The 142319-nt window shown below is 42.0% G+C and overlaps 2 protein-coding genes across 3 annotated transcripts; one reads left to right on the top strand and one right to left on the bottom strand.

Annotated features, from left to right (window-relative positions):
• Positions 1–39637: 39637 nt before the first annotated feature.
• LOC147880779 (GDT1-like protein 5) lies at positions 39638–101700 on the top strand. 2 transcript variants are annotated; one of them, XM_087371211.1, is made up of 12 exons: positions 39638–39727; positions 39764–39889; positions 49515–49583; positions 49862–49921; positions 50668–50715; positions 97071–97162; positions 97279–97315; positions 97431–97538; positions 98133–98177; positions 98287–98348; positions 100828–100900; positions 101016–101700. In XM_087371211.1, the coding sequence occupies exons 2-12, from the start codon at positions 39869–39871 to the stop codon at positions 101082–101084; spliced, it is 684 nt and encodes a 227-aa protein (XP_087227337.1). In that variant the 5' UTR covers positions 39638–39727; positions 39764–39868; the 3' UTR covers positions 101085–101700. The 2 variants fall into 2 exon arrangements, with proteins under 2 accessions (XP_087227337.1, XP_087227336.1); XM_087371210.1 differs by lacking the exon at positions 39638–39727 and having other exon boundaries at positions 39758–39889.
• A 24602-nt stretch (positions 101701–126302) lies between these two features.
• On the bottom strand, positions 126303–129106 carry LOC147880778 (vacuolar-processing enzyme-like). Its single transcript, XM_087370535.1, has 9 exons — positions 128988–129106; positions 128729–128893; positions 128429–128585; positions 127957–128042; positions 127671–127870; positions 127478–127526; positions 127183–127392; positions 126660–126866; positions 126303–126553 (listed from the first exon to the last, which is right to left on the bottom strand). The coding sequence occupies exons 1-9, from the start codon at positions 129081–129083 to the stop codon at positions 126359–126361; spliced, it is 1365 nt and encodes a 454-aa protein (XP_087226661.1). The 5' UTR covers positions 129084–129106; the 3' UTR covers positions 126303–126358.
• Positions 129107–142319: the final 13213 nt, after the last annotated feature.

The raw sequence follows: 142319 nt of genomic DNA, 5'->3' as shown, positions 1-142319 counted from the left end.
TCCCTTTTGGGTTAAGCAAAAGAACTGAAGTGTACTTCGTAGACTGGAAGTGGGCCTTCCAAACTCAAGTCACAAGGCTCTTTGAAAGTTCATGGTCAAGACCTGGCTCTGTTGAGAGAACAAACTCATTGATAGGTTAATTCTTTGTGATAGATGCCATTGCGTCTTCCACACTAAGTTAATGAAATGTTATGCCATTGGCATTTTTGGGTTTGATTGCTAATTTGTTTATGCAGCTTTGATAGAATAATCTATCATCGGTAACTTTGTCAACTTTAATTACTACTTGGAATGGGTTGGCTACCTTGATCACTTGATACAAAGGATATTTACAAAACATTTGGTTACAAAGACCTTTGGATTGTGTTTATGTATAGAAAATTAGCACCTATAGATGAAAAATAGTGCTTGTCAGGTGTCCAGTCAAACTACAGCAAATCATGATGGTAATCTTCATGGAAGTGGAGTAGTGGAAGATAATTGCTGGTTTCCTCAGTCCGGCAGAAGAATCTGGGGCTTGTTGGCAAGTCAAGTGATGACAAGCCAAAGGTATGTTTTTAGATTAATATTAAGGGCGAGAGTTGTTAGCATGGTGTGAGCAGTGTATGAGTTGTTTCTTGCTTCAAGTATGTCACTAGTTTGGCAAGTCTAGCATAGCACAATATTTGAACACAAGCCCAAGATATGTTATGTTGAACTTTACAGATTTGAGATTCGGAGGGTGAGCTATGTCGCCAGGTGGAAGGGCCCTTGACGGTTATAGCATGTGAGCAATGGCTTGGTCTCTTCTTCAGCTCCCTTGTTATTTTTTGTGTTGTTCTTCTAAACCTTTACACAAATTAGTGATATTTGTATTCTTCTAAATATTTGCACAAGTAATATTGATAATGAAGGTTTCATTTTGATTATTACCAGTGGTGGGGCATCCACTTGAGTGCTAAAATATAATGAGCAAATGCATTAAGTGAATGGGCACTTCGTTCCTCAATTTGGTACCTTAATTAAGATGTATTGTCCTACACTTCATCTTACTCTTTCTTTTCAAATGCAGATTTGGCCGAGTGATAGCTAGCTAGCATTGCCTTGATTGGCCTTCTATGCTTTTGTAGAGTCTCTCCCTCCATTTGGTGTGCATTCCCCATGCTCTCTTCGGCTACCCCTCCCTCTATTGCTGACACTTCTCAACCTCCCTCTCTCTCTCTCTCTCTCTCTCTCTCTCAAACGCATGCGGTTTCCTAGGTCTCTTGCTACTCTCTTTCTTCTCAACATTCATTTGAGCTCATTGTATTGAAGCGTAATCATCTACTCATTTGAGTTGGGTAAGGTTGCTTTGTCTTTTTAAGATAGCTCTTGGGCATTGTTGTATGCTTTGAGTGCTTGGTTGCCTTGTTCTCATTGTTTTGCTGCTGTTTAGTGCTTACTGGTTGTTGCCACTGTTGGTGTGCTGCTCTCAGTGCCTACTAGTTGTTGCCACTTTTGGTGTGCTTCTTTCTTTTGCCTTTCGGTGTGCTTGTTGGCTTACTACCAATGGCTTACGGTTGCTAGTTGTGTATGCTTGTTTGTTGATGATGTTATGCTCTTCTACATTGCTGCTTGTATCTCACCCTTTAATTGCTTGTTGAAAATGGCTTTATGTTGTAGGGTTGCAGTCGATAACGTCTTGCGCCCTTCTCTTGAAGCTATTGCTTGCTTTCATATGGTGTTGCATTACTTTTACTCTTGGTTACCTTTGAACCTTGTGGTTATTGTGTTTGGAATGCTTTAGACTGGCTTTGCAACTTTTTTAAATCTGCAGCCTTTGTATTTGACTTGCTCACAATTTGAAGCCTTGAATATGGCATTGGGGGCTCAACTCAAGTTATGGTCCTCCCACACTAAAAGCAAACTTCTTTTAACATTGCTTGCTGAACATAGGTTGCTATAAGGTTATTCCAAGAATAGACATTTTGGAAGGGGTTCCATTAAAAGCTTTACATGTATCTTACATAGATTTAAAGGCTCAATGGGATTTAAGGATATTTTGTGCTCACTTAAATAGTTCCTTTGGAGTTGATAAATATCTCAAGAAACATTTTGAAGACTTGCATAGGAAAGCAAAGCTGGTTGTTTTCTAACTCAATAGGTCTCACACTCTCTAGCGCAAATTTGCTCAGCACATTATGCTTTCACTCAATCACGCTCATCCTTTGAATGGCCATTCTTCGGAGAGCAAGCCTTAGCACTATTAGTATGCAAGTTGAGTCTATGATAACATGTATAGAGGCATGGAGTCTATAGAGTGTCCTAGCAAGAAGCATTGAATCTTGCAGTTCTTGTCAATTCCAACTCCTATTGCTTGTGTTTTGGCCTTTGTTGCTCTCCAAGGTATGTCCTTGTGTAGATCCTAAACCATTTGGAGATCCGCAAGAATTACTAAGCCTTGCAATTCTCATCAGTTCAGCCCCTATGACTTGCGTTTACAATCTTTGTATGCTTGTTAGGTATGTCCTTTCTATATAGATGTTTGATGATTTGGCTACGACATTTCATGCCATCCGCTACATTAGAAGTCAAAATATAAGGAACACCCTTCTCTTTTCCACTATATGTTGTATTCTTTCCTCTACATTGATGATGTTCCAACTTGTTGGCCTTTCGTCAAAAATCTACTTGCGCAATATGGCATTGATGTTTTGGCGCACAACAAGGGGTATGGAGTGGCATTTATCTTGAGAATTGTGATGTAGTCTAAAACTTCTTATACCTTTTTGTTTGAAGCTATTGCTTGCTTTCATATAGTGTTGTGTTACTTTTACTCTTGGTTACCTTTGAACCTTGTGGCTATTCTGCTTGTGTTGCTTTGGAATAGCATTGTTGCTTATTTGTTTGCCACCAAATGTGGTGCATGTTGTTTGTATTTGAGTCACTCATAGTTTGAGACTTCAATATGGCATTTGTGGATCAACACAAGTTATGGTAAGATAGTTCCTCCCACACTAAAAGAACGGCTTCTTTTAACATTTCTTGTTGGAAATATGTTGCTATAGGCTTATTCCAAAAATTGACATTTTGGAAGGGGTTCCATAAAAAAACATCAATGCCATGTGAAATAAGTAAAATCTAGAAAATCAAAGTCAAATGTTCATTTCAATTAAAAGACTACAATTTTGAATTAAAAAATGCAATTATTTCAAGTGTAAGCTAAGATCATTTTGGATAGGGTTCGCCCATTATTAGAAACCATCCTCAAAATTCAATCAAGCCTCTTAGAGCATCATTCTAGATGTACAAAATTGAGATTCACCAAATAGAAGATGCCATATGCTCTTAAACTTATATTGGTATTATATAGAAGTGAACATATTGTCTCAAATGAAAGACTTTGAAGATTGGATATCGTGGCAAGTGAATATGCTAGAGAGAATTTCAAATGAAGACATGCGGTTTTCTATACTCTTCAGAAAAGGCCATTTACTTGAACATGCTAGACATAATTTCAAATGAAGGCTATAATTAATCGTCTACTGTTGAAGAAAAGCAATCCTCAGGAAAGGCTAGTTCAATTGAATAAAAGTCATTGACTAACTCAACATCAATTGAAACACCATTCCATTACTTGAACAACGAGAACTATGCAAAGACCAATAATGTTTTTTAAAACTTGAATTCTAGACTTTTTTTAAACAATTAATAATTTTGATTTGAAGCCTATTTTCAAAGGACATGTTAGAAAGGGATGCTTCATAGTTCTTTTTGCTTGTGTTGCTTTGAATGGTGTAAGAAGTGCATGTCGAAGTTTTGCGTCTAAGAGTAGCATAAAATAAGCTTAATGATGCACATTGTTCTATTCATCCTTCATTTCATGAGTTTCACGGTGTTAGAGAGTGTTCTAATATGTGAATTGGAAGACAACTTGTCCATGAATGACTACTTAACTAGACTTTAGATAATGACTATTCAACTAGAGTTTAGATAGTTTATGGATTAGCATCTTGAAATAACTATGAATGTGCAATAATTTCCAATAGTATACTAAATTGACTGTATGTAGTTGAAACGATCTTAGGCAAAAGGTCATTCAACAATGCCATGATGACACGATACACAAAAGAGTTGAAAAGACTAATGACATATTCTCAAGACTCAAATTGTAGGAAAGTGACATTTCCATGGAAGGAGTGCTATCAAGCACACCATGTATTCGCTTGTTTTCTATAAATTCTTCACCATTTCAAATATCATATTTATTTTTTATAACTTATGCACCATATTTTTCATTATGGAAATCATGCTTTTGGAACCACTCAATAACATCCCAGGAATGAGAGTTTGCAATTTCATGGTATTGCCTAAGAAAACATTTATGCACATCCATTAAATCACCCTTCTCTTTTTCTTATGCATTTCACCAACCTTTGTCCTATTAAAAAAATTTGGTTCACTTTTTTTGAAGGGTTTCAAATTTTTGTATGATAGTTGAATAGATATCTATATTCAGTCAAAGGAATGGATTATAGCAACAATCTATACATAAGTGTTATCTAATGAAATATTAATGTGCAATACATTTTGCAAGTTGCAAATATGTTCTTTCATGATCACAAGGCCCTTTCAAGTATCAATCAATGAGAGATGGAATGCTATGTCCGTAAAATAAGGGTATGCTTTGTCCACCATTTTCTTAGCTTTAAAATCACAACTCTTTGTTCTTGAGAGAACAAATGTATGAGCTTGACATATTACAATAGATGCTATAGTGGAATTCATAAGAAACTAATCATCAATACCTATTAGGCAATCAAGATTGCATCTCCCATTTGGTGCACTTGTTCAAAATTTCACTAATCCATGCCTAAAATGGCTTCGCTATTTTAATACAAGTACCAACTTTTGTTGGGTATGATGTATGGATGCTTGTGCATGTACAATTGTTTGTTACCATGCACAAATCAAGGTTTTAATTCAGTATCTATATTTTAAAATTTACTTTTGTTGGTAGAACTAAGTTACATGGTCCATTCTAACAATTTGTGATGTTCTTTGTGTAAAGAGGTTTCCCTAGTGCATGCAAACTATGTTTTGTGTTAATGTATTGGTCAAGAAGGTCTCATTCATGTACATGTATGGTGATACATATGCTATAAAGGCTAGAAGTTAGACTTTTATACACCCTAAGTGTGGGACCTAAGATATATGGTCTCATGAAAACCTTTTCTAGGGTTTAGTATAAATTGTATCCTTTTTGTGTATCCTATTTGTGTTTAACTATGAGAGATGGTGCTTACTGATAAGCATGATATTAAATCTTGCATGATCGCATCATTTGCACATTCTTCATTCAACGCACACTCCTCTTCATTGTGTCCATGTAAGCGGGATCATCTCCTTATGGTGGCACCATCCTTTCTTAGAACACACCTATGATTCAATACTAGTATCTAGGATTCATGGGGGAAATATTTAATAGAAATTATATTCATAAGACACATACACATATGGTAGAAGCACACTAATGCATTATTTTTAGCTCTTGTGTATGATACATGGTTAAAAACAAGGAAATACTCATGTCTTTTATATTTGACCCACATCAAACTTTTCAAGCACATGGATACTAGTCACATTAATACCTCTACAAAGTATCATACCCATTGGACACATACACATTACAGAGTATCATACCCATTGAACACACACACATATGCTAGAAGCCCACCAATGCATAATTTTTTACACTTACGGATGATGCGTCAAAAAAAGCACTGAAATACTCATGCCTAACCATGCAAATGATATTTGAACCACATAAAAACCCATGAGCAAATAGATATTACTCACAGTAAGGCCTTTGCAAAGTATTATACCCATCATACACACATAACATATGGTAGAAGTCCAAAGATTCATATTTTGTGCCTAGGCAAGGTATGGATTAAAGAGTGACAAAATCTATTAAAATTATGAGGATTTGTAGGACTAAATGGGACCAAACTTAGTAGATGCTTGGTTGTACTATTTTATAGATCCTTAGTAAGTTTTTCTCCACTTGAATCAATTTAGCCCAACTTGCCCTTGATGTCGCACAATTTAGTGCCTAGGCAAGATATGGAATAAAAGATTAGGAGATCTATTAAAATATGAGGTTTGTAGGTTTAAATGGGAACAAACTTGGAAGGCTTCTTGGTTTCACTATCTTCTATATCCTATGAGTTCTATTTCATTTGGGTCAATATAGCCCAACTTGCCCTTGATGGACCCCAATATCTATACTGAAATGTGAAGATTTCTAGGTCTAAGTGGGACCAAATTGGTAGGATGGTTAATTGTAATATGTTATAAATGCTTATCAAGTTTTATTTTTTTGGATCAATGTAGCCCCTGATGCACCCCGGTTTAGTTCTTAGGCGAGGTATGGATTAAAAACTGGTAACATCTATTAAAATATGATGATTTGTAGGTCTAAATGGGATGAAAGTTGGTACGATGATTATTTGGATTATTTAATATTCGAGTTTTATTCCATTTAGTTCAATGTAGTCCAACTTGCCCTTGATGCATCCCAATTTGGTGCATAGGCAAGGTATGGATTAAAAAGAGACACGTACTAAAATGTGAGATGGGACTAAACTTAGTAGGATGGTTTTTGAACCCTCTTCTAGATCACTTCAAGGTTCTATTTCATTTGAACAAAACGTAGCCCAGCTTGCCCTTGATGCACCCCAAATCTAATTCTTAAGTAGGATATGGAATAAAAGGTGATGACATTTATTAAAATGTGAGGCCTTTTAGGTCTCAAAGGGACCAAAATTGTAGTATGATTTTTTGAATTATTTTATAGATGCTTACCAAGTTTTTTTGGATTTTGAGCAATGTAGGCCAACTTACTATTGATCCTCCTCAGTTTACTGCCTAGGCAAGGTTTGGATTAAAAGGCATTAACATCTATTGAAAATGTAAGGCTTTGTATGTGGAACGGTAAATAAATTGTTACGATTATTGATTGAATTGTATCCTAAATTTAAGCCAAGTTTTGTTCCTTTTGGGTCAGTATAGCTCAATATCTAATGGTGCACCCCAATTTAATTCCTTTAAAAAAAAAAGCGGGTTTATATTAATATGGAGTCAAATATATTTATAATAGTAAAAAAAGACCAACAGTCTTGCGACAAGAAGTTTTGATCTCATAAAAAGTGTCACCAATAACAGATACCATCTGTTCAACTAAAAACCCAATGGTAGTAAAAGAAACACAGAGGAACAGTGAACTAGGCCGTCTCCTGTGGCTCTTCCTTGGACGCCAAGTGTGCAACCACCCGTAGAACAATCGTGCCCTGGATGTGAGGATGGGGGCATGGCTTTCAGGCTCTGGTTCAATGTTTGGGCTCCGGAGGCTTGAAGTCCGGAGGAGGAGTGACTTCATTACAAATCTTGAAAGTAACTCCAGCAGGGTCGTTTTGTGCCACCGGTCTCTTGTATACAACCAAGGGAGGGGGTGCCGGTGGGGAGGGTGTAGCACAGGTCGGTGAGACATATAGGGTGCTGTGGTGGGAGAGGATGTGTCCAAAGGGAGGCAGGGAACAGTTGACCCGAAGGCACGTGGTAAAAAAACAATAGGAGCTTGATCGTCGGTGATGCCTGGCTGTGAGGAGGTACCATCTGTGGGGTGACGGTTGTGGGGAACTCTTCTTTTCTGGCATGTTTCTGTAGTTGGGCTAATAGAGCTATCTCTTTCTTCACGAAATGTTCGTCCTTTTTGCAACACTCCTAAATTTGCTGCTGTAGTTGTGATATCTTTTCAAGATTTGCACCTCTTTCCTGTGTTCACACATACGTTCATTACAATTTTATTAGTATAAATAGAGACATTACCAAAAACCTTAGTGCACCTCTGAGCCCGTAGAGACCAAAGAATGGAGCTGCGCATAGTGTTCCGATTTTTCGAGGACCTTGTTGGTCTGTCACCCAGTAGAAATTGATCGAGAAAAAGCCAAACTGTTTGTGCACAGTGTCCCAAACTTCTCTAGAAGATTTGTAGTTTAGAAACAGGTGGGGGATATCTTCCTGTGCTCTGCTACATCTTTGGTAGTACCCATGTCCTTGTCCTATTATCAATGCTCGTTTGGTTGTCGAGATACCTTTGTGCATAATGAGCCATAAGAGGCAGGCCTCTTTTTCTGGAAGTTCCATGTCCCACATTCTTTCAAATCTTTTGAACCACACTCTTTTTGAGTCTGATCTCAACCACTTCCGATTCAATTGAGCAACAAGCTCTTCCTGCCCTTCAACAAAGATGGGGATAGGGAAGAGCTCAGTTTGGCCTGCCCACCTAAATTCTTTAGTAGACGGCAAAGCCCTTCCACTCATCCAAGCAATAGATTCTCTGTCCCATAGAGTCTATCTCATGGCTAGCATCTCTAAGTCGAATCTATTCAAATTAAATCTAGCTTTTAACCTATCATTTTCTATCCGCTTCCTTTGCTCTCTATCCCACATCTCTCCCCAGACTCGTATCCCTTTCTTATTGAGCTGCAAGGCGCTTTTGATTTCCTCATCCTTGAGTGGGTTGGCTACCCAAATGGCTGACAACTAGATTCAATTATTGAATGTGCTCGTTTTCCTCGAGAACCCTTTCCAGATCACATACAGTCTCAGTGACTCCCAGGCTAACCACATACTTTTCCAAAGGTCTGAGCCCTTTGCTGTGCAGGCTTCCTTTCCATAGAGGGCAAACCAAACTGAAAGATGCTTCCAGTGTTTACACCGGATTCTTTACCTTACTTATATTTCTCAAGATTAAGGAAGCCCAAATTTTATCAGTTTATGATCCATTGCGCCATGAATCTTACTGCTGATTTTTCAACGTCTACTATTCCTGGGCTATTTTTCAAGCTGGGTGGCTATTTTTCCCTTCACTATGGTGAATGGCTGGTCATCCTGGGAGATGGTCTTGAACTCTGCTTGCTCTAATTGAGCTTCAAAGTTTTGAGTGTTGGGAACAAACTCCTCTTCCTTTGAACTATCTTCCATGATTTCCTCGCTGGCTCTTTCTTCGATTATCTGTTTATCTAACTTTTCTAGATCAGCCCGACCCTCTTCGGTCTATTTTGGTTTCTCTTCTTGTGGTGACGGGGTAGGTTCCTCGACCCTTCGCTTGACGACTGTCTCTGTCTCCTTGATCTTCTCTGTTTGCTTCTCTTTACCATGGTTCTTGCAGGAAAGACAGTCTTTAATGAAGTGTCTGGGATCTATGGATAGGTCCATCAGCACACAGGCTAGCGGGTTTCCTCTAGGACTTATGAATCGCTCGGTTTCTATACCTAGAAACTAGCCAAGGGGTACGCAAAGCGCCTCTAGCTATGAAAGAGTAAGAGGGGCAGGTTTGGGAACTCAACCCAGATGGGCGCTTTAGTGGGCAGGGGTGAGTCAGGATTGAAGGAAGGCTCCCACATCTGGACTGAGAGGGGTTGGTTTCTAATCATCCATGCACCTTTCTGCACTACCTTTGTCGCCGTTTTTGACTTTTCAAAGATGAAGACAATATAGCCATTTCCAAGGAAATGAATACTCGTGACGTTTAATCCTTTGCGCGACTAGAAGTTCCTATCCACCCTTCAAGAAACATCATAGGAGTGCGCGGACCGTGGATGTAGCCAACTACCACACAAGAACAAAGCCATTTTGTCATTTCATTTAGCATTCCATTGTGAACCCTTACTATTAGAAGCTTACCTTTGAAAGAGCTTCCATCTGCACTAGCAAGCTTTTCCAATCCTATGCTTGTGGGGAGAGCTATTCCCACGCTATTTGCTTTTGGGCTTGTGGCACTTTGAAAAGGCTTCGACCTTCACCTTGAACAGCTCTAGCATAGGAGCTTCTCTGCACATCTTGCATGGGTGCCCTTGCTTGCATCTGTTGCACTGGATTTTGTCTTGCTCCATTGGTCTGTCTAGCTTGTTTTGGCACTGAATAAGCAACACCTTTGGACTTTTCTAATTTTTCTTTCCTAAAGATGACGGGCGGTTGTCGGAGGCAGGTTTGAGAGAGCTCAGTATTTCTCTGAAAACTGCACCGTCGACGTTTTGTATGTCGCAGTCCTCCACATGGAATGTGAAGCCCGATTTCGTGCAATCTTTAGCATTCTCTTTGGTTTGCTTGAGATCTTGCATGATGAGATCTATTTTGCTGTTATCCTCATGATTCAGCGTCGGCAACTCTAGCCCAATCTTTGGCAGGGTGAGCTCCCACCCTATCTTTGCCGCTGTCACTAGAGGTCTTGTCACCACCATCGTTAGGAGATTCCCTATCCCTACCATCGCTAGAGGATGCCATTGGGAACCCAACAATGTGACTCCCAATTTAATTCCTAGTAGAGACTCGATTAGAAAATGATGACATCTATTAAAATGTGAGACTTTGTAGGTCTAAATGGGACCAAACTTGGTAGGATTCTTAGTTTTAATACATTATGAATCCTTACCCATTTGGGTCAATGTAGCCCAACATGCGAATGATGCATCCAATTTAATGTCTAGGAAGGGTTAGGATTAAAAAAACAAGAAATGTATTAAAATGTTAGTCTCTATGACCAAAACAAAACCAAAATGAGAAGGATGAAAGAGGTAGAATGGCCTTGAGTCCCACAATTTTGGACTTCTAAACTAGGATGCAAGTGTATATAAAATTGATTTTATTCAAAAGCTTTGATATAAGGGTTGGTAAAAGTGGCAAACATTGACTAGTAATAGCAATGTTAAACACCAAAAGTGCATATACATAATCAAAACAGGTGTAAAAAATTAGCTCCAAAATGTTTTTGATGTCCTTTTGATTCTTTTTTCAACTCTTTTCTGAAGTGCATTTGGACACTTATATCGGCTCTATAGTGAGAAAAGACCTAGATCCATCATTTCGTTTATCATTTTCAAGCTATTCCTTCTACTATTTGCACACCTCCTTCCTCCCCTGTCACCCCAAGGTATTCAAAAATTTCTCCCACACCCCATGCTAGTATTCCGATGTACAAGGCTGAAGCAAGAAACAAAGGGAGAAACAAAAAAGGTAGATTTGTTCTCCTTTTCATAGTTTTCATGTTTTTTACTTTTTCTAATATTTTGGTTGCAACCACGTTCACAAACCTCTTTTTGTTTAGAAGATGAGTATTTGTAGTATTTTAGATAAATATTGAGATACATTTGTGGTCAGATGGTGCATCCTCTCAATTTGAATTAGCCCATGGATTCTACTTTATTGCAAACTTTAGATCGCTCAATGATTTAATATGTTGTGGAATTTCTTCGGATCTAGTTCTAGCAAGGGGGAACATGATGAATATGGCACTATTATTAAGTGAGCTCTTTATCGACATCATTTAGCATGCCCTCAAGATAAGTTGCAGGATACCCACGATGCAACAACATGGCTTGCATCTAACCTACCCATAGGGGCAGAGTCGACATACCATAAATAGAGCATCGACAATAGTTTAGTGTGTAGACTATTCCACGGGGTGAAGGTGGATGAAGTAGAGAGGAGAAATAGATATGACTGTAATACCACTAAAGAGACATGAAATTTGCATAGCATATGGGGCTTTTCAGACAACCATCTTTGTCTCAAAACACAATAGATTTCTTGCTTTTTACTGCATGCATCATGGGAGTTTATGACAAGTGTGGGGCCATTGCAACTGTGAAACAATGGAAGCTATGACATTTTTTTACATATGACTATGTCAAAGAGACATACATTGGACCGCAGTTTGGGGAGGAATTCAATGACCTCACTAATGCACTAGAAGAGGGGAATAACTTTGCAATTAAACCTACATCTTAGGAGAATGAGAAAGATGACTCTGACTTTTGTGTTGTTAAAAAAGTTAGTGGCGCTAGCTAGTCTACACATAGGGAAGCATGTGCTACTTTTGTGGTCTATGTGTTGGTCAAAAAATGGTCTAATTAAGGAATGGTCTCAATTCATAGAAGAAGTGGAAGCTACACTTTCCCACTCAAGCACAAGGAATGGTTTCAATTCATTCTTTCACTCTCATAGGCCCTTTGGTTTTTCAAAATTTTAAAATAAACTCTCTCTCTCTCTCTCTCTCTCTCTCTCTCTCTCTCTCTCTCTCTCTCTCTCTCTCTCTCTCTCTCTCTCTCTCTCTCTCACTCACACACACACAAAAACACACATGCATGCACGCACGCACTCACGCATGCATGCACGCATGCATGCACGCATGCATGGAACTCCTACGTAGACACGTCATATCACATTCCTTACTAGCCATAACCTAACCTTTCACACCTACCCCATCCTACTTCTTGCACACTATTCATAACCCATAGTGTAAAAAATGCATCTTTGAAGCTTCATAACAGCCAAATGAGGCACTACATATTGATCTAAATATTCTAGCATTCTCACCTTCAAAAGTGTTGGATGCAAAGGAACTAAGGTGTACACGCTTCCAAATGGATAATGAGAAAGTACACATGATGTCCCATGTAAGTCCCAAACTCAACTTAGGACTAAATAAACTGAAGTGAACTAGGAAAAGTGTTTGCCGACATGGGCTATACATCCTAAATAGGACTAACTAGCCTACAAGGCCATACCAAGGCTAAGTGGCAACAACCCCCCTCCATGATATGGTTGAAGTACCACCATGAAGACATCTCACATATATAAGAAACTAAATTAGGATTGCGCATGTTCATTCGTGGTGGATATAGCAACATATGCTAATTCAGGGTAAGTAGAATCATGTGACAAATGGTACCAAGGTTAAAGCTTGCCAAAAAGTCTCAAACTTTGGTTGGGATACATCATGTAAATATATGCGAAGTTATCTTGTGTCAACATAGGAAAACTATATTTCTCTAGTTGATAGTTGATAGTCACTATCCATGGAAGCATGCATAAGTTGTGAAGACATCTCATCATATAGTAGTCCAAATGATACGTGCCTTGCAAGTATTGGAAGACATGTTTCACAATGTTGTGTATTGGGCTTGTGCATGAACCTACTTAACCAAGTCATTGTAGGCATGTAGATCAAGCCTAGTGTGATGTAAATAGATAAGACAACCTGCATCAAATGGGTCACTCCCATCCTCACAGGAGAAACAAAAGCCAAGCTCAAACTAGAAGCACTATAAGAGCTGCCCAATGTACTCGGATTGGCCATCATTATACCGCCCTCAAAACTAGCAAACTAGATGCCAAGATATATATATGGGTTTAGGGTATTTGTGTTATACATAAATGCCTTTGTAAAATGAAGGGCTAGCAATAGTTATTTGAATTCTATGAAGAGAAAGACCTTTACTTGGATTCGCATGAAGTAGATGTATAAAGTCAAAATAGAGTATTTGAAAGATTATGCTTAAGAAGTATAATTTTTAAATATCCCCTCCTCCAATAAGGTGTCCAGTGCCAAGGTACTCGCAAAGGATATAAATGCCTTTTAGGTTATGGCATGTTCCCTACTAATGCTAGCATTCTATTGAGAGGTTCCATGAAGTGGGAATAAGAAGAATTGCTAACTCAAATTACATTTTCAACTAAATGTGCCCATGAAGGAAGATTGCTATGAGATAAAGAGCATTATAGTTCCTATGATGTAGAATATTGGTCCTCTCACGTTAATGTCATTGTCTTGTGATGAAGAATATTGGTCATCACAAGCTAACGTCATTGCATTGAGTTGAAAAATTTGATGCTCCCAAGTCAATGTCATTATTCTCTACTATCATCTACTTATCAACAAATTTGATTGCCCGCAATCCCCACTTGTCTCCATCAAGAAGGGCGAACAAAATCTAGTGAAAACAAGGAACTCAACTTGGATGCTCATGAAGGGATGTACAGTCACAAGATAGAATATTCTCAAACCTAAGAAAACTAGTTTTAAAATGCTATCAAAGTACTTTCTTTTCCTAATTTTAAAGAGTACTCTGAGAACAATTTACTAACACCATGTTCTTAGGCATTAGCTCTCAACAATTACTCTATCTTGTGACTGCATATCTACGTTATGATAATCCTATATCTCCTTCTCTAAGGTTCCCACACGGCAAGTAGACAATAAGAAAAAACATCTAAAATCATTGAAATAAAACTAGCCTATTTTGCGAGATGAAAAGTTTTAAAAAAGTAATGGTCTATGTTGAGTTGGTTGGTGATGTCCTCACATAGGACTTCTCTATAGTTGTTTCCATACTGGTTCAAGACAAATTAATAAGCCTTCACAAGGGATATCAATGGCTATTGCTAACATTCAACACAAGAGGTCCCTATACTTACATATATCCTTTGTGAAGGCTTGTTAAATTGTTTGTAGCTCTATGGAAACAACAATGGAGCTTGTTAAGTTGTCTTGAATCTCTATGGAAATAACTAGAGAAAAGCTCATTAACCTATCTTTGGAACTTCCCATTAGCATCAAGATGATAGTGGTAGATTGTATTCCTAAGATTACCCCTTCGAGCAAGTGAATGAGCCCAAACTAGTTTGAAGAAAGCAATATGCCACTACCATCTTGAGGTAGACAAAAGAACCTCATTTACAAACATCACCAAGTGCCTCAATACATATAATTAATTTTTGAGTTGTTTTGATGGGCTAGTTAAGATTTAGCAATAGATTTAATGGACCATTACCGAGTCCTTCAAGGAGACCACCAAGAGCCATCAAGGGGAATAAGAGAGAGGAAAGAGAAGTCAATTGATATGTTTTGATGGGCTAGTTAAGATTAGAAATAGATTTAATGGACCATTATCGAGGCCTTCAAGGAGACCGCCAAGAGCAATCAAGAGGAATAAGAGAGAGGAAAGAGAAGTCAATTGATATGTTTTGATGGGCTAGTTAAGATTAGATATAGATTTAATGGACCATTATTGACGCCTTCAAGGAGACTGCCAAGAGACATCAAGGGGAATAAGAGAGAGGAAAGAGAAGTCAATTGATATGTTGTTGCAATTACACATTGGTTCCTTACTTGTATAACCATAAGGAATGTTTTACTTGGAGAAAAACCCGAGGCATGAGCCAAAAGATAGCCACCAAGTTCAACCCCTAGAACACTTCTTTCAATAGAGTAAAAATCTTAAAAAATTCAAGGATTTTATTTTCTTGAAAGAAACATTCTACCAGGTAAAATTGGTTTAGGTAAGACATACTTATATTTTCCCAGTGGGATAAATTCAGAGGTTTAATGGGAATTTAGGAGAAAGCGAGGGGAGAGAAGGGTAGAGAGAGAGTGGGAAAAATTATGGAGAGAGAAAGAGAGAGAAAGCGGGAAAGGTAGGTTTAAAAGAGTTTTCAAAGGATTATAAAGACAAGAAAAGTAATTCAAAAGGAAAGAGGGATAGTGTGTGTGTGTGTGTGTCTCCCTCCCTCCTCCCATATGTGTGTGTGTGTGTGTGTGTGTGTGTGTGTGTGTGTCCCTCCCTCCTTCCATATGTGTGTGTGTGTGTGTGTGTCCCTCCCTTGTCCCATATGTATTTTTGCAAGTAGGGGAGTATGTTTTCTAGAAAGGTCTCCCAGAAAGTTGCCAATTTGCCAACCTTGAGACAGATGTCCAAAAGTTTCTCCTTCTAAGTTGAAAACTAACTGAATGTGTAGATTCCATAAAATAATGTGTTCTATGTATGTAGCATTGATCCATTGGCTCAATATCATAAAGACAATAATAGACTCTAGATAACCATTTTATATGTAGGATTCAATCCTTGATTTCACTAATTCATCACACTTTCACATATAGAACTAAAATTGTGACTAAGATCCATTATCTACACACATGATTAATTTTATTTTCATTGCTTGATTTTACATCCAATGAAGCCATGATGCTCTAAAGCCTTATGAGCATCTTGGAGTTTAAATGATAAAAAAATCACAAACGTTTCAATCTTTTGGACATCATCCATTGATTGCTTGCATGCCTTGTTCCATGTAGTATGAGTATGTGTGGCTTCTTTTTAAAGAATGGGTTTGTTAATCATGTATTTTTTAGTTCTCTATACTCTACAAATAAGCTACACACACTCTCTCTCTCTCTCTCTCTCTCTCTCTCTCTCTCTCTCTCTCCCTCCCTCCCTCCCTCCCTCCCTCCCTCCCTCTCTCTCTCTCTCTCTCTCTCTCTCTGTCTCTGTCTCTGTCTCTCTCTCTCTCAGGCTGAAGTTCGTCGTCTACCACCCAAGCAGAAGATCATTGAGTCAGAGGAGCTTTCTCTCAGTCATGCAGCAACACTTCCCTTGGATGATGTCACATGTCTCTTCTTGCCATGTGGACTATACTCTTGTCGGCCACCACAGTTTCCACGTGCCCAATGCCCTCGAGAACTCCCTAGTGGTAGAGGTTAAAGGTAGAGATAAACATAAGTATTTGTCTCAAGCACTCTGTGAATGCCTGTCTCATTGCATTTGTGGTTTCTTTGTCCATTTTAGTCATGTAAGATGTGCAGTAAGATGCTACTCCATGTGGAATTAAGATGAATTGAATGTCAGTGTTTGCTTCCCATAGCTTAGATATTGTTGGATTGAAGTTGTTCGTGAAAATGTCCTTTGGCTCACGTTTCAAGAACATTGTAGGCTGGCTGATAATGGAGCACAAGACTGCTATGTATTGCTCTTCAATACGCTTGATTTGTAGTAGGAACTCTTGGAAGGTTAGATGAAGTGTTGCTTGGTCTTTCGATAGTGTGGTTAAATTTTGTACTTGTTTTCGGTGAAACTCTTCTAAATCTTGTATGCTCAAAGGTGTTAGCAATGTGGTTTTGCACATGGGCAGACACAAGAAGCTAAAATGACTTTTTTTGTTTCTCCTTTTGCAAGTCTTCTTATGCTTATGGCATTGCATGTCAGGATTAGGTAGGAGAAGTTTCATTTTGTCGCAACAAATATATTTTTCTACGAAATTCTTTATTTCTTCGTTAGTTGCAATACTGTACACAAGTGCATCTTTTATCTAAAGCAAACCATGGTCGTGTTGGCTTCCATGATTTTGGAATTTGGTAACAAAAAAGAAGTCCATGACCTTGCCCACGATGGAAGAATCTTATTTGAGTAGGCATTTCATGGCTTGAAATTTATGAACATAGTATTGTGCTGATGTTATTGGATCATTGCGAATCATGTTATGTATTTCTCTTGGGGGAGTGTTGGAACTTTCATTCGTTGTAGGATCACATAGTGCTTTCAAGCATTTGATTAAAGGCTCCCAAAGTCTTTCTATTCTGCTGAAAAAGTAATAAAAAAGGTTGGTGGCCCTAGTTGGCATATCATTGTGAACAAGTTCTTTTGCAATCTCAATTTTTAATTGAATGATGTATGCATAGAAGCAAAATCTCCATATCCAATATTTGAATGTTATATATGCTTTATATTCGTATTCTCTATTGCATGTTTTGCCCTTAAGTCGTGACCTCGTAATTGTGCCTTTTGCATACGTATCCATGTTGAGGAAAGTACTTGATGGACCAATATTTTGAAGAAGAGGTTCTCTATGGACAATGCAAATCTACAATATATGCTGGTTATGATAGTTTTGAAGAAGAGGTTCTCTATGGACAATGCAAATCTACGATATATGTTGGTTAGCTCCCAGTGTGCAATATCTTGGTATGAAGTACGCTTAGGAATATTATACGTACGTGGGTGTCCATAGAAAAGCTTTGGAAATGCAAGCTCTTCAAAATGTTTATCCTTGAAGATGCTTAAAGGTGAGAATCCTTCCGAAGGGGCAATAACAATAGTTTTGTCTTTGAAGTTCACAACTTATTGGCTTGTGTAGATTCCATGTATCCATGTATCGGTTTGAAAGTCTTCATTTTGATCATTGTCATTATTTGACATCGAAGAGTGTTCTTCTACTTCTTATGCTTGCAATGAGAGAATATGTTGAGACCATACATCATTTAATTTCACCTTCTCTTTCTTGTACAATGGTGTAAGCAAAAGCTCATATCTTATCAGCAGCATACAGAGGTGCATACCTTCTTCAGGAGGAGACTAGATGAGCAATGTTAGGTGGATCTGAAGTCACCACAGCACACCTCAGATCACCTTCGTCCCCTCTCATGGTTGCCATTCTGAAAGCTTGGGCCAGTTTCAAAAGCACTCTTTGAAGGATTCCTCCTCCCTCTCGAGAAGAGATTGATAGGCAACCCATCATGTGGAATGACAATATTTTAGATGATCATGGCAGACCACTCGGTGCCTCACTCTACATGCAGTGGTCTACGTGGGAGAGGGGACCTACATCATCTATGGGGTCTTGGAAAGCTTTCCACAGGCTTCCAGAGGAGACCAAATCAAGGTTGACAGGACATCTCAGAGGGAGTGCAGGGAGGATCTTGCAGATTGAGGCAGCCCTTCCAGAGGTTTGGGTAGACACAGATGATATGCCACTCACTTCCTCCACTTGGGCAGGTACTTTTATGAGAGGCGGTGTTCTGCTTCAAGTTTTGGCCTTTCAAGATGCATAGGAGGATGCTTTGGTCTTTAGTGTCCAGGATGGTAGCAGATTGCTCAGGTCCACAGAGGACATCTTGTTTGAGTTTGCTTTTCAGCCTATCAAGGTTGTAGGTCTTTTGGTGCAGGGATCAGATTCAGAGTGGTTCCTAGACCCAGACCCCCGGCTACTCTCCACGTGGTCTTGGAGGCTCTGGCTCTATGGGGGAGTTCCCATCAGGTATTTGTAGTGGGACCCCAGAGAGTGGGAGTGGATTCATGCAGGGCATCGAGAGAAGAGCATCCCCTTCTTTCGTTACATGATCAGTAATGCCAGGAGATATCAGCTCAATAGTAGAGGTTGGAGACCTTCCAGAGTTCCTCATTGGGAGACATTTGATATCACTGCAGATTTGTAGAGGTGCTTCTGGAGGAGACTCTGGAAATCCCACAGGAATAGAAAGATCACTATTTTCTTTTGGCTTTCTATCCATGGTGGGATTGCAGTGAACCTTTGGAGGTCCAGGTTCGGAGCCGACCCTACTTACCCTCGATGCCTCTCTGCTTCGGAGACTATTCAGCATTGCTTATGGGATTGCAAACAAGCGAGGATGATTTGGATGGGGGTAGCCAGGATTTTTAGTCACTTTGCCCACTCCCCATTTTTTATGACATGGGGCTCAGTGGCTTGGCTTTCTCTTACAGGACCTCAGGTTTTCTATGAGAGATTTGACTCCTCTCGGGTCATTTCGGTTCGACGTCATCGGACTGAGTCCTGTTCGTTGGATGTGGTACCACACCTTCCTTTTATAGCTGTACATGCCTCTGTGGATACTTCTTGGGAGATTCTAGCAAGCATAGCATCCTGGCATATCTGGAGAGCCATATGCACAGAGGCTTTGGAGGGTACTCAGGTTCATCCCTCGCACACATTGGCTAGTATCTGGACAGCAGACACCGTACATACTTTGATGGCGTATGGATGGGTATGTAGGGAGACTCCCGTGCAGCCTCAGCTAAGAGGGCTTCTTTCTTCAAGGAATGGAAGGATTCTCCTTTCTTCTCTGAGACTACTACAGGGTTCAGGTGGCACTTTCAACCTCAGCCTTGGTTGTTTTCCACCTCACTCTGAGGGGGTTTTTTATTTATCCTCATGATTTCATGATGTATTCTACTTTGAGCTTGCTCTCATGGGTTTTTTCTCTTACTTAATAGAAGTCTCTTTCTTTGGAAAAAAAAAAAAAGCTCATATATTGCACGCATTGTCAAAGTAGGCCTTACCAACACACTTATATAGTAATGTGAGTATTCTAGCTTTCTTATTATAGCAACCATGGCAATTGCTCCATCTGTAAGAAAGCGAGGAAGAACACGCTGAGCTCTATCTACATCAATGAAAACATTGATAATGCTCCCTTTGAGTCCAAATTGCTCATCGAAAGATGGTTCTCTTATTTGTGTGAAAGGAATTCGAATCGATATCAAACGAGCTTCAATATCATTCAATTGTTGTGCATGATTTGTAGGCATTGCAAGAGTCATGTACTTATGGCAAAACTTGGGCACAGTGTTGTCTTTTATGTGTCAAAAGCAAATTGAACACAAGCATTTTTGCTTTCTAGTGACATCACTTTCAATGATGCTATTTGGAAACAAGAAAGTTCTCATGAATGGTTTTACTTTTTCAAGCTTTGAAAGAAACGTTAAACTGAAGCAACATTTGCAAGCATGTTTTGGAGAGTCTAGTATAGGCTTTTGATTTTTTGTTTGAGGATTGTTTGTATTTCTTTTATGTTTTCTTCCATGAGTATCCCCATTTGTTTGTATTGTTTGTATCAAAATACAATTGCTTTCTAATCCATTCGTTTGTGCATAGCTTGAGCTTTTATTTTTGTATATCTTACGTACAATTGCTTGTACAATATAGCGTGTAATCTCATATACATTTATGAATTTCAAAGCAATTTCTTTTGCGCTGGCATTGGGGTTACTTTCAAGTTATTCGAAAAGGAGGTTTTCATGGTGTTTATCCCAATTTAAGTACGAATGTTTATGACAAGCCTCCAGCAAAGGCAATATTTGCATAGGAATAGTTGTTTCATCAAGAAGAATAGCGAGAAAGCTGATGCTTTGAGCATTTTGAACATGGAAAGATTTTGTAGAGATATATGTTGGAGTTTGGCAAATTAGTTTAAATGAGTAGCCCAGGTTTTGTGAAAGGGAAGTTAAGCAGCTATAAATTAGTGATCTTGAAGAAGAGATGTTCTTAACCATTTTTTCAATTTCTTCCACAGAAGAAAGATTACTTTGCCAATCAAATGGTTGACCACTAAGAATATTTCGTGGACATTTTCTTGAGTTTGAATTTTGTTAGACGCAATCAACAATAATTTGCAGCAATGAAGAATATGTTTGCATGGGAATAAGCTTTACTAAACATGTAATAATGTTTGTGTTATGCGGGTGTTTTAGGAGAAAACTCAAATACTTAGAAACATCAAATGTATCCAAATTTTCAAGGCTTTCTTTTTCGAAGGCGATTTCCTTTTTTTTTTAAAGAGGAAAAATTCAAGTGAAGTACACGTGAAGACAATGACGTCTGAAAGGAAAAAGTTTAAAGAACATTCAAATTTCCATTTGTAATAAGGCCATACAATGTTCAATGCATCAAGCATTTCCCTCTAAGCCAATGACATGGCCGGAACTATTTACAGTGAAAGTGCCATTACATTTTATGCAATGTAGCATTGAATGGACACAGAGAACACTTTCACTTTGTAACTAGAAATGGTGCTTCTATAACGAGAGAATGCTATCAACATGAGAGCCATGAAGCTGAATAGCAACTTCTTCCCTGCCCCTTTGGATTATTTTTCCAATCAAGTTAGGAGTTTGGATAATGTTCTAAGGGCGATTGCAGCTATAGCAAAAATGATGTTGAAGGTTACGGCTAACTCATGTGCTAGCACAAAGCTTGCAAGAAAACTCCACGAGTTGAGAGTTAAGATTTGTGAATTGAAGAACGCCACTCACCTGCAAAACATGTTGAAAACAATATAAAATAGATAATGTTTGCAAACCTTTAAAATGAAATAGGAATGAACTTTACCATACGACCATAGCCAAGGTTGGTGACTTGGGTGATGAAAACTTGCATGAGCTCTTCTTTCTTTGCCCCATCTGGAATGTTTTCCAAGATTGTAAAATCAAGCATACATAAGGTGTTTCTCACAGACATGTATGACACATTCTTCAATGTGTACATGACAATGCCTTCCTCATTGTACTCCTCCACAAGCCGTGCGAAGAGTGCTTTGCACTCATTCACAAAAGTGAGCTGCGTTAGATAATCATTTGATTATAGAAAAGACTAAGGGAGAAGCTATTTGCAAATGATCTCACCACTGTGCGATCTTTGTTTCACGATCCATCGGCAACAATGAGCTGGTCACCTGCACTTTCGTCCTTTCGTCCTTGTTAACCTTTATCACCACAAATGATATTGTATGCATTGCCATGTTGATTTGTTTGAGGGACCTACACGTTTTTGTGATGAAAGGCACGTATTTTGCAAGTTTGTGGTCGTTTAACAAAGTGATAGTCCCTTCAAATGGCTCCCCTTCGAGTACACTTGTTGTGACATCAAGGTGGATTGAAAATTGACAAGTCCCCCCTTCACCAATGCCCCTTTTTACCATAGTAGGACCTTCAATCCTATAAAAGGAGCACAGTAGGACCTTCAATCCTATAAAAGGAGTCTACTTCTAGTTTGTCTTTGAATTGCTCAACATATGAGCGGGGGACCACAAGTGTGATTATATCACAATTGTGCTGATATGTGAAGTCAGCGCGTAGCATGAAACGATATTCACTCAAGATCTTTGGCTTTGTATGTTCCGTACTTGGCTAAATGTTTTCCCTCAAATGCAAACCTATGGCTAATGCAGTCAGTCAATTGCCAAATGTAGAGGATAGGAAGCAAGTTGAGATTTTGCAAAGTGTTGTAGTGTGCAGGGACTATTGCCTTTGAGTTTGCATGATCACTAGCTATTGGTGATTTTTTTACGACATCATCATTTGGCAAGGGAACATCGTGTTGTGAATTTTTAGTGCAAGATGCTTTGGTCGCTGCAAGCAAATACAAACGTAAGTCAATTATTTTGCTTTATTGTAGTTACATTTCTTGTTTATTTCCATTGCTTTGCAATACAAAAAAATGCAAATAGAAAAGGTGGAAACAATGTGTTGCTTTAATCTCTCATTAATAAATGTAAATGTGTTAGGTCAAGAGAATTGCCAACACAAATATTGATGTATTACTCAAAAAATACAGCAACAATAACCTCTAAAATTAATCTAATGCATTTTATATAATGCGTGCGCAAGACACGTGATGCAACAAAAAAAATCTTCAAAACAATCTACAATCAATTACATTTATTACATTTAACTACGCCCCCCCTTAAACAGCTCGAGCACAATAGAAAATGGAGAGATGACAATGTAACGAAGAGCATGAGCCACAATAGAAGAGTTCACTACCGGACTAAGCGGATGGAGTCTCCCAGAGAGGAGCAGGAAATTAAAGCTGGGGCCACAAACAGAAGACACGCAGCCAAGAGGAAAGATTGAGTTGGAGACGAAGGTGACACAGCACCACATCTATATGCGAACCCTTCAATTGACATGCAACATTAAATTTGCGCAGAGTGGAGCAAATCGTGAGGCGTCCACGTTTTGAAAACAATAAAAATGTAGAATAGATCTACTGTGTTTCGCTGAATCGGATACTAGATGTGCAGTAAGGGAACATAGTGGCGCTCCAGTCAAAGGCAACGAAATAGTTTTTGAGCCGGTTTTGAGCTTTGCAAGAATCTAGCAAATGTAAACTTTTCTATGAAACTCTAGAATTATAAGCAAAACATAAAACACGCTTACCTTCAGCATACGCAGCCTTTGCAGCTGCTTGAAACGTTTTGGACAACGATCTTTTTGTGGGTTTACTTATCGCTACTTCACAAAGTGGTTGCCAACAGGGGACTACAAGGAGAAACAACGAGCGAAGGAGTAGAGGGAGACGTGTTGCAAAAGAGATGAGGAGCAGGGGAAGAGGCGTAAGCAGAGGCAGCATGAAAGTTCACAGGCTTCCCCGAACTACCACAATCTGCAAAAAACAGCGAACGAATTAACACCCACAGATTTGCATGGCTTTCTTCACAGCATGCGTGCATGCAAGACCTGATAAATATTCCGCTTGCTCTTCTATTTCTGCAGGAACTTTTCTGTAACGTTTTGGAGTTATGCAATAGAACAGCAACAGATGAAACGAAAAGCAGGAAAAGTAGAGTTAAAGAAGAAGTAGAAGTTAGAAGGGCAGCATACCTTTCCCAAAGGTCGTGTTGTCAGTGTCCATCGCTTGAGGAACGTCGTCCTTGGCAGCCATAGCAGTAATTCGTAACAGATCGCGATTGAATAAGACGAGTACTTCCCACAAACGAATATTTATAGGGCAGAGTTTCTGCGGCACAGCTGGGATTAGCCGCCAGAAGAATCGTAGGAATGAATGCACAAATTCTATCGAAGGAGTAGAGTCCAAATTGCCATGAATTCCATCGTGAAATTCTACAATGAGCGGCGCACTCAGAACGCAACGTCGTTGCAGAGTATGCATTTTAAAGCAACCTTAATACAAAACAATGCACCTAATCAAGTGCCCAACCCAAAAAAGACACGTGGCAATTGCAAAGAAAAATAAAGAAAAACAATACTTTACCTTTCGTCCAACTCAGGCGTCGGATTTGCGTGCAATTTTTTAAATAGAGTTTGTAATTTTGCCCAACTTGTATTAGATCAACAGAGATTAAGAAATTTGCAAAAATCATACATAAAATCATCAAGCTGTATTCAACCTCGCACTCTGGGTGCCACTCCTCTCCACTCTCCCCTACGCCACCTCGTTCCCTCTGAATCCGCCAATCTTCCCACTTTGTGCTTCTTCTTTTGATTGGGTGCAGCCGTCTTGGAACAATTCGAGCTCGCAACAGTCTACATCTTTGCAAAATGGACCGTCCTTCGGAGCAGCAGTCAATACATTCGGGAACACTGGTTTGCTATTTGCTTCTGGTTGGTTTGGGGATTGTGTTAAATTTTAAGTTGTACAGATTACTCCCGATTCAGTTACACACACATTTTCTAGCCTATGATTGACCAGAGATATGAACTTAGATATGTATTCCAGGACATTGGCGCCGATCCTACCAAACTAGAGAGTAGATTCTATGCCCCAAACTAGCGGCAACGTTTCCACGCTAATGATTGCGATATCGTGGGTCTGGTGTGCTTGCAAGTTTCCAAAGAGGGAGATGAAACTGCAGTAGCATCAAGTGCCACCATTCACATTCAGCTACGCAAGGAGAAGCAGTTTTAACTAAATTAGAAAAGAATCGAGGGAGGATCAAGATGATCAACAGAGATCGAGCCCGCAGCAAGACGATCGACAGAGAACAGGCCAACAGGGGTGGTTAGGACGAGGCCGGATGAAAAATAAAAGGCCAAGGCGAAGCGCTCTATAGAAACTGGGACACGCGACAATTTATCCTCTCGCCCATCTCTAATGGTCTTATACCATTTTTCACCAACTACCAAAATCTGTAGCTCACAAACCACTCCCGCTTTTGAGCTCGAATGTATAATGTTGCAAATAAAATTCCTAAAGCTCTGCCTCAATGTTTGAGCTCGTCTCAAGGATAACATCAAAGCAAAAGGTTTTGAAAGTGCTCCCTCAAATCGTAGGCTTGCTCTCTAATTAATCTAAGTCTATCTCTCAATTAACGCCTCTCATCTCCCTCCCTTCTGCATTTGGCCGGCCTCACTGCTCTGTATCTCTCACCTCTGCCCTCCACCTCGCTCCTCCCCCTTCTTCTCCTTCCTTCCTTGGTTCCCCTCTTCCTAAGGCACCTCTTCATCGCCTCCCCTCTTCCTTGTCTCTCCCTGCCCTCACCTCTTCCTCAGCCCCCCCCTTTCCTCCCCTCTCCCTCCCCTCTCCTCAACCCCCCCTTTCCTCGCCTCTCCCTCCCCTCTGCTTGCTTCCCCTCTCCCTCCTTCCCTTGCCCCGTAACCTTGCTTGCTCTCTCTCATGCTTTATACTGTGTGCGAGGTGATGGAGAAAATTCTAGAACAGAGGGCACAAATTTTTATATCTCGCCAGATTTTCGTTTCACAACACGTGCTGCTCCGTTTAATCAACCACAATGCTTACCTTAATTTGAATTCGGCTATTAATCAAAGATAAACATTATGTTATTTGATCCAGTGCCCGATCGTACTAATTACAAATGAGCAATAAACAACATTGTGGGGGCCTACGCTCCTACTAATTTTAATCGGTTTTGGTGAATTGAGGCTTAATTAACCTATGTTTATCTATGGCCTAATTTATTTATGCTTTAATTAAGCTGCGTTTCTCCATGTCTTAAAAATTTTTAATGCATAGACTATGTCCCGGGGGGGGGGGGGTATTTTATGCATAAACTATGTCGGGGGGGGGGGGGGGGGGGGGGCTTCCCCAAAACCTTCTTTTTCAAGCGAGAACTACCACCAAGCTATAAAATAATATTGTATGATCCTTTCCTTATAATAGTATTATAAATCCTTCCTCCCCCTACGTCTTGAGAGTGCTCTCAACGGAAGCAAGAACGGAAGAAGGAGAGAGAGAGACAGAGAGCCACACAAGTTTGGTGGGTGCAAAACCACCCTAATCTTCTTTTTCATTCATTTATATATGTGTTTGAGTATTGTACATAACCGGGGTTAAGGCACAGTGACCTTTAACCCCCACAACCTCCCACTTAAAGGACAATGTGCCTTTAAGAGAGAACAACTAGTGAGCATACTATCCAATGCCCATCAATACACGACAATACTCAAACCGCTGACTAGGTAGACTCTTCGTCAGCATATCTGTAGGGTTATCATCTGTATGAACCTTGACAAGCTCTATGCGCTTGTCCTCAAGTACCTCCCTGATGAAATGGTACCTGACCTCAATGTGTTTGGTCTTTGCATGAAAGACCGGATTCCGTGCTAGCTGAATAGCACTCATGGAATCACTATGCAATGTCGGTACACCTGTATGAATCCTCAAATCTCCCACTAGCCGATCAAGCCATATAGCCTCCTTGCAACCCTCTGTGGCTGCAACATACTCAGCCTCTGTGGTAGACAAAGCAACTCACTTTTGTGCACGAGACATCCACGACACTGCACCACCTACAAAGGTGAACACATAACCAGAAGTGGATCTCCTACTATCCACATGCCCTGCATAGTTTGAATCTGTGTACCCAAGTACACGCATGTCTCCTTTACCAAAGCAGATGCACATCTCCTTGGTACCCTTCATGTACCTCATGATGCACTTAACTACCTCCCAATGCCTCTTTCGTGGATTAGCCATATACCGGCTAACAACTCCCACTGCAAATGCAATGTCTGGTCTAGTAGCTATCATAGCATACATAAGACTCCCAACTGCTGATGCATAAGGAACCTTAGCCATCATGGCCCTTTCCTCATCTGATTTGGGACTATCTGTATGACTCAGTTTCACATATGGAGGCAATGGAGTACTCACTGCCTTCCCCCCTTCCATATTGAAACGCTGCAATACTTTTGTAACATACTCTTTTTGTGAAAGCCAAAGGAGTTTCCTACTTCGATCACGCGTGATGCGCATACCAAGAATATGACCTGCAACTCCCAAATCCTTCATATCAAAGGCCTCATGCAACTTGGCCTTTAATGCATCTAGCTCATAAGTATTCTTGCTAGCCAATAGCATATCATCCACATATAGTGCCAGGATTATGAGGCTATTATCCTTAGCCCTTTTAGTGTAGAGGCAGTGATCAATTTCACTCCTTCTAAAACCCTGGGACCGAATGAAAGCATCAAACTTCTGATACCATTCTCTAGGTGCTTGCTTAAGACCATAGAGACTCTTCTTCAGCTTGCAAACTAAATGCTCTTTGCCCTTTTCTTCAAAGCCTTCCGGCTGCACCATGTAAATTTCCTCATGCAAATCCCCATGCAAGAAAGCTGTCTTGACATCCATCTGCATAAGCTCCATATCCTCTGCTGCCACTAGTCCAAGCATGTATCTAAGTGTGGTCATCTTCACAACTGGAGAGAATATCTCATCAAAGTCCACACCCTTCTCTTGCTTGAACCCTTTAGCAACCAAACGGGCCTTGTACCTAGGCACATCATCACCTGTGACCTTCATTTTGTAGACCCATTTACATGGCAATGCTTTCTTTCCATGTGGCAAAGAAACCAAGTCCCAAGTCTTATTCTTCATAAGTGAACTCATCTCTGATTGCATAGCATACTCCCACTTGTGTTGATCCTCACGCATCATAGCCTCTCTGTAGCAAGAAGGCTCCCCGCAATCAGTAAGCATCACATAGTCTACCCCTGGAACAAACCTATCAGGCAGTCTAGACACTCTAGATGATCTTCTCAATGGCATTTCAGCTTGCTGTCCCACTTGCATATCAGCCACATTTGGCTCATCATTTCCACCAATAGATGATCCATCATCTACCCTTAATTGTATACCTGTGGGAGTACTTGGTTATACCATTTCTTGCACATTTGGTGCATGGATAGCTTGCTGTCTATCAACATATGCAGGTGGATTCACATCCTGGAAAGTGATTCTCCTCATTTCCACATCCCTCATGGGTGCCTTATGCATCTTCTTCTCATTGAAGACCACATCATGGCTGCGTATGATCTTCTTTGCTTCTGGATCCCAGAGACGATAGCCCATCTCTCCACTTTCACCATAACCCAGAAAGATGCATTTCCTAGACTTAGGATCTAGCTTCTTTCGAAGCTCTTTTGGCACATGTGCATATGCCTCACACCCAAATATACGCAAATGAGAGTAAGAGGGCTTCTTGCCACTCTATGCCTCTTCAGGAATACCACCATCCAAACTCTTACTAGGTGATCTATTGATCACATGCACTGCAGTCTTCATTGCCTCAACCCAAAAAACCACAAGAAAGACTTGCATTGGAAAGCATGCATTGCAACCTTTCTTGAATGGTACGGTTCATCTTTTCTGCAAGTGGATTTTGCTCTGGAGTACAAGGGGATGTGAGCTCCCTCTTAATCCCACGTGTATCACAGAAATGCTGAAAGTCATGAGAGAGATACTCTCCACCATTGTCAGTCTGTAGGCATTTAAGCATTCTACCTGACTAATTCTCAACCAAGGCCAGCCATTTCTGAAATACCTGGAACACATCACTCTTCCGAGCTATAGCATAAGCCCACACTTTCCTAGTTGCATCATCAATGAATGTCACATAGTATTCAGCCCCGCCTAATGACCGTGTAGGCATGGGACCACATACGTCTGAATGCACCAAATCAAGCATTTCAAACTCTTTCTTTCCCCTTCTTTTATGGGCTGATTTAGTCTGCTTCCCATAGAGACAGTGCTCACAAAATTCAAAATCAGAGAAACTCAAATGCGGTACATAACCCAAACGGCATAAGAGTTTCATTCCATTCTGGCTCATGTGCCCCAACCTGCAATGCCACAAAGAAGTGCTTGGCTGCTCGGTTATTGCAACAACATGATCAAATACCCCTGATACATGTAAGGGATACAAAGTCCCACACTTGGCACCCCTAGCCAAAAGCATAGAGCCCTTTTGAATTTTCCAACTTTGAAAGCCAAAAGTGGTGTGAAAACCAGCATCATCTAGCTGACCCACTGAAATAAGACTCTTGGTCAGCTTAGGCACATGTCTCACATGTTTCAAAACAAATGCATACCCATTTGCAAAAGAAAACTTTATGTCACCTGCTCCCACTATGTCACATGCATAGTCATTTCCAAGATGCACACAACCTATCTTTCCACTATCATAAGTGGAAAACCATTCCCTATGGGGAGTAACATGGAATGAAGCACCAGAATCCAAAATCCAATCTTGGGAATATGCATCATCGGAAGTGGTAAGCAACTCTGCAGATAAACTAGACATGAAGAGAACATCATTGTCACTATCATGTGTGACTGCATTGATCTCCTCGATCTTCACTTTTCCTTTGTCCTCCCTTGGACTCTCTTCCTTTTGATTTGCACCCCAATTTGCATTCTTTTTCTTATCCTTTTGCTCTCTTTTCAGCTTGTAGCAATCCTTTTTCATATGGCCCTTCTTGCCACAATGGTAACACTCAATGTTCCGTGCCCTGGATTTGCTACGAGACTTCCCTCTTTCTTGGGACTTCCCCCTGAACTGTGATCTGCCCCTTTGCACATTTAAGGCTGCATCCTGCTTGTTGCCATGCATAGACTTCCGTCTAATCTCCTCGGCCAACAAGCTACCCACAACATCATCAAATTTCAGTACTCCACTAGGTGCAGAGTTACTGACAGCTGTACGGAAGGTATCCCATGAGGATGGCAATGAACATAAGAGAAATATTGCCTTAGTCTCCGCATCAAAATTCATTTTCTGAGCCTGAAGCTGGCTGAAAATAATATTGAATTCATTCAAGTGAGAAGCAATGGAGACCCCTTCCTTCATCTGCAGCTCAAACAACCTCTTCATGAGGTAAACTTTATTAGAGGCAGTTTCCTTCTCATAAGTGGCACACAGTTTCTTCCACAAATCTTCCGTAGTCTGCTCATTTACTACTGTGAAATAAACTGACTCTGCAAGATGAAGTCTAATAGTAGACTTTGCTAATGCATCCAACTCATTCCAATCATCCTCAGACATATTTGCAGGCTTAGCTTCAATCCCTGCCAAGGGTTTAATCTGCAGCAGGCTTCTTTTGAATAAGCACATCCCTTATTTGTTCTTTCCACAAAGAAAAGTTTGTCCCATCAAACTTTTTAATGTTGAAAAACTCCTTTTCAGACATGGAAGAGGATGCCATGATGCAAATAAAGCAAAATCCCAAATGCTAGTGCCTCAAGAGAGAATCACACCAAATACCAGGTGCACCCAAATGTGTATGCCACAATAGAGTGAAATATCACCAAAACTCAAAGCTCAAAGCATCTGACTCATGTGCATATACTATGCATCCATATGAGCAAATCTGACCCAAAAGAAAATGCCAATAAGTGCCAAATGACTCAAGCATAAACACTGTCCACTGGCATATGCATCAATAATATCTCATCCAAGAGAGCATAGCACTATCAGTGCATCACCTACAATGTGTCAAAGCTATCCCTCAGCATAAAATAGCATCCATGTGCAAAGCGTCCATAAAAAAATAGCAACCCACAAGGCAATTTGGGCCTATCAGCGCATCCAACAAGGACCGCAATGCATCCAAATGGCCTATAAATCATCCACTGCAACCCAATGCATACCACGAATGAGCGCACACTGCTCAAACTGCAACCAGAGTGATCTGCATAAGGTATGCTCAAGAAATCATAGTCCCACGGCAATGAGTGCTACTGAAAATAGAACCTGAGATGCCTCAAAACATGGGCGCCATTGCATAATCGGACTCAGCAAGAAAATCTGCAAATATCTCTCTTCTGCTAGAACTCCAAAATCCCAACCGATGAGTGAGAAATGGGAGTCAACACTTATCCACTGCCATGTGGCATAAATCTAAGGTTTCAAAACCTTAGTATGAAAAATGCATAACAGAGAGACGAAATCGAATACACAGAGATTTATAACTCTGAAAATCCTTCACCGAATCGTGCAAGAACTGACAAGTAGGGGTTTTTGGGCGTCCGGAACGCAATGGGACAGACGGTTTTGGAAACCGTGGTCTCAATCACTGGGTCCAACACACGGATTGAAAAACGTTTTTGGAAACAGAGCTATCTGTAAACTCCACCGGAGTGCGAATGATGAGCAACATAGAAGTTTTAGGACCTCCTGAGTCCACCGGAACTGACAGATCTGCAAATGGTTGCTCCAAACTTGAGTTCCAACACCCAGGCAAAAAACGCAGAAACTGACACAATGAGTCAGAAATCCAATGAAATGATCCCAGATTCAAGAATGAAGGTGTTTCCAAGCTCCTGAAGTAATGTGGACACCAAAAGCAAGCAATAGTTGCCTCTACAAGTCAATACGGAGTCTCTGTCATCGAACGGAACAAGGAAAAGCTCAAAAAACGACTTTTTCTTTGAAAGCTCTTAAGAGGCTCTCAAAACCACTTCGCAAAGCCAAAGTGACTTTTCCAAAGGTTCCTCCAAGGTCTCTGCACACTTGGATGCAAGTAAAGTCACCCACAAAGCTTCCCACAAAGCTTCTCCTTCCTCCCACAGAGCTACTGAGCTTCAAGCATTCACGTACGCTTAGCTAGATCACCCGGGCTCTGATACCAGTTGAGAGTGCTCTCAACGGAAGCAAGAACGGAAGAAGGAGAGAGAGAGACAGAGAGCCACACAAGTTTGGTGGGTGCAGAACCACCCTAATCTTCTTTTTCATTCATTTATATATGTGTTTGAGTATTGTACATAACCGGGGTTAAGGCACAGTGACCTTTAACCCCCACACGTCTCACAAGTTCCTCCATCTTTAATGCCCCTCCCTTATTTAAACCTCTCCCCTCCCCCCCTCATACTAATTATTGCCCCTTCCCCCTTTATTTAATTCAAGCCCTCTCCCCTTTATCCCACTCCCCTCCACACAAACACAAACTAGTTAATTAATTGCCCCCAAATTCAATCTGGGGATACCTATTCACAAACCCCTATCTAACTTGATGAGTGCTACTTATAAGGGACTTCTGATCATGGAGATCCCACATGAGCATTTGGGATACTTTTTGTAAAACTTCTGATCATGAGTGTGCTACTTATAAGGGACTTTTGATCATGGCAACCCCACATGAGTAGTTTGGATACTTTTCACAAAAGCACACTCATAAGCTTGCATTTCCTTGGCCTATATTGTGTTTGCATATGTTGCAAGGACAGTATCCTATGACCAAAAAAGTTGGTTGCCTTCTCTTTTGATTTTGCTAGGCATTAATTTGGCAATATAAAAATGCTTCTTCATGACAACTCTAGTGCACCTTAGCTCTAGGTTAGCATGCCTTACCTATGCCTCTGCTCTCAATCTCACTTATAGTTCGTATCATATGCAAAGGCAAGAACAACTCCCTCTATTTTTTAAAAAGGAATACAATTATAATGTCAAGCTATGTGCTTCCCTAGGTTGGTATAACCTTTCCTTGAGGGATGATTTATCTCCTAGGAACCCTTGCATTGCTACTTATGGGCTTGATATGATATATTCCAAGAGAACAACAGCTTCAAGGCTATACATAAATTGAAAAGTTATGGATATGACATGTGGTTTGCTATGTAGTGTTGATCTCCCTTCCACACCACTGTTTTGAAGTTTGAATACTCATAGCAATAGAAACCATATAGACACCGATTGGGAACAACATCTATTTGAAACAATGTAGAAGCCATCTGCACAACAATTGGGAACATCATGTATTTGGAACAATGCAACATCCAAATAGTCGTATTATAATTTGGCTCACTCTCTACCGAGTGTGGCATGTGGTTTGCTATGCAATGTTGATCTCCCTTCCACAACACTATTTTGAAGTTGAATTCTTGTACTAGTAGAAGCCATTTCGTTATCGGACCTATGGTAAGTGGTCAATTATTCAAATACAATAAGGGGTCACCTACGAGGTAACATGTGGTAGACTAGGCATGCCATCAATAGCATGTGGCAATGCCATATCATCACATAGGTAATCCAGATCAATAGCCACCTCATCTCACTACCACCTTCGATGGTCCAATCCACCTACATTAGCAACCATGTGGCATGCTACCACCTACACCATGTGGCATGCTATCACCTCATTATTTTGACACACAAGCACACTTGTACTATAAAGATGTACACACACTGCCACATCTTCATTTTTAAGGAGTCTTTTTTGCCATAGTTTGGTGAATTTTCAAATTGCCATAACTTTTGATTCAAAAAGAATGGGAAGGTGTTGTAAAAAGGAAAAGTGCATGGTATCTCATGTTCTATGCATGGATTACCTCACACATGAGTTTTAATCTTCATGTATGTAGTTTGTTTAGCTACATCTATGTAAGGATTACATATTCACATAATCATGTGTCTTTTTTGTGTGATTTATGTACATGAACACTCTTTTCATGAAACGATGCACACAATCACAATGAAAACCTTATAGTTTATAATTGGCCTTGAAATCGATGGACTTTTCCTTTCTACAGCTCCTTGAACTTAGGTAAGGTGCAAAAATTTATGACCCCTTCTTTCTTGGCCCTCTAAGAGTATTGTGTTGGGTAGAATATGGTTGGGACAAGCTCTCCAACCATATTCAATTGAACCTCACCCATCACTCCATCTTCACAAGCTCTCTTACTTGCATGCTCTTGATTTTTTTTTTGTGAAGTAGGTCAAGGTCTAACTAATGTAAAAGACTAAAATAATCATATGGAGAAACATAACCATTTTTCTTAAGAGATTGGAATGCTTTACAAGTATTATGTTGATCAATTATGGTAGTAGGCATTGTTGAAGGCGGTGGCCTTCACCCCTCGATTAAGCTAAGGGGAGCATGGTTTATTGGTGGGTGTCATGTTGTAGGACTCGTGGCATTGGTGGGATTTAGTCCCATATGCATTAATGTGGCCTTGATGGCCTTCGATATATGGGCTTGATTAACCCTCTCCTCTCTCTCATCCCTCCTGGGGCCTTTTGGGGGGAGACAGAGGTATGTGTCACTAGGAGGTAGGGCATTGGGACCCTTGTAGTTGACGATGTCCTTGGGACATGTGGCAGCCATGCATGCTACCAACATGGTATCAAATTAGGTGTTCCCTTCCACCACAGCACTATGGTGGATTTTTGTGTAGCCATTGCACAAGCGACACATGTCAATTGCATGACTATGGTGGATGGGCTATTGTGTTTTGGGCTGTGACTTTGAAGTGCGACTTGATTTGTGTTTGTCAACAATGGCGACAACTCTTGATGACTCCTGACACATTTGTTCCTGTGTGTGGCCTTTGGCAAACATGCTACCCATGTGGCGTTTGGTGGTGGCTTGCATTTGATTGGCCCAGCATTGTGTGGTTTGGTCTTTGTTATGTTTGACCAATTGGTCATATTTGTTTGCACTAAGCTTTGTCCACAAGGGTGTGTTAGACGTGGTGGCCTCCCCTCGATTTAGCTGAGGAGAGCATGGTGTATTGGTGGGTTGTCGCACTATAGGACGTGGCATTGGTAGGATTTAATCCCATAAGAAATAATGTGGCCCTAGTGGCCTTGGATATATTGTGTTGATTTCCCCTCTCTCTCTCATCCCTCTCGGGACCTTTTGGGGGAAGAGAGGTATGCATGGCTAGGAGGTGAGAGAATTGGGATCTTTCGCACTTGACGGTGTCCTTCGGACACATGATGGCAGGCATGCAAGCTGCCAACAAGCATGACTATACATTTGATCCTACCAGTTGAAAACAATCCAAGTAAGTTTTCCTTCTTAAAAAATTTCACTAAAGACATATACACAACCCAAAAAAACACACCCAAAAAAAGTTAATTTATACTATTAAAAAAGACTACAATGTGGCATTTCAATCGTTAAAATGCCATGTGGCAAGTTATTTTTTAGGTGCCAATTTATTTCCAACTGTTGAAATGCCGAGAGAGAGAGAGAGAGAGAGAGAGAGAGAGAGAGAGAGAGAGAGAGAGAGAGAGAGAGAGGGGGGGGGGGGGGGCAGAGAGGGTAAGCTCGCCATTTTTGAACATGCTCGGCAAAAAAATGCACCCTACTAGGTGCAAAACTATGGACTACAATCTTTGCCAAAAGAGACCAAAAGAACAATGAGCAATCACTCTTTTAGAATCTTCCTCTCTTAGATTTTTGTGACTCAATTGTAGTCCATCTTACCCCACCACACTAGGTGCAAGAGCTATGGACTATAATCTTGCCAAAAGAAACCAAAAGAATAATGAACACTCACGCTTTCTCTCTTAGATTCTCATGACTCAATTGTGTGGTCTACCATATCCTTCCACACTTTATGCAAGAGCTATGGGCTACAATCTTACCACAACTGAAAAGAGCTTCGTCTCTCACAAGCATTTTATATGTAAAAAAAGGTTAGAAACACAAAATATTACCACGAGGAGTGGCCATATTACTGGGGTAGCAGTCCTATTACCATCATAAAAGGCCTTTTATAAATAGTAGTAGGTTTACTACCACCAGTAATAGGTCCACTACCAGTGCTAATATTATCTACTTTATTGATTGCCTTTTCTGATTACCAATGTGATGTTGTTAATCTCATGCTATATGGGATTTAATATGGCATTTTTTTTTTTTTTTGGCAAAAGAAAAGTTTGTTATATTATGATTAAAAAACATGTACAATCATGTTCTTGTCATTCAAAAACCTCTCCAAAGGGGTATATTGGATCATTCTAGGTAGTATCTACAACACTAAGGAAATTTGTCCACACATGAGAATTGGTGAGGTCGTAGGTCCTGGGGGTGACATTGCATCTTGAGAAGATTTTGTGATGCTATTCAATATCCAAATGCAGCTGTGAGAGCTCTTCATTGTAATTATGTATATCCTAGTGAAGCTAGAATTCAGCCTAAAGCAAATAGTAGAAGCATAATGTTGTTGAGGCATTGAGCATTTCTAAAAAACTAGCGAGCAAAGAGATGTTCAACAACAATAGACTCGTCATTAAGTTGCAAGGCATTCCTAGCTATCATAGTGAATCATAGTGCATGTGCTCTGGTTGCATAAGAGAACTTGAGTGTATCTCCCAGCTGTAAAGACTTCCTTGAGTGGTTCCCCTATGTGTAATTGCACAAATTTCCCAACATTCTAGCACCAGGGCATCTTCCTTTGCCATCAAGGCATCTCTTACAAGATGGAAAAAATCTTCTTTTGCCTTCAATGCATCTCTTACAAGATGGAAAACATCTTCCTTTCCACCAGGGCATCTCTTACAAGTCCCATATCCTTTACCTATCCTTAGGATCCTGCAATTAGTCTATATAGCTTTATGCATTATGAGCTAGAGTAATGTGGACATTTTCTCTTGATTTTTTTTCCCCCATATCAAGACAAATCTATTTCTCCATTTGTAGGCATTGTCGACTAGATTCCATCTACTATTCAAGGTAGTAACAAGCTCTTCAATGCCATTCGATGGAGTATGTATGGGTAGAAAGTGGGGATTCCAAGCCAACTGAATTCCCTGTCATAAATTAACACTCTTCCCCCTTTCCAGGAGAGGTCATTGCCCCATAAGACCTAATCTGCTCATAACTAGTGCATGATCTTGATTGGATAATCTTAATTCTCTTCTAACCTCATGCCATTTTTTCCATCTAAAATTTTATATATTCCACAACCGCGGTCCTAGGTCTGAAGTCCTTCTTTGAATAATTGCCATGCCCTTATGAAGTCAACATCATTTTTTTAATAATACTGGCACACTATTCCTGTAAAAGATCTTTTACTAGTAAAAATAATATTTCCTTTAAATGCATACCATAGGGTTTTCCATAACTGGCTCCCCTTGGTTGTACAAGGTTGTGGATTGCAAATGGTAGAGAGCATGGGGAAGCCTCTCCATTTGGGTGTTCTTACCTGCTTGACAAACTTGAAATTTCATAGCAGTAAATTGGCCCAATCCATCTTAGGATGAGTTATAGCTTTTATAATCCACGTGGCTTCTAATTTGAAATTAGCTTGCTGGATGTTAACAACACCTAGGTCTCCTTCATCTTTGGGCCTAGTACAACTTAACTTTAGATATTCTTATTCTAGTATCATTGCCCCCCCACAAGAATGATCTGCATATTTTGATAAAATTTTCTAGCCCAGTTTGTGAAGGGCACCAATAGGACAAATAAAAGATAGAGATGGGATAGATGTAATGGCACAAGACTACTCCCATGGGTATTCCCAAAAGTATGAAGATTTGACCCTATGGAACTTTTTTGCAACCCTTTAGCTTTAACTGCTCCTGGTCTTTTCTTGAAAGTACAACACACCTTGTTTTAAAATGATTAGCGTTTGTTCCAAAGGCAAGACAAAAAGTGTCCACACATCTCAAGATATTTTCTATGTTCTACAAGTAGTGTTCCTAATAGTAAGATTGGTGTCATCTGCAAACTATTGGTTCACTTAGTGTTTCCCTGAGGGTAGTTCAATTCCTTCGAGGGCATCCTTGTCAACTTGCTTTTGAATCAACCACCCCAAGGCATCTGCTACAATTGTAAATAAAAGAGGAGCAAGAGTGCATCCTTCCATGATGGATCAACTTAGCATAAAAGCTTGTGACATTTCTCCATTAATAAAAGTCTGGCTAAGGCATTTGTGAGAAGCAATGCTACAAAGGAGGTTAAACATGGTCCAATACCCAAGTCTTGAATAGATTGTAACAGGAACTCCCAATTTAATCTGTCATAAGACTTATCAAAATCAATTTTGCTGAAAAAATGTCTTGATTTGTCTCCTATGCATGAGCACATCCCTCCCACAAATTTATTATGGCCTCCAAGAGATGTATACCCTTTATGAATCCTTTTTGCTCTTGACGAATCCATTTGTCCATTTTGTTCTTTAATTTTAGTGCTAGAGTCTAAATACACTCCCATTTTGGTTGACTAAGGTATTAGGAAGCTCCTCTCCAACATCTAATTTAACACAAACTTATGGATGAACCCTTGGGTTGAGGAATTGCTCCTTTTCAACACCAATAACCTGAGACGGTCTTCTACAAAGATCATGCGCTTGATTTACTGAAGACAAAGGGAGGTCATGGAGTTGTACCCAAACTGGGATAAATGTGGATCTTGGTCTGTCAAAGTTAGAGTGGTTGGTTTCTAATAGTCAATAGGCTATGGTGAAGGGCATTGAATACCATTTCCTCCTTCTTAAAGATGAAAAAGTAAAAGCCCTTCCTAAGAAATCTAACACTGGTCACAACAAGCCTTTTTTGATCCGATTGCAATTCTCTAAGAAAGATGCTGTGGGTGTAGGACCTATGAGAAAAGCGAACTCAATCTAAGGATAAATGTAATTAAGAAGGCATATATTTTTTAATAGAGAAATTCAATTAATATCAAGTTGCATGAAATGTGGAGTACCCCAATTAAGTTAGTTTTAAAGGGGTAGCATCTTCATGCAAAGGGGTTACTTGAATTGAACGCTCATGGTCATACCACTAGGCGAAATGAAGATGATGTGAAAGAAGTACTCCATAGGTATGATAAGGGGGGAGGGCCCCCCTTCCCTCACTTTATCCTCATTTTTCCACTACTTGGGGTGACCTATAAAGTAGGGATAAGATAGAAATACATCTGAATATGGATGGGATCGCTTTTTCTCATTCCCATCCTATTTCCTTAAATGTGCTACCCTAACTATATAGAAGTTTGGTTTTCACCTCTTGCTCTTTGCCCCTCTCTTCATACTTGCTACTTAATCGATAGGGAATTGTGGTCTTTTCAAGTGTAGACACCACTAAGAAAAGCAAATTTTAGATGTTGAGGGGAATAAGGCATGAAATATTGCGCATTGATATTTTGTCTTTGCTTTTTGTGAATGGGCATAGTTTATAAGATCTTTTTGGCCTTCCTATGTGTACATGCTCTACTTGGTTGCTTTTTGTGCAACAACATCATCACATCTCCCCACCTTTTGAGTGCCTTGGTGCTTTGTGCAAGAACATCTCTCACCCCCCCTCTATATTTCTTGATGCTTTTCTTAGGGGCTTAGCACATGGGAAGAAATAGGATGGGAATGGGAAAAGGTGGTCCCAAGTGGTCCCATGCATATTTCTATCCTATTCCCATCCCACCATGTGCTAACAAAAAAAGAACTAGGTATGGGTTTAAGAGGAAGAGGACACATGGCATTATTTCATGTGTTTAAGAGGTGGGGACCTTGTGGGGACAAGGACACATGTCATCCTTCCAGGTTTCTGAATCCCTAAAAAGGGGAAACTCATTTGGCAGGATGGGAGAAAAAGTGGCTACTCCCATTTTAAATCCATCCTAGACCACTTGGTGTAGGATGGGAGTAATGATGACAAAAATATTCCCATCCTAAACCCATGCTAGCCCCATCCATGTACTAAGGCCCTTAGGCTATCCATGTACTAAGGCCCTTAGGCCACCTCCTCTTTGTGTGATTGCACCGTTCCTTCTAGTCTTCTCCTTGTCCTTGTCTCCTTTCCGGAATCTCAGTTACGTAATTAAGTAAGAGCGATCCTTGGGGTTAGTTAAGGCGCGTTTTACAATTGAGTCTATAAGCGAAGGGTCAAATGCCGGGCAAACTGACCTGCAATTGCTAATTGCCAGCAGCCTGCACCTTGAGCTTGGGCGATATGGGCTTGTCTGTAATCGAGGTTCGATCCCGTTTTCCAGCTTTACTTCCTTAGCCTGCTTTTCTGTTTTTGTCCTGCTTCTTTGCCTCATTAAGCGAAATTGAGCAATTCTCTTCCAAATAGAACCAATTCTCACTTTGGTGTAGAATATGATGCCTGCCTCGAAGGCGCAAGAGCAGACTCAAATTGCACCCAACTGCGATCTCAAATTCTTTGTCAAAGAACAACTACTCCGGATGTGATGGGTGTGGTTGAGAACTTCCCTCTCAGCGTTTGCGAAATTGTAGCAATACGGGCGGGGGTTAGCGTGAACGTAAATACAATTTTAGCACCCCGATTTACAGATGTATCACAGTCTTTGCTTGCAACTCAGTTCAGGTGCTCTGCCAATGCCTCTTTTTATGGAATGACTGGAGCAGCTTGTTCACATACGGTGAAAGCTTAAGAATTACGGTGCGACTTCGTGTGATCCTTAAGGAGGAGCTCCCAAGCCTTTTGACATGTATTTCTTAGTCAAGCGACTTTCCAACGTAAGGAAGGATTTTCGGGATGGAGGGATTACAAGGAGGGTAAGGATGAAAGAGAGCTCGAGATAACTTTGTGTTTCTAGCCCGATCGACCAATTGAGAAAACCTATAAGCTGAGGCATATTAATTTAAGGAGCTTTCTGTTGAGATATAGAATGTAGCAAAATGCACATATAGAAACAGCCTCCCAAATAGTGATGAATTAATTTCTTTTTGGGCTTCTTGAAGACCTATTGGCTTACGATCCTTTTGGATTAAGACAAACTTTTATTATGCTTTTAGCCATTACGTAGAGCTGCCTCTACCGGTCATGTGCGTGATTTAAAAAAAGGACGAAACTCTACGATTAAGCAAAGAGTATGTAATTCTTTATTCATCCTGTAATGTGATGGTTTTTTATATCAAGGAAGTACTGAATAGACAGTGCTACCCATCCTTCTAGTGGCAAACAACTTGTAGCTCTAAGGATTAGTTTGAAAAGCATATGTTAAGGCAGGGCTACCCGTCCTATGTGTGCCAAACAAGGCTTGCTTTGTGGGATTTTAGCAGTAAGCCCTCCTCACAACTCAGGTGTAGATGATCCAGTTCCATCCCGCTGGTATCAGAGTGATCCATTTTCTCTTTCAACTCCTTTACTCAACAGTTTGTTTCAATACTGAACAACAAAGGTGGAAGGAACTGCTGCACCAAGACTCTGCTCCGCGTGGTATTGGAATAGGTTAAGGTAGGCAGGAATAGGTTCGCAGGAAAGGGGAATAGCCAGGTCGGCCAGTCTGGTGAGCCCTGGTCTATTCTAGTCAGCTAGCCAACCAGGCGGGTCGACTGACTGACCAGTCTTCCTCTTATTCAGTTTCACCGAGCAGTTCCCTAACTGGCCTGTAGAAGGCCCCCTACTGGGCCTTTGCTGCCCACATCACGAACTGCTTCTGGCAGCCCACAGCAGCGCCAATGCTGCCATAGTCTGCATCAGTTTGCTGCAGACAGCAGGTTCTGTCAGGCCCTGCTACAAACAAGAAAGGATCTCTCTTCACTCCCTGGTGCCTGCCCCTAATCTGGAGCACAATAACACCTGAACGAAAAATCCCTGGCTGCCCCTAAAAGCGCTCACAGGCAGGCACTGCCCTTTTTCAACAGGGGGAACAAGTGGGTTGCCGTGGCATGCCTTTAGTCAATGTCTGGTTGTTGAGGTGTTGGGAACGGTCAGTTCAGCTAGCTAATGCAACATAACCGGATAACAAGTAATTAGGAAGGAAACTCGCTCCATCAAATCTGCATGGCAAATGTAATATCGGTGTCTTTTCTCTCCACAGAACGGTCAGTCCTCACAACGTAGCTGTTATCTGGCTAAGTTTAAAGCTATAAAATGTAGTTTCTTTCATTTTCTAGCATAGTTTTATGTCATATGATGACGTGTCGTGTATGACGTGGCATTCCGGTTCCGGTTCCCCGTTCCCCCTTCCCAGAACGTTCCCGTTCTGACACCCAATTTTCCGGAATGTTCCTGTTCCCTGGTAATATTCATAAGACTTTTCTACATGGTATCAGAGCCCAAGGTGTTCACGTAGCACGCAGATCAGCCAGCTTCTCTCTCTCCTTCTCCCCCCCCCCCGATTTTTTTTTTTTTGGAGCTCCTTGAGGAGTTTAGTTGAAGGCATTACTTGTTTGGAAGGTATGGCAGTGTTACTTGCAGGTGTGAAGTTTACTAAAACAAGCAAGCTTGATGTGATAGTAGCTAGTCCCTGTTATGCGTGATGGAGTTTATGGTTTTCAATCGTATGAGTGACTCTCGTGAGATTGAAACTGCACTATGTTGTGTTTTTAGAGGATGAGTTTGGGAATGTTCCTAGATTCATCTAGGTATAAGCTTGATGTGATGAACTATCTGATGTGGAAGGTCAAGGTGAAGACCCAGTTCGTGGCAAACAATCTGTGGAGTCTTGTGATTGGTTTGGGCCTCCCATCTCAAGAAGAAGATTTTTAAAGATGATGAGGTGCTGAGGACCAACAGATGTCCAAAGAAGAAGAAGAAGATTTTTAAGATGATGATGTGCTGAGGACCTGCGGATATCCGAATGGGAAGAGAAGGATGCACAAGCGCTGGTTATCATGGTCCAGGGAAGGGTTAGAGAACAACACTAAGAGCAGTAAGCACGGGAGAATCCATTTCAAAGAATGGGGAAAAGGACAAAAAACAAGTGAATTGCTTCTACTGTCAGAAGCTTGAGCACTATGTGGGAAAAAGTAGGTAGACATTGCAAAGAAGTCTCAGTCTACTTTGGCAAACCAAAGGAAGAGTCAACAAATGTAAAAAAGGACGAGTTAGTCTTTGCAGAGGTTTGTGAGGTGGTGCTTGTTCCTATATTGCAGGTGGAACCAGCCTCAACAATGTAAAGGGTGGTAGGATCCACTTAAATACAGCATACATAGTAAATAGACAAGTAAAAATGCACCACAGAACAAATCACAGGGGAGCTAGAGCGCTCCTACTCAGAAACAAGACCCCGGTTGGCCCCAAATGTTGGCGTCCCTTGCGTATTTATTTAACATTCATTTGAAGCCAAGCGGCTGATTACAAAGGTCTCTGGGAAGCTGCACCACAGGCAAACCAACGCCTGCAGACTCCCCATCTAGCGCACCCTGTAATTCCGTGCTCAACTTCAAACGGTGAACGGCATCCAATCACTAGACAAAATCATGTATCCTCAGCCAACCAAAGCATGCAACAGAGACCCCAATAGCATCCACTATCTAAACCACTCCTGCAATCGCACAACCAAGTGCCCAACTAGCCAAACACGGTTGAATAACTGCAAGACAAAGCCCTCAACAGCTGAACTCTGGTGCAATCAAACAACCCAACACTTCCCAGCAGGTTGCCTCAATCTTTAGCCTCCCTGGCCACTGCCCAACAGCATAAATTTACCCTTCTTTGCGAAGAAAGAAACCCAAACGCAATAACTAGCCAGCAACCAATCAGGGAACGGCAAAAGCAGACAAAGACAAGCCTTCTTCTACCCGTAATCCACAGTAGAAAGGTCACCCTGGCTCTTGCGGAGATAAGCTGATTCTGCTCTGGCACAGCCCCAAAAGCAGCTTAGAAGCGAACACCCACGCCTGGAAAGTTACCGAAACCAGCCACAACACCCAGAAAGCTCTAGGAAATCAGGTCGAAATTTCCTGCACAGCTTTAAAGCCTGAAAAAGCAAGTCGTAGTTCACCCGGAGCAGCTTGGTCAAGTCCAGAATTCCTGGAACAGCCCTAGAACCAATCGCAGGCACGTGGAATAGCCTGGAAGAGCCCAAAAGCAAATCACAAACTGGAACAGGCACCCTGGCAAAAATCGCCACTTGCAACAGGCTCCGGGATCAATTGTGATTTGCTCTGGTAGGCCCTGGATCACCTGAACTGGCCCCTGGGTAAAAACGAATTTCCCTGGCAGGCCCTGGATCACCTGAAATTGGCCCTTGGGTAAAAACGAATTTCCCTGGCAGGCTTTGGATCACCTGAAATTGGCCCTTGGGTAAAACGAATTTCCCTGGCAGGCTCTGGATCACTTGAAACTGGACCCTGGGTAAAAACAAATTCCCTGGCAGGCTTTGGAACCTTGGTAAAAAGTGATTTGACTCTAGCAGCACACCTGGCAGGCTCTGGCAGCTCCAAACTGATGATCTGGCTCCACTGGAATTGATTTGGCCAACTGCCTCCAAAAGAAGGGCTCCCTCCCCCCTTTTAAAGCCCTAGGCTCCCAAAAGCAGTGTTTTTTTAAAATTGCACCACTCTTTTGGCCCCCCTGTTGCACACTTTGGCCCTAGGAATTAATTGCCTAGTAACTGGGCGCACATTCACTATTTCCAAGGGCCCACTAGGGAATTTTAATTCCCCAAGTCCCACCCCATGGCCGGACCCTCGCGCCCAAGAGGCTCAAGGCAGTCGCGCGCAAATTACGGGAGCTGCAAATCAAAAGTCCCATAATTTCACGTCCTCGTGACAGCAGGACACATGGTAGATTGACATTGGAGCTACTCGCCATATGATCTGGCACAAGGAGTGGATCTCACAGACTGAACCTGTATCTCGAGAGTTGGGGTTCATCATCGGTGATAATTCAAAGTGTCTCTGCCATGACCAGAAATAACATAACGGTGGAGTTTGAGGTGACAAGTAGGTTTTGGTGAGAAATCACTAGAACAATGAGATTGTGGCTCGAGGGATTGAGGACGGCGGTCTTTACCCAATAATTGCATTCCTTGCTTGTGATCAAGATTTGGCGAGCATGTTGTTGCATGGGCGTCTTAGGCATGTACCACTGACCACGTTGCTGAGATGGATGACAAGAATATCGCTTCACCCGCATTCTTCTATCTAGATTCTACACAGCTTGCCTTGAGGGTAAGCAACATCGGCAATTCTTTCCACATAGCCATATGGAATTGGTACACTCTGACTTGTGTGCTCACATGTCCACAAGATCCTTTGTTGGCTGTCAGTATTTTCTACACATTTATGGGATATTATAGCCGGAAGGTGTGCGTTGCGTGTACCTTTTAAAAGAGAGTTGAAAAACAAAAGCAAGACTGTCCAAGCTCTGCTCTCTCCAAATAAAAGGGGACTCACGGGATGATATCCTCTAGTTCTTTCTACTGGGCCTCCCACCAAGACTGTGCCCAAGTGGTATATCCAAACAGTGCAGGAATCCAAAGTGACACATTCCTGAGTCCAACAATTAAGGAACGAGGCAATCTCAATTGAGCCCAGGCACATGTTGGATACACAGCCTTCGTATGACATGATTGGAGCCTCGCATCTTGGAGGAGGCAGCCGAGCATCTGGCATGGATGGCAGCCATGGAATTGGAGATTGTTTCCATCATAGTAATCAGACTTGGGACCTTGTTCCTCGACCATCGAAGCGGAAGGTCATAAATACCAAGTGGATCTTCAAGGTCAAGTACAAATCCGATAGCAGTTTGGACAAGCATGAGGGGTATGCCTAGGCTGAGGGGCTGGGCTATCACGAGGCTTGTGCTCCTACAGCCCGCATGGCAAACATTCAGATGTTGTCGTCTTTAGCAGCCCATCATGGTTGGCCACTATTGCAGATGGACGTGAAGTCTGCATTCCTCAATGGGGAGATTCAAGAGGACATATATGTTGAGCAGCCTCTAGGCTTTGAGCTAAAGGAGAGAATGCAAGTTGAAAAAGGTGTACGGACTGAATTAGGTCCCGTGATCTGTTCACCACTATCGGACTCAGTTAGAGCTCATCGGACGCCAACCTGTACACATTTGGGCAAGGTGATCTTGTCTTGCTTGTTATGTTATATGTTGATGACCTTACCATCTCTGGAAACCATCATAGCATGATAGGAGATACATAGGTTATGCTTCGAAATGAATTTGAGTTGACAGATCTTGGGGAGATTCATTACTTCCTTGGCATGGAGATTCAAAGGACGGCTGATGGAATATTTCTTAGCCAGCATAGGTATTGCTTGGAGCTTTGGAGAGATTTCAGATGGCAGATTGCAAGCCAGCAGGTACTCCCATGGATCCTTTTGTTTGTAGCAGGGCCTGACAGACCCTGCTGTCTGCAGCAAACTACTGCAGCATTGGAGCAGCTGTGGGCTGCCAGAAAAGGCTCAGTAGAAGGCCTACAAAAGGCCAGGTTGGAACAGCTAGGTCAGCCAGTCTGGTCGGCCCTGGTTTGTTCCAGCCGGCCAGCCAACCAGGCTTGTTGGCTGACCCAGGCAGTTGGCTAGTCAAGGTGCTGGAACAGTCTCTCTACATAAACCACTCCCTGGTGCATCAGTAGTTCCTTCATCTTTGTGAGAAAATATACCGCTGGTACAAGCCCAGATACTGCTGAGACACTAGGTTATACCTCCGTTATATGGGCATATACCAGGCGGTATATGAGCATGTAGTGGCAGTATAATTCTTGTTTACCAGGTCATTGCCAAACATGGCGTTATTTCTCACTGCTAATGTGATTGTGTAATCATGTTAGTTAATAAGTAAATTTATGTATTCACATGATTTGGAAATTACTGGTAAGAGGTTCTGTGATCACGCAAGGAGTGTCAAGATAGTTTCGGTGGTCAAATAATGGCACCTACCCTTCTGACTGGTAGATGTAAATGGTTGTGAATGTGGCTGGGAAATACCAACCACGTCAAAAGTCTTGTATATAACAGAAGCTAGGGAGCCTTTTGCCCAGAGAGGCTAAGTTATGCAAGAGTACTTTTTTTCCAATTTATTCTGCATTCTCTTTTCCTTCCTTTCCATTCATTTTTAAATGACGCACTCCCCCTTGCTTAGATTTTAATCTTCACTGCATACACCTAGCATTCGTTTGTAGCGATCACTTGGCCATCTGAAAATGGCTATCTTCCCCGCATGCCTTGAGCGAAGCACCTGCATGAAACCATGATTTGGGCATAACAGTTTGGCGATCCTCTCAGGGAAGGCAGTGATGGGATCAGTGTGGAGGAGACACCACACAAAGAGATAAGACAAAATATCACATGACCATTGGCTATCAGTCTTGTCAAGATAAGGCTCCTATATGCTCCACACAATAGATCAAGGTTCAACCTATAAAATAGGCAACCAATCTCCTCAATCCTATCCAAATCCAATCCAAGATATCAACCTCCGATCACCTTGATGATAAAATCTCAACAAGGTGTCCTAGGAACATACCAGGGAGCAAAGAGGTTTCTATGACCAGTGCAAGATCCATAGTACGTTGGTAGTGGTGCATCTGTTAGAGTTGACGGCATCTCAGGTGTAGTTTCGTGAGTGAGTTCTTTTATTGTGGATGTGCCCGCCTCCTCAGGATAGGATAGGTTGTCCATATTAGCCCCCAGTGTGGGCTTTTATAGGCCAGGGGAGGCCTTAGTGTTCTGGTAAGGTCAGCATATTTGCAGGCTGGTGCCCCCTAGGCAGCCCTGATATAGGGCCTGGCCTGGCAGTAGGACAGCCGACTGCTGGTCAGTCTGCTTGGCTCCCCTGCCACTGCCCTCTATATAGGACTTCCCCCTCCTTCCTCTGGCATCTCATCTGGCACAGTGTTCCCTCTTCTTTTGCGTGTTCCCCCTTGCTATATACACAGTTATAATTGCCTCTATCAGTGTCTATTCTCTCTCTCTCTCTCTCTCTCTCTCTCTCTCTCTCTCTCTTCGCCCGTCACCCATCCCTTCGTTGCCTCAGCCCGTTGTCGCTCAGCCTCAGCTTGTTGTCGCCGCCCAGCCTCAGTCCATCGCCCGTAACCTACTGACCTAGCTAAGCACCTGGCTAACCAGCTAGCAGGGCAGCCGCCAGACCCCAACAGCCGCTAGACGCCAGCCCCCCCAATCCTGTCATCAACAACTAACCCCCCCTAATTTTCTTCAAACAACAAACTAACCCTAACCCTAACCCTGAGTTGGTCAACTCCTTCAGCCTCCATCAGGACTTGGTACTCTACAATTGCAGCCATGACACCCTCTCCGTATGCACACAATTATCAACAAGAAGGCTCAAAACGACCCATCCTTAGGCAACAAGATCAGAATTTTTATCTACAGCAAGCAATGAGAGAGCTACGATTGGAATTGGTAGAAGTAAAGGCTCGACTTCACATTCTGGAACGGCTTGGTAAGCAGGCAATACTTGATGAGGCTGTAAAATCTTGTAAGGATTCCCCCCCTACCCCGCAATTAGTCTCTACAGTCAAAGATCTTGTTCACATTGAAGTATAAACTGCTAAGAAGGAAGTGATTGTGGAAGTGGACACCAAAGCAAGTAAATCCGATGAGGCTGTAAAATCTTGTAAGGATTCCCCCCCTACCCCGGAGCTAGTCTCTATAGTCAAAGATCTTGTTCACATTGAAGTACAAAGTGCTAAGAAGGAAGTGATTGTGGAAGTGGACACCAAAGCAAGTAAGTTTGATATTCAAGCAGAGATTAAAGAACACGAAGCTAGATGTGATAATTCGCCGAAGATTAGAATAGGGGGACTTCCAAAAGATTGGTACAAAGAGGAGGACACTCATAGTAAAATATTGACAAAGATCAAAGCAGGCTTGCCCAACATTGAATGGACGGATGATGGTGAGCAGGATGATGACGACTCTATGCCCGCTTCTATTATGCACTACAAAGGTCATGAGGAAGTCAAAAGATATGCAAATCAAGCTTCTTCGACAATCTTACAAGTTGAAGGGTACCAAAGTATGGATAGCTGAGGAGCTTACAGAAGCTTAACTCAAGAATAAGGCAACTGAATTAGCTAAAGTCAGGGCTGCTAGAAAGGATGGAAAATGGGCAGTTTACCGTGAAGGCATAGCCCTAATCAGAGAGTTTAAATCAAAACCAAAAGACACTCAGTCTTAAACTGATGTATGGCTGATTACTCTTTCAGACTACTATGTAGGTGCTCTAAATAATTGGGGTTGCTTTTGCACTCCTTGGGAGCTGCCATGTGCCCTCCCTAAAGCAGATGTCCTAGAGGGTTTCTTGCTGTCCCATAGACCTTTTGGTCTCCAGTGGACGTTAATAGAATTTGTGTGTGTGTGTGTGCTGCTTGCTTCCACGCATTTTATCACTCTCACAGCATCATCTCATATGATCATTCATCGGTCTATGTTCACATGTTCACCATTTTTTATTGCTGCAATATATATACAGTGCAGTACACTGTGTTTTCTCTGAGTAGAATCTGTGTAAGTGCCTGAACTGTATTTCTGGGTAAGTGTTTATACTTTTCTACACCTCCCTTGACTGATATCATGCTTCCCACCCTTGGCCTGATATCCAATGCTTGTTATTTTTTGGTGCTAATGGGGCATTGCAATACTTTCTGACTAAGGGTCCTACACCTTGCATTTGGATTGCCATTAAGGACATTTATGTTTTGTATGCTTGGGCCCTGATGACGACATAAGTGTTGCTTTGCTTGCTAAGTTTGTCTACCTTTTGTTTTTCTTTTCTTTTTTGGTTACCTCATTTTTCTTCTCGTTCATTTTCTCTTTTATTTTCATTGTAGAATTTTGGACTTTAGATCAACAAAAATCTAGATTTGTATGATTGGATATATCCTAGTCTTACAAAAGGTATATATGTAAAAATGCTGTGGCAGGGTCTTATCAAGTCAACAACAATGACCATCGTTTCTGAGATTGGAGACAAAACCTTCTTTGTTGCAGCGGTAATTCTATCTCCTGGGGTCCTTATTCAAACAGCATCCTGTAGTTGTAATACCTGTTCTTTTCTATATGCTCAGAATTTGCATTAATGAACAAAAGGATAGTTTACACATTTCATAGAAGCCATTATTTGGGAAACAAAGCTCACAAGGTTGTGAAGGTGGAATAATGTAGAAGTTTGATTTGACACTTGAAGGTAGCATGCTGTCTTCTCAGAAAATTCAGACATCTCATAAACTTTTGCCTTGTACTCTTCTGTGTTTGTTCCATCTTTTGGCAGCTTATGGCGATGCGGCACTCTAGGAGGCTGGTTTTTGGTGGGGCATATGGAGCTCTTGCGGTGGGTAACTAATGTTTTGTATCATTGATATGTTCTTCAAATTGATCTAGATATGTATAGGTTTGCGTATAATCTTTGTGTAACATGTTTAAAAAAAATGACTTTCAAGTTTTATTCCATAGATTGTTTGTGAGTAGTTTGAGATTCGCTCATTTTGTCCAGTCTGGGAGTTTTGCATCTGAGTTATACAAATCAGTTGATGGGGACTGTTACCATTCTAGGTGTTGATTGCCTGATGTTGACCATTGGATTCTTGCTGTCAATGTTGTTTCTGTTGCTCTCCTGGACTATTGGGCGCTCATCCTACCTCTCAGTAGGATAAGTATCATCCTACCTCTCAGCAGGATCAATTACTGAACAGATTAATCCTTATCTTTATAGAAAATCATAGGACATTTTTCTTTAGTACAAGCTTGCATTAAAAAAAAAAAACTTGCATTATCAGGCCAAAAAAATTGTTTGCCTTTAAATGTCGTACTAAGTCATGAAGGCAGTGCTTCATGTTTTGTATTTTGAGTTGGGCTACCATGGAATCTCCCTGACATGAGTCATGTACTAAACTTAGTTACATATCATCAGATAGATAGACATATAAGTTTTTTTAGTGGTTCTCTTGTGAGATAGATTGTTGCGAAAGTGTCTTTTTTGATGCATTATGATATAAAATTTTAATTAAGGTGAATTCATGCGTTGCACTGGATTCTTTTTAGAGTATTAAGAATAATTCTTACACTATTGGTTTGCAGATGATGACTATTCTCTCTTCATTTTTTGGCTGGGCAGCACCTAACTTGGTATTCACAATGTCCACAAACTTTTGATTTTGTATCAGTTTAATTTTTTGTGACATAAGAGTCAATAATTTGAAGTGGAAGTCCATATAGATTGTTGTTATTTCTTGTGCCTTGGTAGTGTCTGTAAGGAAGGACCCGAGAAAATGATTTTCCAATGCTCCAAGGTGAGTTTTTATTGAAATGGACAGCACCATTACCTTTGTAGAGTAAACTCCCCCCCCCCCCCCCCCCCCCCCCCCTCCCCCTCCCGGCACGCCCCTTTTTCCCCTCTCTCTTAGAAAAGAACTTATTATTAATGCTTGATAAAAAAACCAACCATACAAATCAGCAATCTGTGTGTAGCACTAGTTGTGAAAGAAAACAAAAAATGAAAAGACTGATCGTCAACCAGCCTTTTTTCAAAGAGCTTAGTTCACTGATTGTGTGTCTCTGAAATAGAGGCCAACAACCAGGGTGGGTGACTATACCTCGCTCTATGGATACATGGAAGACACCTGCAGTCCAAGCTTGCACGACACACCTTCTTCTCAGTGGTCGTCCAGGATCCTCGCTCGCATATGGTACGCAAGGTGTAGATATATCTTGCCGAATGGCAATGAGGGTGGCTGCCAGGGGAACCAAGTGGCCTCCCATCACCAAGCTTCAACAACGGGCAACCCCACATGTCTGCTATGGCCAGCATGGGACAGCAAGCCCACACTGGGAGAAAGTTCAGGCAATCGCAAGATCATGTCTTCCCAAAGGAGTTCAAAAGAGACATGATGGAGCAATGGGATATCCTTTGACAACGACAAGACAAAAAAGTCTGTATGTCACTCGTTTTTGGGGTACTTTACTCAAAGTTCAAGTTTTTAGTAAAAAGGATTTGAGAGAGCAACAAAGGAAGTTCTATGCGGGGTTGAGATACATCGTGAGCCCCGCGACTTTGGAGGACACTATTAATGTGGCACTAGAGATTGAGAAGAAGCTACTCTTCTTAGGCAAGCGCGATCCAAAGAAGAAGGGCGTCCAAAAACGAATTCAAGAAGAATCAAGGAGCATCCAATGGGCCACCTCCAAAGCATGTCCATAAAGAGAAGTCCTCCAATACCCTATCTCATCAGCAAAGCAAAGTTATTGCTTTGAAGGACAATGCTTCAAATGTGGAGTGCGTGGCCATGAGTGCCCTCAAAAGTAGGCTGCCAAAGCATAACATCAACAAGGAGGCTTTGAGGAAAACAATGGTAGCCCACAACATGGAGACTCTCCCACAAAAAGATGAGGATGTGTCATCCTCAAAACTTGGGGTTAGGTAAAAGATCATTCAGCCCTTTTCTTGCTTAATGACGGTGCAACACATATAATTTTATATTGCATGAGTTAGCACGATGTTTGGGCATAGCTATTGAAGACAAAGGTGAAGCACATTAGGCACTTGGTGCTTTCAAGTGTCACAAAGAAAAGGTGTATTCTCTCATCGGCAAACTGAGGGTTCACATTCAAGGGATACTAGGAATGCCTTGGCATAAGAAGTCAATCCTCGAATTGATTACACAAAGAACATCCTGACCATTCAACACAAGGGTCAAGATGTAAGGAGTTTAGTTGGAGTTTCAGGAAATACTATTCCTATGGTAAGCCATTCAGTTTTAGAAAAGGAATATGTTCTTTCCTTATTTATGTTGCTGCTGAAAAGATGGATCTTTCAGGATGTGTGTACAGCCTTGAATACGCAGACCATCAAATACCATTTTCCTATTCCTTGAATAAATGACATTTTCGATCGTTTGGCAGGATGTACGCTTTTCAGCTGCATAGACCTTAAGAGTGGTTATCATCAGGGGCAAGATAAGGGACCAGCAGGCGCTCATATTGCTTGTTTACTAAAATGAGATCGTTCAGACTTCACAAGTAGTTGTAGCTTGAATGAAGAGATTTTGGACTGCTTTTTGATTATCCTTCTCCTTTAGTGCTAGCCTTCGTCATGGCTGAGTCTGCCCTTCACCTCCGGAGTGCCGACAGAAACTCTGTACGAAGACTTTGTATAAATGGATGCTCAAGTATGTGTAGTTGTGTGGATTTGTATGTGTGAGAGCATTTTTTAATACTATGGTCTACACCCATTGTTGGGCGCTAATGACATTAGTGGGGATGCCATAGTAGATCGTCCCTGCTATGTGTGATGGAGTTTATGGTTTTCAACCTTATGAGTGACTATCATGAGATTGAAACTGCACTATGTTGTGTTTGTAGAGGATGAGTTTGGGAATGTTTTGGGATTCATCTAGGTATAGGTGTTCATATTGCTTGATCTAGGGGCTACAAAATATTTCATCTCAGAAGATTTCGCCCCGAGTGTGGGGATAAAGACTGAAGGGTTGGCTAGGGTCCTAGATGCCGATCAGATGTTCCTTGGGGACCCTGTGCATGTAACTTCCTTGATTAGGAAGCTCCGAGTCCATGTACAGAGTTACGTAGATGAGAAGGATTTCTTTATTTTTTCGCTTAAACATCATGATGTAGTTTTGGGAATGCCTTTGGTTTCATTGTAAGGCAGTGAAGTTATCTTTGCCTGAATTTGTACATAGAGGTCTCCCCCATTGTATCTGATGTTCCATTTGATAAGCAATAAAGTCTACAGTTTTAGGGTACATGGTTTTCATTTAAGAAAGATCTTGAAATGCGTGCTACAATGAATGAGGTAGATAAAGATGAATTTCAGTTTCTTGTAAATTTTAAAGATTGTTTTTCAGATACTTTGCCAGTGGAGTTACCCTCTTAGAGACCTGAAGACCATCAAATATAGCTTATTCCTGGCAGTGAGCCACCTAATAGGCCCGCGCACAGAGTCAGTGCAACCTAGCGAGAAGAAATCATGGCCCAAGTGTGAGACTTATTGTCCAAAGAGATGATTCAGCCCAGTTCCTCTGCATTTTGCTCCCATGTACTTCTTGTACAGAAGAAAGATGGTTCATTTATATGTGCGTTGACTACTGCGCACTAAACAAGATGACCATTAAGAACAGATTTGCATCGATGATGTGCTGGACCAGCTCAATGGAGCCTGAGTTTTCAGTAGGATAGATTTAAAGAGTGGTTATCATCAAGTGAGAATACAGCCACATGATGTGTACAATACAACTTTTTGCACTACATTTGGGCTGTGTGAATATCTGGTGATGCCTTTTGGGTTAACAAATGCTCCGGCTACCTTTAACAGAATGATGGATCGTATCTTTTGTCCTTATAGATAGTTCACAGGTGCCTTCTTCGATGACATAATTGTCTTCTCAAAGTCAGAAGAAGAGCAGAAGGAGCATCTTGCTACTTTTTTCCAAGAGCTGTATAATCACCAGCTCTATGCAAATAGCAAGAAAAGTGAAATTTTCTTGTAAGAGATCCACTATTTGGGGCACATAATTTTCAAGGATAGCATATGGATGGATCAGGCGAAGATCCAAGCCATCTACGACTTGTCATGAAGTCGTTAGTTTCCTAGGCCTCTGTTCATACTACAGAAGATTTATCAGGCATCATGGGTTTACAGTGGAGGACATGGATAAGACACACCATGTTTCATGTTTCCCGGTTACACTTCGCTTTCCAGAGATCCCCAAGGAGTATCCAGCCATCCTCCCTTCCATTGGTCAGGCATTTGGCACAGTGCTCGAGTCCCCGCTAGAGTTGGCCGCCTCAGTTTTAGCAGATGATGGAGTCCCCAAGATCAGACTGGCGGTTGAGATCTCAGAGTCCCTCCCAGAGTTGATCCTTCTCCACCCACCCCCCTCGCTCTATCCCCCGCGTCCCCACCGCTCCCTCTCATGCTGTCCCCCTCTCCACTTCAGCAGTAGGTTCTTCCGCTTCGACACCCCTATCAGTTGGCAAGGGAACGATGACGCCCCCTTCTGCCTTCTCATCGCAGCAGCAGGCCTGTTCAGGGAGGATCCTGAGGGACGAGGCTCGTCTTTCCAGTCAGCGGCCCTTAACCTCCAACCTGGGCGTCCCTTACCGCGGGACTTCTGGAGGTTAGGACCCTGGAACTACTTGGAGGTTCCGGACTCTTATCCTCTACCTTTGGAGGTAACGCTCATGGTCTTTCAACCTCGAAAGGGGGGTTTGATCAGTGAAGTGGGATCTTCGACACACCCCGTTTGGAGATTTCCGTTTGCCTCCACAGGGGTGGAGAAATGGTCCCTGGAGGTGTTTGATGCTATTTTGGGGGAATCAGATTACACTCATGATGGATGAGTGGATGGGGCCACATGGATTAGACCTTTGGTACGCCCATGGTGCGGAGGTGAACTTTCAGTTGAGCTTCACGCGCGAGGAGCCGGTGTGTGGTTTGGCGATAGGAGTTATCAGATTGCCACCGGAGGCAAAGGTGGAGTAGGCACACCTCTGGCCCCTGAGCCCTCCAAAAGTGTGCGGAGCTGTTCGGGGTGGAAGCCTCCTTCATGAAAGTGGGCACGGAAGATCGGTATTGAGCCGGTATCCATACTAGTACGGCGACGCACAGATACTGACTACTCGTCCTCTAAACCCCCGGCAAAATCACACAAAGCAGTCTTTCTAGGACTGGCACCCACTCACAGGAGAGCCTTGTTCTCGACTCCCTTGTCCTCATGAGCTGGACCATAGTGAGTTGGAACGTACACGGGCTCCACGGTGGTGTTCGTAGCTAGTTGCAGTACTTGATACTCCGGTAGTTGCAGATGGCAGTGGTTGGACGGGCAGTGGACATCCTTATGATTCAGGAACACATGTTTTCAGCTTCAGACATCAGACGACGCCATCACCTTCTCCCAGGGAGAGGTCCAGAGGAGTGGTCTCCTGTGGTAGGACGGAGTGGAGGGGTCTGCATCTCAGTCTCACAGACTTTGGCCCCAGAGGTCTACGACTAGGGCGAGCTCATTCCAGGACGGGCATTCCAGAGGTCTACGACTAGGGCGAGCTCATTCCAGGACGGGCAGTTTGGATGGGAGTTCGGACGGGATCGGGATCATGAACGTGTATGCCCCAACGTGCAGACAGCACCGCCCGGCCTTTTGGAGGAGGCTGTCAGAGTGTCTTCCGGATGTAGATTCCTGGATTGTTAGAGGTGACTTCAACAACCTGGAGTTTGGGGAAGACAAGCAAGGCGGAGCCTCTTTTTCTGAAATGCCAACAGCAAAGCGTAGCACTTGGGAGCAGTTCATTTTCATGGTCAGTGGCAGAGACCCGTGGAGAGAGCCAGATTTCAGCAGGACACCTGGCAGCCTTCTCTTCTCCTTTGGACAGAGGAGACACGATGGATTGCTAGAGAGACTAGACCGTTTCTATGTTGGGGATTGGCACTACACAGAGGTGGATCTACCGTGATTCTGGTAGGTACCACGATGTCAGACCACTCTCCAGTGGTACTTCACTTGGGTCAGTCCCGTCAAGGTCTCCCCTAGAAGGGGGTCCGCATTCCAGAGGACCTCATGCAGGATGAGGAGATTCAATAGGTCATGGCAGGGATTTGGGAACAGTTAGAGACGGCACCCTGTGAGGGCTGGGCTACGTGGGTGGCTGATGCGATTCAGAGGAGCAGTAAGGAGCTGCAGGCTCACGCCCTTCAGCGGAGGAGTACCCTTCAAGAGCGAGAGCGGGCTTTGAGGAGAGACCTCGCATCCATCGAGAGGCTCAGGGAGCAGGACCCAGTGTCTCAGTGGCTTAGTGACAGATTCGAGAGCGTTCGTCTCGAGCTCCAGGACACGGAGGTGCGGTGGGCTGAGTTTTCCTATCACTCCTCTCGGGCCCGATGGGTGCAGCAGGGGGACAAGATGACGAAGTAGTTCTTTCAGACCACTAGTCCTGATCCGCAGGCACACAGCTTCAGCGTCTCCGGGACTCGCAGGGCATCATGCACATTGACCCGTAGGAGATTCTGGACATGACCACGGGTTTCTACAGCCAGCTCTTTCAGACGGAGAGGATGACCCCAGCTGGTCTTGTGACCCAAGAGCTAGTTTGGGGTCACGTTCCGTCATAGTCTCGTAGGACTTATGCAACAGACTTGAGGAGCCTTTCACAGATGAGGAGCTCTGGGAAGCCCTCAAGGCTCTCCCGACCCAGAAGTGCCCGGGTGAGGATGGCTTGACTCTGGCCTTCTTCCGAAACTTCTGGGAGATTATCTCCACCCCTTTTCGTCTAGCTTGCCAAGAGATTTTTGACACAGGCCTTCTCCCTCAGTCTTTGAGTAGGGGGTGGATTTGTTTGATCCCAAAAGGGGGAGATAGGTTAGACATCCGATAGTGGAGGCTGATCACTCTGCTTGATACTGCATACAAGATCCTCGCCAAGGTCTTGAATTTGCGGTTACGGCCCCACCTTACCGACATCATCCATGACACACAGATTGGGTTTGTCCAGGAGCGTAGCATCCTGGACAACATGTTCACGTTCTGGGAGGCAGTGGATTGGTCCAGAGAGGAGTCACAGCCGCTGGCTGTGCTTCTCTTGGACTTTGAGAAGGCCTAGGACAGGGTGGAGTGGTCTTTCTTGGAGGGCACTATGAGGAGATTGGGTTTCTCAGATAGATGGGTTAGAGGAGTTTCAGCGCTATATGCAAGGAGCTCTAGCCAGATGCTTATTAGAGGACACACAGGCGAGGCCTTTCCTCTCTCTCGCTCAGTCCGCCAGGGATGCCCACTTGCTCCCTTCCTCTTCTTGTTTGTGGTGGAGGCTTTGAGCTACTATTTGAGATCACAAGTGGTGGGTCTCACAGGGCTAAAGCTCCCAATTAGATAGGAGGAGGAGCTACTTGACTCGGAGTTTGCAGACGACACGGCCTTGTATGTTGAGGGCACCATAGCGAGTCTGGAGAGAGTCAGGGGCGCCCTGGCTATTTATTGTGAGGCCTCGGGGGCACAGATCAACTGGACGAAATCTATAGGTTTCTTCATAGGCTTTGAGGAGACACATGAGATCCGGGAGTGGGGGAGTGACTTTGGCTTTAGATGGATACCGCGGAGCCGGACAGTGAGATACCTCAGATGCCAGGTGGGTATTGACATTGCAGCAGAGCAACAGATTGCCCCAGTCCTTGAGAGTGTTTGGCGCAAGCTTCTCTATTGGAGCTCGACCAAACTCTCCTTAGCAGGTCGCGCCTTAGTGGCAAACCGGTATATCGCCTCCTGTTGGTGCTTTGACGGAGGTTGCATTGGGAAGCTCCGACGGTTGGTACGGAACTTCCTTTGGGCAGGTTCAGATGGCACAAGGAACACTAGGCCCCGAGTAGCTTGGCAGAGAGTGATCATGCCAGTGATCATGCCACAGGCACTGGGAGGCTTGGGTGTCATTGATCCGGAGATGCAGAGTAGGGCCCTTTTGGGCAAGTTGGTGGTTCGTGGCCTCACCTCAGGGGTAGAGCCTTGGAAGCTCCTCTTACAGCGAGGGCTTCTGAGGAACACCCCATGCACTGGGGGACATTGGCAGCCTTCACATCGATGGATCTTCTCAGAGGCCCCCCTTATGGGGAAGGGCTCCTCCCTGATGAGGAGTCTTCACAGGGTATGGCAAAGACTGGCAAAGGGTCTCATCCGTGCTCTGCCTAGATGCAGAGAGGAGTTTGAGCGCCAGCCCCTTATGTGGCATCGAGAGATCAGAGATCAGGAGGGCCGTATGCTCGGACAGCGGACTCACATTGGTTGGGCATAGTGGGACAGTGGTCCAGCAGGGTCCTTTGGCCGCTGGAGCAGACTACCTATGGAGATAGAGGCGAGGCTTGATGCCATAGCGCATCTGCGAGGGGCAGGGCAGCGGATGGGCGAGATTGACTTAGCTATTCCGAAGTCCTGGTGGGAAGGACTCCACGTTTGGAGAGACAGCAGATGGTTTTGGTGTAAGAAATCCTAGATTTACTATATTTAGAAATGTGCTAAGGAACAGAAAGGAGACTGAGATAGCAGAGAACAAGGAATAATTGTATTGCTTGAATGTCTATAGTGTATCTGTAGTGTGTCATCCATACAATTGGGCCTCTCTTATATAGAGAGTGAAGAGTCACACATGAAAATGTGTGTACTCCAAAGTGTATATGCATGAAGAGGTGTGTACCCCTTGTGAAGGGTGTGACCCTTGATGAGAGGGTACATTACAATAGAAATGTCTCTTCAATAGAATGTCTCTTGTGAAGGGTTGTGCCTCATAGGAAGTGTCCTGTCGAAAGGGCAAGGGTTGTGCCTCATAGGAAGTGTCGCGTCGAAAGGGCATACCCTTCCACAAGTGTCCATTCATCAAACCATCCATAAGTCTAGAAATAGAGAAAGGAATACGTTACAAATCATGACATCCCCTCCCACTCAAAATAAGACCTTGGTGGAGATAATGAACTGATGTAGAAAATATCACTGTAAATTCTGAAAATACTGCTGTAAAATGTCAGGGTACTGCTGTAAGTCTTCATCAGATTGCCAAGTAGCGTCGGAGTCGTCCAGATCTCGCCAAAGAACAAGGAATTCTGTGATAAGTCGATGTCGAGTCTCTCGCTGTCGATGGTCCAGAATACACTCAGGAATAAGGAGAACATAATCGTCTTCAATTTCTGGGACATAATCACCTGCAGGAGGAACTGCTTCATCGCCTGGAATGTACGTCTTTAGCCAAGAAATATGAAATGTTGGATGGATTTTACCCCATGATGGTGGTAATTCCAAATTGTAACTTAAAGGTGAATTTTTCTTGACGATCCGGAAAGGTCCATAGTATCTTGGTCGCAACTTAGGAAACACAGACTTAACCGTCTTATAGCGATGTGGGGCTACAAATAATAGCACCATGTCACCAGTGTTAAATTCTAGGTGACGTCTATGTTTGTTGGCAGACCGTTGATACCGCTCTTGTGCTTTTCGCATATGATCCCTGACTTGGAGTAGAATGTCTTGCATTTCTTGAACCAGTTGATCAGCTAGGGCCACCCGATGTTGAAGTACAAAATTCGTTGGTACGATCGGAGTGTGTCCATAAGCTGCTTGGAATGGAGTTATGCTAATGGCGCTATGGAAAGAGTTATTATAAGCAAACTCAAGGAGCGGTAGATACTCTTCCCAAGCTGCTAGGCATGACTGAATATAATGTCGAAGCATTTCTTCCAGAACTTGGTTGACTCTTTCAGTCTGGCCATCTGATTCTGGGTGGTAGGCTGAAGTGAACAGTAGAGTTGTACCCAAAGATTCAAACAGTGAAATCCAAAAGTGACTGGTAAACTTAGGATCTCTGTCGGATATGATATTCTTGGGCAATCCATGTTGTCGGAAGATGTGTTGTATGAAAAGTTTGGCGATGTCAGGAGCCTGTGCACTGCTTTTGCAAGCAACAAAGTGTGCCCCATTCAAGAGGCGGTGGTTCTAATTTTGAGGGAGCTGGCTTTGCAAGGTACAATTTGACGATCCTTGTTTGGACTTGTTGAATTCATTGAAGTGTTCGGCCTTGGCTTTTTTGCGATTTCCTCCTTCAGCTTTCTTGCGGGATCTTCTGCTGTTATTCAACTTTGGAGGCTCAACTTTTGGGAGCTCGACTGCCATTAGGACATGTAGAATGGCTAAGTCATTATCAAAGATTTGATCTTCAATTTCAGCATTCTCAGCCTCTGTTTCAAGGTTCCAAGGAAAATATGAGTCATCATTGGTATGGGTACCTTCTTTAGGTTCATTATTCCACTCGAGGTCAGCCATAAATAATGGCACCTCTAGATCGATTGGTTCTTCATGTGCGAGTGGAGGATCTACTAGTAGCACAAGCACTTCAACGATCTTTTGAAAGAACTTGTACTGTTGTGCCGAAGTCTTTATCATTGAAATACTTTCCTTTGAATGAATTCGGAACATCCACAGATAATGTAGAGATTACCATAGCTGACGCTAGAGTTAACCTGCTGAGAGCATCTGCAACTACATTGCGTAGTCCCGGAATGTACTCAATGGTCATGTGAAAGTTGGCCAGAAACTCAACCCAGCGTGCTTGTCGAGCGTTCATGACTGGCTGAGTAAAGATATACTTTAGAGAGTGATGGTCTGTCTTGACCACCGAGTCGGCTCCCATGAGATAATGTTTCCAAGAGCGATAAGCATGTACAACGGCAAGAAACTCCTTATCATAAACCGGGTATCGGGTTTGGATATCAGAATGTTTATGGCTGTCAAAAGCAATAACTCTGCCTTCTTGCATCAAGACTGCTCCTGTAGCGATGTCGGAAGTGTCGGTCATGACCTCAAATGGAAGGTTTGGGTCAGCAATAGCCATAACTGGTGTGGTAGTGAGTGCTTGCTTGAGTTGTTGGAAACTATACTCTGTTTCGGGAAGCCATTGAAAAATTGTTGTGCTTTTCAATAATTCGGACATAGGAGCTGCGATTTCGGAAAACTGATAGACCTTTGTATGGTAGAAGTTTGCCAATCCGAGAAAAGAGCGGACATCATGAACATTCTTAGGAGTAGGCTAGTTTCTGATTACCTCGACCTTCTTGGGATCCACAGAGATGCCTTAAGCGGAAATAACATGTCCCAAATATTCGAGTTGGGTCTTAAAGAACTCACTCTTCTCAATGTTGATGTAGAGAGAATTTGCATGGAGAACTTCAAAAACTTGGTGAAGATGTTGTTTGTGCTCATGTAGGGATCTGCTGAAAACGAGGATGTCATCGAGGTAAATGATGACGAACTTATCGAGGAAAGGCCTGAAGATGTCGTTCATTAGTGTCATGAATGTGGCCGGGGCATTGTTTAACCCAAAAGGCATGACCAAACATTCATAGTGTCCATACTTTGTTCGAAAAGCTGTCTTGTACTCATCGCCTTCTCGGATGCGAATTTGATGATAACCCGAACGAAGATCAATCTTTGAGAATTGTGTTGCGTGTAGAAGTTGATCGAAGAGGTCATCGATGCGAGGCAATGGATACTTGTTTTTTATAGTGAGCTTGTTGAGGGCTCGGTAGTCGATGCAGAGGCGCATTGACTTATTCTTTTTTTCCACAAGTAGTACAGGAGATCCGAAAGGGCTGCGACTGGGCCGAATATGACCTTTGTCGAGTAGCTCGGTCACCTGTCTTTGGATTTCTTCATTTTGAGTGTAAGAAACCCGATAAGGAGGTTTCGACGGTGGATTACTGCCGGGAATAAGTTCGATTGGGTGATCCACTGGTCGTCGAGGTGGTAACTGCTTTGGCAATTCCTGTGGAAAAATATCCAGGTAGGGTTGGAAAAAAGGTTGGTTGAGGTATTCAGGAGGATCCTTTGTTGGTGTCTCCTCTACTACTGTAACCAACAGAAGTGAAGTCTTTACTTGGCGTTTACGAACCCACTTCTTTACTTGTAGGGCAGAGGCAGCTGGGGTTGAAGGAGAGTCCCTAGAACCAGTTAGCTCAATAAGTTTTCCCTGGTGGACAAACTGGATAGTATGGCTGCGAAAACTGATTGATGGTTCATAGTCGTAGAGCCACTGTTGTTCGAGTATGACATCGTACCGAGAAAGAGGCATGATGTCGAAGATCAACTTGTCCGTATAATGTTGGATGCGAAAAGACAAGTTTTTCATCCTGGTGTTGCACAAGAAAGTAGTTCCATTTGCGAGTTCAATCTGATAGTCCATGAGACTAGGACTGGTGGTCAACCGAAGTTTGTCGACCATAGAACTAGCTAGGAAGTTATGAGAGCAGCCACTGTCGATGAGGATAGTGACCGTTGTTCCACGAATCGATCCTTGAACACAAAGTACTTGAGTGGCCATGGAAGGTTCGGGGTTGCTGGCAAGGCTCAGGTGGATGGTATTTGCCATTCGAACAGCTTTGCCTTTCTTGTCTTGTGCTGGGGTAGCATCTTCTCTTTGGGAAGTGCTAGGTTCCATATTGGAATTTTGCTTTGGTCGCTTGGGACAATCGAACCATCTATGGTCGCCTGTACAGATGGTACAAAGTCCTTTTGTGCTGGAGTTGTTCTTCTTGTCAGTGGCCGCACCTTTATGTTGGGGATGTCGGTAATGACTTTGTGAAGAAGAAGAGGCGCGATCCTTGTAGAAGTGCTTCTGTTGGAATCCAGCATATGATTTCTGAGTTTTCTGGGGATCTTGAGACTGTTGCTGACCTTGATTACCGGAGTTTTTTCGAAACCTGGTGTTATCTTGAGGGCGAGTACCTTTGGCCATAGTAGAGTTCTGTGTGCGATTAGCACTCTGCTTCCCTGTGTTTTGGAAATCTGTAATGCGCTCTGCGTAAGCAATAGCGCCAGTTGTGGTGGTGATGTTTGCTTTAAGGACATCAATGCGTAACGAGGGATTTAGGCTTGAGATGAAAGCATGAAGGCGATCATCCTCAGTTAAACCATTAATCTCCAGCACCAATGTGGTGAATTGAGAGATGTAGGAAGACATGCAGCCTGTTTGCTCCAACTGCCGGAGTTTTGAACGTGCTTGGAAGTCTGCATTGGCAGGTATGAACTGCTTACGGAGCACGTGTTCAAAACGTTCCCATGTTAACACACTTTTGCCGTCCTTTAAGCGTCTTTGCCACCATAGAAAAGCTGTATCCTTGAGGAGGGAGGCTGCCAAGGCGATCTTTTTGCCTTCAGTGAGGTCAACAGTATCAAAATACATGCGCATTTTTGCGAGCCATTGGTCAACTGTTCAGCGATTTCGTTGACCAATGTAGGCTTCCGGAAGTTTGATGTCAAGTCTTTTAGTTTTGGAAGCTTGAAGTAAACGGTAGAGGGCACGTAGTTCAGTGTTTTCTACCTCTGGTGGGAATGAATCCGCATAGTCGTCTGGTTGCGTCACATCATCCTCTGTATGTGTGGTACTGCGAGAACCTTGAAGTTGTTGAACTTTCTGGGCCAAGTCGGAGATGATGTCCTGAAGCTGGGAAATTTGAAGTTGCAGTAGTGTTTCGCCTTGTACATTGACTTCAAGGGTCTTTTTTGGACTTGAGTCTTTGATCTCTGGAGAGGCTTCACGCGAGCGTTGCAACATATCGGAGATCCCTGTGAGAAAAGTGCGAACTTGCGCTCTAGTTTGTACCATTCCTGGAAGATGATTCGGGCTGCTCCCTGAGGTTGCTCATGTTGGAGGGGGCAGACGAGGCAGGATGGAACCACCCGTGGAAATCTGGTAAAGGAGGTCCTGTCTGAGGTAACACTGGTGATGCCGAAAGTGGTGTTACTGCTCGTGAGAGGACAGGAGTAGGTTGCAGAGTCCACGGATTTGAGAAGGGATAAGGAGCTGCTGTCGGAAGTGGAGGATATCCAGGAGAAGGAGTGCCTTCAGAGTGTAAATACTGTCTTGGAGAAGGTACAACCTGTATAGGAGGATATCTGGGAGCTGAAGGAGGTGGAGAGTACCCTGGAAATGCCGAAGGTGAGGGGTAAAATTCTCTCCAAAGATGGACAGCAAACTCTTGAGGAATATCGAGGAATATCGGGTTCTGGGTATCTTCGTGTCTCGTGGAACACAACCGGGACTGTGCTGAGGAAGTAATGTAACTGAGGTGCCTCACGCAGAAGGTATAGGATGTGGTCCAAATCACTAGGAGGGCACGTGACATAGAAGACCCAAGATGCCAAAGCTCCGAAATGGGCTGGTTGTGCAATTTGAACACGATATTGTGTGGTAGATGATGCCTGAGGTGTCCTTGAAATGCCGGGAATTACCAGGGGTTTCCATGCTTTAAGGGAGCGTCTTTCATTTGCTGTAATTTGATAATGACAAGAGAATCCTTAAAAGCAGAATGGAAAGACTCCACCGGGCAATGATTTAATCTGCCAAATTGTTGCGTAGAAGAGGCCTGCAGATTTCTGTCCAGAGGTCCATGTTGCAATGGGTGGCGAGGAGCAGATCTGGGCTTCGCATTTAATAGGCTGTCTTCGTCGGGATAGGAGGCTGAAACTGCTGCTGATCTGGCAGGAAAAAGGTGGCGAAACAAGGGGAGCAGGCTATCAATGGCGAAAAAAACTGGTTGCAGGCTGATTTGCGGCAAAATGGCTGGTTGGCGCTGTGCTCACGCTGCAGGCTGGCAGGAAACAGGGCCGAAAAACCAGCGAGACTAGGGGCTGCAGATGGCGAGGGGGCTGACAGCGAAATGGCGAAGGGGCCTAGCTGAGCAGGTGGATGAGGTGCCCTTCTTTTCCTATACCACACGGATTGGCAGGAGGCTTCAGATGGACTCGTCGAGGTGGACCCCTTCGAGGGAGAGACATTGGGTGACCTAGAGAGTGCCCTGGGATGTGTGATCCAAGTTTTGGACACGGTTGTGGTCCAGCTTGCGGCAGAGGAAGATCTCTTACTTCTTCTGGCTGGCCGCCCCCCATCGGACCGTGGTTGGAGCAGATGCGAGTGGACGGGCAGTGCCATTGTTGCTCTGATGGTGCCCTGGAGACTATCGCGCATTGCCTGTGGAGTTGTCGTAGGGCAGCAAGGATCTGGATGGGAGCCCTCAGGATCATGCCACGTATGCAGAGTCTTAATGAGACTACACCTGGGGGATGGTGGCTTGGTTGACAGAGGGAGGACACGCGTTTCAGATTGATGAGATCTCCCCAGCCTACCGGATATAGGGTCAAAGCATCGAGAGGATTGCACTCCATGAGGCAGTCCCTCCTGACAGTCTAGCTCCTCCTTCTCCTAAGGAGGACAGTGTCTGGGAGGTGGTAGCCAGCATCACGCCTTGGAACATTTGGGTGGCTCGCTGCAGTCTTGTGATGGGTGAGCACCCGGTTCCACCCGCGGCTATCCTAGTTGCCATATGGCAGGATATCATTTACACTCTACGGTCCACCTGGGAGCGCGGGACTCCAGGCTCCAGGGCGACTATTGAGAGTCATGCTCGTTTTTGCAAGGCTTGGCCTGTAGGTGTTTTCTACATCTTGACTCCACGAGGGATTCGCTGGCTGTATTGTCCCCCCACTTGGCTGCTAGCCCCAGTTCCAGAGATCCCCTAGGTAGTGAGCTGGGTTTCTTTGGAACAGGCTGGTTTTTCTTTCAGCCTTTTCCCGGTTTTTTCCATACTGAGCACCTTCGGGGCTGCTGTCTTGTATGAAAATCTTTCCTTTCTTTGGAAAGAATGAGCCTGTGAGCTCTCTGTAAAAAATGGATGCACATACGTTTTGTAACTCAGCCTTGAAGCTGAAGCTTGTATTCAGATTTTTCATCAATGAATAAAATCCTTCGGGGGGGTCCAGCCGACTGTTGTCCTGGGCCCTAGTGATGTGCAGAGAGAGGGAGTGAGAGAGAGGGAGGGAGGGAGAGAGAGGGAGAGAGAGGGAGGGACGAAGGGAGAGAGAGAGAGAGAGAGAGAGAGAGAGAGAGAGAGAGATGTTTTTTTGCAGTAATGAGAAAGGTATGGTTGAAACAGAAGAACACATGGTAATGATATGCCCTCACTATGCACACATTAGGGAAGACTTCAATCACCTCCTTGAGGGACATAACAAACTGGCTGATTTGCTGCATAAAGGGTCACCTTCAGCTTTAGGAACATTTGTGTATAAGCTCTTCAAGCATAGGAATCCACCTGAATCCTAGAAGGTGGTTTCTCTTTCCACCCTCCCATCTTCGGGAGGAGCTTTCATGTACTTGTGATATTGTATTGCTCAGGTCCCATAGGCCGGTTTTGGTCTTCAGAGGACGATAATATATTCTTCTTCTTCTTCTCTCTCTCTCTCTCCCTCCCTCCCTCCCTCTCTCTCTCTCTCTCTCTCTCTCTCTCTCTCTCTCTCTCTCTCTCTCTCTCTCTCTCCGTCGATCCACAGCGTCCTCTGCCCTTCCGTCGATCCACAGCGTCCGTCGTAGGCCCGTCCTTCCGTTGATCCACAGCGTCCTCCGTCGTAGCCCCTTCCGTCGTAGGCCCGTCCGTCGTAGCCCCTTCTGTCGTAGCCCCTTCCGTCCGTCGTAGCCCCTTCCGGTCGTCACACCCCCTTCCGTCCGTCGTAGCCCCTTCTGGGGGTTGTAGCTTAGCCTCTCCGTTTTTGTTGTAGCCTCCCGTTTTTTGTTGTAGCCTCCCGTCCGTCGTAGCCTCAGCCAACGCGTAGGCATGTTCAGCAGCTCGCTAATCTGCCTGCCCTCGCCCTAGCTCTTGGGAATATAGCCCCTCGCTGTAGATCTCCCGTCAGCTTCGCCATCGATTCTGAAACCACGAGAAGACTCACCAGGAGAATCACGACATCAGTCAGGAAGCGACCTGCAATTTCTACGAATCAAGATAGATGCAAATAGCTACGCGACCAGCCTCAGTCAGCATCGACAATCAGCTAGCTCGACACTCAGATTTGATCGTCTACAGAATACAGACACACAGGAACGTTTTTTTCTTTCTTCCCAAGAAACAGAGTGCATATTCTTCCTTGCTAGATTGGTGGAAGTGGACCGCCTTCTTTTCCAGGAAACATGGGGTCATTTCAGACCCCTTTCAAGTTGAACAAACACCCAGGCCTGACTACTTCTTTTGGGAAAGTGTATGGCACCAAGAACAGCAGGAAAATAGATATGCTTATGAATATGTTCATCGAGCTACAGGCTGAGAATTTCCAACTCCACAAAACTGTCATGCAACTCCAAAAAAGAGTGGATGCCTTAGAGAACACAGTGGATAATGGATGCCAACAGATGCAAAAGTTTATGCAAGCCAAGCCTGTCGAAAGGGATGCAAAGAATGTACAAGAAGGGAAGAAATGGACTGAAATAGTGTCTAAGAAAGATGCTAGTGCAGCACATGTTGAAGAACCATCAAAACCAGCTCAAATACCATCATGTCCATCAACCACAAACCAAAGAGAAAGAGATAAGAGATCTCAAAACATTGTTATCCGTGGTCTACCAGAGATGGATAAGGAAACCCCTCTGGCTCTAGCCAAGGAGGTGACTGAATTTTTTTCAGAACACTTTGCGATGCCTGAAGTGATTGTAGGGAAAGCACAAGAGGACAAACCCAATAAAAGGGCTATTGTGTGCACTGTAGCAGATCCACGGAAAAGGGAGATTATCCTGGATAGGAGTAAAGTGTATCTTAAAGGCACACCTTTCTATGTCAGTGAAGACCGCACCCCAAAACAGCAGGAAGTGCGAAGAAAGCAATACACGGAAAGACTAATGAGACAAGGAAAGCTGCCCCAAACACAAGATGGGGATCAAAATGTGAAATAGGGGCTCGCAACCCATGAGACACACAAATGCTTACAAGTCATGTTTTGGAATTGTAGGGGCTTCCCTTGGCATAAAGGGATAAGCATAAATGCCTTCATTCACGATGCAGACATCATCCTTTTAGGAGAAACCTAGGAAAGTGAAACATGCAGGATCCCAGAGATACCGGGATATGTGGTGCACTCAATATACCAACGGCAAGTGGGGAAAAGAGGGCAAGGAGGTGTTGCATGCATGATACAGGAACACATGGCAGAAAAAGTCAGCCTTCATAAAGTGGACAAATACAAAAGATACATGTGGCTGAAAATAGAAATGCCCTGTCTTTCTTGCAGGTTGCTACATACCTCACCATGAGTCACCCTTTTACAGTAGACACGGAGTGGACCCTAGTGCTGCGTTTGAAGCACTATGTCTTGATGTGGCTGAACTCAGAGAAAAGGGCCAAGTCATAGTGATGGGAGACCTTAACGCAAGAATTGGTCAACTACAGTTTCAGTCCATTACGCATGATGAATGGATAAAGAAGCAGTCACAGAAGTGGACATCATGTGGCAGAGAGGATCCGAGGACGACACCATCAACACACAAGGCATAGCACTCTGATGCATGATTAATGGGCTGCACATGCTAGTCTTGAATGGAATGCAACTATTCCCTAACACCCACAAGATGACGTGTCTCTCAGCCAGCGGAGGACAGAGTGTGCTAGATTATGCCTTGGTACATGTGGATACTATACCCATTATCAAAAGCTTCAACATAGGGATGAAATATCCGGAATCGGACCATCTCCCAATATGGATGGATCTTGACATACACCTTGAACATAGGGAGCAGAAATTTTCAGCACATGCAGGAGGTTTCAAAGTAGACCCAGACAAACACCAAGTTTATGCAGACACTTTGGATGCAAAGCTGAGAGCAATAACCAACCCCACATGGACAGCCTTGTAGGAAGCAATACTTGCCTCAGCCACGCAAACATTTGGAGCAGCAACTACAAGAAAAAAGAAACAGGTCAAAGGCCTACCACACAAGAAATGGTGTGACGAGGAATGCAAACAACTACGCCAAGAGCTGAAATACATACTGGATGCAGATAGGCACAAACAACTGGAGAAGACATACAATGCCACACAAGGAAAAAGAAAAGAAAATATATTTTGGAAAGAGAGAAATCTGATTTGGTCACTTTCATAAAAAATCCAAGAAAGGGCTGGAAACAAGTGAAAGGCAGACGGAAACAGGTCATAGGGGATATATCAGATGCAACCATGCTTAATTATGTTACCAAGTTGTACAATCATGCACTTGCTACTGAAATGGGGAAGGAGGATCTATCGGTCACATGCACTAGTCCTTTCACCTTCGAAGACATTGAAGTTGGACTAAAGAAGATGGCTAATGGCAAAGCATCAGATCACATGAAGATACAGGCGGAATTTGTGAAATGGACAGGAGACCGAGCAAGAACATGGCTCTCACACATCCTAACACATGCTCTACACCATGGTTTCCCTCAGGAATGGCAAGAAAATTGGGTCCAGCCTTTACACAAAGGTGGAGACAAAAATTCAGTCACAAATTACAGAACTATAATGGTCAGCTCTACATTGGCCAAGCTCTTCAGTACAGTGCTTGAAATGAAAATCAGCTCATGGACAGAAGAGGCACAAAAAAGAGCCACCGGACAGGCAGGCTTTCGCAAGGAGCACAGGACAACCGACCACCTTATTACCTTAAGGGTCCTCATGGATGAATGCAGACTGAGAGGACGCACTCTATTTTGTTGTTTTGTGGATTTCAAGAAAGCATTTGACACAGTTCCAAGAGGAGGATTATGGAAGAGAATGCAAGAAATAGGAGTCTCTTTGGCCTTAAGGGTAGGCATCTCTCGCATCTATGAAAAGGTATTATGCCGACTCAAACAAACACAAGGTATGTCTGATGTATTTGAGAGCAATATGGGAGTGAAGCAAGGCTTCCCTCTATCGCCTACCTTGTTCGGAATATGCATTGACCAACTGGAGGAACTCATCAATGAATTCGCAGTAGAGAAAGGGTTGCAAGGACCGCAATTGGGGCTTTGGACAGTGCTATTGTTGTTATACGCAGATGATGTCGTTCTTTTTGCATACGATCCGGAATCTATGCACAAACTTTTACAAGTGCTTAAGACTTTTTGTAGGGAAAGCGGGCTGCAAGTAAATGTCGGAAAAACAAAGATGATGGCAGTGTGTACCAATCAGCCAGAACATCCCCCTGAGATCACCTTTGATGGACAGATCATTGAGTATGTCAGCACCTTCAAATACTTAGGGGCTGATACCCCGGCAGATCACAGATGGTGGCAATGTATACATAAAAGGATGGACACTGGTTGGGGGAAGTACTACCAGCTTGAGAATGATTGTAGGCACACCGACACTAGGAACTGGAAAATTCGAAATATATTGTTTGATGCATATGTAGTGCAGGCAGTATTATATGGAGTGGAAGTATGGGGAGGCAGCATTTCAGCCTCTACATGGAATGATATTGAGAAAATGCAAAAAGCTTTCTTAAGGAGACACCTTGGTGTCAAACCCACTACTCCATACTCAATACTTCTGTTGGAAACGGGAAGGAGACCAATTGAATTTCATGCATTGATCAGAGTTATGCAATACCTAATAGAGGTGCAGCAAATGCAACCTGATAGGCTACCTCATAAAGCATGGAATGCCAGCACAAAGCTTTAAAAGAACTACAACAGTAAGGTCATCTGCACAGGATGGGCAACCGACATAAGAAAATGGTTCAGCAGATGGAAAGTGGAAGCATATTTGATCATGCCGCCTGAAAAGGTCAACATGCAAGAGTTTCAACTATCTTTACTGAGCACTTTGCGGAATCACTGGTTGACAAGTGAAAAGAGGGTAAAGCTGGAATATTACCAAGACAACATAAATCCCACATGTTGGTCTACATACATGTCCATAGTGACTCATGCTCAGTCTTATATTATCACACCTATCCCCCTTCTATATCACAGAAACATCGCCAGGTTCCGTACCAGATCTCATACATTTGCCATTGAGCAGGGAGCTTGGATACACCAGCCTAGACATGCTAGAGTCTGTACTCTTTGTGACATGCAGACAGTTGAGACGGAGGCACATGTAGCTCTACAGTGCCCCCGATATGCACATATCAGGGAGGACTACCAGTAGATACTGGGGGACTCCGCTCAGTTGACATCAGTTCTCTCCACTGCCTCTCCGGCAACATTGGGATCTTTTGTCACTCGTCTTTTTACCTGTCGTCAGGAACTCATAGACTCCTAACCCCTCTCCTTGAGGAGACTCTTTTTACATTGTATCGAGACGGGTTCCATGGGTCATTTTTGGCCCTCCGAGGACGCTAATAAATTCTACTTCTACTTCTACTTCTAACTGCAAACACACTAGGGCCCAGGACAACATGTCGGGCTGGACCCCCGCCCGAAGGAATTTATTACTCGAAGTTACAGAATTCAGCGTAGAGCTGTTGTTACAAGATTCAAAACGTGAATTGTTTTACAAAGAGCTCAAGGCTCATTCATTTGGCAAGTTGCCACTTGTCTAATTTCTAGCCTAATTCTAATCCCATGTCCATGGGTAAGGTCTTCTAGGGTCTTCTTAGCACTTGGTCACACGAATAGCTCCTAATCGCTCGTGGGGTCCGCAATGCCCAAGTCTAGAACCTTTCTTATACCTGCAACAATTAAATGAAGTGCATAACCATGGCACCCATTAATTGTTAGTGCTTTGCATGCGAAAAATAAACTGTGGACTAATCCTAGTCACTGTGGGCGTCCCCATTGAACACGTGCGCACATAACAAATATATATAAACAAATTCTTGGGTTAACCGAGATTAACCCCTCTCGATTAATAATTAAAGGCTTGATTATTCATCAAAGCATTAATGCCGAGTCTCTCCAACCGAAGTTGGCACATCTTGGTTAATTAAACCAAGTCTTCCTAAGTTCTTTGACCGAAGTCAATTCTTTGACCAATAAATATTTCTCTTTGAACACAATTAAATATATTGAGATCATTTAATCATGATCAAATAATTGGTCATTTAAATCTTTTTCTTTGGAGAATTTACATCTTGGTGACATCCCCTCGGCTTCTATTCAGTTGACCTCAATTGAAAAGCCTCTTTGTAAATACCCAAGAGCTATGGATGATCGGATAGCATATCCTCTTCCATCCACTTGGCATTCAATGCCGAATAGTTCTTGAATTTTACAAGAAATCTGTAAAATTCCTTGCCATGAGGCCCTTTGCATACTGTACGATACACAATCTGTTCTGGCTGAAGGATTTCCTCCAGCTCTTCCACCTCTGGTGGATCTTCCATTATTGGTTCTGAAGGCTCGGGTCCCTGGAATTTCTTGAGAAGACTTATATGAAAAGCATTGTGAATTTTCCAATGCTCTAGTAAGTCCAATCTGAAAGCCACCTCATTTATCTCTTTTGTAACCTAAAAAGGTCCATAGTACCTGGGAGATAGCTTAACATAAACTGTAGAATGCTCTTCAACCTCTGAGTATTCACCACTGCCTGAATTTTTGAATTGAGACGTGCCCTGTACTTTCTCAGTTGGGTTCTTTTGGAGATCTTTTTGAAAGGTGCAACCTGCAAATAAGCATCCCAAAACTTTTGATTGTACACCTCCACTGTATCCCCTGCGTCCATATGTAAACTGTCCCAACCTTGAAGGACACGATCTCTGAACTGTTTAGGCATGAACTGCTGGTAGAAGGCTTTCTTTAAGCTCTTCCACCGCTTTGGGGCTGACCCATGTGTGGTCAGTGCATTCCACCATGCACTAGCTGTCCCTGTTAAGTGCAAGCTGACCATTCTCAACTTGTAGGATTTTGAAAAGTTTTATGTACCAAATGCAGCATCAAACTTCCTAATGAACTGCATTGCTCTGTAAGAACATATTGACCATTATAGGTAATAAACCTGACAGATTTACCTCCATCTTTGAACTCCTTGGTCTTGGAATACTTGCTCTTCCTATACCTCTTGTGGTTTCCTTCTTTTCCTGGATGGTTTATCTGATGAAGAAGAAGATACAGAAGTTGAGCTTGAAGTAGACGGTGAAGGGCTTGGAGATCGGTGATGATGCCTCGATCTCTTCCTAACTATGAGACCGTCCCCTTTGAGATCCCTCTCTCTTGGGCTGTGCACGAGAGTATGCCTTTGGCATTGGCACATCATAAGTTGCACTAGGCATAGTTTCTGCTTGAAAGAGATGCTGAGCTCTTGGATCCCTTTTGAGTTTTTCCATCTCCTGCATACGAATGCGTACCATCTGCTCAAACTCTTGCTGAGTTTGCTGCACAATTCTTTGTCTTGGATGTGCATCCCTATTTTGTGAATCCCACTGGATAGGTGATTGAGTCATCTTTCTACAACTTGCCTGAGATCTGCAAGCTCACACACACTGTGTAAAATACCTCAATAAGAGGTGTATTGCACCCACAACTTGTGCCAGTACAGGCTATCAACTCAAGGCATGAACTCAAAGCTGTGTGTCCCTTTTCTGGCTACTGCAAATGACATTCAAAATGCATCTGTTTTCGCCTTTTTCACTGCTCAAAGGCATGCATATTCTTTTTCTGCAAATCTCTGATTTTACTGATTTTTCTGACAGGAAAAAGTCTCACAGGTAGGTGGAAACTGATGGCAGAAACTGTCTCTGCAACAGTCTTTTTTTTTTCTTTAAAAAAAAAAGACAGTAACTGGATGAGTAACCGGCTGGTTACAATAACCAAACCAACTGGTTCTGGTCTGGTTAGATTGACAGGCTAGTTGGTATGTAACTAGACCTCTAACCAGATTAACTGGATTCTGAAGTAACTGAACCAGACTGGGATTCTGGTTAACTGAGCCAGTCTGGCTGACCAGACTAACCAAGAGTAATCACACCCTTAACCTGAGTCAACTAACCAAAGCTAATTGAACTAAGGTAACTGCCATGTCAGCACCTGCAAGCCTGCCACGTGTCGTTACCACGTCAGCTCTGAGTAGGCATATGCCATATCACTGCTGACCTAGTTGCCTGCCACGTCAGCGCCACATCACTAGTTGCGCTATCTGCCACGTGTCATGTCAGGCCCACATCATCACCTTGCTGGCAGTTGCCGCGCTAGCGTCTGGGTGAAATTTGTAGGCGCCTAGCTAGTAGCACAACGGAGGCCGTCACCAAACACCCCACGCACGCAAGTCGAAAGTTGTGTGCTCTTGCCTGGAATCATGCGTTTGCGTAAGGTTTCTTAGTCGAATCGCCTTGCAATCAAATCTTCAAGCGTTGAAAATTCTTCATGGCGTCATTTCATGTGCGAATTCCGTCGAATCACGTCGCACCAATGCCATGTACATCCGCCTGGAAGCGTTGCTGCACGTGAAGATTTATTTCTGATGCCGTTTCCCGTCAAGCATACACCTACGTGTGGGAGGGTAATTACCACGCGTGAAGGCGTCTTAGATAACCTTGAACGAATACGTTCATTGCGCCATCTAGCTATGTTAATCCGACGGACTGATCCTGTGTAAATTTTGCCTGAGCCCTTGATTTCGTTCATCAGCCATGGCATTTGTGCATTCACAGAGCTGCTTCACCGGACCTTGTTCTCCTTTTCTAGCTTCAAAACCCCACTAGCCTCTACCACTAGCGCATCTAGCAGGCAACCAAATTAAAGTATCGACGATTCCAATGATCTTCTAATCACCCAATGTCTTCACGCCCACAAATCGACATGGATCGTCACAGTTTAAGAAAATTGTGTGACCATGCTCTGATACCAATTGCAACCTTTCTCATTACTGCAAAAAAACAGCTCTCTATCTCTCTCTCTCTCGTAAGGTCTTCTGGGGTCTTCTTAGCACTTGGTCACACGAATAGCTCCTAATCGCTCGCGTGGCTCCGCAATGCCCAAGTCTAGAACCTTTCTTATACCTGCAACAATTAAATAAAGTGCATAACCATGGCACCCATTAATTGTTAGGGCTTTGCATGCAAAAAATAAATTGTGGACTAATTCTAGTCACTGTGGGCGTCCCCACTGAACACATGTGCGCACATAACAAATATATATAAACAGATTCTTGGGTTAACCGAGATTAACCCCTCTCGATAAATAATTCTTGATTATTCATCAAAGCACTTCAATGTTTCTCTTTGAACACAATTAAATATATTGAGAACATTTAATCATGATCAAATAATTGGTCATTTAAATCTTTTTCTTTGGACTATTTACATCTTGGTGACACATTGCAAGAAACGTCATCTTGGTTTTATTTTCGCTGCATAATTCTTGCTTTAGCCACCCCCAAATGTACGGGAAAAAGTAGTGTTGCAGCTTTGTGAGCCATTCTTCTAGCTCATTGGCAGTGCATGTGTCACCTTTAGACTTGTGCACAATGAGCTTATCCTTGATATCTTCGCTGCATAATTCCTGCGTTGGCCATCCCCAAATGTACGGGCATCATCACACTTAAGGTTCATGTAATGATGGAATGACATCTCCTCATGGATGGCCACAGGTAAGGCACGATAAGAGCACAATGGCTTGGACAACATATCATCAATCCCGGGCTGCTGTCCATAGCCAACACTTGATGAAATGTACAGCCCTTCGTTTGTGTATGGTTAGAACTAGTTAGCAGTAGAATGGGAGCATGAACCAAATGCATCTTGTTGCAAGGACTGCATACCAAAAGGCTGAGTACCTCTTGAAGGAGGTGACCCTCCCTAACCTGTTGTATTGTATAGTGATTGGTGCTGGGTCGATGGTTTGGCGGGCCAGTACTCTAATGCATTGCCACTCAAGCAAATATAGGGCCCCAACCAACTCTTGGTCTCCATCTATCTTTGGCTGAAGAAGACCCCTTGGAACCACTCTATCATGCATGGAGCGGAGGAGCCAAGGGTTTAGTGCAAATATTGAATCCTCAGGAGCAGCCTTGTCCTAGGAAACTATTTGTATGAGCGCGGGGGAGCGAAGGCTATGTGTAAACCAACCCTCCAAGACTCAAGAATAGCGGAGTTTATCTGTAGCGTTCATGTGTTCGCCCCCCTGAGGTGAGAGAGGGCTCTTGCGTGTGTATTTGTCTCAATGGGGAGATGACTCCATGCTCCGAAAGAAGTAGTCGGGCCACTATGCGGGGCCACTATGCGTCTGAAGTCCTCTTGGTCCTAAACCTTCGGATGCCAAAGAAGGGGACTGTGGGCCGGCTCGGATGCTACTAAACCCTATGTAGACTCCTTGTCAATGATGAGCCATTCCTGGTGAGCGCGGACCTTAAGTCCACCGATGTGAGTGGGGGATGTTCTTGAGGAGCCCTCTTTGAAGCACGCACTTCTTGGGCTGCAAACTTGGGATGAGACCTCACTTTCCAGTGCTCCTTGTGCCATGTGATCCTACCTGCAAGAAGTTCCACACCAAACAGCTAAGCTGTCCAAGGCAATCCCTGCATGAGGCTATGCACTAGGCCCGTTGGTCTTCTTGTGCATCAAGCGGCTAAGCTATCCAAGGCAATCCCTGCATGAGGCTATGCACCAGGCCTTTGGTAAGAAGGCATAGTTGGCCGTGATCGCCCTGCTAGGGAGAGTTTGGTTGATCTCTAATACAAAAGTTTGTGCCACACACCCTCTAGCACCAAAGCAATCTCCTCTCCGTTAAGATGTCAATGCCTACCTGGCAGCCTAAGTGCCTCGTCGTCTGACCGCTCTAGATCCAACTGAAGCCAAGAGAGACTCCCTTGTTCAGGATCTTTTCAATTTCCTGAGTTATTGTGAGGAAGCCTGTTGATTTGGCCTTAGATGTTTGATAGTACACCTCCAGGCAAATCCCTCTAGACTCTCTGCCATGCCCTTTAGAAAAAGGGCCGTATCGACTATAAACTCTGAGTCCAATAGCTCCTCTTATCGAATTAGGAGTCGAATTAGGAGGCACATCCCTACGAGGCCAACTGTCTGCACAAGCGTAGAAAATAGCCAACCGAGTTACAGTGTAATGAAGGTTAAAAGCTGGTTAAGTTAGTGGGGGTTAAGATTTTTAGTACTTGGGAGTGTTTGGAAGATAGAAAGGTCAAAGGGGATAAGGGGTACTATATAAGTACCCTTCCCTCATTGCAATGTACTTTTGATGTGAAATCTAATCCTATCTACTCTCCCTTCTCCTTCCTCCTACTTGCAGCCTACTCTCTCTCTCTCTCTCTCTCTCTCTCTCCCTCTCTCCCTCCTTCCCACCTCTTCCTCTCGCTCTCCTACCCTTCTCCTTCTCTTTTCTTTCTTTCTTTTAGCTCTTCTATCTTCTTCCTTTAATTTGCCCCTACGCCTTGTTCTACATTGGTATTAGAGCTCCAACCTTGACACCATTGCTTCCCCTTTCACCTTCATTCTCCTAGGTAGAGCACAACACCAAGACATGCCAATGTTGACAGACAAAGCTATTGCCGCAAGCTAGCCACTTAGAAGAACAACGCAAACTCCTAGAGTAGACTTTAGTGCCTGGCAACGTTTCAAACGACCATCCACCCTCACATCGGGCACAAACAAGTGAGTTTGTCATCAGAGAATCACTACCCTATAGTCGCTCCTGCTTTGACCCACTCCAGTTTCACTGAGCAACATCGAGCAACCACACGTGCCACCTACCAGTTGCAATCTGACGACGATGTGCACTCATCTCACAAATGGTGTTGGTCTCTCCCTGACTCATTTCTTCATCCCATTGTCAGCACAAAGTGGTTGCACGCCTTAGTTCTATCGGGTCCATCATGGTTGTGGTGACCACACTCGATATTATCCACAAGCTTCCTACAGAGAGCACTCGCCATTTGCAGATTACCTACAACGAATTCTTCTAGCCATTCCCAACCTAGCTACCTTGACGGTCGCTCATATAACCATCACGACAGCTGCTCATTTGCCTAATCCAACCCCGGTCTTGTTGTGACAAACACAGCCTATACGTGATGCTGAATTGTCAGTCCAACTCTGCTAACGAGCAGCCGCACACAACGCCCAATTGCTGCGACGAGATCTCTCCAACCAAAAGCACAAGACAGGTGCTTCTCCATGCTTGGAAATGACTCCGTTGCTAGCTACCTTTTCTTCCCCCCCGCCGTTCCGTCATCAATTCTGCTCTGTCCTGTCCTGTCAGATCGTCACCCCCCTGGTATTGGTGCTACCGCCCGATTCGCCGCCCTCTGTGGAGTCAGTAGTCCATTGCCTTCCGTCTTCCAACCTTAGAATTAGGCATTAATTAATTCATCAGTTAGTTTTACTTAGGTTAGCTGGCTTAGTTAGCTTGGGTTTGGTCTAGTTAGTTAAGGTTAGTTTAGGACTAGCTTGGTCAACTTAACCTTAGTTAGGCTCTATTGAGTCAGTAGTCCATCGCCTTCCGTCTTCCAACCTTAGAATTAGGCATTAATTAATTAGTTAGTTAGTTTTACTTAGGTTAGCTGTCTTAGTTAGCTTGGGTTCGCGGTCTAGTTAGCTAGGGTTAGTTTAGGATTGGTTGGGTCAAGTTAACCTTAGTTAGGTTAGGTAGTAGGTTGGGTTAGGATAGAGTACTCAGGTCCTCACTATCCTAGAGGTTGTAGGCTAGTATACTAACATTACTAGGTGACCTAGGACCCCCCCCTCCGGGGCCAAAAAACTAAAAAAGGGGCAAAAAAAGGCAGCTTTTCAGCGCGTTTTCAAGGCCTTTTCTGACCCGATTGAGCCCACCTGAGCCCCTTTTCATAGCCTCATCTTCGTGAGCCCCTCCATCGATATTTTGGGCAGCCATGTCCGTCAGATTTTCAAGCCTTTACAGCCCATCTTTACCAGCCCCTACAAGGTTGTTTTTAGCCCCATTTGGCAACCTCAACACCCACCTTCTTCCAGACCTCTCCATCACATTTCAATCTGTGAGACAGGCAAGAATTCACAGCCTTCCCACACACTGCATGCATTTGGCATAGGTAAACATCAACAAAGCTTTATTAGTCAAATGCCTATGAAGGGAACATGCCTCTTGTTTTGGGCAGCTTATGCAGGGCTTTGAGCAGCATGCAAAAAGCTTAGGGCAGCTCCAACATCATCAAGATTCACAGCCTAATGGAATCCTCTTGGTTACCATCCACAATTTGTTGTACCCCATTGCATTGGATGTGTTGCATCGATGATTTTCTTCTTTTGGGATTATTGAGAGGATTGTCATGCATCAGATCTATAGACCTTGCTTCATAGGCTAGTGCATTGCAAGCATGAAACACCTTGTATGGTCGGGATATATATGACGGTTGTTGCACCTTACATATCCAGTTGTTAGATCTGACATAGATGTCCCTCTATGCTACATGTAGAGAAGCCACGCGTTGTTGGAGCTATGATGCCTAGAGCAGTTATGACAAACACTCAGGAGGCCCATGAAAATACATGCCAAATTACTAAGGAGAATGCATTTTTGCCAATGCTTGTAATGTAGTCCAGCCATGTTATGCCACTCCCTGACATGCATGCTTACTGTGAGGACAGCAAGTGCAGAATGCGCTCCCAAGACCAGCGAATGAGGTTGTTCACGGCTTAACGGTAAACTGCCCATTTTCCATCCTTTCTGGTAGCCTTGGCTTTAGCTAATTCAGTTGCCTTAATCTTAAGTTGAGTAAGCTCCTCTGCTATCCATACTTTGGTGCCCTTCAACTTGTAAGATTGGGGAAGAAGCTTAATCTGCATATCTTTTGACTTCAGTGTAAGGATAGCATGGCAAAATAGAAGCTGGTCTGGAGTCATCATCATCCTGCTCATCATCATCCACCCATTCAATGTTGGGCAAGCTTGCTTTGATCTTTGTCAATATTTCTCTACATGTGTCCTCCTCTTTGTACCAATCTTCTAGGAGTCTCCCTATTCTAATCTTCAATGCATTATCACATCTAGCTTCGTGTTCTTTAATCTTTGCTTGAATATTTGACTTACATGCGTTGGTGTCCACTTCCACAATCACTTCCTTCTTAGGAGTTCGTACTTCAGTGTGAACAAGATCTTTGACTGTAGAGTAGCTGCAGGTAGCTGCAGGGTAGGGGGGGAATCCTTACAAGATTTTACAGCCGCATCAATTACTACTTGCTTACCAGGCCCTTCCAGAATGTGAAGTCGAGCCTTTACTTCTGCCAGTTCCAATCGTAGCTCTCTCACTGCCTGTTGCAGATAAAAGATCTGATCCTGTTGTCCAAGGATGGGTCGTTTTGAGCCTTCTTGTTGGCAATTCCGTGCATATGGAGAGGGTGTCATGGCTGCAACTGTAGAGTACCAAGTCTTGATGGATGTTGAAGGAGTTGAGGGGGACTTGGAGGAGAGGGTAGGCCAGTAGTCCATAGTTGGCTGTCTGTTTGAACCCCCTAGCTTAACCTAACCCCCGAGTTGGGTTGTTGGTTTAGCCCAACTCGGGGTTAGGGTTAGTTAGCTGCTTCTAACGGGTATGGAGGGAGAGTTACCCGTGCGACGTGAGCTCTTGGTTTCTTTTGGCATGGACTCTGACCACCCGACTTATGTGAAAATCTCGTGGGTTTTCTCGAGGTGCTTCCTTAGGTAACCTTCCAAACCCATCCAAGGTTTGGGAAATGCCACATGGCATCCCCTTGTCATTTGCCCCCATTGCCCTCTAGTGGGACAATTCTAAGAGCCTAACCAATGACTCACTTGGGTTCTAAGGTTATTTGCCTCCCTTTTGGGCCAATCACCAAATTTACTCCTGTAACAAGGGCAACTACTAGACTATTAAACCGTCACTTAAACTAGTAGAAAGAACATAAAAGATAGAGGGATAGGGTTAGAGACACTCTCACAAGAGAGGGCATGGACTTGCAGCTCCATGGCCTGGCTAGCTATTGCTAGGGAAATCCTTCTTGGGATTGGATCAATCACCAAAGAGAGTAACTCCATTTTGTATTATGATCAAAAGGTAGTTGGAAGTACATTGGAAGTCCCTTTATATTATGGGAAAGTGGGCCAGCAACAATAAATGATTATGGGATAACTCCCAAGAGCTGCCACGTGGCATTACCTGATTTAAAGTAGCATTTACAAAAGAAGTAGTAGTTTCCTACTAAAATAGAGCTAACTACTAAGCTGGAAGTAACTACTGTTACAATCCCCTCCTGCTTACAGAAATTTTGCCCTCAAATGAAGACAAATAGTATGGAAAGAAGGGTAGGAATATTCCAGCCTGGTATGAGCAAGTAGGCATAGACTCAATCCATGAGATGTGGATGCTCCTACAAAACGTTCTCTAGCTGCCATGTAGCCTCCTCCTCAAGCAGATCTTTCCATTTGATGAGATACTCCACCATGACTTTATTTCTGAGTACCTTGTCTCTATAGCCCAAGATCTTTTTTGGAATATACTCAATTTGACCTGATTCATCTATTGGAGGAAAATCTGCTGCAACTGGAATGGATGGGCCCACATACCTCTTGAGTTAGAGAAACATGAAATACATTATGAATCTTGGCTGTGGCTGGTAAGCTAAGTTTATAGGCTAAGTCTCCCACCTTCTTAAGGATCTGAAATGGGCCATAGAACCTGTGAGCTAACTTAGTGTTAGTATTGCCCCTTAAGGAAGCATACCTATGAGGGTGTAGCCTGAGATAAACCACAAATTCCACATGCCTCCTCTTGTTATCTGCATTTTCCTTCATCCTAGCTTGTGCTCTGAGAAGGTTATCCTTGGCCAGTTGTAGGATGGCTTGCATTCTATCCACTTCATCCTTTGCATGCTGATTTAACAAAATTTGATGTTTGATGGTGGAGGGTAACTGAACTTGGCACCCATATAATACTTCAAAAGGTGACATGCCAATAGAGGTGGGCTGGGTGGAATTATAACAAAATTCTGCTAAACACAACCATGTATCCCAAGACTTTTGTGTCTCAAAGCAAAAGTGTCTCAAGTATTCCTCTACCCACTTATTTACTCTCTGATTGGCCATCTGTTTGGGGATGATATGCTGTCCTAGGGGTCAACTTTGTTCCAATTTGAGTGAATAATTCTTTTCAAAAACCACTCATGAATTTTGCATCCCTATCACTCACAATCTTCTGTGGAAGGCCATGCAACTTGAAGATATACTCCACAAACTGATTGGCCACTTGTGAAGAAGAATAAGTGGTATAAAGTGAGCTGTCTTGGTCATTCTATCCACCACCACCAGAATACTATTGCATCCCTTTGCTGTTGTGGGCAGTCCTGTGATAACATCCATGCTGATGTGTGTCCACTTACCCTCCGGAATGGGTAGGGGATTTAATAGGCCAGCAGGATGAGTGTTATCACGGGGCGTGAAATTCTAAGTACTTAAATGTACTACAAGACTGTGACAACTTTGGTTTTAAAAGTCCAAGCGTGGGCTTAATAATGTGTGATTAAACGCAGCATGGTGCCTAGCACATAAGCATAATTAATCCCTAGGCCCAAAGGCATTCCAAGGAATTAAAAGAGTGGTTGTTGTGAAATGATGACGTGGCATTTTTAATGGGTCCCGTAGAGGGCCATGTACCTTCAGTGGCCCCCCTAGAGTTCCAGGTGGCTCTAGTGCCTTCTACATGCTCCTTTGCCATTCCTGGACCTCTTCCTGGGCCTTCTAAACTTCACATGTATGGTTTTCTCTCTCATCATCTCCCTTTGTTGAGATTTTGGATTGGTTTTTCAGCCTCCTTCAGTTGAATTCTGTTTTTCTTCATAACTCCTCGCTCGTTTGGATTCCTCGACTTTCGTTTGGCCCGATGGCTTTCCCTCTGCTTCCCCTTCGCAGTGATATGCTTTTCCCTCCATGTGTTTTGTAGAATAGGCAGAGCTGAGCACTTCTTTTGCTGGTCGAATTTGCAAAAGTGACTTTTTCTGGACCTTTTTGCTTCTACAGCCTCCGGGGCCTCTCCTCTTGCAAAACTACAGCTTTCTGTTGAATTTCGAGTGGTCCCACGTGTTGGTTGAGTGGTTTTTCTCAATTTTGGAGGACTTTCCGGCGATGAAACTTCTCCAAAACCTTCTTAATGCATTCCTCTCTAAAGCACGCTTCTTTTGAGCCTAAGAACTACCACTTCTTCACGACATAAGTGCTTCTTTTCGCATTTTTCAGTGGAATTCTTGCTGGTCGGCTCTTGTAAATGCTCTTTCTTCATGCCTTTGCACTCCTCTTTGGCTGAGAATGCAATTGGGCATTGGCTACTATGTCCTCTTGGCGATTGAGGACTTGGTTCAAGTTTTCAGGGCTTGGTGAGTTATGATTTTGTTGCTGCAATTTCTTTTTGCCATAAGCTATTGGTTGGTTCATAGGTGCCCAGGCAGTGCTACATGAGTCATTCTTTAGTTGGGTAGTTTGCTGATTTTATTTTGGAGCTTTGAAAAGCTTTGTGAATGCCATTTGGAAACCACTCAAAGAGACTGCAGCTAGGGTGCAGTGTGATTGCATTTGGACAGCCAATGGAATTGCACTCGGAAAAGAGAATGCCTTTGGATTGAGCCTATGGGTTAAGTGCACTTATGTGATGGTATTCTATGCTTGAAAGCCTTGCGAGGGCTCAGTGATTGGGGCTACGTGCTCAGTTGCAGGGAAGGTCTTCGAGATGCAACTTGTAATCATTTCACTGTGAAATATAAAGAAATACCGAAAGGGGCGCCACGGTGTTTGGGAACAATCGGGTGCACTTGTCTATGTTTGTTGAGCAGGGGCATTCTAGCATCCATCCCTTTTTCAGTGGTTTTGTTTGTGAACAAATGGGTAAATTCCAAATGGTGATCATGCAATGGTTAATGGTTGTGATATATGCTTTGTGAGCTGTAAATAAGTGCTAAGTGATTAAAGGTTTAGTTCCACTGCCCTCTAAGTGATTAGAGGCCGGTTTCATTGGTTCCATTGTCGGGATACCATACACTCTTCCTCAAGAGATGGGCCTCGGTAGTTTGGTGGAAGGATATCTTTGTTGCACTTTCTGACAGTTGAATATTACAGCCACCATGGTGAGTACCCATGAGCAACAGAGCTCCACAACTCCTCAAAGGAGAAGGTAGGAAAGCGTGTATAGCTGCAAGAAGCACAACAAATGCCTTTTGAGCAGGCCACACATGAAGCTACAACTCAGCTCAATGGTGATACTAGTTCTAGCAGTGAGTCAAATGATGCTACTATGTTGAATGCACAGCTTGCAAGTGCAGTGATTGCTTTGACTCAGCTGACTCAAAACTTGGCTCAAATTGTGCAAACAAATGCCAAGAAGAAGAAGAAATCAAGAAAGCACAAGCACGGAAAGAGTGAGTACACACATGCATCAACTTCTCATGGCAGACATCACACTCATGCATCAGTTTCCCATGAGGGACAGCCATAAAAAATGACTCAGAAAGTGACTTCCAAGAGTGAGGAATCCCCCAAAAGAGCACTTGAGAATGAGGTATAAAAAGTACAGCCAGTGCAATAGTATGAGCAGCCAGCACAAGGCCTTGGTTTGGGTACTTCTACTCAAAATAATAATGTGCAGTCCATAAATGTGGCTCAGCCACCTCAGCCATATTTGAGGCAGCAACCTAAGTATTTTGGTACAGATTCTATCTTTGATGCTATGTTGATTTCATTGCCAACTGGGCATAGAAAGCAAGCCATGTATGACAATGTGGGAATGCAGCCAGGCATGCAAGCCATAACACATGCTCCCATGCCTAATGTTCAGCCAAGCATGGCTCTCCCTAGTGAAGGGAATGCTGCAAAAATACAGCCAACATCAAATGTATATAAAGAATTTAAGGATGGTGGTTCTCATGTCAAGTTTGAGACATATAATGGAATACAGGACAGGTACAAAGCCCTCACATTCCTTCAACAGTTTAATGCCACATTTCTTGGGGGTTTGTTTACAGAAGCATCCAAGATGAGGAAGGTTGCCACATTTTTGAAAGGCAATGCACTTAAGTGGTACACCAACCTTATGCTTCATGGAGATGCACGTGCTACTTGGCTGGAATTTAAGCAAGTGTTCTCTTCTAATTGGCTTACTCCAACTTTTGAAGTTGAAGTACTTTCACACTGGCATGACTTGTCATACAAACTTTGCAAGAATCTTGATGATTACACCAAGAGGTTTTGGGATGCTTTGCTGCCATTGAGCTCTTACAAGCATGTTTCTTTGAAAGAGCAAATAGGGAGGTACTGTTGTGGATTGCCTAGTGAGCTACGTGATTATTGCATCAAAACCAAGGTGGGTTCTATGACTCAATCAATTGAGAATGCAAGGACAGCATATGCATGGATGCAGGAGAAGAATTTTGGCTTTATGGACAGCAAGAAAAAAGACAGCAAACGGGCTGCCAAACACTAGGATAAGGACATCAAATCTGAAAATAAAAATTAGGGCAAACGACCATTTCAAAAGGGAGGAAAAGCCCAATTCAAAGCTGGCCAAAGGCGTGGACAGCCTAATAAACAGCCCCGTACCAAGTTATCTGATGAAGAGAAAAAGTCATCATGGAGCAAAACAAATGTTTTATATGCAAAGGAGAGGGGCACCGCTCTTATGATTGCCCATCCAAGAAAAGAGATAGGTCAGATGATGATAAGAATGATGATAAATAGGCTGATCGGAAGGGCAAAAGGCCTTCTTCCAAATGTGATTGCGAGTTTGCCACATGCACATGATGAAGAGGAAACGAAAAAGACTGAGATGTGCAGAGCATGGGGAAAAATAAGAAATTAGAATTGTTTGTTTTTTTTTTGATTCTAGGGCAAAGGCGAATTTCATAACTCCTGATATGGCAGGAAGGCTTGGCATCAAGTCAGAGGAAGTGGGGCCATCCGGCATGTGTGATATGGCCAACCCTGAACTCAACACACCTGTGACTCCTATCATTGGCAAGTTGAGGATGCATATCCAGGGATATCAGGATGCAGAGGACTTCTACATTATGCCTTTGCCAGAGTGTGATGCTTTGCTTGGGATGCCTTGGATGTACAGGGTGGGGGTTGATGTGCAGATGAGAAACAACAAGATTTTTTTAACTCATAGAGGCAAAAATCATGTACTTGATGTAAAGTTGAAAGGGGAGTCCATCCCTGTAGTTTCATCTTCTTGTATTTCTAATATAATAAAGTGTCATGTTTTAGCGTACTTGATTTTTGTCAAAGAGGACAGCCAACCAGTTCAGGAAGGCTCTACTCTTTCTGCTTTAGATAGAGAAAGGGCTGCTTTTATTTCAGATTTTTAGGATTGTTTCTCAGATGCACTTTCTCAAGAATTACCTCCCAAGAGGCCCGAGGATCAATCGTGTCAGTAAGGCACAACAGGAAGAGATAATGTCACAAGTGAAGGAACTTTTGGAAAAGGGATTAATACAGCCAAGTAATTCTCCTTACTGTTCCCCTGTGTTGCTTGTGTAAAAGAAGGATGGCAGTTGGAGAATGTGTATTGATTATAGGGCTTTGAATAAAGTCACAATTAAGAACCATTTTTCAATTCCATGCATTGATGATATATTGGATTGGTTGGAAGGTTCCTCAATGTTCAGTCGTATTGACCTTAAAAGTGGATACCATCAGATAAGGATACGGCCTGAAGATGTCTACAAGACTGCCTTCCGCACTTTATTTGGCTTATATGAGTTCCTTGTGATGCCTTTTGGTTTGACTAATGCACCTACTACTCTCAATAGAATGATGGACATAATTTTTAGAGCACACAGAAAGTTTGTGGGCACTTTTTTCGATGACATCATTGTGTTCTCTAAAAATGAGCAGAAGCATAGGAAACACCTCACTATTGTGTTTCGAGAGTTGAAAAGACACAAGCTGTTAATAAACACCAAGAAAAGTGATTTCTTTATGCATGAGATTCATTTTCTCGGTCATATAGTGTCAAAGGATGGAGTCAAGATGGATTGTGCAAAAGTTGAGGCCATAAGGAGTTGGCCAATTTTGAAAAATTTGCATGAAGTCAGAAGCTTCCTTGGGTTATGTTCATACTATCGGAGGTTCATAAAGTACATTGTAGAAATTGCTTCTCCCTTGTATGCTTTACAGAAGAAAGTTGTACCGTTTCGGTAGGGACCAAAGGAAAATGCAGCTTTTGAAGAGCTGAAGCAAAAGTCGTGTTCTGAACCCGTTATTATCTTGCCAGATCTTGCAAAACCCTTTGCTGTAATTTGTGATGCATGTGGAAACAACATAGGAGGCACTTTGATGCAGGATGGCAGAGTGGTTGCATATGAGAGTAGAGTTCTCAAAGATGCTGAATTGTACTTGTAGACATACGAGAAGGAAATGTTAGCAGTGATACATGCTTTGATCACATGGAAACATTACCTTCTTGGAGCTGATTTTTATGTGCAGACAAAACAACAGTCACTTAGGTATTTTCTCACGCAGAGAAAATTATCTGAAAAGCACATGAGATGGGCTAACTTCCTCTCAATGTCTCATCTTCAAATTGTACATGTGCCAGGTAACAAAAATGTCGTGGCTGATGCACTTTCCAGGAAACCACAGCCTGAAGCAGTCTCCAAGAATCCCAGTGTTTCAGCAGTGAGCATTGCTTACAACAATGTGTTAGATGTGATGAAAGATCAGTATGTTAATGATGCTAATTTTTCAACTATTTATGATCAGCTTTCTGATGGTCAATGACATGATGACATGATCACTATATGTTGAAAGAGGGTTTCATTTTGATGCATGGACGACTCTGTGTCACTAATCAGATGCAACAGAAAGTCATAATGGAAAGTCATGCTCCTCCATATGCAGGACATAGGGGAATTATAGCAACAATTACAGCAGTGGAGCAATACTTTTATTGGCCATCTTTGAGGAAAGATGTGGAAGAATATGTGAGAACATGCACGCTTTGTTAGAAAGCAAAGTTTGACAGGCAGAAGGCACTTGGGTTGTTACACCCTTTGCCAATTCCGGATAGACCATGGCAAAGCATAGCTATGGATTTTGTGTTTGATCTTCCACGTACTCCTACTGGACATGATGGATTGTGGACAATAATTTGCAGGTTTAGCAAACAAGTCCACTTTGTGCCAGTAAGAAAGAAAATTACAGCATATCAAATGGCCAAATTGTTTCTGCAGCATGTTTTTAAGTATCATGGGATGCTTGAATCCATAATCAGTGAGATAGAGATCCGAGGATGACCAGCCTCTTTTGGAGAGGGCTTTTTAAAAATATGGGCACTATGCTGAATTTTTCGTCATCTTTTCACTCTTAGTCTGATGGACAATCGGAGCAGGAAAACTCTACTATCTTGGATATGTTTAAATGCTATATCTCAGACCACAAAAGCAAATGGGAGCATTATTTGCCTTTGCTGGAATATGCTTACAATAATACGGTGCACACATCCATAGGTAAAGCACCTTTTGAAATAGTGAAAGGTGCCAAGAAGATACCTCCCATTTTGCATATAAAAGAGAAAATCTTCGAAGCTGATCGTTTTGTGGAAAGCCTTCAAGAGGCTTACAAGAGGATCAAATATGCTTTGCAAAGAAGTCAGGACAAGCAGAAAAGAGCAGTAGATAAGCACCGCAGGGAATTGGTATTCACAGAAGGTGATTGGGTTTTTTGTGTTTTCAAAAGGCAAGGCTGAAAAATAAGAAAGGCAAGAAAAGGTTGTACACAAAGCTGAATATGCGTTACTATGGTTCTTGTAAGGTTTTTGAAAAGATAAACGAGGTAGCTTACAGACTGAAGTTGCCTCCACATTGGAAGATATATAATGCCTTTCATGTGAGCTTGTTAAAGCAATATCATGGAGATGTTCTTGAGGATTTACCTAATGAGGTACAGCCTGAGTGGAAGAACAAGATGAACTTCTGGTCCTAGAGCAGATTCTGGCACACAGAGATAGAAAGCTCAAGGGTAAAGTTATCCGTTGCTACTTGGTAAAATTTCAAAATTACCCATCACTCGATGCGAAATGGATGGAGGAAGGTGAACTGACAGATGCACCTGGGATATTGCAGCTTTACCTTGATGCTTTCTAGTTAGAGCCTGGGCTCCTACAGGTAGTTCAACAGAGCGAGCGTCTGGAGCATCAGCTGGTGTTCGAGAAGGGGGTAGCACCTCCACTCCCTCAGTGCAGACGGGCTCACCGTGATTTCATGGGGTCGCTTGATGACACTGTATGTTTCATCCGAGATACTGAGTTGACAGTAATTCTACTGTGAGACTTCATGATATTGATGCATCTTGACTATTGATCGCCGAGGATCACATAGATTTTGAGCAGTGCATATGGATGGATGCATGTCTCTCCTAGCCATGTTTTCACTGTCTCTGTATACTATAGCTGCGGCTTTCTTGTGTACTGTTTCATGGTATATTTCATGCGCTCATGTGTTTTGGGGTAGCAAACTGTGGTTTGCTGTTTCAAGATAGGGGTATGTCACAGGGGCGTGAAATTCTAAGTACTTTAATGTACTATAAGACTGTGACAATTTTGGTTTTAAAAGTCTAAGCGTGGGCTTAATAATGTGTAATTAAACGCGGCATGGTGCCTAGCACATAAGTGTAATTAATCCCTAGGCCCAAAGGCATTCCAAGGAATTAAAATAGTGGTTGTTGGAAAATGATGACGTGGCATTTTTAATGGGCCCCTAGAGGGCCATGTACCTTCAGTGGCCCCCCTAGAGTTCCAGGTGGCTCTAGTGCCTTCTACATGCTCCTTTGCCATTCCTGGACCTTCCTGGCCTTCTAAACTTCACATGTGTGGTTTTCTCTCTCATCTTCTCCCTTTGTTGAGATTTTGGAATGGTTTTTCAGCCTCCTTCAGCTGAATTCCGTTTTCCTTTATAACTCCTTGTCCGTTTGGATTCCTCGACTCCCGTTTGGCCTGATGGCTTCCTCTTTGCCTCCCCTTCGCAGGTGGCTTCCCCTCTGTCTCCCCTTCGCATAGATATGCTTTTCCATGTGTGCGTTTGGCCCAATGGCTTCCCCTCTGCCTCCCCTTTGCAGTGATATGCTTTTCCTCCGTGCGTTTGGTAGAACGGGTAGAGCTGAGTACTTCTTTTGCTGGTCGAATTTGCAAAAGTGGCTTTTTCTGGATCTTTTTGCTTCTATAGCCTCCGGGGCCTCTCCTTTTGCAAAGCTACAGCTTTTTGTTGAATTTCGAGTGGTCCCACGCGCTGGTTGACTGGTTTTTCTTAGTTTTGGAGGACTTTTCGGCGATGAAACTTCTCCAAAACCTTCTTAATGCATTCCTCTCTGAAGCACGCTTCTTTTGAGCCCAAGAACTCCCACTTCTTCGCGATAGAAGTGCTTCTTTTCGCATTTTTTAGTGGAATTCTTGCTGGTCGGCTCTTGTAAATGCTCTTTCTTCATGCCTTTGCACTCCTCTTTGGCTAAGAATGCAATTACTATGTCCTCTTGGCGATTGAGGACTTGGCTCGAGTTTTCAGGGCTTGGTGAGTTGTGATTTTGCCGCTGTAATTTCTTTTTGCCATAAGCTATTGGTTGGCTTCGTGTGCCGCCTCTTTCTTGGTTCACAGGTGCCCTGGCAGTGTTACATGGGTCATTCTTTGGTTGGATACTCTACTGATTTTATTTTGGAGCTTTGAAAAGCTTTGTGAATGCCATCTGAAAACCACTCAAAGAGAGTGCAGCTAGGGTGCAGTGTGATTGCATCGTGTGATTGCATCTTGACAATTGGGCATTGGCTACTATGTCCTCTTGGCGATTGAGGACTTGGTTCGAGTTTTCAGGGCTTGGTGAGTTATGATTTTGCTATTGCAATTTCTTTTTGCCATAAGCTATTGGTTGGCCTCGTGTGCCGCCTCTTTCTTGGTTCACAGGTGCCCAGGCAGTGCTACATGAGTCATTTTTTGGTTGGGTACTTTGTTGATTTTATTTTGGAGCTTTGAAAAGCTTTGTGAATGCCATCTGGAAACCACTCAAAGAGAGTGCAGCTGGGGTGCATTGTGATTGCATCTTGACAATTGGGCATTGGCTACTATGTCCTCTTGGCGATTGAGGACTTGGTTCGAGTTTTCAGGGCTTGGTGAGTTGTGATTTTGCTATTGCAATTTCTTTTTGCCATAAGCTATTGTTTGGCCTCGTGTGTTGCCTTTTTCTTGGTTCACAGGTGCCCAGGCAGTGCTACATGAGTCATTCTTTGGTTGGGTACTTTGTTGATTTTATTTTGGAGCTTTGAAAAGCTTTGTGAATGCCATCTGGAAACAACTCAAAGAGAGTGCAGCTGGGGTGCAGTGTGATGACTTAAGGAATGGATTGCTATGATACTTGGATGGACTTTATGTGGTCCCTCATTCCTCATTCAAAAATCAGATCTTGGCTGAGTTTCATAGCCCACCTATGGCAGGACATATTGGGCTAGGTAAGACCTATGAAAGGGTTAAACAAAGCTTCTATTGGAAGGGTCTATAGAAAGATGTAATGCATATGTAAAGAGCTGTGAGCAATGCTAGCAAAATAAAACTGAGAATACTCATCCATGAAACCGGCCTCTAATCACTCAGAGGGCAGTGGAACTAAACCTTCAATCACTTCAGCACTTATTTACAGCTCACAAAGCATATATCACAACCATTAACCATTGCATGATCACCATTTGGCATTTACCCATTTGTTCACAAACAAAACCACTGAAAAAGGGATGGAGGCTAGAATGCCCCTGCTCAACAAACATAGACAAGTGCACCCAATTACCCCAAACATTGAGGCGTCCCTTTCAGTATTTCTTTATATTTCACAGTGAAATGATTACAAGTTGCATCTCGGAGACCTTCCCTGCAACTGAGCACACAGCTCCAATTCACTGAGCCTTCGCAAGGCTTTCAAGCATAGAACACCATCACATAAGTGCACTTAACCCATAGGCTCAATCCAAAGGCATTTTCTTTTCCGAGTGCAATTCCTGGATAATCCAAACTTTGAGGGTCCTGAAGTGCCATGAAAATATCAGTAGATTCCGGATGCTCCATATATTCCTCTTGGATGTCATGGATCCAATCCTTGTAAAGGGTAGTGACTGCATAACATTGACAAGACCAAAGACTAGACAAAACATCAGCTGCCACATTATCTTTGCCCTTCTTATACTCAATGTCAAAAGTCATAGCCTTGCACGAATGCTAACCATCTCCTTTTCCTTGGGGTAAGAGTACTTTGTGATAGGAAATACCTCAAGGATCTATGATTAGTTTTGACCTTGAAGTGGCTGCCATATAGGTAATGGTGCCATTTCTTGATAGCATGAACAATGGCAAGCATCTCCTTATCATGTGTAGGAAAAATAAACTCCTCGTCACTCAGCTTCCTACTCTCATAGGCAATAACTCCATGACCCTGTTTTAGAACAGCCCCTATGCCCCTGCCACTAGCATCAGCCTCAATAAAGAAAGTCTTTGAAAAATCTTGGCATGTCAAGATGGGTTCTGAAGTAAGAGCTTCCTTGAAATCATTGAAATCTACTTGGGCAGATGGACTCCATGAGAAGGCTCCCTTCTTGAGCAAATCTGTTAAAACTGCAGCTCTCTTGGCATAGTGCCTAATAAATCTTCTGTAGAAAGAAGTCAGACCAAGAAAACCCCTTAACTGAGTGAGATTTGAGGGTGTTAGCCATTGCTTAACCACCTGCACTTTCGCTGGATTCACTGAGATACCCTCAAGTGAGATGATGTGACCAAAGTACTCCACCCTTTGCACCACGAAAGAGCACTTAGAAGGTTTGGCATATAGCTGGTGCAGTATGAGAATCTCCAAAACCTTAGCAACATGCTGCAAATGCTCTTCCTTACTTTAGCTGTATATGAGTATATCATCAAAGAACACAAGTGCAAACTTGAAGGGAAAGAAAGAAAGAAAGAAAGTCTATCAACGTCCATTGGAGACCAGAAGGTCTATGGGACAGCAAGAAACCCTCTAGTACATCTGCTTTAGGGAGGGCACACGGCAGCTCCCAAGGAGTGCGAAAAGCAACCCATATTATTTAGAGTACCTACATGATAATTTGGAAGAGTAAACAACCATACATCAGTTTAAGACTGAGAGTCTTTTGCTTTTGATTTAAACTCTCTGATAAGTGCTACGCCTTCACGGTAAACTACCCATTTTCCATCCTTTCTGGCAGCCCTGACTTTAGCTAATTCAGTTGCCTTAATCTTGAGTTGAGCTTGTGTAAGCTCCTTTGCTATCCATACTTTGGTGCCCTTCAACTTGTAAGATTGTTGAAGAAGCTTGATCCGCATATCTTTTGATTTCAGAGTAAGGATTGCATGCCCTCGATAGTGCAAAATAGAAGCTGGCCTGGAGTCGCCATCATATTGCTCATCATCATTTACCCATTCAATGATGGGCAAGCTTGTTTTGATCTTTGTCAATATTTCACTATATGTGCCCTCCTCTTTGTACCAATCTTCTGGGAGTCTCTCTATTCTAATCTTCAGAGCATTATCACGTCTAGCTTCGTGTTCTTTAATCTCTCCTTGAATATCAGACTTACTTGCTTTGTTGCCCACTTCCACAGTCACTTTCTTCTTAGCAGTTTGTACTTCCATTAATTACTTCCTACTTACGAGGCCCTTCCAGAATGTGAAGTCGGGCCTTTACTTCTGCCAGCTCCAATCGTAGCTCTCTCACTGCTTGCTGCAGATAAAAAATCTGATCCTGTTGCCCGAGGATGGGTCATTTTGAGCCTTCTTGTTGGTAATTCCGTGCATATGGAGAGGGTGTCATGGCTGCAACTGTAGAGTATCGAGTCCTAATGGATGTTGAAGGAGTTGAGGGGGACTTGGAGGAGAGGGTTGGTTGTATGTTGAACCTCCTAGCTTAACCTAACCCTCGGTTTGGGTTGGGGGTTGAGCCTAACTTGGGGTTAGGGAGGACTAGGACTAGGTGCGGATGGGACGAAAGTACGGACGGGTTGTACGATACGGGGAGAGACTGTGCGACTGTACGGGGAGTGGTTGTACGGAGAGGCTGAGTTGCTGGCTGTACGGAGGTACGGACGGAGAGGCTGAGCGGTACGGTGGTACGGACGGAGAGGCTGAGAGGAGGAGGGATTATCGTAGGTGAAAGGCCAAAAAGGCTTGAGAGATAAGGACCCAAGATTTGGTTCATCAAGTACTGAAAGGTAGCTGGGGCATTAGTAAGCCCAAAGGGCATCACTTTGAACTCATAATGTCCTCTTTCAGTTCTAAAGGTAGTTTTACTCTCATCTCGCTCCTTGATCCTTATCTGGTGGTACCCTGACCTGAGGTCTATCTTTGAGAAGCATTTGGCTCCCTTAAGCTCATCCAATAGTTCATACACTCTAGGGATAGGAAACCTATTTTTAATTTTCATTTTGTTTAACTCCCTATAGTCAATGCACATTCTGAAAGTCCCATCTTTCTTCTTAACGGATAGAACAGGAGAAGCAAACGGGGATTGACTATGGGTAATAAAGCCCTTATCCATTAATTCTTGAATTTGTTTAACCACTTCATCTTTTTCTGCCCTTGACAGCCTGTAGGGAGCTTTCTTGACAGGTTTAGCCCCCTCCTCCAAATAAATAGCACGATTCACTTCCCTTTTTGGTGGTAGATCAGGTGGGGGCTCCCTATATGTCCTTATATTGCTGTAGCAAATCCAACATGTCAACATCCTCAACTTTGAAGTCCTTGCCAGATTTTTGTGTGCTTTCAGCTTCAAGCTTATGTGCAAATAGACTCACCTCTTTCTTCAAGAGTTTTCTAAGCTGTTTAGCAGTGACCAACTGTAACTTCTGAGGATGAATTCCAAATAAACAAACTTTCTTATCCTCATCTTGGAATGCCATGGTCATCCCTTTGAGATCCATGGTGAACTTACCTAGTGTTCCAAGCCAATCACAGCCAAGAATGATGTCTATAGGACCAAGATTTAATGCAAATAAATCCACAGTACAAGAGTATTCTGAAGAGAGCTTAATATCCACATCTTTTAGACCTGGAATTTATGAAGCTGTGGGTACTTCCTGTGTCCACAAGTCTGCCCTTAACTTGCCCTTTGACTCTAAAAGTAGTAGGTCCACTTATCCCACTTAGAGCATTGCTGGAAATGACATACAATTCTGACTGAGTATCTATCCCATGCCACTTCTTCATCACTAACAGTTCCATTGCCTTCAGCTTCTCTGCTGGGTTCACAGCAAGCAAGAGAATGCTCGAGATGATAGGACTTGTGCCCCTTTCTTGCTGTAGTTGCATCTGAAACTGAATGAGCAGCAAATGGCAGTAAATCCCATGTCCTAGAGCTGTCCATGTCTCTCAACTCACCGTGGTTGAGACCCCCAGGATTGAAGACAGAGTTCTCATCCTCTATCTCATCATCCCTTTTAACTTTTTGACCACAATCATGGTACTCTTCAAGCTCCTCACACTCCTTCTCAGATTCTGAAACCTCAATGATCATGCTCAGCTTACCTGAGGCTGACTTTGCCTTGCATGATTTGTTGTGATCAACACTCCACTTTTCTCCACACCTGAAGCATAGTCCCTTCTTTTCCCTCTCATCCATTAGTGATCGGGGAAACTGGTTTTGAACCTCCTTCCTGCCCTTGTCAAGGTCTAGATATCTTCCATCAGCTTTGGACTCTTTGGCAACAGGAGTAGTCTTTGAAGCATTGAGGGTAGGATATTTGGGAATTGTCGTACCTGGTACACCATAAGCTGAGGCTGATTGAGAAGGCTTATACCCAATTTGAAGTTTCTGTTCACCCATAGACTTCCTCACACCGTAATCCATTATGCTTGGCTTCTGGAAAGTACCATTGGGGTTCTAGGGCTCAACGTGAAGAATCTTCAACTTGCTTAGCCACTCATAAAGCTCATTTGGTGAGGTGGACTCTCCCTTAAATTTCTGCAGCCCTTGTAGTCCTTGCCCATACCAGAACCTTGTTCCATTTCTTTTTGAATATCAACCTGAGTGGTCTTCACAAACTGAGTGAAAGACATAGCCTCTTTAACATCTGTATCTAACTGATTATAAGCCATCAACTGTTGTGTCAAAATTTCACACCTCTTAAGTGACACTTGGTACACTTTGGATGAACTGGTTCCACCTTCTGGAATTGGCACATGAGCTGGACTTGTTTCTGTAGCACCTGACAGATTTGCATTCCATGGGAGCACATGATAGGAAGGTGGTTGTGGATGAGATCTTCTAGTCTCTGCCATAAATCCGTCTTTTCCTGAGTTCAAACCACCCTGATTTGGTTCCATAACCTTCTTGGGAACATCCTCCCGTAGGATTTCCTTCCCTCTAGGTTCAGCTCTATACCTCACCTGATTCACATCACTCCACATATCTCTTAGCTGAGTGAAAGCATAGTCAAACTTAGTCTTAGATTCTCTTTCCACATCATCAAATTTCTGCTCCAACATTACATTGAGCTGCCCAACTTGACCAGACAGCTTTCGCTGCTGATCCATAAGATGCTGCATCATTTTATTTTGCTTCTCCATAATACTTTGCTGTTGCTGTGGCATTGCAGCCAAAAATCCCTCAAGATCCAGGAGGTAGACCTTCTTGCCAATCCCTCATCTTCTGGCTCTTGCTCACTAATATGGACTTCATCCCCAAGTTCTAGGGCTCCAACATGCTCTTCTGCCTGGCTCATTAACTGAGCTTCATTCTTAGATCTTGAGATATTTTCCCCTTTCTGAATTAGATGCAAATTTCTTTGGTGCCATAAGATTTCTTTGGCTAGGCAAGATAGAATAGAGTAGATTGTCCTGCAAAATCAGAAAGCCCCAAAAATTTCAAAGTATCTGATGGGATAATACAACTGCGCCACCTGTAAGCTGATTTTTGAGCAGATTTCAAGGTAAATGATATTCAATGGACTCCAAACCTAGTTCATATGCTCCAGAGGCTGAGGCGACTCAAAGTCTAATCTCACCCATGCTTAAGCTCTTACGTACGCATTTTGACTAATCAAGGTCTACCTTGAAATTCCTGTATATTGTAAGTACCATATTTCAGGCAAAACTTATGTGCTGGCAAAAGCTTGTTTATGTATGCTTCTGTAACTACCTCTTGCGGTCATATTTGTCATAAACCCTTTTCTCTTAGACAGAAGAGTCTCCATTGTTAGAATTGTACTCATGAGCCTCAGCTAGGCACCTACTGTGTACGTCAATGACGAGTCTAACTGTAAGAAACAGGTTTCTCGCAGGCTGACACATCACATGGCAACTATCCTTTTTTTCGCTTTTGGAATGCGTTCACTTGTGGATGCATTCACCAAAAAAGATGGGTGAGCGCCTGCACAACTAATGCAACATTGTATGCAAACCCAAATGCTTTTCTAGGATCGTTTCTTTGAGTAACTTATAATATGATTTATTGAGTGTCCTATGTAAATGTTTGCAGAGAATCATCAGAGTTGGCTGAAGTGGAAGCTGAGTTGGTGAGTAAATTTATCTGTTCATGAGCTGTTTTTTCTACTGCTCTGTCTCTTCAACGGTTGAAAGCGAAGCTTGTAACCTGTTTTGCTAAAAATATATGTGATTATTGGATAACAGAATGACGATCAGAAGAGAAAAAGCAAGAGACGAATGAATGAAATTGATGACTTGAAAAAGCAACAGAGGTGGTGGCTTACGGCATTTTTCTCACCTATACTGCTAGAGGTATGTATTTTTCTTATCAAAAGGAAACACAAAAGTCCACCATTTTGTCACTCTTGTTGATGACAGCTACCTATTCGAGAACTGAAATCATGTAGTGTTCACAAGCAGTGGTAGCTTGGATGAAGAGAACACGTACTACTTTTTGATTGGCCTCTCCTAAGTGCTAGCCTTCATCAATCTAACCCCCTAAATTATGTAGCCTTCTATGAGAATGTGGATAGTGTTCATCTGTGAGAACACATGTTCGTATTATGGTCTGTAACGACTGTTATTGTTATTCAGAGTCGCTTTTTCCTGCTATATGATGGAGTCACCGATTTTGACTTCTGGGTCCGTCATGAATTCAAATGGGCGCTGTTGGTTTTTGTGTACACATGATAGAATCCTCTACACATATATACATTTTGTAAACAATGAGAGGATCTTATAAATAGCCACTGGATTCCCTTTTCTTGAAACCCCAATTGCAAGGTATTGCATGAGTGTATTTTATGTGGTCTGTCTGGTAAAAATAGCTTTTCATATGTGTCTGCACTCTGAGGATGGTCATTCTTGTCAATAAGAAGGCTGACAGCATAAAGGTGGATTTTGCAGACCTTTTCTCTTACATTTGTTGGAGAATGGGGTGATAAAAGCCAGGTGCAATCACTTTTTGATTGATTTGAAGGGAAGCTCTTTAGAAAACTATCATGGATGACCTGTGTATTTCAAGAGGCTTTCAAGACTGAATATCAAAGCGTATTTGCAGATTGCCACAATTGGACTTGCTGCGGAAGAGAGTGTTGTGGGGGTTGCTCTGGGGGGTTTATTGTAAGTCAAAGACTCCACTTGTCAATTAGCATTTCTTTGGCTTGTTGATACTGTTAGATAACCTGACTTGTAAGTTGTAACCTTGCTATTGTGGTGATGGTCTTGAGCTTTGCAATTCAAACGTGCAAGCTCTTAAGTGCTTCCAGTTTGGTAAATGTAGATTGACACATATTAAAGAACAAGCAACACACCCAGGCCTACTTGCAAGTTGTAGAAAAAAGATACAATGTTGAAACAAGGGGAGAGGGCTAATGTGCGCTCGCCCTTGGTGGTGGCATGGCAAGGCTTAGCTCCAATGGGGACACTACATGACCAAGCCATATAATGCCTAGTAGTCAAGAGAACTCAATATTCCCACTCGGGACTTCAAGTGGAGTGCTCTACAATGGAGTGGCTAGGAGGCTGGCTTAGGGACCCCGTACACAGCTCCATGTGGTGGCTAGGCGGTCTAAGAGGACATGCGGTCCATGGATTCAAGGTGGTATCAGAACAGTTTTCTTTTGACCCGCTGGCGAGTGCTGGTGATCTATCGCCTGGCAATAGCAATCCTAGACATGTGAGTGTGCCTGGGATTGACAGCATGGTGGCAGGCACATCATGGCTGACACACATGATCATTGGCTTGCCCATGAGTTGGCAGGGAGCAGAGTGCTGCTGACATGCGTGTCTTAATGCAAGCAGACTGGCTGTGCAGATGAGCAGCACAGCAGACTGAGACAGAACACCCCCACACATCGGAATTGAAGACTGGCAGCTGGAGCACCCCCATGGAACCAGTGAAGCTGTATGACCACGTTTAGATCCCTCTCAGCTCGAGGGAGGGTTACCGTAAGCTCACCTTGGCTCCTCTGGTTCCGGTCAAAGGAGGGTTTTGAAACAAGGGGAGAAGGCTTACACCCCCCCCCCCCCCCCCCCCTCTCCCTCTCCCCTATACGGGGAGAAGGCATACGGCAAGGCTGTGTCGCATATACAATGGGTACATGTCATGATCAAGGCATGTAATGCCTCCTGGTCAAGATCCCTCTATCCCCTCCCAGGACTTTTAAAGTAGTGTTCTACGATGCAGTGGCTAGGCCACAGGTTTAGGACCCTGCAAACGGCTCCATGTGGGGGTAGCTAGGCAGTCCAAGAGGACATGCAGCCCACGGATTCTAGAAGCTGAATCATCATATTTGAAGAGCAAGCTAAATCAATGTCAAGGGGTTGGACCAACTAAGGGCTAGTTGATCTTTAAAGAAGTAAACTATGAGCCTTTGTTAGGGCCCCCTTTGCCCTTATTTCCTGCAATCTGTTGACCAAATGGGAAATTTTAGTCTAATGAGAAACTGGACAGCTATGAAATGGGAAATGATAGTTGGAATGACGCCACTGTAATGAAAAGGGATCCAATCTTTATGGTGGGGATGAATAGGAAGAGCCGAAAATGGAATTGTAGCATAAAGCACACTAATTACATTTGACTGCACTCACAATTGGAAAGGCTCACAGAAATAATGCCAGCTTGGAAAAACAATGAAGTGCCCCAATATTCAATTAGAAGGTATCAACTTCAGGACTTTGGATCTAATCCTGTGATTTTACAAATGAAGAAGCCAACAAAAAGTGTACGGTAAATACAGTAAAGAAAAGTGAAGGTTGTCCTCTGAAGCCATCCTGACAACTCAGCCAGCGAGTCAACCGGCTTGTGAGAAACGAAAGAGACAATCCACAAGGAGCTGGTACATAACAACCATGGATACTTGATTAGTGGATGGAAAACATTGGTCATATATTGTCATTCACTCTATTTTGACTTGATTGGTAGGGAACTGATAGACAAGTGTACAAGCTTGAGGGTTGGAATAATTAGTTTTGCTGAGAAGGATGACATGAGGAGGCAGTATCAGATGAAATTTCGCTCAAGTCAATTTCCTTAAATCAAGTGCTGGATCCTCTGGTTCGTCGGTATGAATCAAAGCTATTTATCATTCAGGTAGTATCATAGCCAGATTCTTTATACTGCAATGAAAACAGCTCTGTTTGGAGTTGTACTGATGCTATCATAGCAAATGCTAACTTGGGGTTGACAAGGTATGATTTCTTATCACTTGGATTGTCTACCTTGGACATGTCACTATTAAGACGCCTCGGTTATGTGAGTGATAGAAGCTTTATGAAATTCATGGACAGTGGTAGTTTGGCTGCGCACACAATTCCAAAAGGAGTATGATTGCATGCAGCATCCTCTACAAAAACTAAGGGGAATGAATAAGAAACTTTTAATCCAAGTCATCAGATCTCTAGGATTCCATCGCCAACCCTGGCTTTGAAAGGCACAGTAATTTAGAAAAGGGAGACACGAAGTTTAGTGGAGGAGGATCTTTTCAATGAAAAGAACTATGTGTTTCCTACTGTTTGCTAGCCTCTGAAATGTTGGTGCATTGACTTACGTTTTGGAATTTTACTTAACTGTTTCTGAGAGTTGTATTCATGGCTACAGGGCACATTTTCTCTGCACGAGTGTTGCTGTATTAGGTGGAAAGCATCTAGCTTCTCGCATTTCTGAGAGAACTGTATGTGAATTTGATTTCTTTCTTATTTTCCAATTTCAGTTTTAAATTTGGACTGCTAAGTTCGAAGTTTTTGTACTTACTGAGACTCTGTATCGAATTGCTGCTGAACATGTAGGTAGCATACTGTGGCGGTATTGTTTTTGTCATATTTGGAGCTCATTCTTTATTATCCGGAGCACATTGATGGAATAGTCCCCTGTACACTATTGAGTTCTCATTTACTATTATTTTAAAATTTTAATTGTTTATCTGACCCCTAATTGAGGGAAGACTGGCTGGGATGCTGTCCATTCTTTTCCTTCTAATTGTGAGGCATATGTGAAGTCGATGAAGGCCCCTTTTGAAACCACTGGACTTTCAAGTCGTTAATATTTGCCTATTGGTTTCCAATGGTAAAACTGCCGAGCATGATATTGCCAAGTTTGCAAATTATCAAGGCAGAATTAGATCCAATCTCTTTGAGAATCTTGATTCTTCAGGATTTAGAGCTTGATGTAGATAGGAGTAACAGCTTGGTGGTTGAAAAACCAAAAGCAGACGTGGACAGGGTTTCTGTGTGAAATTTTGACAAATAAGAAGCATACTATTTGAAGACAACAAATAAGAAGCATACTATTTGAAGACATTGTTGTATGTCTTCTTTGGTGAGTGCGCCAATGAACAGCTATTCGAAGAATTATTTTCAGCTGCTAGCAGTGGGACATTTACTTTCAAGCAACATTTTAAAACATGTGTTCACCTAGATCTACTGACAACAAATCTTTTTTTAAATATATTTTGCATGAACCACGCCATCAAAGTATTCAAATCTTGTATCAAGACAAATGCAATGGCAATTTCATTGGTAACCTTTACGCAGAATCCTGAGCCACACTATCAAATCATAGCAATTTGTCAAAAATAGATGCAAACTTTGCATTTGAACCCAGTATTATAAGGAAGAGCCATCTACCAGCATTAAGCTATTCAGTCAAGAGGCTCAAAAAGTAGAGCTCTCATGACGTAATGTGTCAGCATCTGAACCATTGATTTCACTTGATAATATGGGCTGGAAATTTATCTGCTTTTGTTTCTTGCTTTATTTTCTGAGCATGCTTTATCCCAATGCTTTTTTGGCGCACATAGCTTGTAAGAATGCTATCCCTTTTCAATTTCCTTGTGACAAGTGCCGTTTGGCATCTATTTGTATCTAGATCGTTGCCATAAAGCTTCATCCTTTGCCTGACTTATTGCATTTTTTCTTTTCTAGGTTGTTTCCCAAAATCTGCCTTAGGTTGCAAAACCAATTGTGCGCTCTGAATTATGTGCACATGCAAACTCACAGATTTCTTATATTGGAGGCCTGTACACACTAGCAACATTACAAGATCCACGTTTTGTAGGTCCTGTAGATGTGAAGGGTTTTTGAACACCCAGAATTTCCCAGATGTGGTGGGACGAAGGGGACTAAGTCCTTTCATGAGAAGGCATAGAAATGCTCCCAGTTCTAGTTCGGTCCGACCCCATTCCCCCACGCCTTCTACCATAGCCTGACGGCTCAAAGAAACTTTTCCAACATGATGGGGAGGTTTGGGCGGTCTGACCCAGACATGGTAAACCCATTCGCTTGTAGAAGAAGAATGGGGTGAGAATTGAAAATGAGTGTGTTAGAGGATCCTCCCCTTACACTTTTCTTCCTTACTTTTAAATCTAGTTCTACAAGCTAGAAGGGCACAAATGGCATGTCCTTTACAGACTTAAACAAACAATGAAGCAGTTTCTTAAGGCGTTTAGATTTGACATGTGCATGCTTGAGAAAGGTTGAGATGAACACAAACAATTTTTGTACGTATATATTTTTGGATTTTATATTGATAGATATTAATTCCTAGCATGCAAATACTTTTGAATCCAACTCGCATGGTATAATGCAATGGATCGAAGATTATTTCTATCTTTAAGAAACCTAGCTAATTGCATTGCTTTCTTTGTTCTCTTAGTATAGGTGGTAAGGTGGTATGATTAAAAACAAGAAATCATCATTAGTGTGTTCTTAAAAAGACAAACTCTCAAGTAATGAATTGTCTATCATTTGCTCCCATTCATAATGATATTTTGTGTGTGATTTAGAAATTGCATTTCCAATATGCTCAAGCACCTAGTGTCTCTAAGTCTAATGCACTTTATGATAGATTTTATTGATCCTACATGTCTATTCTTGAAATCGTTCTTACTTTTGAGTTCATAGGTATATGATTATGGATGTGGTCATCACCTTGGAGGAGTGCATGACACTATGAGTTTGATTGTCATTGCCATGGGGATGAATGCTTACTCGTTGCTATTTCATGGACCATGGTTGAAAAGTGCCAAGTTGTTGCATAATTAGGGTTATGAGATCATGACAATCAAAACTAGGGGTATTGAAGTACAAATCCCCACAATTTTGAGCAAGATAGCTGTCCATCCAAGGACTTGGAGGTGGTGACAAGATATTATGTCACAGATAATGAAGATGAAAATCTTGCATGTGGGACAAATGAGGAGGTATCATGGAGACAAGATATATGCTATGGATTTCTCATGGATATTTTTGAGTTTTTTCACACGCCAGCAATGGAAGATAAAATATCATATTGCAACTCCCAGTGGAGCATAATAAAGTAGATTGTATAATAACAAATAAAAATGGGGTTCTCCTTCAATAGGATGACCAAGGTCTCACATAGAAATTTGTCACAATGGCAAACTTTGGTATCAACTCGTACTATGGAACTCTTGCAACATACATGTGGAGTTGTACATTTCTTAAGCCGTTTTGATGCCAAAGTTTTAAATATTTATTCAAATTTATGACTAGGATGATTGTGTACTAGCTAGACTAAATGTTTAGTGCCTTTTGTTAGTAATGTTAAAATGCATTCCTCTCAACGAAAATTAAAATAATATGGCAAAATAAACATACGTCCTTTGTCCAAATTAAGTAATATGGCAAAGAAAATTTACATCCTTTGTTAAAATTAAAGTAATATGGCAACACAAATGTATGGTCCACTTGGCAAAGCAAGGAGCAACTCACTAAATGCCCCAAAAAACAAATAAAAGTAGATCTTTTTAGGTGAAAATGACAAAATGTTAATTCTTATCGTAGATGATAGTCTCAACATCAGTTTATGCGAATAGTGTGCAGGCACTAAGAGTACTAAAATGGTACAAGGGATTGAAACCCTAGTCCTAACCTTAAGAGGTTCCATCTACGTAACAACATTTCTCTTTATTTTTCAATAGAGATGTGCATTGTAGACATGTGTGATTGTATCCTCTCCCTCTCTCTTGTCCACTTTCAGATGGTTTGAGAGCTTGGCATTTGAGAGGACATTGAGAGCCTTTTTCTCTTCATGTCTTGTCCCTAGTACTTGTGCTGAAGGTTGGAGGTGTAGAGTTTGTGATATGTGTGTTCCTCCCAATAGGCTTATTTGCACTCCATCCTTGCATGCTTTTGCCTTTCGATGTGGCATTGCATGTGTAGAATTCGCATAGCATGCTAGCATGCACACACAATTAAGCCACAATGATAAGATAACAATAGCAGCATGCCAAATAAGCAAAAACTATGCAACAAAAAGCCGAAGGGACATTGACATAGGTATTTAGTAATTTAGCATATTCTTTGATACACATGGTCAACAATATAATGGAAACTAGTGGAACAACGTTTTCTGACACTAGAGAAGCTTTGTTAGAGATCCAACCAACATGGCAAAAACAAACCAATAGGTATAGATCCTAGACATAGCAAGTTGGATGCGTAATATGCCATTTTCCACTAATCTATGTTGATTATGGCGAGTTAGTCCAAAGAACCAAAAGAAGAAGAAGAAGAAGACAAACTCAATGAAGTCAAGTCTTGTTAAATTGACACATAGCTCACACACTCTACACACATAGTGAAGAGGGAGGAAAGAGACACCACCCTGTTGGCTATACAGAATTTACACTTAAGGCAACTCTAATATGGGTTGCCTTAAGTACATAAGGGCTATTCACAAACAATTGGTCTTAGGTCACTTATATAGTTCTCTATGTTCCTAATAATCTACCCCATGTATATTACATATACACATATGTCCCACCATATGTACATGGCTAATGACCATCCGGATGACCCATATATCAATACTCCTTTGTCATTGGATGGTCTCTATGTCTTATAGAGATAAACAAATTTTGAACTTTCATTGGATGCATGACCAATATGATATTGAAGGAGACATACTAGGACATATGACCAATATGCTAGTGTAGGAGATAAACAAATTTCAAACTTTTCATTGGGGTGACATAGTAGGATGTATGACCTATAATGTTGACCATGAAATGCATTCTCTAGTTGAGAACTTGTAGATTGCCTAGGGAATGCTCCACTAGCTCCATTGATTGTTCTATTCATAGTAGTAGGTAGCATGTCATCGAATATTCAACATTCTATGGGTGTCTATAATCAGTGACATGTTGTTTCATCTTATTCCTAATAACCATGATGTCAACAAGTAGCTTGCTTTACTTTCTCACCAAACACCACATTGCAAGAAACAAACATTCTATAAGCTACACTTGTGTAACTTATAAGAATTATGTTTCTTTGCATACCCAACCATGATGCACTTCTCATTTGGAATGAAAATTCATAGATTCTCTTGTCCTTAGAAACATGAACATATGCAGTTGTGATCAAAAGACCCTGAGACATTGGACACTTGGCTTATGTCCTTTCTAAGATTTCTTTAGTATCGTATGACATAAAGAATTAGTGGGGGACCAATTCAAGAAATAAAGCACTATGAGTCATTGATAAATGCTAGATTATTTGCTACCACCAAGTGATAGCAAACCAAGAAGCCACATCATCCTAGAAAATGTAAACATGGGCAAAGAGTTTGGTTAATGAGGCAAAGGAAATTGTCTAGGACATGAATCTTAGAAGATTATGAGGGGATTACAAGCCATCTTTAGGTATTGTGTGGCACAAGTCAAAGAACTTGTTAACTTATAAGAGGTACTAGAATTTCGACCAAGGAATGGGTTGATGCCATGGGAGCAGAATATAATGGCATTCTAAAAAATAAAGCTTGGGATTTGGTGGAACCACCCAAGGTAAAAAATATCAATAGCATTGATCGCTCGTAAATGGGTCTACAACGTCAAGCACAAAGTGAACGGTGGTGTAGACAAATAAAAGGCAAGATTGGTGGCAAAAGGACGTGCTAAATAGAAGCGCATTAACTATGAGGACACTTTTGCACCTTATCACAAGGAGAAAGAAAATCCACTTTATTCTCTCACTTGTATGCAGTATGGGTTACATTTACATCAAATGCTCTTATAATCGTTGCCCCACTCTATATACCTAATCTCATCATACCAGGCAACAACAACAACAACCGAATAAAGGAGGCCAAGTTCTATTTTCACAAATAGTGTAAAATGCATGTTGAGTTCTTGCATTACATTCTAGGTATCGAGATAAAACAATAAAGGAAGGCATATTTTTTATCCAAACAAGGTAGATTGACTCTCTATTGAGCAATTATAAATGTTGGATGCCATACCTTCGAGTATCCTTATTGAGACCACATGCAATGTGAAGAAGTGAAAAATGATCTATTTGTGGAATGGGGGATAGCATCATCAGTATCAATAGAGGGATGCAAGGTCTTCATAACATCAAGGGTTGAAAATATGAAAATTATCGAGATAAGAGACTATACTTTGTGATAATATCCCATAAATTTGAAAGTATGATAGTAGGAGTCCATGAAAAAAGGTGTGATAGCATAAATTCCTAAATGGTCAATTAACATGAGAGAAGTTGCTCTACAATGTGTGTGTTTGGAAATCTACCAATGTGAGATGTAGTTGATTCTATCACAAGCTCACTAAGAGTAATGTGTCTATAAGAAGGGCCTCCTAGCCTTGGTTGTAAAAGAGAATGCATGAGCATATGACCTGCTGAGCGCTAAAACAACCTAACATAATGCATACTAGTAGCTTGTATGACACCAACAAATCGCACCACAAATGAATGTGCATGAATACATGTTAAAACAGCATTGTTCCCCCATTATCCCTATGGCCAAAATTGATAATATTAGCTACACTATGGCAAGGTAGAATTGAGGCTTCCCCATTCACCCTATGACCAAAATTGATAATATCAGCTGGGAAGGTAAAGTTGAGGCTAAAATGTCCTCATGTTGACTGTTGATCTCATAAGTGGTGGTAATTGATTTCAAGATGGTGTTAGATATATGAGTGTGAAACTGATGTAGAACCAAATGGATTGATGCCATTAAGAACTAATGAAGCTTTTAGGCAAGGGCTGATTTAACTTTGTGAAATTCGATCTCCTCCAAATATGCATTCTTCTTTAAGCTAGACTACACATTGAGATGAGAAATGGAATAAAAGATTTTCATTTATTTTTCTTTTTAGGTATTGGTCTAAAGGTGTGATGATGCTATAAAGCTATGGTAAGTGAAGAGGCTTCAATCAATCAAGAGATGGTTCCAATAGATGCAAAGATTTTATTCAAGTTTTCATGTTTGTGATAATACATCATTAACAAATGTCATATTAGAGACGGTCAGAGATCTTAAGAAAAGGCATTGGTTGAAAATCATAAAGTATGCCTTTCCTAATATTTATTTGATTAGAGTGAGGATGGAGATGAATTCTATAGGGAAGAAGATTCCCCCCAACTTGGCCTCCACCACCAAATCCATCCCAATAGCAATACTTGAGATTACTATGACGCTAATTACTAGATTGCATGAGGAGATGCATGATGTGACTCACAGTCACCTCAGTTTTGTTCCGACATGATTGCATGGTGATGGAGATTTTTTTCTTCCCAGATTCGATTGGAACAAGGAGCTCATTTCTCAGCTGAAATTTCCTCCTCTCCTTGACCAAAAAGATAGTAGCCATGGCGAAGAGCACTAGAATGAGGGATGCCAAATAGAAGGTGGCCGAGCTTCGACTTTAAGAGACACTCTCAGAGGAAAAGAGTATAAGGGCCTCTTACATGGGGGTTGTCCCCACCGATAGTTTAAGGGGGGACTCTTCACTCCACCCTTCACATACAGTCCTTCTAGTGCTCGCTATAATGAGCAAAAAGAAAGGAGGAACTTTGTAGATAGTGGAGGATATCTCTCCTTCCCTCTTGGATTAGGTGACTTCATTAGAGTGCAAGGAATCTATATGGAGGCAACATATCAAAATCCAATGCGAGAGGACCCGATGTTGGCTACATTGGACACGGAGTAGGAATGGGAAGCAATGAGAAGAACCTTGAAGCCCAAGAGGCTACTAAAAGCTAGAAAAAAATGCATGGGAAGTAGAAAATTGATGGAGGAATTAGGTGAGAGCCATTAGGGGGTATGAAGTGGTCCCATCCATATTCAAATGTATTACTAACCTATTCCCTTCCAACAATGTTTGAATAATGAAAAGAATTCAGGATGGCTTAGGTGGGAGAGGACACATGGTATCATTTCACATGCTTGGGACAAGGACATGTGTCATCATCGCATGCTATCCAATCTCTTAAAAAAGGAATCCCATTCTTGCTCCCACAGTCTTCAGGCCATGGTCTAGGATGGGAGAAAAGTGTCTATTCCAATCCTAAACCCATCTTAGACCATTAGACTAAGATGAGAGTAATGTTGACAAATAGATTCCTATCCCAAACCAATGCTAGTACCATCCATGTGCTAAGGCCCTTAGCATCTCTACATAGTCCATTGAGGGAGTATGACAATAGGGGCCAAAAGGAGGATGTGAAAATCCCAAATCAAGGGAGGGGAGAGCAATCATTGTGAAGGAGGAGCATGGAAGTAACATAAGGGGATAATCATTCAAGGGGAGGGAAATATGTGCACTTGGTAGGCTAGGAGGAGAGAGTTCTATTTCTATAAAGAAACATTTCTTCTAACATATGAAAATAAAAATAATCAACTCTTGAATTTAATCAATTTTCTTACTTAGAATGTGTGATTTGTCAATTTCAAAAACTAAAATGCATAATATTTGTTTAGTCTATAAAATAAAGGCTAAGAAAAACTTAGACCAATTTTAAATAACTATTTATATGAATCGAAAGGTGCCCCTTTGTGAAGACAAGTTAGTATTTGTACACGTGGCTAGTTGTATGGTAAATTTAATGACTCTAACATGGGTTGTATGCATAAACATGTTGTATTGATACGGTATTGCCACATGTGAGGCATGCCTCTCCATTGGCCCTAATGAACAATGACCTCCTCAGACCAATAATAAAATAGGGATAAAATGATATCTTCACCTTTTACTGCACTAGTTTGATGCATCACATTCATTTATGCATCCACAATGACATGGAATAATAATTTGTTATGTTCTAGAAAACATGGGTAATGAAAGAATCAATAGACCGTATATTTAATGTTAGATTGAGTGGAGACTAGTTCAATATGTCAAGAAACCACACATGGATGAGGAAATAAATAGAATTGAATAACTAAGTGTGTGGGAGAGCTCTCTTGTTGGCCTCGGCCTAGTAGTATGAGTTAATAGTTTATGTATGCACCAAGTTGTACTCATAGTTATTCTAAGAAAATACCCTTTAGGATTGTTATGAGGGAGGCTTAGACCCCCTTCCACTTTGATGCCTAAGGTTGAAATGGAGGTGTGGCCCTAGGGCATTTTGCTACCAGATAATTCAACTTATTGCTCCTAATTCTTCACAGATGATAACACTAGTATATAGTTGGGCAGTATATAGTTGGGCACTGAGGAAAATCTAAGGAATGTCTTAGAGGTCTATAAGGAGTTTGAGATATCTAGCTTGCTTGGGCATCTCTCTCAGAGAAAAATTCGAGGGGTGCTATCAAAGGCTCAAGAGCAAGTTTAAGAAATGGAGGGACAAAAACATCTCCTTGGCAAGCAGACTAGTGGTAGCAAAACACATCTTATTATCCTATACACTGTATGATGTGACAACGTTCCTTTTCTTGTATAGCTCCTTAAAACTGCGAGACAACGTAATTAGAGATTTCATATGGAGGAAAAAATGGCATGCCTTTCCTGGGATTTGTCCACACTCCTAAGATAGTAGGTGGTCTTGACTTAGAGAAAATAAGAAGTAAATGTGAAAATCTATGCATAAAGTGGTTTCTACAACTTCACAGCAAACATGTGTTAGCTTGTCAATGGTTATGCAAAAATGGCTTTCATCACATAAAGGGTCCTTGGCAAGACTTAATCTTATTGGATTGTGCAATCAAGATTAAACAGTCTAAAATTTTATCTAAACTAGTTCAGATTTGGAAGAGAAAGACGAGGAAACAATGGCATGCCCTTTCCTAAGATTTTGCCACAACTCCTAAGATAGCAGGTGATCTTGGCTTAGAGACAACAAGAAGTGTGAAAATCTAGGCATGAAGTGGTTTATGCAACTTTACAACAAAAAACCTTAGGCTATGTTAGCTCGTTATTGTTATGCCAAAACGGCCACATGGCATAAAGGGCCCTTGGCAAGACTTAATCTTGTTGGATAGTGCAATCAGGATTAAACAGTCTGAAATTTTATCTCAACTAATTCATATTTGTAAGAGGACAAGAGGATGCATTAGGGCAAAGGTCATTGCATGGTGATATCACTCGAGGAGTTTGGTGGAAAATCAATAAGTGGCTTGAGAAACTCTTAGTTTTGATTTAATCAACCTTGAAAAATGCCCTATTAAGGGACAAAGGGAAAATGAATGAACTTGTTTATGTAGTATGGCAGATTGTGAGAGCTTTGATTATCTCGAGCATTTGAAAAATTTGAAACAGAACAGTCTTCAACAAAACAAGACCTAGAGAGGTCGACATGAGGAGATAATAGCAAAAATAGCCAGTAGCTTCAAGTTTAAAAAAAAGGGAAAACATGCTTTAACATAGTTTGCTAAAGCTGGTTGCTACGTTCCACAGTCTACCACCCTATGGAGGGTGAGACTTTTTTTCTTTCCCTCATAGAGATTTTTTGTTAATACTATCACTTTCTCTACAAGAAAAAACAAGGGAATATTTTCCTAAGGTTGGAGTGGAGAGTGTGGACAAGGTATATTTGTATAAGTAAGTGGAAAGGGAGCGAAGGGTGCAAAACAAAATTTCACTAAAGGCTTTGCTTTGTATTTAAATGCTTATGAGAGGCACATGATTCCATGATGAGGCATGTGGTATTCACTCCTCCATGAGAGACCTATCCCGTAAAAAGTTCATTTTATATATAGACTAGGGAACGAGGGGATATGAAAATGGTATCTTTCAAAGATAATTTATGTTCCCTTGTCCTTTTTGGCTTGATGTATTTACATGTAATATGGTAGATGTACTCTCGTCATTAATGGGGCCCCCCACCATACAAAGTTTCTATCTAAATCACATCATGTCAATGCCTTATGTCATCATGAATAGGTCCTCCCAATTGAAAATATTTTTAAAAGGTGTTAATTAGTGGAAAAAATGAGGAGCGGAGGGGAAAGGAGAGGGTTAAAATGGAGATTGTCTAATGAGGAAGCCCCTCTATTTATGACGAGAGGGGGCCCTCCCCTTTATAGGATTTATACTCTACTTCTTTCACAACATCCTTATTTAACTTTGTGGTAAGACCTTGAGAGTGCAAAGTGGATATATTGAGTTCAAAATTCACCCATTGCATGAAGTTTTGCATGATATATGCACCCTATGTCATGCGAAAATACAAATTCAAATCCCTATTTCCCTTACTTGGAGAAAATTTTTTTATGCCAATACATCCATCCATCTCTCTCTCTCTCTCTCTCTCTCTCTCTCTCTTTCTCTCTCTCAACCTTTATGACTCTAGGTCTACAACCTCTGTGTGTGTGTGTGTGTGTGCAAGTGCGTGCACACATGTATGCATGCATGTATGCAAGAGTATGCATGTAGGTGAGCATGTGCATGTCTGTGTATGTGTGCACATGCGCATGTGTGTTGTGTGAATATTTATCAAAGATTACAAATTTCTATATAGAAGCCATTAGATTTATACCATTGAGAAAGCGATTATGTAGAGGGACCCTATTCCCCTCGTAGCAAAAGGTGCTCAATTTCCATTGTAATATATACAAATTTTTGTCAAAATTTTGAAATGAATTCATCAAAGTAGAATTAATGTTGCCATTGAGCCACATCCTTGATTTGATGGGTATGAAAGTTTTTAAAAATTTGCATTGCATGCCTCTATGAGTAGGTAGTTTTTTCTTCATGCTATCCAACTTGTCTCTCCCTTCTCTCTGTACAAGTGAGTTGGAACTAGGATCGGGTAATATAAGTCCTTCTATGGCTATCAACTGACTCCGACAATGCAAGCACTAACAAAATAGCATTAAAAAAATGTCATAAAGGACATTAAACTTCAAAATTGTATTTACTTTAAATAACCAAAGGAACTTTTATCCTTTCAAAGGATGAAGAGACAATAAGGTTTAGCATCTCAACCAAGAGACAAAATGGTATGCCAACTAATGACAAACGATGTGTCAAAAGCTACAATGTGAGTAAATCTATCGGGCGACAGAGTGAATGATAACATGCATGTGATTTTTGAAGCCTATTAGTGTTACTACACATTTCACATATGCAATGTTTCAAACACTTTAATTTCACTCTAGACATAGTCCATCATTATTTTAGACCAAAATATATTTTTTAGTATGGAAATTTTATTATTAGCCCAAAGAATTTATATTTTTAGAAACCCTAGAATGAGATCATAATAACATTGTTTCTTTTAAATAACAAATTTGCAGAATTCAAATATTTAAAATATGAAATTGAAGTGAGGACTAAGCACAAAGTAAAACAAGTCGGGGGTAATTAAGGTGCAAAGTAAGGGAAATGTGAAAAAAAGGTAAGGAAGAAATGTGATGTGAATGAAGCTATCTAAATCCAGCTATCCAATGCAAAAAAGAAGCACAGAAAGAGATGTAACAAGCATGTAGACTACCAAAAATGAGCTCAATTGAAGCACAAGAAAGAGTCCATTTTCTTACATCCTCTTTTTAGAATACTTTTATAGCTAACTCAGTCCTCCTTCCCCCTTTTGTAAATTTTAGGGGTCACAAAGTTAGTGTGCCTCTTGTATGAATACCTTGTGGTAAACCTTAATAAAATACCTCTTGTATGTATACCTTGTACTAATCCTTATAACCCTTCAAACATCTCCCCTCCCCCTTCCCCCATGGAATTGGTTGTAGCCAACATCCCTTTGTTGGTGTCTGCCCTAGGGTACCTTTAGCAGTGAGTCGGACCCACAAATTAGGCTCCAAGGAGAATTTTGACCTTTATAGTAGGTATCCTTGCATTTACTTTTCATTTTTTGTGCTTTTCATGAATCCACATGCACAAATTCCAACGGGTGAGGCAAAGACAATGTAGTGCCTTAGAGTGTTTTGCTTCTTTTGTCTTTTGGTAGCTCCTATGCCTTTTCATATCTTTTTTCTTGGATTGTTCTCAAGAAGTTTTGTTTGGCTTCCTCTCCAGAGTTTTGTGGCACTCAAGGTAGCTAGCACTCAAAGCAATCAACAAGTAATGCAAACAAGTGCAAGGCCAAGGCAAGAGTCACTAAGAGGGTAGCACAAAGCACTATCATCAAAAGAGAGCCTATGCTCAAGGTAAAAAGCTCATTTTCAAAGAAAAGTCAAGTACAAGAAAGGCCCCTCAATTAGAAATTTCCAAATGACTGTGTACTTGTTTGGCTATAGGCAATTGAAGAGCTTTGATTTTTTTGATCTTAAAGGATGAGATCATTTACAGCAAAATTTTTTGGCAGTTTCAATATTATTTTCAGCCAACTTCAAGCTCAGAAGATTTTGATGCTGAGACTAAGGCAATATTTCTCTAATGTTCATTGCCATCCTCATGGGATACCTTCCGTACAGCTGTCAGTAACTCTGCACCTGGTGGAGAACTGAAGTTTGATGATGTTGTGGGTAGTTTGTTGGCCGAGGAGATTAAATGGAAGTCTATGGATGGCAACAACCAAGATGGAGCCTTAAATGTGCAAAGGGGCAGATCACAGTTCAGGGGGAAGTCCCAAGAAAGAGGAAAGTCTCATAGCAAATCCAGGGCATGGAACATTGAGTGTTACCACTGTGGCAAGAAGGGCCATATGAAAAAGGATTGCTACAAGCTGATAAGAGAGCAAAAGGATAAGAAAAAGAATGCAAATTGGGGTGCAAATAAGAAGGAAGAGAGTCAAAGGGAGGACAAAGGAAAAGTGAAGATTGAGGAGATCAATGCAATAACACATGATAGTGACAATGACATTCTCTTCATGTCTAGTTTATTTGTAGAGTTGCTTACCACTTCAGATGCACTTATGACAGTGGAAAGATAGGTTGTGTGCATCTTGGAAATGACTATGCATGTGACATAGTGGGAGCAGGTGACATAAAGTTTTCTTTTGCAAATGGGTCTGCATTTGTTTTGAAACATGTGAGACGTGCCTAAGTTGACCAAGAGTCTTATTTCAGTGGGTCAGCTAGATGATGCTGGTTTTCACACCACTTTTGGCTTTCAGAGTTGGAAAATTCAGAAGGGCTCTATGCTTTTGGCCAGGGGTGCCAAGTGTGGGACTTTGTATCCCTTATAATGATATATTGTATGAATTTCATCACCCATAAGCACATAAAGATGTGAATACATGAACAATTGGCATAATACTAAAGAACTAAAAAATGACTATTGCGGGAAAGAGAATTAAGCTAGAGCCCAAGTCGTCCTGGTGGTGCACGATGAAGGTTAGAATTTTATTTGAACCAGGTATTTGTTTCTAAGTCAGGTCAGGGAGCACATTGAGAACTTGATCATGATGAGGATTAATAAAGATAAACTCGAGCCTATTGTCCTCTTTGATTGCTATCAAATTCAGCACAACAACGATTAATTTGTTGCTTGTGTTTTTGACAATGCAAAACAAATGAACTTCATAAAAATTGAAGTAAATATTTGAACCAGGTAAATTGAATATACTTGCTAAGATCAAACAAATCCACAAAGCCAACCATATATGATCTCTGTGTAGCAAAAAGTGGCATAGTAATATGTAGATAAAATATGTTTATGGAACAATATAAATTGATCACAATAGACATGATGAGAAAATTATCCATTGTATGCGTAGTAAGCATGAAATTTCATTAAACTTTGCAAATTTTCATAGGGTGGAGTTTGATCCTTCACGCCGCATGATGCACATTCAATCTTGGTCTTTTGTAGTTGCATAGTAGTCTCCACATTTTTTTTGCATACCATTTTGAAGCTAGTATAGTATTTTGATATGTCTTTCCTAGTTTGAAATCGGCTTGTGTGTGTGTGTGTGTGAACAACCCCTTTTGCATATAAAAGACAAAGGAGTTAGGGAAGAGAAAAAATAGAACATTATAGAGTGAAAGGAAGTGTTTGAGTGAGTAGGTAGAACACCTACGAGAATGTATAAAAAAGTATGTAAGAGTTTAATTGACGCAAGTATGATTGGATCTTTTCTAGAGAGGATTTTGGCTATCCTCATCCTTAATCATACCATCTTTTAGGCTCAAGATATTACAAGCAAAACTTTTCTGCAACTCTACACACACAATGATCTCATCTTTGTTGCTCTAGACTATACTTCTCTCCCTTGTTGTCACACAGAGTGAACAGTCCTCAAAAATGGTTTGATTACTCATCCTCAGGTATCCCATGACTTTAGTGGGAATAATTTTGAACTTTGTTCCTTCCATGGATTTTTTTGTTTGGTCTAATGTACCTTCTTTTGATATGATTTTGTCATCGAAGTAGTCCTTGCCTTGTTGTTGAGTGTGTGCAAAGTTTCTCTTCTCTTGTAGGTTGCATGTGTACCTAATTTTCCTTTTCATAATGCTTGGAATTTATTCTCTCTTCCTTTTATGTGGTATGTAGATGCACATGTTGAGAGGCCTTGTGTTTGATTACCTTGTCTGGCTTCAAATCTCCTTCAAATTTGGCTCACAAAAACATACTCTTTTACTTGATGCATTCTTTTTGTATAGAACGTATGTCTCCTTGGATCTTGGGATTTCATTCATTGTTTTTCAAGAGGAATGCTTGTAAGAGAGAAAAGAATGAGGTGCTCAATGATGAGGTTTAGGACCTACATGTATGGCTTTGGAGCCCATGGGTGAATTATTGGTATAAACAATGTCAATAACTTGAGTTAAGTGTACCTGGTTTTGTACTAATTTTCATTAACATCATATGTGCTTCTTATATCAACTTCCTATTGTCACCTAAAGATTATGAAAGTGCATGCTTGGAGCTTGTTAGGTCTTATGCTGCCTAAAGTAGATTTTCAATATGAACACCTATTCGCCTAAGGACTCCTGTGGACTGCGCCTTGATTTTAAGATTGAGTGCTTGACATGTTGATGTATTTCCTTTTCAATGGGGTTTTATTAGTGCATCTATCATGTCTAAAGATGGAAAACTTGTGCATGTGTATGGGGACCTAACCTATGTGTCTAGGTGCCAACTTACAAAGTTGTAGGATTCGAGAGAATCATATTTGCAAATTTTATTCATTTTGATGCCATGGTTGAGAAACCATGTTATTATTCATGGTTCGGTCCTGAAATGGAGTTTTATCGAATGCCACTCCTTTATTTGTTTTTATCCCTCTTTCTTTCAAAGACCAAAATCATCATTGGGAACATGTTTCTTGGAGAAAGTTCTGTCATCTTTAGTTTTTGTCGAAGCTTTTCTAGTCTTGTACTTGAGTTATAGGGATGTTGGCAAGCTTGTGGCACAACGTCTTCATATTGTAAGATGGGTGGTTGGATTGTGTTCCATCCTTCCAATGATACATGCATCCTTCATTTTGTAAGATGGTTGGTTGGATTGTGTTCCATCCTTCAATGATGCATGCCTCTGCTAATTTGTCTGTCTTTGGTGATGCATGTAGATCTATATTTGCTCTCCTTTCTATCACTTGAGTTTGATTCTTTTCATGTGTTGAAAGCATTCCATTTGCAACTAGGATGGGTTGGAGATCTTCATGTTGAGGGAAATTTTTAAATGATAACTCCATGCCTTGCTTGAGTCCCATTTTTGTGGATATAGACTCACTCTTTCTAGGCTTTGCACACTATTGTCGAGGTACCCATAGTTCTTTCAGCACATTGCATGGTGTATCAATAGTTGCAAGTATTATTGGGACAAGGGAATTTCCCAGTTTCTTGATACATATTTTGGGAATCCATGCCCAACTTAATCTTCTATCCAAGTGTTGATATCTATTGGGGACAAATTGGTGCACATATTTCTTTTGTATCCAGATAGATTTTTTCCTTAGCTATTTGGATTGCATATGATTGCATTGTTGCTAAAGGACTAGTGCCTTTTTTGTTGATGGTTCCATGTTATGTTTTGTTGGGTAGCCATTTGATTGAGTGATTTGCTTTGGAGTCATCTTGGATCTTTATTGTTGAACAAATCTTGACTGGAGAGCCTTCATGTCATCTTGATTTTGTTGACTCTCCCTTTTGAGTCTTGTCAAATTGTGTAGATCTTTGATTGCTAATACTTGTTTGAGTTTATTGAGCTCCTCTTTTAAGTCCTATATCTCATTGTTTTTCTCTGCATGACATGAAGTAAATTTTCTCTTTTGATCCTAGTCTTGTTGTAGTTGTTGCCTAGACTGACCTGTGTCAACTATTGTTGCCAAGTACTCTAGAATTTGTGCATTAGTTGAACATGCTCTTGGAAAATAGCATTGAGTTGTTGCATATATTTTGGTGGGACTATTCCCCCTTGAATGTGTCAAGAATAGGTCTTTGATGGTTTTGATAAGAGAGTGGATCAAACTATTATACTTTTATAGTTGTCTTTGTGGCACTCATGCATGGCCAACATGTAATTCTTGTTCCATGGTTGGCACACATATTTAAGATTTATCACAGAGGATGATTTGTACATCCTTTTTATGCAAAAATGTTGCACTTGAAGATACCTGGTGATCGAGATGTTCTTTAATGCCACGCATCACCCAAGAGACATGTGTTACAGCCTTCTAGTGTAATGCTTTGGATTTCTTCCCCCTTTGTGCAATCTACTTTCAATCTACTTTTCTAGGGGTAGGTTCTAGCTCCTCAGTTGGTTGCACATTTACATTGCCTTTCTTAGCTCCTCTCTTCTTTTTCCCCTTTTTCCTTGTTGGCTGACTTTCCATTGTGCACAAGTTAGTGATAGGGGTTTCTCTTGAAACCATTGCCAAATCACCCTTAGTATTGTCTAGTGCATTTAATGATTCTATGGGCTTTGCACTATGTGCATTGGTGGAGTTAGAGGTGACTTGACTTGTGTCACTATTCGATTTGGAAACCTGTCTTTCTAATATTGCTTCATTCATTTCCCAATCCTTCTAAATTGATTCTTCAATCATCATTATGACATCATATACCTCCGTTATAGTTTTGCAATTATATTCATCCAATTGCTCTTAAATTTCTTCATGCAAGCCCTTGATAAAACTTTTGAATACTGGTGCTCTGTTAGTGACAGATTTCTCTCTATGATAGTGTTTTTTAGCTTGTAGAAATAATATGTCATAGTAACCCGATTATTTTGAACTACCCTTGGCAACGTCACGTTTTAAATCATGTTATCAAATCTTTCATGATTGCCCAAATTTGTGGATGATGCATCTTGATTAAGATCCAACATTGCTCTATCAGTGTGATGACTACAAATTGTAGCATAAAGTATTGTTGTAGCGTGGGCCATAAGCCTGGAGGTGCCTCCTAACCATTTTTCCTCAAATAAAGGAATGAATTCTTTAGGATTGCCTCTGCCTGAGAACATAGGCATGTATGCAAGTGGATAATGTTGCATATCAAGTTCTTGTGGGATTGAATCCAATTGATTCAATTGGGGATAGGATTGGGGTTGATGGATGATAATCCAAACTTATGGGAGGGCCTTAGGTGGCTTTGCGACAATATTGACCCCACCACAAAACCAACCCCTTTCTTTTTCTTTAAGAGAACCTCATCTAGACCCACCTGAGGGGGTTGGGCTCTATCTCCTTGTTGCATCTCTCTCTCTCTCTCTCTCTCTCTCTCTCTCTCTCTCTCCCTCTTTGCTCCCATATTTATTCTTGCAAGAAGGTCAGTATGTTGTTTAGATAGGTCTCCTAGAAAGTTTCCCTTCACAAAAAATGGGCACTTATTTAAATTCGCCCTACTTGAGATGGATATCCATTGTGATGTGGACGTACCATCTTGGGCTACTGAGGAAACAACGCATCCTCTCCCCTCCATAGTGAATATAGGAGAGGGGAGTGGGGATAGGATTGGTGTTGATAGATGGTAATCCTTACTTTTGGGAAGGCATTAGGTGGGTTTGCATCAATATTGACTCCACCGTAACAACCACCCTCTCTCTTTCTCTTTGGGTCAGGCTCATGTTGGATTTTGCTCCCTATGATGTGACTTGGGATGGTGTCTTGGATGGGGCTTAGGATGGTTAGAGGTTGGGTAAACCTCTCGGTAAAGTAAATCTAAGAGATTTTAAAGAAGAGAGTTTAATTTTTATTTTGGGGATGGCAAGGAAATAGTGGAAGTTCCATGCTCCTTTAGATGGATTGGTTGTGTGGATAGTTAGAGTGAAAAGAGTATTGAAGGCAACCCCTTCCTTTAAAATCAATCTCCTATTATGGAGAGTATTGGTGGGAAAGCTTTCAATGGTGGTAAGGGCCAAGATCTCCAAGTGGAATCCAAAAGTCAGCTCCGTGTGGCCATTTTGCAACAGTTTTAACGAAACTCATATGCATTTGCTTTGGGAGTGCTTCTTAATTTGTGAAGTGTGGAGAGAGGTAATCAAAAATTTGAGTAGTGTGCATATTCACATTAAGCTTAAGTGGAAGACGGCCCTGCTAGGAGATAAAGGAAGCTTGAATGATTATTTTTATGAATCATGGTATGTGATCAAAGGAATAGTGATACTACTGGTATGGAAACATAGAAATGATGTGGTCTTCAAAAGATCTCAAATGGAAGGTTGCTTGCTCCACTGTAATCGAGGAGATCAAAAGGATAGTTCAGTCTTTTGGTCATAGAAATGAGTTTCTTAGAGCTTTAAGCCACATCTAGGTTGAAATGTCTTTGCCTTTGCTTAAAAGGCAATTAGATTTACTTTTTCTTTATACATATTTTTGCTTAATACAATTTTGAAGTTTTACTCGCCAAAAAAAAAAAAAAAGATGTACTCAAATACTTGTAAGAAGAGCTATGATACAAAGGCTCTCCTACCATTGAGGATATGTAATTGAGATATGTTGAATTATTGGCCTGTGAGAAAGTGCATCAACCACTACATTTTCTTTTCTAGGAGTGTACTAGATTTGGAATTGAAAAGATTGCAGAAAAATAGCACATGTGCCTTTCTCTCAAAGCTTCAAAAAGTATTGTCACCTTTGATGGGATGGACCAAAATGACAAGTACCCTTGTTGACGTCGTGGATGATGAATCATAGCATTGGTTTGAGGGTTGAATCTACGTAGAAATTAGGAGGTAATCTCTTTGTGATTTAAGTGTTGATGTGAGCTGTCAAAATCTCATAAATGACACTACCACCAATTGCAAGTTGAATCTTAAGGAGGGAGTTCAACTCATGAAAGGAAGCACTATCTAGCAACTCTAGAAGCTCATCCAAATCCATGTGATTGCATGGCTACATTGGGGTGCAAGTGCACCATAGTTTGGAGAGCTCTCGCCGTCATCCTCCTACACAGTGATGCTCTCACATACACTATTAGTAATAATTAGAAAATACGAACATATGCAATTGAGAATTTCAAAATTGTTCATGACTCACTAACAAGCCACCATCTGATATTCAAAATAAGCTCTCTCAAATCTCTCCATAATCTTGTACGTGTTATAGTTTGTGCAGCAGATACATTGTACAACCAGTGGATCTTACAAGTGGTGAAATTGTGGAAGTATGACAAACCCAATGCACAAGCCAAATATGTAACTTGTATCATGTGCATGAACAAGCAATTTTCCTCACAAAACCATTCCCATCTTCCATGTACTAGGCCTTTGGTTGAAGACGTTGAACTTGTCCTAGGCATCTAGGCTCAATCTAAAACAATGCCAAAAGTGTGTTTGCACTTCAAGAATAATGAAGAATGCATACATTTAGTATAACTTTTGCATATGCTCTATTCCATTATATACCAAAAATACGGTCAAACTTTTGATGAATATATAGTATCGACGTAAGTGCCGGTATTTCCATAAAATTTTTATGCTAATACGAACAATTCTTTGGGCAAAAATACAAAACAAAAAGTGTTGTGGGTTTGTTGTTGTCACTTTCTACCATAGCTCTCCCTAAAACAACCTCCCTCTCTTTACACCTACCTTTTCTCCTATCCTCTACCACTTCTTGGAAAGACATATAGCCTCTCCTTATTAAAGTTTGCAAGGCTTCTATAGTTGTGAAAGAAGAGAGATTTTTGCAAGCTCTCCTTCGCTCTCTACTTTTCTTCTATGTAGGGGTTTTATCTTCTTCCTTCTCTTGATTCTACTTGTATTGTGCTGTTTTGGGTTCATGTTTGGTCCTTTTTGCAATTGTTGAGTTATAGATAAGAAGAAAGGGAAAGGATGTGGGTTCTTTGAAGAAGGTTATGTCCAAATTTTCTCAACTCCCTTACTTTCCAAAGTCATTCCATGCTACCTTCCCTATGATGTAACTTCAAGTAGAAGGGACGAAGGGAACAACCTAGAGAAAAGATAGGAAAGACAGGGAAGGATATGAAGAAATGATGGAAATACCTCTTTCCTTTTCTTGGTTGCTTTGTTGTTGGAGTGTTTTGCATATGATGGTCCTTTCATGTGCTTGCTTCACCTATTTTGTACTTGTTAGTAGGGGGCAGCCAGCCTTATAGGCCCTTGATTTTGATCAACGGTATAAAATCGAAAGCCCAAGCTGTGTGTTGACTAAAAGCATATAAGTGATTTTGAAAAATCACGTACGTGCTTTCCAAACCCAGAAACTCTATAAACAACACTCCATTGATAAACTTGAGTATAGTAACAAGCTTCTGTGGTGGCATCGATCGATTCTTGCTCTAAGGTGTGATAACTCCTTCAATATTTGTACTGTGCTCTCGTTGGATTCTTGCTATCTTAATTCGCAACGAGCTAGAATCGGGCGTGACATAGTAATGGTATTCATTGCACATTGAGAATTCCTAGTGTTCGTTTGTGATTTTATTTGCTTCATGTTTCCTGCTTTGCATTTTGTCTTTGTTGACTATTTGCTGTCCATCGCTGCCCATCGAATTGCTGTTACATTGAGACGCTTATTGTTGTAGTCCATTGCTTCGTTGATGTTTGCTGGGAATAGTTTATCTGTTGTTGATGCTGCCTACATCACGTGTAAAGCATCGTTGCTTGGTCCTAGAAACTGGAGTTGACACTGTACTCTAGGCCAAACGCTCGTCTCTAGCATCAAACTGCTGCTCAAGAATCAATTGCTATGTGCTGCCCAACAATCGTAGTACCCTGGCAAGCTTTCCGTATTAGTATTGATCGCCTTTGCAGTCGCCCATCATCTGTACCATCACCTCCTCTCTCCATCGACAAACTCTTCGTTTCCTCTACCATTTTTGCCTCTGATCATGAGCCCCGCCTCCCGCACAACCTGCTTTTTTGAGTTGTCTTTGGGCACATTCTCTTGCACAACCCTTTTCTCCTGCTTTACATCCTTTACAATAATGTGACACTATGGACGATCTATAGAAATCAGCCGAAAAATGTCGATGTAGTTGCAAGGTCACAGGAAATATCGAGATTGACGATCCCATAGGCTGACCATGTTGCGCCCTTTATAAATGAATGTGGATGCAAATATTTTGCATTCTTGGACTGAATAGCCGGCCTCTGCACAGATCAACCGAATGGCTTTAAATTTCATTCCGCAAGCCAGCAGCTAGAATGGTACTAAAGTCGAATATTTAGAAATGTTTTCAAGGCGCAATTTTCTTTTTGGAGGTGTGAGCACGCACGAGGTAAATTTGCACAGCATTTGGACATAACTAGATACCCCATCTATAGTTAAACTATGCATCACATGTGGACCTTCTAAACATCTAGACCTTCTAAATTGTTAACACTCATCCGGCACTTAACACTTTCCCTCCCAGCTGATAACTGAAACTCAAAGTGACAAACTTAGTTCGGCACCGTCGCTCGGCAAAACAAGCAAGACATTGCTTAATATTGTTCCAACGTCTCAATATTGTGGTCCACATTGCACACTAGAGGACAAACAACGTACACATGTCCTCCAACGTACACATTGAGCTAGAAGTATCATGTGCATGCTACAACATACACATTGAGCTAGAAGTATCTATCATGTGCATGCTGCTATTGACAACTGTGCACAATATGCCCACCACCATTATTCTGTTGTGTTGAGAATGATTGAGGATTAGTAGCAGCACAACCGTGATAAGGTAGCTACCTAAAAGATAATTGTACTTTTGGCTTAAAGGTTTTATTCAAAGATTTTATTCCAAAGGTCTACTTTCTTTCTTTTTTATATATGCATGCCATTGCAGTTGCTTAGCACTGCTGTATAGAGGTCTACTCTCTTAAAAGTTTTGTACTAAGAAGCAAATCCAGCAAGTCACTTTTAACCGTAAATTGTGCAATCATCTACTATTATGTGAATTCACATGATAGTAGATGCTATCATGTAAACTCACAGGCGGGATCATGACATGATAGCATCTACTATCATCCGCTCCTTGAGCTTGATGAACAAAAAAGATAGCATCTAGCAAGGTCTTTTTTTAAGTTTAATAACAAGCGTATCCTCCAAGTTTTGGATGATCGACCACCTACTACTTTATATCTAAATTATTGATAAAAGATAGGTTTTGCAAGTCCTCTTTGAATTTTAGTACCAGCATGTGCTTTCCTCGTTTTCTATTTGTGGGCGCAGGTTAACGTGAGACTTATTCTCATCGCTTATATTTCTGGCGCCCAGGGGAGGACTCATTCCCTTGAATTATAACGTTTGGGGAAGGAGGCACGCCGCCTCCCCCCCCCAACACTGTGTGGTTATAATAATTATATACCATATATTATCATGCAAAAAATTTCAATTGCTCATCCATTCAAAATTGCTTGTTTTCAATTTGAATTCTTACAACATTCCTCTCTTTTGATGCATGTTCTCGATGCGAGGGAGCAAGGAAATCCAAGCTCTGAATGCAAGATCTAAAGATATTGACACCTTCATTCATATCATTGTAGTCCATGTGATAATATTGTATAGACTGCAATGAGAATCAGCTATGAGCTCTTGTAAGCGTTGCCTTATTTATGTATTTGTAGGGCTTCAACTCCCAAATTGCACAAACAATATGAACATCATGAAGTCAATAATAGATCACCACCTCTGACATTTGCAGGGAAAATCGAGTCCTAAAGGACCTTGTATCATGTCTCATGTCCATATTTTTACTTGTTTATTTTGTTCCTTTAAAATTTCGACAGAATGTTAGGATTCAGGTTTAATTTCGACTTATTAGTTACATGCACCACGACAAAAAGGTTGCCTGCTGCCGCAAATCTAGTTTTATACGACTAACAACTTGTTTAGGGTTTAGGCCATGACTTAAAGTTTGAAAAACTATATTTGTTTTGTAGATAATCTATGCCGAATTCCTATCACATTTACTGATAACAGGGAGTCCGACCATACTCTGACTACCCATAGAGTCCTCGTCAGCAGCTTTTGTCGACAAGTACAATAAAATACACAAGATCCAACTCAGCCCAATTCCAAACCGACCAATATCCGACTCTGCAAGGCACTAAACGAAAAAAGCTTTCCGATGCTAGCCCAACTTTTGGGAGCCCAATGGTACATCTGACACCGCTACGACCAATACCGATCGAACGGAATCCTCAGATAGGATCGGACCTCCACTCCACCATTGCTACACCCACATACATCCAACTTTTTTGACCACGAGCACCCAGCAACATCTATTAGGCCACTTGCTTCCATGTTAGTACTTAAATGTTTTAAGTAGCCCGGTGGTTGAAATCGGACAATTAAGGATTTTAAAGTTTGCAAAACTATATTTGTTTTGTAGAGATCTCCATGCGGACTTCTTACCACCTTTAGCGTTCTCTCATGTAGGCTTGCCTTCTATTTTCTCGATAAGGCATCTTTAACTTTTTGGATGTTTTTATTGCTGTTTTGAAATTTGATCTTTTATTTCGTAGTGTGTAGATTTGCTTTCAATTTTCTTGGTACGACACTTTTATTCCACTTATTCAACTTTGTGTTTCGGTTTTGCATTACTTGTTTTTTTGGCTTCTTGGTATGGCATCTCAAAAAATTTGACTTTTTTATTCCACTTATTAAACTTTGTGTTTCTGTTTTGTATTATTTGTTTCTTTGGCTAGAAAGCATTCTTAGCAGGGTCATTCTAGTGGCAAGAATAATGACCCACAATGATGATGAACTCCAATTTCAGTGGAATGGTCCATTCCCCCTTAGCTAATTGGCACTTCAAAACAAAGCAACGCAAGTTCATGATGAAAATTGTGCTTCAAAATGCAAAAAACATTGTTCCATGTGTAAGGTTGAGATGCATGCCAATGCAAGGAAATCTCAAAAACATCTCAACAAAGAATAGAAATTTGGTTTCAAGAATCCAAATATATTACAAGAATTCGCTAAAGCCATTCGATTCAAAAAAAGACAATCAACAAAGCCCCAAAAACATCCAAAATATAGCAATTGGAACAATCAACTAAGTCCAAAGGATGGTGATCAAAAGAACCTAGCAGGGAAGTCTCTCTAATGTGAAGCTCAATAGATATCACATGTGTAGGTACTTTCTGTTGCTCGTTGCGCATACTCTGTTAGAAACTCAATGTTTTCAAGTCCTGCTGTCTAACATTTCCATATTGAACAAGATATTTCTAAAGCAAGATTACTCGAACTGCTCGCACAAGCACCTTACTACAAAAGTTAACATCGACCATGCTCTACGTATCATGAACACAACTCTTGTGATATTATCTTATTGAAAAGGTAGTATCCCCAAAAATAAATTATTACCCCCTTACACCTCCATTTCGATGTTTGGATGGTAAAGCAATCCCCTCTCGTTCCACACCCGCCAAAATAATGCCCTCTAGCGACAAGGCATGGGTCCACACAATAGTATTTAAAGTTAAAATCTAAGTGAAATTTTGGAGACAAGGAAAGCTCAAAGATTTGTTAGCGCAAGTCTCAATTCGACACACCATGGGGAAACTGCTCATCAATGGATTCATGTGCACAGATCTCGAAATTAAGAGATTGCATCTTCAAGTTTTTCAGGCACCGAAGCCTATCTTACCCGGCCTCATTCGACCCAGTGGCATCTGGCTATCGATATAAGCACATGCCTCCGCAGAAGCCATTTCCATTTCACCCACATTGATTCCTGCATTACAAATATTTGCGAGCCGCCTCATATGCCGCAAGCCATACCCTGCCAATGATCCACATCGAGCCTCGAATGTTCGGACCTAGCACAAGAAAAAGTAGAGAGCCAAGTTCCACGTGAAGCTATTCAGCATCTCAAATGGATAATGCGTGGCATTAAGATACTTCATTTCCTAGGAAGCTACTCACCATAGCTTTCAAACAGCCCCAGTTATCTACCAGTGGTTGTCCAGGCGGCCTTATCTCATTCAAAATAAGCGATCCTTTCTCGTGTCCAAAAATAAGTTCTCCTACCAGCCGGATGCTTCTGTCCAAATGGTTCCTGTATGCTAGTTCCTCGAACAACTCTTGCTGAGCTGCCAGCTTTGCATTTGAGTCTTCATGGGCCCTCTCATACTGCATAGATGTAGCAAAAGAACAGCTGGAAATATTGCACGCCTTGAATCATGTATACTAAAACAATGCTAAAATCTAAACTTTTAAGCAATGTTACGAACATGTTAGCACCGAGCAGGTAATTGAACTGTGCTAAACTTCACCACCGTGGACACTTTTGAAGAGGGAAAAGGAACGTTACATGTAAGACCGATTATGTGACATCGTTAAGGCCTGGTAGATTAGCGGTAGATGATGCTAATGGTGAGTAAAACAAAGTTGATAGTCTGACAAGACAACGTACTCTATTTAATATGGGGGTTTGACAACAAGTTACCTTCTGCCAGAGATAGAGAAGAACTGCATCTCTTTGCTTTGTACCCACATCTTCCCTTTCTTCAATAGTTTGCAGGCCAGTAGAGCTCTGATTAGAAGGGTTATTGCCCATGTAGACACAAACCTTTTCACGACTTATCTCCAAATCACCATATTGCATCACGTGGGATCCTGACGTGTATGTATTGTAATTTGATGTCCGCATCTTTACCTGTGGTTAGTAATGCAATCTATGTAAGTCCTGCAGGCACAGAAAAAGATCATTCAAGCATTCAAACATCATGTATGCCTATTACCGTATCGTATTGATCCTTGAGCGACTCCTCCTTCAAGTTGTGAGCCTCGCTGGATAAAACGAGAGATGGTTAGGAAATTAGCTGAGTGCAGCTTTAAAAAATCGTACAGCATCTATCCAAGGCTGTATAAATTAGTATGGTCAAGTTTTCAGCTAGTTTCATAGTTTTAGATAAATCGTGTAATCGATCTGACCTGTCTTCCATCCAAGATACACTGTAAAGATCTCCAAGGCAGGTAATATATTCAGGAGGCGGCGGAGGTACCATGCCAGGACAATAAGTGCCCCAGCTGCTCTCATCAGCGTTTGAAGCAGTGGTTGCATATATGCTCAGATCATTTGGGAGGAGGCCCTCAAAAATGCTTCCGCTTTCACAGGCTTCAATATAAACTACCTGCTTGCAAAGCATGCTAAAGTTGTAACTGAAGCAACTCAAGGAAGAATATACAACATAAAACAGAACAAACGAATCTGAAGTACCATTTCTTTGTAGCCTCGAGCTTCATGCTTCATTTTGAAAGCTTCTAGTAGATCATTTGCAAAAAGGTTAGGATTGGTCGGCATTCCTAAAAGGAACCAAGGGGGTGAATGAGAAGAATTCCAGATTAAACATTAAATGAGTTGACACTGTGGATCCCCTCGTCAAAAACAGAACAGTGCAGTCGATGCTATCCATTCCAGTAGGAAAAACAGAGGAAGGAAGAGGAGCTAATAAGAAAGATGCTAACTGCAAACTGCACATATGACTTCTTCAGCTGAGCTGAGCTTCCGCAATTCATAGGACTACAAGTGAGCCCGACCCACCACCCACGCACCTACAGCTCAACAATATGGAAGCGCAGGTGCCGATCTACGCTAACCAGTAAAAATGAGAAGAGAAGGTCATGCATCACAAAACAAATTTGAACGACGAAAGATATAACTGAACGATCCCATTACATTGCAGACGCACCGAGTACTCCAGGACCTCCGTGGTCGGAATAGAACATGAAGATATGATCATCCGGTCCACTGTCGATCACCTTCCCGCTGCCACCAGTTAGACCGCTCTTATTTCCAAGGAATGCAGCTATAAAGTTGCTTACTGTGACGTTGTCTCCCGTGTAGTCCTTATAAGTATTATCAGAAAGAAAGATAATTTCACGAATTGGTGGGTCGATAAAAAAAACAAAAAATTCGACACAGTACAGGACTCATGAAAACAAAGGAATTTTACAGCAACTCGACCTCACAATAATCTTTCCCATCTCACCTTGGGAACTCCAGAGTATACATCTTTTCCCTCCGGATTGTTGATAATCACGCCAGGGCGAGGATTCGCAGAACTACTAGCAATATCATCGTACATGAAAACTACAATATGCTCCTCCTCCAGCCCGCCTCGTCTCAAGAGTTGGTAAGCATGGCAGACGTCGGCCTGCAAAATGTCGAATTCCCTCTCGTGGGAATTATAAGCTGGAATTCTAAGCGAGAGGAAATGGCATGCAACAAACAATGCACATCGTGCCAACCTGATGCCGATAGTTCCCATAGCCTGCAGACCCTGCAATCAGAATGGCCCATCTAGTTCCTGTTTCAGATTTAATATCTTTAGCTCCCGTGGGCATGGCGAGGAAACCACCCTGGTAAGTTGAAGGTATGGAGCCTGCATCAGCTGCATGACCAATATCTCTACTTGCAAAGGCAGAGATGGACAGCCAGCATAGGTAAACCAAGCACAAACGACGCATGGTTGCTTAAAGACTAAGAAAGATCATTTCAGATTCAGCGTCTCGAAAGGCGAGTACACTTAGATCAGTCGTATGAGTTGCTACAGAAATAGCATCATTGAGGTGCCTAAGTTTCTAAAACGAGGCAAACGGTCCACACACTCCACGTTAAGGGTAGGGCGGTGTGTTCACACAAATGTGATTATCCACGTGGCCTGCCAGTGGTTGGTGCTGCGGTGTTGTTTGGTCGTGGAAGTGTAGGTATGTGGCCCTGGCAGATTTATCATGCAGGGCCTCTAGGGAGGTCGACACATAGTATGCAAGCCATGTGTTTGAAAGAAGCAAGTGTTTTATTCTTGTTTTAATGTTGCTGAGACGAGTTTGTAGTTAGATGGAATCCAACGTCGTGAAAAGTAGGTAGTGGTCTGACCAATAGACAAAGTTTGTTCCCGTTTTGGGTTGGGGGAACGTCAGGTTAGTCCAGATATAGTGGAAGGTAAACTAATTACACACTCATAATAGTCTATGGCTAGATCCATAGACTATTACGGGTGTGTAATTAGTTCTGTGAGATTGTAGTGTGACATAAAGTCTTGCAGTAGTTGTTTTGCATTGCAGGACGTATTGTAGTCTACGCTGAAGTCTCCCATTGCATATGTGAGTATTGTGGGGGGGGATCTGTAAGAGTACATTTTGCAGACCTTGAGGTAGAAGCTTTGTACAGATTAATGATTGCAAATTCACCGTGTTGTTTCGTACGGAAGATCGTGAGCAAGCACTGATACTTCTGTATTGAGCTATCGATTCGGTGGACGAGGTAGAGCGAGTCTTTGTAGTAGGTTGCAATATCGAGGCCACTATCGATGGAAGCGTGTCAAAATGCCGGAATGTGCACTGGATCGGCATCCTTGACTCTTGTCTCTTGCAGTTAGAGAACCGTCATAAGGCAAAGACCTTGTGTTTAGACATTGGAGCGTATTTGTTCCGGGTGCTTCATTAGTGAAGCCGTTGTGTTCGAATCCCCATTTGCAATCACGTCTTAGTCGTTCGACCTCTTGTTGGACCATTGGGTCTATTGTGTTCCAACTTGGAGAGAAGGAAGAGTTTGGAGGGCTCACGGACACGAGAAACAGTACTGTAAACACCGTGCATCTTGATGCATGATGGATCAAATGCAACCTCTTCCATGGTTAGACCTTGCGAGCGGTGTACTGTACGGGTAGCTGCTGGTTGTACGGGGAATTGCTTACGTGTGATGTTATTGAGGTGGTTCTTTCTTGCAACTTAGAGCTCTCGGATAACTTGTAGAATGGGAGTCCATCGTTGCGGTGTCCCTTGTTTGTACATAAACTTGTTGTCGCTCTGTGCTTTTGTTCCTATTCGCGAGTTGCTGAACTTGATCCAAATGACTGGAGGTTTTGATTCGTTGGCTACTATCTTTGAAGACGGCATCTATACCATTCACCATCCCATTGTTGGTATCATATTAGGAAAAAAAGGAGCTCATTTTGGGGCCTTTTAGGGTTTAGAAAAATAGGCTCTTGACCAATCAAAAGAGGGCCAATGTAACGTTGGAAAAATACCAAAAACCATGTAAAAGTATAAAATAAGTCATATTCAAAATCTTTTTCTTTTATTATGTCTGACATACGTGATCTTCAAAAGATGATTTTTTGTGCAGTATTTGATGATTCTGACATTGCTAACGCGTTCGGAGAGGGCCAAAACCCCCAAATCGACCCTAGAGACGCCGAAAACCGACACCCGGAGGCTCGAAAAAGGAAAAAAATGCTTGGAATGGGGGATTAGCACAAAAACGCGATTTGGCCAGCTGGCACTATTGGTTTCTTGAACTTCAGATTCTTTGGCATGGCTATGAGAAGTGCCGGAGTACTTCAAGAATTACACAAGTGGCAGTGTCCCCATAGCCATGTCAAGACCACTAAGAGAATGTGAAGTTCAAGAAACCGACAGTGCCAGTTGGCCAAATCACATTTTTGTGCAAATTCCCCGTTTCGGACATTTTTGCCCTTTTTCGAGCCTTCGGGCGTCGGTTTTCTGTGTCTCCAGGGTCGATTTGGGGGTTTTGGCCCACTGATAATCAAATACTGCATAGAAAATCAAGGATCTTATATATACATTTAATGTGAAGCTTGGGTGCTAGACTGCCTTTTTTGCAGTAAGTATCCGTATTTTATGGCATTTCCCATATTTTGAGTGCAACAAAAATAGGTAAATAGTGAATTTCTTAGAGGGAAAATGAGTTCCCTTCTTTCCTAATTGGCGAGGTTGCCAAAATAGATTTCAATAATCATCCCTTCTTTGAGTCTCAATTCTTTGTGTAGCCTAGTCTCGTCAACCTTGGGTCTGCAAGGATGCTTAGGGATTTGCTGCATGATTTGTGCCTAATGTATGTGGCTTGTAATATATTTGGCTGTGTATCGAGTGTGTTGAAGACATAATCATTGCGCTTATTTTTTGAAGCATTTCTGTAGAAAAGGTGTGACACAGTATGTTGGAATGGCGGTTGTCTAAGGTGGTGGATGTTCAGAATGTTCAGGCCAATATCGGTTTGCTGCCCAATTCTGATTCTATAATTTAACAAAGCTAGGAATGCCCTATTTTTTTGGTGCATGGGAATATCTAGCTGGTAGTAGAGGATGTGTGACCTCCAAAAGGATCCGATGGATTTCTCCAGAAATATCGAGGAGTCTTTTGTGGGTTTGGCCTAGTACAAGTCACCAGAGAGCAATACATCAACTCTGCCGAAGAGTTTGTCATGGTTGTGCTTGATCTCGTGCAAGCACAAGTCTGTGACGACAAACGTGTTGACTCTGACCCAGGATATCTCATCAATGACCACGAGCTCCACGTTTCTGTAGTTTCTAAGCCGATAGGGCAGTGTTTGCAGATGTCAAAAGCAGGAGATGCAAGGATGAGTGTATGGCCATTCCACGCATTACGTGTGTAGCCCTTCCAGTGTAGGCAAGGAGCAACACCTTTGGGAGCTTGACATCTAATGTTTGATTGTGTCAGTAGACCAAAAGCATCAACATGAATGTTTTCCTTATTCCTACATCCCTTGAGAGAAACAGATGAAATCTAGTTTGTGGTTGTAGCCTCGAGGTTCTTAAGCATGATATCATCCAAGATGTGCTTTTGTTGTTTGTTTAACTCATAGATCGATGCATAGAACTCTTCATTGGGCATGAAACCGATGTTGCATTGCTCTTGCATTGTTGCAGTTAGTATGTGGATGATGTATTGTTATGGAGGTCCATCTCTTTCCCAAGGTTGAATGAGGGTCAAATCTCATTCGTAGCATTCATGCTAGAAGATGATGTAGAACTTGTAGTAGCAGAAGCAGTGTTTGTAGAGAATGTTGTGCATGACGAGATCTTATCAAACATTGGCAGTTAGCTGTGATCTTCGCCACATGTGAGTTATACATGTCATGCCAAGTTAGGTTCGTAGTAGAGAGGGCATGCTATCATAGATGGAAAGGCGGGCACTGCTGCCTGCACTGTTTTTCAGGGTCTTTGGTTTTGTTGTAATTGTTGAAAGTTCTGTATAATCTGGCCTCGCCTCCTCGCATGTTCTAGGTGGAAGGGACCGTGTGCTCACTGGTGAAAGTTGCCAGGCAAATGTGATGGAGCATGGACTTGAGGTGGATGTACTTGGTGACAATGTCGTCAAAGAAGATGTTGGTACTGTGAGACTCCATTTGTTGAAGTTTTCCTCGTCTTTTTAGTAGCAATGTAGGCTCACCAAGGGCGCTTGTGTTAATGTAGTAGAACTGCCTAATTGCGCTTGTGAGAGGTAGTGATAGGCATAGGTAGGCAGCTTGCTGTGCGTTGATGTGTTGTGTATTGAGTATAGCATTCCCAATCTTTTTAATGTGCTCATTCGTCGATCCATTGCTTTGCATGCTTGATATAAGAGCTTCTTGGGCATCATTGGTTGTTTCTTTATCGTTCTCGGTGATGTACGATAATCAATACGATGCCCCGCCATGAGGGTTCAATATAAGTTGAATGCTTGTGTTTGCTTGCCATAACTTCGACACCATAGAATTGAAGCTATTAGTGGTTGCCTCTTCAAGAATATTGTTACCTGTGTGATTCCGCTTCATAGTGCAAGTATGTACTTATCATTCGACATTCCAAGCTCTCACAAGAGCGCATTGAAGTCGAGTGTTAATGTTGATGACGGCATCAGGAAGGAAGTGATTTGTCTCCTTTTTCACCTTGTAGGACACCAATTGTTCGCCGCTGCGAGGCTTGAGAATTCATGTCGTCATCATGGGTGGTCATGGAAACCCGAACTTGCAAGTTGTGCTTTGTTTCCTGCAATTTTTTTTAATGCCTATGGGTTTGAATGTCTTAGTTAGTAGTGATGCATCAGTTGTGATGTAGTTGTCAATGAATGCTTTGATGACACTGTTTTCTGAGGACCCATATATGGGTGCATCAACGCTCCATATCAAACCATGATCATGTTGGCTCCCTCTATTTTGGAACTCTGTAACAAATAAGGAGTCCACAATTGTTCCTAATATTGCATTGTATTTCTTCAGCAAGCACTTCATAGCTTGGAATTTGTGGGCGTAATAGCGGGCTGCTGTTATGGGGTCTGATTGAATCATGCCACAGATGTCATTTTGTGTCCCACTGTATGAGGCTCGCCATAGAGGGTCTTGTAGTTTGGATAAGCACCGTAGTAGGGTTGCCACAACATCTCTACAACCAAAAAAGTGATAAAGAAGGTAGGCGGCCCAAGCTGGTGAACCATTGCGAATAATTCCCTCTTTAGTTGATGTTTACAAGTAATTCACAGATGTATGTAAGCATGTGAAGTTGTAGTAACCAAAATTTGATTGCAACAACCTCTCTATGTTTGTGTTGACTAATGCATCCCTGGCATGCAATGTTGTCCCCCTTAGTTTCCCTTTGTGCATCTATACCCATGTCGATGAAAGAATTTGTCGCACGAGAATCTTCATTGTTTTGAAGAACAAGTTCTCTATGCCAGTAGCAAATTGTTTGTCCTCATTCATCAGCTTCCACTTTGCAATCTCTTGGTAGCTTGTTTATTTCGAAACTTTGTACGCATGCAGGTGGCCATAGTACAATGTTGGGAATGCTAGATCTTCGTAGCACTTATCTTTAAAAATGCTCAGTGACAAGTCCAATAACTTTACCTTTTACCTTTCTTTCCTGATGTGCTAGAATCTGGTTGGGTATCAGAATTTTGTCCAACTCTTCTACCTCTGGTTGCATCTCCCAAAGAAGATCCTCAGGCACATCACCTTGAAAATGCCTGAGAAGACTCACATGGAAAGCATTGTGAATCCTCCAATGATCAAGCAACTGTAATTAAAATGCTACATTATTGATCCTCTCAGTTACCTTAAAAGGCCCATAATACCTCATACTCAACTTAGGAAAAAGCCATGTATGACCCCTTGTACTTTTTAGCCTTGCCTTCTGAAAATGCAGCAAGACATAATCACCTTCTTTAATATCAACTTCACGATGGTGTTTGTTTGTTGTTCTCTTTTGCTTATCCAGTGACCGCCGCTGAAGTGCTTGCTTCACCTTCTGATAAGCTATATCCAAGTATTCCACATTCTTATCAGCCTCAAAATATTTATCTTTGATGGGTGGAATCTTATGGGTGCCTTCCACTGTCTCCGATGGAGATTTACCGTAGAAGAATGCACCGTGTTATTACATGCATATTCAACCAACGGTAAAAATTTCTCCCACTGTGTGATTGGTGCTCCAAAACATAGCATTTAAGCAAATCCAACGCTGTGGAATTGGCCTCCTCCGATTGCCCATCTATCTGTGGATGAAAAGCAGAAGAAAACTAAAAACTAGTGCCCATATTCTCAAAAAGTCCCTACCAAAAGATGCTGGTCATGCGAGGGTCTCTATCACTCATGATAGAATTAGGCTTGCCATGATATTTAAAAATATTATGCATAACCACTTCACCTAGAAGCTCATGTGTATTGTTGCTGTGGGCTGAACAAGCCCACTCATGTAGTTGTGTGTGCACTGTAGACTTCATTTGATTGCAACCAAAACTATTGCATTATCCGAAAGGAACCTAGGTAGTAGGTGGTTTTTGACGCCCAGAGCCATGTTCTCCGACCAGAACTTTAGTGTTACTTGTCTCCGTACTTGGTTTAAGTAGTTTGAAAAAATGAAATGTTCATTTTGCAATGGGGCGCACTTGCATTTTCAAAAAGGGCCTTGATTGTGGGACATTACTTTTTGAAGCTTCATTGCCGCAACATGCGCATGGGAAGCTTGGAGTGTCTTCCACCGTCTTGTTGTATGACAATTTATTATCTGCAATGGTTCTCTTTCTTTTTTGTGACCCCTTGGTGCATTGTGCAATGATTCCATATTCTATACCTGTTTGTGTTCCCACGGTGTGGGGGGCTATGCTCGATATACCTACCTGTGATGGAGCAGCTTCATTGATACTTGGGCGAGAGGAGAATGCCCATAACCCATAAACCTTGCTGCAAAAAACACTTAAAGAGTACCGCTCGTGAGGATGCTCCTTTTGGAATTGGGATGCTATGTCTATCGTAGTAAGGTCGGGAGAGATGCATAGTGTTTCGATGAGCTTTGCCTTGTCCTCCTTTGTCCAAGCGGTGTACCTCCTCTTCCTTGCGAGTGGAATCAATGGTGGGCTGAGAGAAGGGCAACAACAATTGTTTACAAATATTGTGTGGCGAGCTTGTGTGTTGAGCGACCCCACATCCACTCTCTCAAGTGGGCATGCTTCATTCCAATAAATGAGCGCTAAAGTAGTAGCGAACTTGTCAAAAATGCATACCTAGGAATTGTGCAATAAGGCTCTTGAGTTCGAGGAATTTTGGAGAGCCGACGATATGTATGGCTTCTGCAAAGGCATGGGTTTAGTAGTAGCGGAATGTGCTCCAAGGAGATCATGACAAGGTGTTATTTGTCCCACAATTCTCTCTATTAGGTGGTCATGGACACTACCTCTCATGACTGGCCCAGCAATAAGCATGCTGCGCAAAGGACGTATGTGCAGTTGTTGTTCTCCATGATGAAGTCTGTGTCCCAAGCAAGATTGTATGTGTCGATGTTGGAATCGGTCTTCGTTCTTAATGCCGCTCTTTGTTGATACTCAAATGCTTGATGTTAATCATGCTAAGAAGCAACCAAGCAATGAATGTTAGTGTACACTTTCTAATTTCAATGGTGCACTTGGGCCACCTCTGATTATGGTCTAAATAAAATAGGGAATTTGGTGCTCATATCAAAGGATGCTATACATGTCTGAGCGACGTGCACACAATGATAAAGATTCATATCTCTTGGGGCCTATTGTGCACATGGTCCGTGCTATCACACAATTTGCTTTTTCTTTTTTGCCAACTACAACTGCTGTACAAACTGAATAAGTGGCTCACTCATTGTGTGAAATAAGCATACACCTCAGGGGATTACGTGCACATGCTCTTCAGGCTTTGGATCTTTCAGGTTTCCTGCTCACAATACTTGAGTTGCTCACTTCAAAGTCAAATGCACAAGGGAGTATGGATGGTGTGTGTATAGACAGAATAGATGCAACAAAGATGTCCCCTAAGGAAGTTAATAATGCCAATACTTATAGCTCATGCATTCATACTCATAAACTTTACAACATCCCATGACTCTCTCACAAGTGACTATGAGAAAAAGAGTTGTTTTACTGCAAGCTATGTATGCTCCCGTCGTGGATTGGAAGTATGTACATCATTTCACCACAATTTATTTAAGGCTATGTACAACATCAGGTGCCTGTGGTGAACAAACTGGTCGAGGAGGTGATAGTCATTGTGTCTAAACATGAGTATCAAAAGTAGTGATGGACCCAACATTGCTTATAGTAAAATCACCCGAAGCTCGACAGTTCGGTAGAAGGCTCCGGGTAGCAACAACGCTATGTGTGTAATCCTCAATGAAGGGCTACCATAACTGAACCACATCGTCCACATATGGACATCCCGTGAATCTTCACTTCCACATGGAAGCCATCGCGGAGAATCACACGGCCTTTAAGTGAAGGGATTCAGAGAATGTCCTATGCAATTCCACACATGTAGCAAAAGGGGTGAGTGAGATCACAACTCACATGGGAGCCCACACACTCGCCACATTGAAACTCAACCGATGGCCCATTTAGATCAATAAAATGCAACACTCCATTAACCTGCAAAACTGATACAAAACCACATTTGAATTTGATTTAACATGGTCAAACTTATTATTGTAATGTCAATAGTCACTAAGCAGCCGTATTTCTTCCTGAGCTTACCTTTTGATCCTACCCAAGATTAGAAACTTGCCATGTAAAGGTGGCAAGTAGCCTCTCATGAAGCCTACCCTCAGGCACTACTGCAAGGATAGTGAAATAAAAAATAGTGAGAAAATGTCGTGCGTGCATGTATGCGATGTTCCTCGCCACATACATCACAATATGGCCATCGAGAAATTCTTGAATCAAGCATGACAAAGTGGCTCGCCGGTCCTCTACACAAGACAACTACAACAAAGATGACACCTTATATGGCATGGATATGTTTCATGAACGATGAATGAACAAAAGGGAGCAACTTACTGTGGCACAATCTTTGGGTTAGGCTTGTCCACTATAATGATTTGTTCCGATGTAGGACTATCAAGATCAATGTTTACAACCACAAATGCGATTATTTCCATCACTGATGTGAAAGGAACTCTCCCATTCTACATCGGTTGCATCACCCATGGAATGTATACACTAATTGCTTTTTTGGGTATGAGATAAAGTGTGCCATCAAAAGGCTCTTCTTTGACGACACTGGTCGTTGCATTGATGCGTAGAGACACATCACAGGTTCCACCATCATCGATGCATTTCTTCACTATCGAAGGGCCCTCTATCCTGTAAAATTCCTCTACATCGAGGATGTCCCTTAACTAGAAAACATAGTTGTGGGGAACATGTAGAGTAATTGTTTCATAACATTTAGAGTCAATGAGGTCGACTCGCATGTACGTGGCGTAAGTTGTATCTCTTGCTTTATAAGTTTTGTACTTAGCCACTACATGGCCCTCAAATGCAAAGCAGTGATTGACATACTCAGATAACTCCATTATTTTCAAGATCAGGAGTGCATTTGGATAGCCAACTTTGTGATTGGCTGGCACCAAGGCCCTTGAGTTTGGGGGTGTTTGTGTTGAATATGAGCACAAACTTTTTAGGAATTGTAAGTGGCACTATAAAGTTCTAAATTTAATCATAATGCACATGCGTATAATCATGTAAAGGAAATTAAATAACTAGTTTGTTAGTAGGGGTCCGAGTGCATTGTTTGTGTATTATTTCATGCGGGTGTCGCGCATCTCACATTGGCTATGATTCACACAAAAAAATAGGCTTCAAAACAAATTAAAGAGTAGGAAGGGGAGCATACATGGGATTTGAATTTTAAGGGGTTTGCATATTATCATATTCTCATGGGATTTGGATTTTAAATGGGTTTCCATATTATCATCTTAATGCATGATGATTGCATCAAAGTACGCGCCGTCGCGTTTCATGCAAATAGCAAAGGCTGTGAAAACTTCATTTTGGAAATGCTATATACAAAGCTTCGATTTTCAATGTATCCTGAGATGTAACAATTACCAGGAGATTGCAAAGTGGGATTTAACAAACCAAGATAGGTGTTTTGTGACCTGTATACACAATCTATTCTTCAAAACAATGAAGATTCTAGTTCGCCAAGTGCAATCATCCACATGGGTTTGTATGCACAAGGGGCAACTAAGGGGAATATAGTTTCAAGCAAAATACACTCTTTTTGACACAAATATTGAGAGGCTCCTCCAATCTATCATGACTTTACGTGCTTGTGCACATCTATAGATTATAAACAACGTCCAAAGAAGAGCCTCTTCGCAATGTTGAGGCAGATTGGCTCTCCCACTTTCTTTGTCATGTTTTCGGTTGCATAATAACTTTGGTATCCCTTTCTTGATTGCTTGGCTTCATTGCAACAAGGAGAAGATGTCACCTACCAAGATCGCACTCAAATAGGCTTCAAAATTCAATCCTGTCGGATCCTATGACAACTGCTCACTACTATTTCCATATTGGGTCCCCTCATGGACTAATTCTTTGTGATGGAGTTCCAAAATAGGGATAGCCAACATAACCACGGGCTGCTATGGTGTGAAGGCATGCCAGTTTTCTAGTCTACCACCACGTAGATGATGTTATCACGCCCTACATCGACCAATACATCATGATACAAATCTCTCTCCTTGACCTTTTGAAAAAGAAAATACAAACCCACAAGCACTGGAAAACATGCAAAAGATAAGGCAAAGCTGGTAGGTTTAGCTTCCCATGCCCCCCACCCATGATGAGAACCCATATCATGTATCAATTTCCAGATGATGTGGACTCGAGAATCTCCAAAACAAACCTCAAGAACATTTCAAACTTCTTGGTCGAACAAGTTACAATGACACTTGATTCTAATACATACTTTCAACAAATCACGAGATTGCAAGAGGAGTACATTGTTGCATTATGTAGTAGCATCTCTCGACCAACAGTTTTCTTGAGAAGAGATCCAAAGGATTTATATACTAACAACCTCAACCCCACTATATCTTTGTCTATTTTTGTCATGTAAGATGTGCAGTAAGATGCTGCCGCATGGGGGTTCAAGGCAAATTGAATATCCATGTTAGCTACTGAGGCTATGAAGCAAGCTCTTGCCACAAGCCTAAGCAATGACTTCCTTGCAAATGAGCACTTACGCAACATTGGAAACATGATCTGAACGCACAGCACATAAGTGCACAACAAGCCGCTTACCTTTATTTGTTGTTACCATTGACAAGTGTGAGCAAGGATTTCTATTATGTCAACATGAGCCCAGTAGAAGAGTGCACACTTTTGTTGAAGATACGATCCCAACTTGAGACACTAGACTCAAGTAGGAGGACTAACCATTTTTTAATGATATAATAAAAAATACATGGAACAGAGCTTGTTGTATGAGCATGTTTGCCTGGTGCATTTGGCCAGTGAAAACACAATACCCAACAAACAAAGGCATACAAGGAGACGAGGAAAAATTATTCGTTTCAATAACTAAAAGAAAGCAAAGGATCTCAAAAATCATTTCAAGGAGCTCTACTTGATGTACCTGGATGACCTCCCCACATGGCATGACATGTACCAACTAATTGTAGAGTTTGTCTAAAAGGTACAAGGAGGTGCAATTGTTAGTGATAGATGAGATATCCATTGGATTGAACACCTTATTTGCGGTGGACTCATGATTGCAAGAGATAAAACATAATCACGATGACGAGCCGCTTCACGGGATCGACATCCTTCTTTGCGGCAGAGACGTGCTATGCAAGCCCCACCGAGGACTCATGGGTGTTCCTTGAAAGATATACATGTTTGGCTATGCTTGGATCATATTGGAAATTAAAGCTACTCTACTATGAGCTACGTACACCAATGTGGCAAAACAATGTAGCTTTCCTTGCCCTCTGTTGGAACGTGGGGAAGAATAGATGCATTGTGGCAAGAGGAGTGAGAACACATAACATATTGAAATGGGTGTTCTATTGATTTGAGAGCAAAATCCCTCTTTTATAGAAATGGAGAGAGGTTTCCTAAATCAATGGCACCTCTCCTACATCAAAGGAGGTAACTTCTAAATCATAAAAACTCCACAATCATAGGTACCACCCCATGTGGGGGGCCTTGCATTACATCATCACTTATGTCATGGCCTATGGCACTAAGTGTGCCTCTTCTACACACACACACACACACAACCATATGACTGCTAGTGGATGCACACATGCACCTAGCAAGCCCTTGATCACACATATCCCAACATACCCCCCCTCAAGGGTTTGCCTCTTGCTACGTCAAGGGTGCATCTAGTCACATAGCTTCACATGCCATCTCATGATGGTCAAGGATAAATCTATGGATAGGATCTCATCCTAGCAAAAGTGCCCAAGGGCCAAGGTTTACAAAAATGGGATAGACCCCCCCCAAATGATTATCTCCCTTGCATGTTAAATGATTAATCTTAGGCCTTTGTGTGGACCTAGTTTCTCATGTTTGCAAGAGGTACCATGGGGGCAAACACATTGTGAAGAGAGTGGGAGAGAAGGAAGGAGTCTCACTTGCAGCTTTCTCACATACACAATGGGGGAATATACACAAAGGTGGAGGTTGAAAACAGTTTTCCTCTTCTTAGTTGTGAAAGCCAAAAGAACTCTCTTAGTACAAAAGAATAGGTAAACCCTATATGTGGGTCTCAAACCAAACTCAGCTAACCAAGGTGGCATACTGATTGAGCCACTAACTAGAGTACATAAAGATAGCTATTATTCATGGGCGGTGTACCAACCGCATCTGCAGCTAACAAGTCAGTGACATAAATCACAACGGTCACCCTGGCATATCACGAGTGGAGCTCGATATCTCAACACTCCCCCTTGAGCTCAATCCCAATTCCTGCACACCAAGCAGGTCTCTGAACTTGCGCAGTTTCTCTGCACCCAATGCCTTCGTGAATATGTAAGCTACCTGCTTGCTACCGGATCCTCTGTGCTGACATAAACTAGATCAATAAAACCTACTAGAACCTTCTCTCGCACATAGTGATAATGCACCTCAATGTGCTTTGTTCTAGCATGATAGACTGGGTTATTTACCCAGTGTATACTGCTCATGTTGTCACAATAAATGTCAGCTGGCCCATCTGTAGACTGATGCATATAAGAAAGTAGCATATGCAACCAAGCTGCCTCACATGCAGCCATTGCTGCACCCCTGTACTCAGCCTCTGTGCTTGTTAAGGCAACTATAGGCTATTTCTTGCTACTCCAAGTGACTGTAGCACTTCTAGAAAAGAACATATGTCCACTTGTAGATCATCTATCACAAATACTACCAGCCCAATCAACATCAGTGTACCCATGCAACTGTATCGGAACCCTAGTCTCATAAAATAGTCCATACTACAATGTGGACTTCATATACCTCAGTATGCGTCTAGCAGCATCCAAATGC

This window comes from Dipteris shenzhenensis, chromosome 32 (assembly GCF_047967505.1).
Source record: "Dipteris shenzhenensis isolate YYH24624 ecotype China chromosome 32, Dip_SZ_1.0, whole genome shotgun sequence".
Lineage (NCBI taxonomy): Eukaryota > Viridiplantae > Streptophyta > Polypodiopsida > Gleicheniales > Dipteridaceae > Dipteris > Dipteris shenzhenensis.
The sequence above is the reverse complement of the archived record's forward strand: the minus strand, read 5'-3'. Positions and strand labels throughout refer to the sequence as shown.

Bases quoted from the DNA above. Each gene is read 5' to 3' on its own strand.
- LOC147880779 (XM_087371211.1), top strand. From the start codon at position 39,869: ATGGGCTTGTCTGTAATCGAG. The intron at 50,716-97,070 runs GTATTCACAATG...TGTAAGAAACAG, and splicing joins GCTGGGCAGCACCTAACTTG to GTTTCTCGCAGGCTGACACA. The intron at 97,163-97,278 runs GTGAGCGCCTGC...AAATGTTTGCAG, and splicing joins GCATTCACCAAAAAAGATGG to AGAATCATCAGAGTTGGCTG.
- LOC147880778 (XM_087370535.1), bottom strand. From the start codon at position 129,083: ATGCCCACGGGAGCTAAAGATATTAAATCTGAAACAGGAACTAGATGG. The intron at 126,867-127,182 runs GTAACTTGTTGT...ACATCTATGCAG, and splicing joins TTCTCTATCTCTGGCAGAAG to TATGAGAGGGCCCATGAAGA. The intron at 126,554-126,659 runs GTGAGTAGCTTC...TTCTTGTGCTAG, and splicing joins GGGGCTGTTTGAAAGCTATG to GTCCGAACATTCGAGGCTCG.